General features: G+C 33.9%; 9 protein-coding genes, 1 long non-coding RNA gene and 1 pseudogene across 23 annotated transcripts in view; 4 read left to right on the forward strand and 7 right to left on the reverse strand.

The window, feature by feature from the left end:
* The first annotated feature begins 8,359 nt into the window (after window positions 1-8,359).
* LOC105157972 (short-chain dehydrogenase TIC 32, chloroplastic) lies at window positions 8,360-14,716 on the forward strand. The gene is made up of 8 exons (XM_011074544.3): window positions 8,360-8,718; window positions 9,143-9,374; window positions 9,545-9,624; window positions 10,474-10,627; window positions 12,922-13,000; window positions 13,375-13,459; window positions 14,162-14,208; window positions 14,339-14,716. The coding sequence occupies exons 1-8, from the start codon at window positions 8,613-8,615 to the stop codon at window positions 14,501-14,503; spliced, it is 948 nt and encodes a 315-aa protein (XP_011072846.1). The 5' UTR covers window positions 8,360-8,612; the 3' UTR covers window positions 14,504-14,716.
* A 2,762-nt stretch (window positions 14,717-17,478) lies between these two features.
* On the reverse strand, window positions 17,479-19,563 carry CYP86A7 (cytochrome P450, family 86, subfamily A, polypeptide 7). The gene is made up of 2 exons (XM_011074558.3): window positions 19,339-19,563; window positions 17,479-19,231 (listed from the first exon to the last, which is right to left on the reverse strand). The coding sequence occupies exon 2, from the start codon at window positions 19,194-19,196 to the stop codon at window positions 17,559-17,561; it is 1,638 nt and encodes a 545-aa protein (XP_011072860.2). The 5' UTR covers window positions 19,197-19,231; window positions 19,339-19,563; the 3' UTR covers window positions 17,479-17,558.
* A 32,354-nt stretch (window positions 19,564-51,917) lies between these two features.
* LOC105157987 (BTB/POZ domain-containing protein At5g41330) lies at window positions 51,918-53,953 on the reverse strand. The gene has a single exon (XM_011074570.3). It carries the CDS (start codon window positions 53,502-53,504, stop codon window positions 52,122-52,124), a length of 1,383 nt encoding a protein of 460 aa, XP_011072872.1. The 5' UTR covers window positions 53,505-53,953; the 3' UTR covers window positions 51,918-52,121.
* A 4,101-nt stretch (window positions 53,954-58,054) lies between these two features.
* Window positions 58,055-62,185, reverse strand: LOC105157994 (uncharacterized). Its single transcript, XM_011074582.3, has 2 exons — window positions 61,891-62,185; window positions 58,055-59,687 (listed from the first exon to the last, which is right to left on the reverse strand). The coding sequence occupies exons 1-2, from the start codon at window positions 61,993-61,995 to the stop codon at window positions 58,425-58,427; spliced, it is 1,368 nt and encodes a 455-aa protein (XP_011072884.1). The 5' UTR covers window positions 61,996-62,185; the 3' UTR covers window positions 58,055-58,424.
* A 5,590-nt stretch (window positions 62,186-67,775) lies between these two features.
* On the reverse strand, window positions 67,776-76,412 carry LOC105158003 (Peptidase M1 family protein). Its single transcript, XM_088883136.1, has 32 exons — window positions 76,034-76,412; window positions 75,566-75,640; window positions 75,394-75,438; window positions 75,145-75,285; window positions 74,956-75,031; window positions 74,240-74,316; window positions 73,949-74,062; window positions 73,750-73,824; window positions 73,562-73,669; window positions 73,264-73,476; window positions 73,104-73,165; window positions 72,981-73,008; window positions 72,782-72,868; window positions 72,653-72,678; window positions 72,291-72,354; window positions 72,122-72,202; window positions 71,906-71,953; window positions 71,625-71,780; window positions 71,470-71,481; window positions 71,263-71,319; window positions 71,039-71,148; window positions 70,871-70,951; window positions 70,608-70,791; window positions 69,957-70,105; window positions 69,741-69,879; window positions 69,511-69,657; window positions 69,337-69,418; window positions 69,065-69,240; window positions 68,634-68,744; window positions 68,433-68,549; window positions 68,258-68,329; window positions 67,776-68,147 (listed from the first exon to the last, which is right to left on the reverse strand). Exons 1-32 carry the CDS (start codon window positions 76,109-76,111, stop codon window positions 68,067-68,069), a joined length of 3,072 nt encoding a protein of 1,023 aa, XP_088739262.1. The 5' UTR covers window positions 76,112-76,412; the 3' UTR covers window positions 67,776-68,066.
* Window positions 76,413-84,844: 8,432 nt separating this feature from the next.
* Window positions 84,845-94,745, forward strand: LOC105158016 (uncharacterized). Of its 10 annotated transcripts, none has more exons than XM_020693716.2 (7): window positions 84,846-84,995; window positions 85,894-85,997; window positions 86,096-86,140; window positions 86,249-86,389; window positions 86,503-86,570; window positions 90,656-90,826; window positions 91,275-94,533. In XM_020693716.2, the coding sequence occupies exon 7, from the start codon at window positions 91,418-91,420 to the stop codon at window positions 94,397-94,399; it is 2,982 nt and encodes a 993-aa protein (XP_020549375.1). In that variant the 5' UTR covers window positions 84,846-84,995; window positions 85,894-85,997; window positions 86,096-86,140; window positions 86,249-86,389; window positions 86,503-86,570; window positions 90,656-90,826; window positions 91,275-91,417; the 3' UTR covers window positions 94,400-94,533. The 10 variants fall into 10 exon arrangements, 9 of the variants coding, with proteins under 9 accessions (XP_020549375.1, XP_011072949.1, XP_088738154.1 ...); XM_011074647.3 differs by having other exon boundaries at window positions 85,894-85,972; XM_088882028.1 differs by having other exon boundaries at window positions 85,894-85,949.
* LOC148789461 (uncharacterized) lies at window positions 86,577-88,492 on the reverse strand (annotated as a pseudogene).
* Window positions 94,746-97,183: 2,438 nt separating the features above from the next.
* On the reverse strand, window positions 97,184-100,955 carry LOC105158062 (ubiquitin-conjugating enzyme E2 5). The gene is made up of 6 exons (XM_011074691.3): window positions 100,769-100,955; window positions 100,546-100,625; window positions 99,888-100,002; window positions 99,712-99,764; window positions 99,458-99,586; window positions 97,184-97,512 (listed from the first exon to the last, which is right to left on the reverse strand). The coding sequence occupies exons 1-6, from the start codon at window positions 100,810-100,812 to the stop codon at window positions 97,382-97,384; spliced, it is 552 nt and encodes a 183-aa protein (XP_011072993.1). The 5' UTR covers window positions 100,813-100,955; the 3' UTR covers window positions 97,184-97,381.
* Window positions 100,956-108,388: 7,433 nt separating this feature from the next.
* LOC105158073 (AT-rich interactive domain-containing protein 2) lies at window positions 108,389-114,694 on the reverse strand. Its single transcript, XM_011074702.3, has 3 exons — window positions 114,329-114,694; window positions 112,832-114,183; window positions 108,389-109,598 (listed from the first exon to the last, which is right to left on the reverse strand). The coding sequence occupies exons 2-3, from the start codon at window positions 114,110-114,112 to the stop codon at window positions 108,693-108,695; spliced, it is 2,187 nt and encodes a 728-aa protein (XP_011073004.2). The 5' UTR covers window positions 114,113-114,183; window positions 114,329-114,694; the 3' UTR covers window positions 108,389-108,692.
* An 18,470-nt stretch (window positions 114,695-133,164) lies between these two features.
* On the forward strand, window positions 133,165-136,576 carry LOC105158084 (uncharacterized). Of its 5 annotated transcripts, XM_020695442.2 has the most exons (8): window positions 133,166-133,381; window positions 134,651-134,788; window positions 134,919-135,219; window positions 135,453-135,600; window positions 135,673-135,806; window positions 135,963-136,025; window positions 136,122-136,190; window positions 136,276-136,576. In XM_020695442.2, exons 3-8 carry the CDS (start codon window positions 135,028-135,030, stop codon window positions 136,348-136,350), a joined length of 681 nt encoding a protein of 226 aa, XP_020551101.1. In that variant the 5' UTR covers window positions 133,166-133,381; window positions 134,651-134,788; window positions 134,919-135,027; the 3' UTR covers window positions 136,351-136,576. The 5 variants fall into 5 exon arrangements, 4 of the variants coding, with proteins under 4 accessions (XP_020551101.1, XP_011073025.1, XP_011073017.1 ...); XR_016066528.1 differs by having other exon boundaries at window positions 133,165-133,381; window positions 134,651-135,219; window positions 135,963-136,029; window positions 136,276-136,292; XM_011074723.3 differs by having other exon boundaries at window positions 133,166-133,397; window positions 134,651-135,219.
* A 2,217-nt stretch (window positions 136,577-138,793) lies between these two features.
* Window positions 138,794-144,179, forward strand: part of LOC148789462 (uncharacterized) — a 6,749-nt gene continuing 1,363 nt past the window's right edge. Inside the window, exon 1 of the long non-coding RNA XR_016064484.1 lies at window positions 138,794-144,179. This exon is cut by the window's right edge and continues 258 nt beyond it. This is a non-coding gene — a long non-coding RNA (uncharacterized LOC148789462).

The raw sequence follows: 144,179 nt of genomic DNA on the forward strand, positions 1-144,179 counted from the left end.
TTTCTTACTTTTCTTTTCATGCGTTCTTCCATGAGTATGTCTAGCTAATTTTCTCATTTTGGTTGAAGACTTGGTGAATGTTAATTCCAACAAGTTGTGAGATCTAATTTATGTTTTCTACTTTTATTCATATTGGTATTTATGTTATTCTTTGTGCTTTTTATTACAAATAACTGATTTATGAATGATAGGTACTGTCATTCATTGTCAAGAATATTTGCCTAGCTAATTGAACTTGCAAATTCATAATTGTTTGTTAGTTCAATAACTAGTGGTAATATAGCATAATTGATTATGTAGAAGTTTTCTATTATGTTGTGGGGATTGCATAATCTAACTTAAATAAATTCTCGTAGGAATTTATTGGTTAGAATTGGGCCTTTCTAGTTCTTAATGCTATCGGTAAATTAAATTTTGAGGATGTTTCCAAGGTTGTTTACTGATTAGGAATTTAGTCAATGAACGTTCCTTGACTATCCACAAGGTAACGAAAGGTGAGGTCGTTAGGTCGTACCAATGGTCATAACCAATTTATCTATCATGAATAATTGTTATCTTTGCATCTATAATCGACCGTGGAATTAAGCATGATCCTATCTTTAACTGGAATACTTTTCTCTTGTATTTACCTCTTCTAATTTTATTAGCTCTTTAATTTAATTTAGTTTTTATTTTTTTTATTCTTCTTCAATAAAAAAAAAACACCTAATCATTTTATTTTTGAAGGAATTAATTCAAAACCAATCTCTGTGGGTTCGACCCTACTCACACTTTTACAAAAGTGTTCGTAGGAATTATTTTTGGTGGATTCGACACCCATCAACCTTTATTTTTACTTGCTAAAGAATTCACTTTAAAAGTTGATAATACTAATGTTAAGGCTTTCTTAAAAAATAAAATTGAATCAAAAATAGAAAAAGCTCTTATTATCAGATGGCAAGTTGAATGCTAATATTATTGTTATAATTTTGTCATTATAAAATCTCATGAAAATGTTCTTGCAGATTTTCTGACAAGAGATGGAGGCATCTGAAGCAAACTTCATCATGCTGAGGCTCAGACACCTCTGGAAAAACCTCGAGGAGCTTGACAACAAGTTTGGGCAGCTAGCAGTAATGCCCAAGTTGCCGGACAAATTCAAAGAGCATCTAGACACAGTCCAGGTTGCAATAAGGAGTTCCTTATTAGCATCCACCGCACTATTGAATGATTTACGAGAACCAATTTGAAAGGCATCACCTTCGGGGATGACTCACGAGCTGAAGGAGCATGACCCTAAACATGCCTTTAGAGTACAACGCTCTAGACTTATAGCATCAGATTCAAGTACCAATTGCACAAGACTATCACCAGAATCTGGTGAAACGGCAACAATTGAGTCACAGGAAGTGCAAACTCCAGTAGGTTCAAGTCAACCCAGCACTTTTAGGGTTAAAGAGGGAGAACTTAGCCTTAGGCCAATGATAGGCACTTATAAGGTTAATACTAACAAATTGATATCTTTGTTCTGCTTGGCTTGACTATCAGCGCATGTGGAAAAAACTAATTTTCTGCAAAGGAGTGAATCCAGACAAGACCATTATCAAAACATCCAGAAAATATAATAGGGTCTGGATGTTAGAAGGGTCCAAACCAGAAGATGTCCGAGAATGGTATGATTTTCAAGCTCTTGCTTCAGTTCATAATATGTCATTGAGTTTTTCGGAAATCTCAAAACTTTCGGGGTGGATTAGTGGGGAGGTCTTTGATTCGTGGCAAAATAACCCCCCACCTAAAGAGAGGCGATATTTTGGAGATAAAATTCGTATCAGTTGCTCTAGAAACTGCAAGAAAAGAGTCTCATCCATCATTTCATTTCATGAAGTTGCAGAGGCCAGACATGGTGGCTTTCAATATAATCAAAGCTGCCTCAGGAGAAGCTCCCCTGGTATCAGCCATTAGTGAAAACAGTATCTCTACCAGAAGTTGGAGTTTATGGGTCTGTCTCACAGAGATGGACAAAATCAAGTATCCATTCAAAATTTTCTCCAACAAAGTGAATGGATCGTTCCTACTAAATTTCATGACGAGAAAAATCACTGAGTTCACAGAGAGCTTATTTGAAAAGAAGAGGATGTTAATTTGGAAAAATAAGCTATCGGTGACCGAAGCAACAAGAATGAAGACATGCAACATGTTGCATGTTGGGCAATGGCATAACCATTTATGCTCTTGCTGTGGAAAACAAGAGAAGCCCCTATTCGGGATCAAAATTCAGGTCACGTAAAATAAACTCGAACCAGACTAGGACAAGGGAAAAAGAAAAAAAATTTACAAAAAAAAAATGAAAGTAAAAGATCAAGAATAAGACTGTCGGCAGAAAACGACAAAGGCCAACAGTCAGCAAAGCCAGCTGGAAATTACATGGCAGGCAAGCCATTATGACCAACAGTTGGAAAGGACACGGAATGACGAACGCAGTGACGTCATTCGAAAGAGACAAGAAGATGAAGAATGCAATGACATCATCAAAAATAAGTTTAAAGTCCGAATTTAAAGTCTACAAACGCCTATAAATAAAGATGTAATGAAGCAGATGGAGATTGTCAGAAAACTTTTCCAACTCTTCAAAGATAATATTTCGTATTCTGAGTCTTTTGTATTTTCAACTTTCTTAGTTTATAGGGGTTTCCCCAATGATGGGTGTCGAGATCACAAAAAATAATTCCTACAACACTTGTGAAAGTGGGAGTAGGGTCAATTACACAGAGACTGACTTTAAGTTGATTTCTTTGAGGGAAAAGAAAATAATGGGGGGAGATTTGATGATAAAAAGAAATAATTAAAAACTAAATAATCTAGAAAACAATTGAAAATACCTGACGAAGATACGAGAGAGAGATTTTCCGGTTAAGGCTAGGATCATGCTTGAGTCTTGCGAGTTGATCATTGATGCAAAAATAAAACTATGTAAACAAATAAATCAGTTATGGTTGTTGGTACGACCTAACAACCTCACCTTTCCTTACCTTTTCGTCAGCCAAGGTATGACCGTTGGCTAGATCCCTAATTAACAGACAACCCTGGGAACGTCCACAAGATTTAATCTATTAATAGCATTAAGAATTAAAAAGGACCTGATTCTAATCAACAAACTCCTACGAGGATAATTCGTTTAAACTAGATCATGCATTCCCCATAACACAACTATTACTATGACATAATTAATCATGCTCATTGCTACTAAGCATTGAACTAAATAAATAATTACACGGATTTATAAATTCTAATTAGCTAAGCAAACCTTCTTGATAATGAACAACTGGCCACATTATTCAAATATCAGACGTTTGTAATAAGAGCACAGAGAATAGCATGAATATTAATATAACAAGTGTAAAGAGAGCAAATTAGATCTCACAACATATTACGAATCAAGCAATCACCATACCTTAACCAAAAAGTAAGGAATTTAGCCGGACATGTTAATGGAAGAACACACTAAAAAGTAGAATTCCATTAACTCCGATTATAAATTAAAAGTGAAAAAGAGAGTAAAATAAGCAAATAAAAATAAGATATTCTATTGAATTCCACCAATTAGCGAACCCCCTCCAAATGAAGAGACCCCCCTATTTATAATAAAAGTCTTCTATGAATCTAGACGTAGGGGGGAATGAATTCATAATTAACTCTAAAAAGGTAAATAAATCACAAATAACATGTTTTAAGGAATCATTTCCAAATCTAAGCACTTCATTCCTTTTTCTCTTGCTGAAATCACTCATTTTCCTTCTTCACCCGAGTTGACCACTCCACTAAGCGTGGGCACGCTTAGTCAATCTTGCAGAAATTGCCTTGTAATCTCCTTTTTTTCTTTTTGATGCCTTCAATTTCCATTTTAGCTTGATTTTTATCATCTTTGTCTTATATCTTCCCTTTTGGCTGAATATGCAATAAAATCACATAATTAGGGATGTTTTGGCTTAAAAAGGAAATTGAATCACTATAAAATTGTGACAATTGCAGAGTTATCACCCAACAAGTCAAGCCTTCTCTATTGGAGGCTAAACAGCTGTCTCCTCCAATATCTATGTAATATTCCATATATCTCTTCAATAAAAGTTAGGCTTTTGTTCAACTTGTTTGTCCAAAATTCTATTAAGTACCTATATTGAAGTCCCTTTTACGACCAAAGTTAGGAAACAAAATACGGTTGTGCTGTTTGTTGCTGAAGGAGCCAAGTGCCTGCGAACCATCTGCTGCGGTAGTGTGGTTGTAGGAAGTCCGTAAAATTGAGGACTTGAAATACCCGAAAATAAAGCGGTTAAAGCAAGGTATGAATTTACGGAGTCTTACTTTATTTCGATAGCATGTTGGGCCTAATTCTGAGCATAAGGGGTATATTATCAAATAATAGCAAAAGGATTTGATTAGAGGACCAATACTATTAAAAATCTGGAAACTTGGGGACTATAAGTGTCGGCCAAGAGAAGCATGGGACTAGAAGTGATAACGACCTTATCTAATGGGACCAAAAATGCAATTTTGCCTAAAAAATAAAAAAGTAACAAAACAGAGGGTGTTAAAAAATAGCCTCTGTTTTTGTAGAAGCCGAAACAACTTCTATAATATATTTGAAGCTGTTTCAGCTTCTATTTTACAATAGAAGCTGAAACAGTTATTTGAAGCTGAAACAGTTATTTGAAGCTAAAACAGCTTCTATTTTGTACAGCTTTAAGTTAATTTTTCAACTGCTTTTTTTTTTTATATTATATTAATTTGTAATATTAAATCAAAATCAATGATGCTTATTGTTTTTTTAAAAAAAAGAAAATTTTGGGTACCCGATAGTCTGGTACCTGACAAAAATCGGGTCAGGATCGGGTAGCTATTTTTAGCTACTCGATAGTTCAGTATCCGACCCGAACTACCCGAATTTCCAAAACCTGACCCAATGCCCACCCCAATAACCTTAGTTTCTCTCAACCTTATTTTCGATGCTTGTCAACAGAGGAAAGTGGGAACATATAAGAGAAAATACATGAAGGAGTTTATGGATCTCATATAGGTGGCATGGCTTTGGCAAACTAAACTCTGTGAGCAGGATATTTTTTTGCCAACTCTAAAGAAAGATGCTATAAATTGGGACAAGAAGTGTGAGCAATGCTAGAAACATGCCCCACTAATCCACGTTCCAGCTCGACCTTTCAAGGCTATATCACCACTTTGCCCATTACCTCAGTGGGGGATAGATATAGTTGGACCTTTCTCCACTGCACTAGGACAACTAAAATTCCTTCTCGTGGCAGTAGACTACTTCAACAAGTGGATAGAAGCAGAGCCTCTAGCACGAATCACTTAAATGAAGTGATAAAATTCTTTTGGAAAAGTATCATTTGCAGGTATGGCTTATATCGCATTATTATTTCTGACAATGGTCGTCAATTTTAGGGTTGGAAGATTCAAGATTGGCGTGCCGAACGGGGTATCCAACAATGCTTTACATCCGTTGCATATCCTCAAGCTAACGGATAGGTTGAGGTCACTAACCTTATCCTGATTCAAGGGATCAAGATAAAGCTGGAGCAAGCAAGTGGATATTGGGGCGCATTGCTTGGCGTACTGTGGTCATACAAAATTAGTCCCTACTCCACCATGGGAGAAACTCCTTTCAATCTAGCATTCGAATCAGAGGTAGTCATCCCGCCTAAAGTTGAGCTGGAAACCTTTAGGATGCAGCATTATGAGCAGGAGAACAATGACAACTTGATTCAAACTAATTTGAACCTGGTAGATGAAGTACGGGAAGATGCTCGTACCCGCGTAGAAAGATACAAACATAGGGTAGTTAATGCTTACAACCGACGAGTTAGAAGGAAAGAATTCCAAGTGGGAGACTTAGTACTCCGATGAGTCGGCGCCTCAGGGCCAATAGGAAAATTAAAACCCAACTGGGAAGAACCCTACAAATCACCCGCATCATCAAGTTTGGTGCATACAAACTTGAAGATATTGACGGTAGAAAATTTTCTCGACCATGAAATGCTAAAAATCTCAGGAAGTTTTACTCCTAAAATCCTTTTACTTATAGTAGAGATATTACAAATATATGCTAATAAGTGTATAATTATGGGAGAAAAATTATATACCAATCCTGTGTATAGGAATAGGTAAACAATTTTTATCATTCTTAAAACAAAAAATTAAATAAAGTATTAATAAATTGTTAATTCACATCAATCAACAAACGACAAATCATAGGAAATAATAAGATAATAAGAAAATCAAAAGTGGGATATTTACCTACCTAAATATTTACATATTTTACTAATCAATCAAGCACAAGAATGAAATATAAAACGTGACATTTTAACATAAAGAATGAGGTTAGTAAGAAAATTGTAATTTTGGTCAAATTATAGCGTGGTTTGAAATATTAGTTTCATACTTTTTGAAATAACCAATATTAGATCACACTTTAGGAAAACGTTGCGAAATTAATTTCAAAGTAAATTTGCAACTTTTGGGACTAAATTTGCAACGTTTGCGATGAACTTTGGGACTAATTTTGCAACAAAGTGTGGGACTAACTTTACAACCTTTTCCTAAAGTGTGAGACTATGCAACTAAGGTACTAACTTTACAATATTTTCCTAACGTGTGGGACTATTATTTGCAATTTCAAAAAAACTAAGGCTAATATTAAAAACAACTATACATTTTTACGAAAATGATAATTTTCTCGAAGTTAGTATTTGAATTTCTCTGGAATTTGTATTTGTATAACAAAATTATGAAGTCTAATGTTATAATTATTTTTCTTAAAAATAATAATTATCTTGTAATTATTTACGCAACCGTCGAACCTATTGATAATTTGAATTTTTATACATACTTATATTTTCCAAAGCTTGCATAAGTTAAGGATAAAATCATATTTTATATAATTAATTATCAATTTATAATTCAGTCAGAATAAGTGAGTGCTGCCAAAGACCGTTTGCTACATTATAATAGTTCATGACCCATTTCAATATCATGACATTGATTGGTATCAAATATAACCTTTTTCTCTTGGTTGCTTTCTTTATTCCTTTTTTTTTTTTCAGAAATATAATGTATTGATTTATATATATTTTTTCTTATTTCTAATATAATTTAAAACGTAAGAGATTATTTATTATATGCACACAGGAACGGCATGACACGTCAGCTAATATTATAAAAAAGGACCCTTTACACTCACAAAAGTGACGTTATCACACTAAGTTTTGAATATAACAATTAAATCTCTAATTGGATATTTTAAGAATTAATTGCAATTACCTTTTTTCTCCTAAAAAATGATTCAACGTCATTTTAACACAAATACATTAGTTATTTTACTGTGTGATAATACCTTAACTTGGTTTCTTTTGTTTCATTCATTCATTCATTTTCTTTTTTAAATATGATTTGTTGTTTTCTATATAATATATTTTAAAATATGAAAAATTATTTATTATAGTATACAGGAGCGGCGTGCCGCACGGGCTAGTATTACTATAAAAAATGAGGTATTATAGATATAGAACAACTGCACAATTTCTTATGATTCCAAAAATACCTTTTAAGATAACTAACTTATTTAACTACCCAAATTCATATTAGCTCTACCCAATTAATATATTTTAAAGTATAAAAGATTATCTATTATATGCACGCAAGTACAACCTGACATGCAGGCTAAATTTTTTATAGAAAAGAAAGTAAGAAAGAAAAGAAGATCAATTTAAGGGTATTATTAGCACAATAAAAAAATTGATATAGTGGTGTCACAAACTGCGTTGTGTGAAGTAAAACTGCATTTATATATATATATATCAGCCGTTGTGGCACGTCGTTCTTACGTGCATATAATAAATAATTTTTTATCTTTAAAATATATTATAAATAAGAGTAAAATATATAAACCAGTACATTACGTAATAAAAAAAAGAAAGAAGAAAATAATAATTTATCAATTAATGCAAATTTCGAAATGCTGAATAAGATGGTTATTTTATCATGAAGGGCATTCTTGACTTCACAAAATATTGGTGCGGCGATGTTATTAATCGTCATTTGTGAGTGTGGAAGGATTTTTTTTATTTTTTATATTAGTATATATATATATATAAGTATATTTGGAATATTGATGCATCTAAATTTCCTTTTTCATTTATTAAAAATAAAATATTATGCACACACGTCTCCTAATGATTGTTCTACGCACCCCTAGAGATTAATTGTCTGATCCTCATAAATGAAGGATATCCTAAATCATTGGAGCCGCAAATTCTTTATAATAAAAAATTAAATTGATTTTCCAAAATATTTTATTTCTTAATCTATTTTTTTCTCAAGAAAATGATCATAACTTCCTTTCAAAGTCTTCATCTAGCCCTAATTGATGATGAATGGTTTGACAGTTGTGGTCAAGTGATTTTTCCTTTTCGAAGAATAATAAAATTGGGAACATAAAGTGAAATCAATTTAAAAATTGTGTACTTCCACCTACTTTTTTGTATTTTGGGAAGCGCCCTCGCGATCAAGCATCGACAAAGCATAGAGTTGCGTACAGTTTCGAGCTGATAATCGCGAGAGGAAGGATGTGGATTTTCGGAAGAAAAGGGGAATCGGGATTTTCAGCATGCTCCACAGCCGAGGAAGTTTCCCGAGGAATTGATGGCTCCGGCCTTACTGCTATTGTCACAGGTTGTTTTCCTGACTTGGGTTCTTATCAAGATGTGCTTGATTTCGTTCATCTTTGATGGGTTTGCGTTGATATAGTCTAAAGCTGCTTTCTTGGTGTACCATGTGTTTTTGGTTTAATTTTGTGCTGTATTTAGGGAATAATAATACTTAAAAGTTTTTTTATTATTGGTTGTTAGATTCTTGCTTGCTGCTACTGTGACTGTGAGTAGTCTGTTAAGATTTCTGAAGATAATTAATACTGGGCAACTTCATTTTTTTATGGATCTGCTTTAGTCATTCGGGTGAAAACTAAGGATGTGTATGGCACATCGGGTTCCGCTTTCTTGAGATAAGAATGATTTATGTGGATGTAACTGAAAAGTTCCGCTTGGTTACTTTATCTTTTCTTTGCTTAATGTTTTGTTTCATCTGATGTGTGTTTCAGGAGCATCAAGTGGCATCGGAACAGAGACCACACGAGTCCTTGCGATGTGTGGTGTTCATGTAATTATGGCGGTGCGGAATGTCGACAGTGGTAGAAAAGTTAAAGAAACAATAGTCAAAGAGATCCCTGATACTAAAATTGATGTTATGGAACTCGATCTTGGCTCTTTTGCATCTATACGGAAATTTGCATCGGAATATAACTCCTTGGGTCTTCCCTTAAACATCCTCATGTAAGTTGCCTGTGACTTTAAGATATCATACTGCAACTCAAACTCAAATCTTCTGGAATGCCCCTTGCTTCTTTATGTTTCTTAGGCATCCGTGAAGTTGAATCAGGGGTTTTTTCTTGTAAGCGAAACCTACTATGTCTTTAGAACTGACATCTTTTCTTAACTGGAAGTAATAACGCAGGGGTTATGGCTCCTCCTTTCATGCTGTCACAAGAAAACATAGAGTTGCAGTTTGCGACTAACCATCTTGGTATGCTTTCATGTGGTTGCCAAATTTCAAATGTTTGTTGTTCTTAACTATATGCTTTTAATACAGATATGAGGTCGTTAGTTCTTTTAGATTCTTTGAGATTGGTGTTGCAACGATTCTCCTCTTTATGTTCTATCAAAACTAAAGACTCTATTTGACATAAGCAGAAACACCACTTTTCTGTGACTGAATAACCGTGGATCTACTATTCTTTGTGATCGTATAATCAAGGGATTATAATCTTCTATTCAAGGTTTTCTATTTGATGTTCAATTTTTTTTGTTGGATCATCTGATCATTTTTGAACTCCCATTACTTCAAAAGCTTTGCCAAGCGTCCTAGTTGTATTCAGTAGTGTGACGGATTCGATTTTTTTCTCTTGCAAAGCATTGAAATTTAAATCTAACTTCTTTCCGTATTTTGCTGGAAGAAAAACTTGGCATCTGGTTTTGTTTGTTTCCAATTTTTCCTGATTAAATTTGGTACTGCAGTTGATGTAGATGTTCGCAGTTCTAGAATGTCTCCTGAATCCAGGTTGATCCACCTTCCATCTGTTTGTCAGTTTTTCATAAGCTTTACAGATTCGGATTCCTAAATTTTTTAGTGGAACCAAGGAGAAAAGTATCTATAATTTTTAGCGGCAATAATGTTAGAATTGAGGCGAGCAAGCTCTCATCTACCTATAGGTTTCAGATTCAATTTCTGACTGCCCTTCTGTTTGGCTAAAATGTGTTGGATGCCCCAACTAATATTTTGTTATTTGTTCACCATGTGCTTTCTATGATGTGCTTCCTCTCCTCAAATACAAAGAACATGATTGTCAAGTTGTCTTTGTTTTATCTGTTGCAGGTCATTTTCTTTTGACAAATCTTCTGTTAGATAACATGAAAAAGACGGCGCGTGAGAGCCAGAAAGAAGGCAGAATTGTCAATCTTTCATCGGAGGGACACCGGTATACGTATCTTGAAGGCATCCGTTTTGATAAAATCAACGATAGTTCAAGGTAATGATGAAGTTTTCAACATATCCATCTATAAGATTATGTTGGTTAGTCAACTGTTAGTCTACTACATCCCTTCCTTATTGATATGTCTCGTTTGAAATTTAAGTAGCATGAAGTTGTATATGAATTTTGGAAAGGTGCAAATTTTTGGGTGTTCTACATCAATATCCGTATCTATATCCATATTTATTTATTTGAAAAGTTTAAATGTTCTTGCAATTTTTGTGAGACCCAATATATCAATGTTTATTTGTAATTCTTGGTGGCAATTAAAGACATTCATATTATAATGAATTGACTTTTGAAAATTAATCATCTCTATAGATATGCATGAACTTATATAAAAAAAATGTAATGAATATGAATGATTATTTCTAATCAGATATAATAGTCTAATCCCATCAATTCTTTTAAGTAGTGTATTATTTGGTGAAATTAGAAAAATGAATAACAAAAAAGTAATTTTAATGTTAGATTATTTTAAAAAATTGAAGGTTACAAGAGAAAATATAAATTTGAATCATGCTAAATAAGTGAAATAATGGTGGACTTGTAAATATTTTAATGTATTTTTTAAGTTAATTAAATATGATAATTGAAAAATCTAAATTCTTCAATTAATAGTCAAATATTGTTTCACAATTGATTAATTTAAATTAATTGCTTTATAATTCTTTTCCAAACATATTTTCAAGGTAATAAATAAATGAGATATATTATTACCTAAATTTATTTTTAGCGCAATAGTGATAATTTAAAAGTCGAACAAAATTCATATTGTGTAAGATGATATTAAGTAGTAAAATTTATGCTATTTAAAGTGAATTAATATTGTTATGACCTTAATCTGATGAGAGTATCAATCTATGCAAAAGGACTTCAATCACATTTTTAAATATTTTAATAGTCCTCCTATAATTTTGAGCAAACTATTATATATCTTATATTAAATATTATCTAATGATGTAAAAAGTTATTTGTAATTTTATTTTCAAATACCTAGAACTAATAATTTTTTGTTCTTATACTATAGAAACATCTTTTTCTTCCCTCCTACAGAGTAGAAGTATAATAATTAATAAGGTCATTAATGTATTTGGAAAATTATTTAGAATTTATAATCTTGGAGAGAAATTTTAAAACTACAATAAACTTATGAAATCTTATCACATCTTATCATACTGAAAAAGTTTACTAAAAGTTTATTGATAAAATGATGTTTACTTTGTGAAAGAAATAAGTATCTTGAGGGCATTTTAGTCCATGCACACTATGCTATCCAAAGTAATTACTACAAGGGTCTCCCCTTAAAAAATGATATAGATAATATATATTTTCAAATGTGTATTTGGGCCTGTATATTTTCAAATTTTTTGCCCTATATTTTATTTTGATTTCTGAGTAATTGTCCTATTTAATGGTTAACTTGATCGAGCATGTTTGCCTTTTTCACTAAGGAACTTGATTGCATGCTTAACATTATATCGGCATTTGCTAAATTTTTAAAAATCTATTTAATCCTCATCTTTGTGTATAATAGATATGTGTAGTATAATAAAAAATAGGGTAAATTACAATGACCTCCCCTAAGGTTTGACATAATTACGAATACCCCATTGTTGTTTGAAAAATTACAAATACCCTCTTGTTGAATTACTTTGTTTTATACATTTAATTTTTATGTTTTAGGAGATGAGACATTGTTAATGGATGCTCTAGGGTGCTCTTGATAATAATTCAGATTGTAATTTGTTTGATAATTGATAAAAATATGAACTCACAGGAATGCAATTAATAGTGCTTGAAATTACAATTAACCAAGTGTTACATGGAAGCAAAAAATACCCAAAGCAAAGTTAAACTCTTACGGTAGGTACAAGTGGCTTTAGGTGGTGGACAAGGTGGATGCTCGATTTCTCGTGCAAATGCATGATGAATGCTTAGGTTTCTCTTAAGCATATGTTATTATTTCATTATTATAGAATTTATAAATGTTGCCTTGCTAATGGAAAGAGTAACATTTGTGCATTTTTTATACATATAGATACTTGAAGTGTTCATCTTTTCAGTATACAATTTTTAGTGGAAGGATCTTGCAAAATTATGAGAACCCTCTGCCAATATACAATGTTCACATTTTCATGAATAAAGATGTTGATCTCAAGATTAACTGCCCCTAAGTCCCTGTGTGAAGACCCCATGATTTGATTTCAGTTCATTGAACTAGCATGGATATCTTATTCTTTTTTCTGGAATTTATTCAATGTCTCACTTCCTATGTCATTGCTCTACAGTTATTATAGTATATTCGCTTATGGGCAGTCAAAGCTAGCTAATGTATTGCACGCTAATGAACTTGCAAGGCGCTTGAAGGTAACCCGGAGATCTGTTTTTCTTTTATCTCATATTGTCTGCTTATATTCCTTAGTTTGCACATTATTTCCGTTTTACTATAACCTTCAGGCCTTTATTATCAGCAGAAACCCCAATTTGTACTTCCATCTTTTAGTTCAACAATATTTTATGTTTCAAAGGCTCTATAATTAAATCAGAATTTGTGTAAATCAACAGCTGTATGTCCTCCAATGAAGTTCACAACTTCACATTTTCTAACTCTGCTGATGTTTCTTTCTATGAATCTTGATATTGTGTGCTTTTGCAGCATGCTCCTTTCATAATGTGTGAGATTTTAGTTATGTAGTGTGCTTGTGGAACAGCATAACAATTTGGTCTTTTTGCTACATCAGGAGGAAGGAGTTGCAATAACCGCTAACTCACTGCATCCTGGTGCAATTGCCACCAACCTTCTGCGTCATCATGGTTTCATTGAAGGTGAAGTTGTGACCCATTTTTATAATCTCAAAATGCTATAAAGACTATTGAAAATTGTGCGGGAGTGCGACTGTTTCACCCCGTAAAGAGCCTGCAATGGCCATCTACACTGGATAACCGGTGTATTTTCATCTTTTCTAAGAACCTACCTTCCCTCATCATGCTTGCGTCTTTTAGGACAATTGCAGTATGTGAATAATGGAACATAACTTTGCATCTTTTGCTCATGTATGCAAGTTCTTTGTCTTGTTATATAGCTAGTTGATCAGGAAACAGAGCTAGGTTTAATACTTCAAATGTGTTATCCTTGTAATGGATCATCCTTTGTTCAGGGAATAATTACATGCGCACTCCTAAGGTTCGGTCATAATACAAAAGACCCTCGACTTTGGAAGATTGTCTGACACCCCTTGATGACATATTTTACATTAAAAATTCTCTGTGAAGTTGAAGGAAATCTGTAATGTAAAACACAACAATAGGGGGCAATTTAAGGTTTTCAAAATGAGGAACTTTGTGTAATGCGCCTAAAGTTTATATTAGTGGAGCCACTACCAGAAGCAGTATAGTATGGATGGACAATAATTCTAGCCACGAATTAAAAGATATGAGATGGAAAGGGACACACATGAAGTCCTTATAGAAGAGAAGAAGGTTACACGTGTTTATGTTTTCTGATGCCTCTTAATCTTGTCTTTACAGGTGCAGTTAACTGGGTTGGTAAATATTTCATCAAAAATATCCCTCAGGTTTGTCAAACGTTTCGGTATCTCCCAATCCTATCTATACATTAGATATAAATCATAAAGCAAAAAAAATCAGAACTTTATAAGATCTTTATATTCTCTTGAATCGAATTCAACACGTTTGATTTTCTAGGGAGCGGCAACAACATGCTATGTAGCATTGCATCCACAGGTTAAGGGCGTAAGTGGTGAGTATTTTGCTGACAGCAATATCGGTAAAGCAAGTGCACTGGCCAAAGATGCAGAATTAGCAAAGAAGCTGTGGGATTTCAGCTTGAAGCTGACAGAATCCAAGTAATTCATCTCACCAACTTGATATATATTTGGAATATTGTTACTGCATTCTGTTGTTGTGCTATCTGGTCGCTTCGTCTTGTATAAGTTGATTGATATCCTCTTATTACTTGGGTTCATGTTGTAGAATATATGTGAGCTTGAAACATTATCAAGACTTGAATTCATGTGCTGTGTTTCTTATTTATGAGGATTTATATATGATTTTTTTTGGTCATATCTATACTTTTTTTTTTTTTTATTTAAAATACCCTCAAGCACCATAAAATGATCATCTCATTAAATTTTCTATCAATAATTAAACACTGATAATTGGTGGTCGTCATGGATCCCATAAAAACAAATGAAATTTTTTCCATAGGTAGTAGGGTCTACAAGTTTGATTAGATTAAATTAACAAACAAATTGGTTAAATTGCTAGAGAGGCCTCGTGTTTTAACTCAGGTTCCTTCCACATCCAAACATGAAGCTTATGTGGAAATTACAAATAATTATTGTGTATTTAAAACAGAATATATATTACAATTTTTTTATAAATGAAGAATAAAGTAAATTAATAAATGAGATAGAAAAAAAATGGAGTTGGAGTATAATTATATTAAAATCCGAGTTTTGATCCTAATTCATTACTCATTTAATAATAATATTAGGATGGAATAATACATAATTGATGTTCCCATTCAAGCAAAAATATGTCTCACTTGGCTTTGGATATACAATTATTATTATTATTGTTGTTGTTGTTATATGTGGGAAATATTTGATATGATGTGGGAGAATATTTGATATGATGTGGGAGAAATCTGATTGGGCTAATGTCTATGTAACTTAATATTTTGGGTAAAGATGTCTATGTAACTTAGCAACTTCAAAAAAGTGACACAAAAGCTCTTGCTAACATTGACAAGTTTACTGAAAGAATTAAAATAATCTTTATGTGATAGTCACATATATATGTGCAAATTGGGTAAATATCTAAAATTCTAATCATCCAAATCTTCAATTTTTGGTTTATCTTGAATCTTGACGGTTGGCCTAGTTCATTTCTTTTCTTCACAAAAAAATTGAGTGATTTCAATTGCAATCGACACTATATATAGATCAGGATACATTCGTAATATAATAGAATACTTACAGGGCATCTAAACATTACCGACCAATATGAACATCATATCAATAGAATGAACCAACACTCATCGAGTTCATTATCTTTACTTTTCGAGTTCACAATACTTTTTTTTAAAAAAGAAAATATATATATTTGAACGTGTGTTTAATTATATTTAGACTACTCGATTAGGAAATAGTATTTAAACCCATCAAGTTCTTCTAGAGGTCTTATAATTAGGGATGGCAATGAGACGGGTCTGCCAAAACCTTGGGACCTGCCTAGCCAACAAAATTTCGATCCTGTTGACCCGATTAATATTTACAAATTGTATATTTTTTTATTATTTTGAAAATAGTAGGTTTGTTATTTATATATAAGTATAAATAAATATTTTTTACATGCACAAACATATTTTAAGTATACATAAAATATACTAAAAAAATTTAAAAAAAAATAATCAAGACAGGTCCGAGTCCAAATCACGAAGACACAGACCTAGCCTTGAACTTATTTAAAGCTTCAAAATTTGCCCCAATCAGGACGAGTTCGAACTACAATCCCTACTTATAATCACTTTATCATATTAGAAAGTACTAAAGATTCCAACACGAATACATCAATTCGGTAAAAGTATTTGAAAATAAATATTTAATTGTAAAGATGAAAATGTACTAATTAAGTGATAGAGTGGGGTTTATATCTTATAGTTGGAAAAAGTGAATTTTCATAATTGTTTTGAAATATTAATGAGCCGAAGTAGCAGTTAGTGATCCTTTGTTTCACAGTTGTCCCTTTGAAAGCACAGTTGACTCATTAATTAGGGTTGTCAATTGTGCATTGAGTTGTAGGATATATGCATTATTATCATATATCATAATAGAGTTTGGACCCTAATGTTTTGTATGTTTAAATTAAGTTTAGTCCGATCCAACTAATACATTAATATTTATAACTATAGAGTTAAAATGTCGGAAAATTGCCCGCATATGATCATTCATAGATGCGTAACGAATTTTCATGAGGTTGATCATGGTAAATATTTTTCCCGTACGATGCAAGTTTTGAAAAATAATTTGATGTAAAACGGCTGAGAAAATCATATTTCCTCGATTAAGAGAAAATAAATCATAAAATGCGTAAAATGAGACTATGCTAAAGTGATAGGGCGGAACTCTGAAATTACAGATTCGAGTCTAATAACTGTGAGTACATGTCTATTTCTATAGTAATTTTTAATTAATTTGTTTCCTTCAAATATATATTTAACCTAATTTAGTATTATTAATGTATTTAATCATTTATGCATTGTAAATAAAAGAATGCAGGAAAATAATTATTTTAATCCAACCACGAGGGAAAAACCCTTAAGGATAATTTATACAATAATAGGTTTTTTTATTTGATTACCGATCCCCTTCGAATGTGTTCTTGAATTTATAATTATTAATTTATACGTAATCAAATTTTGATATTTTAATATATCTCACGTGTGATGTAATAAATAATATATATACATCACAGAAAACAATGCAAGATGAGATTGGGGATAGAGAAATAATTTCATCCAATATCAAGAAAATGCAAAAAACACAAAACCCCTCATGATAATGTGCAGTAATCCAATCATTTCATAGAATTTCGACAATTTTATTCTCATTTCAAAGGAAGAGAGACATAAAATTTAAAAGAAAAAGAAACAAATTGTTGATTCATTGTGAGAGCCCCTTAATTATCATTAATTAAGACACTAATTAACTAATCACCAACGTTAATTTTGGAGTTGGTAAGTAATTAGTGTCTTAATTAATAAGGTATACATCTATCTCAATGAATCATTAAAATTAATTAAGACAGCTGAATATCCATCATGTATAATAATAATAATATCTATTAATTATTATGCATCATATTCACAAATCAAACCTCTCAATTTTAATTAATTACCTAATTAATTAATCACTTCCACATGTGCATGAGAAATCCCATTGGTGATCAGCCCCTCACGTGCCTTTCCCGTGCCGCCAATTTTGTCCAAAATTGGTCCCAACTCCCTTGCCTGCACATTCACCTTAAGACCATCCTTCATGAACAATGTCAATGACATTTTTTGCTCCACCTTGTGCCCCGCCGCCACCACCAGCCGGTGCCGGAGCAGCACCGCCGCCGCTATCGACTTCATCTGCAAATAAGCCAAATCCTTCCCCAAGCATATCCTTGGCCCTGCGTTAAACGCCACGAATTGGTACTGATCTCTAGCCTCAAATTTCTTGCCATCTTCTGACAACCACCTCTCCGGCTTGAATTCTAGACAGTCGTCGCCCCATATGAACTCCATCCGGCCCGTCGAGTAGATGGAGTAGGTGATATTTGAGCCGGCTGGCACGAATGTACCATCCGGCAAGACATCATCTGCAATGACATGTTTGGAGTCTTCGGGCACGGATGGGTACAACCTAAGAGTCTCAGACAGGGCTGCCTTAAGGTATATCAATCGGTCAACTTCTTCAAACACTAGGGGCTCGTCGAGCCATTTTGAGGTATCACAACCACGAGATTGTATTAAAATCGAGCAGAGTTCTATTAGAAGTTTCTCTTCCACCTTAGGGTTTAGGGTCACTAGCCAAAAGAACCAGCTGAGCGCCACAGACGACGTGTCCCGACCGGCTAGGATAAAGTTTAGGGCAACATGTTGGAGGAATTCATCGGTGTATGATTCCTTTTTCTTCATGAACCTGGATAATAAGTCATCATGTAGGGACCCACCGTCATGCTGACTCACCAGCTCGAGCTTACGTGTATTGATTATGTTAGTCATGTAATCGTCCACGTGTTTTAGGCTGTGGCTCAAGTTGAGCTCCATCCCAAGCCGGAGCCATTTCTTGAATTTCCAAATGAACTCAGGCAAAATAAAGCGTTGCAATGAGGCTTCAGTGGCTCGATCGAAAGCCAAGGCGAAGCCGTTCTCAGGTAAGCCAGGGGATAGAGTCTGGGGATCTTTCCCGAAAGCCAAGCCGCATATGTTGTCAAAAGTGAGACGTAACAAGAGATCTTGGAGATCGACCGGCTTGCCTTCGAGCTGAGCCATTTTCAAAATTGGACAAAATCGATCCCTGATAGCTCGGCTCACCCAGCGAGCCATGGCTTGCCTGAGTGTGCGGGTGGTGAATTCTAGTGCGGCAGTCTTGCGCTGGAAGAGCCACGTGTCACCATCAGAATTGAAAATGCCCTGCCCAAGCAAATCATGGAACACAGCTTGCCAGGTGGGGCCTTTGGGGTAATTATCGAACCTAACCTTCAAAATGTGCTCTAAATTCTTGGGGTCGCACGTGACCGTCACGAGGCCCTGTTTTCGGGCCAGAAATGGAACTGCGAAAATGCAAGTCTGGTAAGTGCCGCCGCAGGCCCGGAGATTCTCGGCTATCCACTCATGCATACGGCTGTTGTTCTCAATCAGGCCCGGGAGACTGCCCAAAACGGGCCACAATCGAGGGCCCTTGGGCCCTTTCAAAGACCTCGTAATCGATCTGAACCACACAAAATAAGCTGCTACGAAGGCCAAAATCATCACAACCGTAGATACGTCCATCAGGCCCACTTTCCCTTTCTTCCCCCGATAGACTCCTGTAGAAAAAATGAAAAAAACCACCACCGTTGAGACAACGTAAAACTAACCAAATGAAATGCAAGAGAGAGAGAGAGAGAGAGAAATGTATAGCAGGAAAAAAAACCTCTTGTAAGTGTAAGAAACGGAGGGAGAGTTCAGTTCTGAGTATGAAACATCCCAAAAGAATCACAATCCTAGATATATAATGTAAGAAATAGAGCGTAGTACAAGATCCAGTGAGAGAGAAATGGGAAGAGAGAGAGAGATGTGCAGTGACAGAGGTGAAGAAATTAAAGTGATTTATAGAGAAATAAAAAAGAGTGGCAATAAATATGGGGTCGGGCAGCTGTTCAAACTGTTCTCTACATACATATATATATATATATATCTCATCATCCTCTCTCTCTCTCTCTCTCTCTCCAAGAATGGAGAGAGAGAGAGAAGTTGTAAAAGTAGCAACAACATTAAATGGCAGCAGAGGTCGTTGGAGAAGTAGAAGTCACATATAATTAATCAGCCAAGAAAAACAGATAATCTCCATCTCCACCTCCTCTAAATTCCACCCCGTACTCCTCCTCCTATATACACACATATATATACATATGAGAGAGAAAAAACGCAACCACACAGTTGAAGAATCATAATCCACATTAAGCAGCTGCTGCTTCATTTATTTATTTATATCCCATTCTACTCTCTCTCTCTCTCTATATATATATATATATATTAGGGTTTAATTGATTATAAATAAATAAACTACCCTCCTACCGTAAAATAATAGCAATTTATTTCCTATATTGTTTAAAATGAACCAATTTACATTCCAATCTAATTAGGAGGTAAATTGATTCATTTTGAAAAACACGAAAGATAAATTGTTATATTTTTAAAAACACAAAGACGTAAATTGCTATTTTTTTTATAAGGAGATAATTTGCGTATATATAGTGTCACAAGGGTTTGTTGTATTTTTTTTTGTATATATATGTCTACACATACATTAATATAGTTCATCAAAACCCTTTTCTATTTATATGAGAAATATACATACATATATATATATATATATAAGTAGTCACCTAATTTGGCAGGAAGAGAGGTCCTTCTTAAATTCCAGCATTCAATGGTGGGGAAAAAGTAAATGGGATTAGTTGAGAAAGGCATGCACATGCACATGCACATGCACATGCATCTCCATCTTACTCTCATTTTACATGCATCCATCATGCATCCCATTGCATGTACTTCCAGCCTACTTCAGCCCATTAGATGCATCTGTAAAATTTAATTTGTTATTATATTTATTTCATTAAATAAATAAAAAAACGACACAAATTGACACTAAAAAAAAATCAACGTGGTAACAAGTAAAATTTTCGTTACTAATTTATATTATTTAATACAAGAAAATTTTACTTATTAATAAATTTAACAACGAATTATTTAAATTTATATTAGGTAATTAATATGGATTGTCAATAATAATTTTACTTGTTAATTAACTGATACTATTTTTTTTTTTTTATAGCTATTTGAGCCATTTTTTTGTAATGTGAATAACTGATCAGTTAAGCTGGTAAATTAATGGATTAATTTTAAATGTGTATAAATAGAAATTATTAATGATAGAAAATTCACTTTAGAGTAATAGTCATCTCGAGTATATTTGAGTGTATTTTGATCCATATGCGTCTTGTCGATCAAAAATTAAGTGTAGTATACTGTTCATTTTGCAAATTGAATTTTTTATTATTATAATTTTTTTTTACATCTTTTATATATTTTATTTAAAATATACACCTTACAAGTACAAAAACTATATTATATTTTTTTTTAAGAATGATTTTATGCTGCAGGAACGTGTATATGTTAAATATAAAAGAAGATGAACAAGATTTGAAATAGAAAATTCAATCAGCCAATTATGGTCTATTTAATTCAAAAAATAAGGAAAATTTTTAGCTCGGATCATGTTTGACCAAACTAAATCAATCACAGAGCAAGTGTGATACACTTGCTGTGTGATTAGTCATTTTTTCTTAACTATACATTAGTCACACAACAAGTGTATTACACTTGCCATATAATTGATTCAGGTTTGATCGAAACAGGTCCGGAATAGAATTTCCAAAAAAATAAGTAAATTTCTTATGTTTTGGACAATCCTTCGCTAAGACAACAACTAGGAAACATTTCCTAATTTTTATAAAATCAACATACTAGCTAGCTAGATGTCAACCATGATTTATAGAATTTTCAAATTCAAGAATTGACAAACTTAATTATGGAAAATTCAATTAATTATTATTTAATTATTTGATAAAATCTGATTGTCCCTTTAGAATCACAAAATTTATGAGCTATACTACTAACTTACAGTAAACCTAAGATATCGTAATTAATTCATACAGAAATCGAATAAGTTTTATATATATATATGGAAATAGAAAGAAAGAAGGATTGTTGATAAGTTAACTAATAACGAGATTCTTAACTTGGCCATTTAAACGTCTTATATTTTAAAATTTTAATTGAAAACCCCACATATCTTAAAAATTAGGCAAAAGGACCCTTTATATTTTTAGTTTGGATACATGGGATTTTCTAAGTTATTGTAGATTTTTTCTTTTAAAGAAACTCACACACTCAACGCAATTCATGCACATATCCAAGTCGGAACACAAGATCTCCTATAAAAAATGTTGAGCCCAAATCACTAGAGTAGGAGGATATAAAGACCATATAAAGATTTGCCAAGTTTGCATACTTTCTCAGGTAAAGAGGAAAAACCAGGAGGCAACCTCATATATTCTTCATCAAGATCGCCATGGAGGAAAGTGTTGCGAACATCCATCTGATTGCAAATGGCTGCAACCACCTTAAAAGTAGGAATCGAGACCACTTTAGCCACAGGAGCAAAAGTTTCATGATAGTCTGTCCCTTCAACTTGATTGTTTCCAAGAACAATAAGATGTGCTTGAAAACGCTCAGTTGTCCCATCAGAATTGTAATTAATTTTATACACCAACTTGCATCCAATGGCTTTTTTGTCGAATCTGCCTCTGCAATCCCATTGCATTCAAGGGCATCAATATCAGCTTTCATAGCCTCCCTCCAACGAGAATCTCGAACTGCCTCAAAAAAACTTGTGAGTTCATATCTTGCTGCCAAGAAATGAGTATGTACAAAAGAAAGCCGATTGCAAGTGATATAATTAACTGATGGATAAGGTGTATCTTAAGATGATGAGCAAGCACGAGGCACATAAGAGGGGTCTAGGCAATTAACAGTATGACAAACATAGTCTCGAAGACGTGTAGAGGGTTGGCGCACCCGTTCACTTGGTCGAACTGAAGGCACGATATGGAGATTCAACGACTCCCGATTCTCACCAAACTCTAAACAAGAACTAATATCAGAAGAGCCACTAGTACTTTCAGTTGATGTTAAATTGCATCAACTCTCCCTTACTGTCAAATCATGTATCTCAGGGTGACTCTCCCTAACCAAATCCAATCCAGCGTTATTATCATAAACAGTTGGATGATGAGATGTAGGAGTAGGTGACATAAAAATATCATAAGACTGAGAATAAGAGAATGTATCTTCATAGAACACAATATCTCGGGACATTAAGTATTCTCTCGTTTCAATGTCATACACTCGCCATCCTTTCTTCCCGTAGGGTTACCCAACAAAACAAACATTTTCTACTATGAGTGCCGAATTTATTTCGATCATAAGGTACTTTTTAAACAAAGCACAAACATCCAAATACACGTAAATGCATGTAAGAAAGAGGTTACAAAAAATCATATTGTAAGGTGTTTTGCCTTGATGTAGTTGAGTAGGATTACAATTGATCAAATAAGCAGCAATCAAGACACACTATCCCTAAAAAGCAAGAGATAGATTAGCTTGGAACCGAAGGGCTCTCGCAACATTGAGAATATGCCGATGCTTTCTTTCAACCCGTGCATTTTGTTGAGGAGTTCAACACATGAAGTTTCAAATAAAATTTCATTTTCATGAAAGAAATGTTTCAAGGCAACAAATTCAGCACCATATCACTTCATACACTCTTTACCTTTTTATTAAATTGTGTTTGAGTCAATGCACAAAAATTCTTAACAATTTGCTTCACCTCATATTTCTCAGCCGTCAAATAAACCCACACGATGAGAGAAACATCAGCTATTGTTAGAAAATAATTCGATCCACAAGATGATTGTTGACTGTAGGGACCCCAAATGTCACAATGTATTTGATCAAACAAATCGATAGCATTATTATTACTTAATGAAAATGTCACAATGTATTTGCTTCACCTTTTTATTAAATTGTGTTTGTTTCGCCTTAAAGCAAACATCACAAGGTACTTCTTGAGAATTATTATTATCGCGAACAATAGGAATAGAAGACACTAATTGCTTGGGTGCATGACCAAGACAATAATCCCACAATTCATATGAATCCACCTTATTAACATGACAAACCTTCTGTGCCGATGCCACTGAATGAAGCCAATAGACCCCTCTGTGCTTATCACCAACACCAATCACCATCCTCAAAGTGCGGTCCTGTATTACACAGTTCTTCGCTCAATCTAACAATACAATTTAATTTTTCAATTAACTTCCCCAAACAAATTAAGTTGCAAGTAAGTTGAGGAACATATAGAACATGTGGTATTTTCACATGGCCATTTAAATAACTTATCATTCTTAAAAGCTTGTGTATGATTGCCGTTTGGTATACCAATTACGCATGGAGAAATATCCTTCAAATCAACCAATAAACTTTTGTTTCTAGTCATATGAGGGGATGCGCCTTTTTACAAAATTTAAGAAGAAAGTGAGGGATAATTGTTAGGAATGACTAATAAGAGACCAAGTCACTTGCCTTGTTTTTAGCTTATTAACAAACAAATCCAACTTATAAGCCTTGTTTTTAGCTTATTAACAAACAAATCCAACTTATAATGTTATTATATCCATTGAATTATAAGGATTGGATAGAGTCCAATTTATTTCACCAACTTAGGCATGGCTCTATAAATAGGCATAAGTTCATTTTCATTTTTCACACCAAAAAATATTGAGAGCCTCTTCTTCTGTTCTAGCTCATTTTCTCTCCTTTCATTTCTGAGTGTTATTTTGTTCGTTGTTCTAAGCTTTCTTCCACGAGTGCGCGTGTAAAAAAGTAATAGCTGTGTTAAGCACCACGGTAGTACCTAAATTTCGCTTTCAAAACAGTGGTTTTCCACGGCACAGTCTTTCATTTTCCAACAGTTGAAAGCGAAATATTGTTATAATGGTTGTTCCAATTGCTAAAACACTGCCTGACCTCTCCAAACTAGAGCCACTTGACGGGACAAACTATAAACGATGGTCACAAAAGTTGCTCATATTTTTTGAACAATTGGACGTGGACTATGTGCTGTTCCAGAATCCACCGGAAACTCTAGCAGAAATCTCCACTCTTCCCATTATTGCAGCGGCAATTCTCGCAGAAGGGACGACTACAAAATCTGAGCATGAGACAAAACTGAAATACAACAGAGATAATAAAACGGTGAGAGGTTATCTACTTAATCATATGAATAATTCTCTGTTCGCTTTATTTGTCAACTATAAGAGTGCCAAATAAATCTGGACTACAATGGAGGCAAGATACAAAGGTGATGACGTTGGAAGCAAAAAGTACGTCTCAGCAAATGGCTTCAATTTCAAATGGTCGATGAGAAGCCTATAATGGACCAAATCCATGAGTACGAGAACCTAGTGACTGAAGTGCTAAGCGAGGGCACGGAGATGTGTGAAATTTAGAAGCCAACGTACTACTGGAAAAATTCCCTCCTACTTGGAGTGAATATCGCAACCACTTGAAGCACAAGAAAAGGGATCTGACACTTCAAGAACTAATCAGCCATATGAGAACGGAAGAAGCGAATCGTTTAAAAGATAAGGAAACTTCTCTCTCTTCTCTTTCATTTAAAGCTAACCTTGTTGAATCTGCTGATCTAAAAACATGTTTCACCAGAATAAAGGAATAGTTTTTCAAAAGAACAATCAATACAAGACGTTCAAAGGATCTGACAGCAAGATCCAAAAGCACAAAATATCGTGCTACTGCTGTGGAAAACTAAGACACAAAGCATACCAGTGCTACCAAAGAGAGGATCAACAAAAGACAAATCAAAAACCGACCACTAAATTACTCCACAAGTCAACTTAGCTGAAAATGATGAGATCATTGCTGCGGTAGTTGTAGAAGCCAATTTGGTAGAGAACAAAGAAGACTGGATACTAAACATTGGCGCATCCAGGCATTTCTGCTCCAACAAAGCACTATTCCATGAACTTAGCATGAAACGGATGGCGAGTGTGTCTTCATGGGAAATTCTACAACCGTCGGAGTCTTGGGTAAAGGAAAGATCTTCCTTAAACTTACTTCTGGCAAAACACTTGCTTTGAATGATGTACTATATGTGTCTTCCTTACGTAGAAATCTAGTTTCTGGTAGTTTATTGAATAAAGTTGGCTTGAAAATTGTGTTAGAATCTGATAAGGTTATAATCACTAGGAAAAATGACTTTGTAGGAAAGGGATACTTATCTGGCGGTTTATTTGTTCAAAACACTGTTTCGCCTGCCATTAATAAAATTTCTTTCAGTTCTGCTTATTTGATGGAATCTGTTGATATTTGGCATGGTAGATTAGGACATGCTATTCCTCTATTAAAAGGTTGAAAACTATGAATCTTATAAATATTTCTGACACAAATGGATGCTCTAAATGTGGAGTCTGTGTAGAGGCAAAATACGTAAAGAAATTTTTTAAACCCATCACATCTAAAAGTACTGAATTACTAGAATTAATCCACTCAGATCTAGCTGATTTCAAAAACACATTAAGCAAGGGTGGTAAAAAATATTATATCTTATTCGTTGATGATTTTTCTAGATACACTAGGATTTATCTATTAAAATCAAAAGATGAGGCTGCTGAAATATTTTTGAAATTTAAGGCTGAAGTTGAAAATCAATTAGATAAGAAGATTAAAAGACTTAGATCTCATAGAGGTGGAAAATACAATACTAAATTCTTAAAAGAATTTTGTGAGATTAATGGAATAATCCATGAAATATCTGCTCCATATACACCTCAACAAAATGGCATAGCAGAACGAAAAAATATAACTCTAAAAGAAATGATGAATGCTATGCTTTTAAGCTCAGGTATGCTTGATAATATGTGGGGGGAAGCAGTTTTATCTGCATGCTATATCCTTAATAGAGTCCCACATAAAAAATTGGATAAAACCCCTTCTGAATTATGGAAAGGGTTTGCTCCTAACTTTAAGCTTCTTAAGGTGTGGGGTTGTCTATCTAAAGTAGCATATCCAGATTTTAAGAAAACAAACATAGGACCTAAAATCTTTGACTGTGTGTCTATTGGATATGCCCAAAATAGTACTACATATAGATTTATGTGTTTAAATGATAACTCTCTTTGTGAATCAAGAGATGCTGAATTTTTTGAACTAGTTTTTCCATTAGTTAAAACATCTAGAACGGACATAACCTTGTCAAGCAATAAACCTTTGTTAACTTCCCCTAATTGTATTGTGAATGAACCCAGAAGAAGTAAAAAATAAAAAATTGGACATAGTTTTGACCAGACTTTCTAACTGCTTTCTTAACGGAAGACCAAGGAAAGATAAATGAAGACTTTATTTCAATGTTTTTAGTTGAAGATGATCCTAAGACATATATGAAAGCAATAACCTCCATAGACTCTAGTTTCTGGAAGGAAGCCATTAAAAATGAACTAGATTTTATAATGTTAAATCATACTTGGGATTTAGTAGATTTGCCTATAGGAAGTAAGCCTATAAAATGCAAATGGGTCTTCAAAAAAAAATTGAAACCAGATGGATCAATAGACAAATTTAAGGCACGATTAGTGGTTGTGGGTTATACACAAAAGAAAGACATAGACTATTTTGACACATATTCACCTATGGCAAATATTGCAACTATTAGAACTCTAGTTGCACTATCGGCTATTCTTGGCTGAATAATTCATCAAATGGATGTAAAAACAGTCTTCCTAAATGGAGACTTAGAAGAAGATATATATATGGAACAACTAGAGGGGTTTATTATACCTAGCCAAGAAAATAAAGTTTGTAAACTTAGAAAATTATTATATAGGTTAAAACAAGCACCCAAACAATGGTATGAAAAGTTTGATCATACTTTAAAAACTAATGGATACAAAACAAATGTATCAAATACATGTGTATACTCAAAATTGTTTGGGACAGAATGTGTTATTATATGCCTATATGTCAATAATATGTTGATTTTTGGCAGCAATATAGAAATAATTGATGAAACCAAAAGATTCTTATCAGCATAATTTGACATGAAAGATCTAGGAGAAGCTGATGTAATCCTAGGCATTAAAATTAGAAAACAGAAAATGGGTTCTCTCTTTGTCAGTCCCACTTCATAAAGAAAATCTTGGACAAGTTCGATAGTCAAGATGAAATACCAGTTAAAACACCTTATGACCCGAGTATATGTCTCAAAAAGAATAAAGGTGATAGTGTGTCACAAGCTGAGTATGCAAAAATCATAGGGAGTGTCATGTTTCTCATGAACTACACCAGACTTGATATAGCTTATGCTGTGAGTAGACTAAGTCAGTACACCCATAATCCCAATAATGAACATTGGAATGCGCTACGTTGCTTTTTAAGATATCTAAAGGGGACTATAAATTTGAGTTTGCACTTTAATAAATGTCCCCCAGTATTAGAAGGATTTTGTGATGCAAATTGGGTTACCGATAATGATGAAGTAAGCTCAACTAGTGGAATCATTTTTACTTTGGGTGGAGGAACTATTTTCTGGAAATCTGCAAAACAAACTTGTATAGCTCGCTCTACTATTAAATTTGAATTTATAGCAGGTCAAGAAGCAGAATGGCTGAGAAACTTATTGGGAGATGTGCCCTTGTGGGGGTCAACTGTGCCAGTGTCTCTGCACTATGACTCCCAAGCTGCTATTGAAATTGCCAAGAACTATGCTTACAATGGCAAAAGGAGACATATTCGTATCAGACATAAAGCAGTAAAAGAACTCCTAAAGAATGGAATAGTCTCCTTGGATTATGTGAGGTCCAAAAGAAACTTGGCAGATCCTCTCACGAAAGAACTAACTAGGAGAATTATTTTTGAGTCTTCGAGAGCAAAGGGGTTAAAATCCCTTGATTGATGAAATATGATATTGACCATATAAATCCATAGCCCTGTGTTTGGGTGGTCCTAATAAGGACTTGATAGATAACTCTGACTCTGTTTAGAAAAATAGCCTCATAACTCAGTTGTTGAATGGTCTATAGACTTAATGAAGCTATCTGGATGAGTGTGGAGGTAGGTCGCCTTCTATGACAGAAAAATAAAAGTTCTTTCTAGAGCACTCATTAGAACCCAAGGTGTAAGCGCATGGCCATTAATAGCGCTCGGAACTTTATCGCGGAACAACGAATGCAAAGGAATTAATACGTGATTGTGGGGGTCTCAATTTGAGCTATCGAAAGTTCAAGAGTCATATCACTCTCGTTAGCCAAATTGATTGCCTCACTTCACTACGCATTAATTCAACCGAAAGATATTAATGCTTAAGTATATCTATTCCTTCACTCAGAAATCATATTCTTCTTCTATATTAGTCATTTTTAGCTTATTAACAAACAAATCCAACTTATAATGTTATTATATCCGTTGAATTATAAGGATTGGATAGAGTCCGATTTATTTCACCAACTTAGGCATGATTCTATAAATAGGTATGAGTTCATTTTCATTTTTCACACCAAAAAATATTGAGAGCATCTTCTTCTCTTCTAGCTCCTTTTCTCTCCTTTCATTTCTGAGTGTTATTTTGTTCGTTGTTCTAAGCTTTCTTTCACGAGTGCGCGTGTAAGAAAGTAATAGCTGTGTTAACCTTGGGGAGCGATTGGTTTATACTATCTGCACCATGGTAGTACCGAAATTTCACTTTTAAGGCAGTGATTTTTTACGGCACAGTCTTTCATTTTCCAGCAATACTTACCAGAAAGTTGTTCAGTAGACTGAACAGTATTCTATTTAAACATGCTTAAAAAGGTTGCCCACTAATCAATTATTAAAATTAGTGCAAGAGTTGCACGATCATGATTGGTTAATGCCCCTAATGTGTCAGATTGAGGCATGGAATGATTGGCGGCATTGACTACATTTGCTGAGCCCGAAACTCCCTTACCATATCCGAATGTCGCTCCTCTTGAATCACCAAAGCATAGACATGTCCCAAGGGCGGAAGCGGATCTTGCGTAAGTATATTAGATCGAACAGTGTCATATATGTCATCATAAAGTCCCATTAGAAGTTGGTGGATTTGTTCATCTTCACATTCTTTGCCTAGACTTCGCATACCCAACCACAATGACAACAGTCGCATTCACATTTTCGAAGAGGAATATAAGTTGAGAGTTTATCCCAAAGTGTCTTCAGTTGCCCATAGTATGCGACAATACTATGACCACCTTATTGGCAATGAGCTATATCAGATCAGAGCTGATGAATGCGAGGGCCATTTCCAACAGAGACACGTTGCAGTAACTCGTCCCATAATTCCTTTATCGTCTCATCATAGATGATGTCGAACGAAGAGATGGATCAATTGATTGGAAAATCTACGCAACAAGCATGTAGTTTACACTCCACCAATCCTTGATTTCTTTATCGTCATCAGCTAGTTTGCTGATGGTGCCATCCAAAAATCCGAGCTTTCTCTTTGCGTGGAACGCATTACGCATACTTTTCTCTCATTCTTGATAATTATCATCTTTCAAAATCACCGGGGATATACTCATACCCAGATGATCGGATGGGTGCAAATAAAATAGTGACAAATTCACAATATTCATTTTCTTATCTTCGATATCGGTGGTAGAATCACGAGAAACAACCATACTCTTATCCTCTAATAGGCATTGTGACTTTTGTAAGGCGGAAACCCCCTAGTGGTATCTTCTTTCTCAGAAACCCTAACCAACTATTGCAGAGATTTGGAGTTCGAAACTCCTTAATAATATTATAGACCGAGATATAAACAATATATATATAACAAATATACAGAATAATAAAAAGAATATGCGATAGAAATAAGGCTCAAATTTTTGCCAGATCCAAACCACAGTTGCTCGAAAACACTTAGTCACAGAAACTCAGCCACCAAGAACGGCCACACCCACGGTTACACCACTCACCACACCAGAGGATCACAGAGATCCCACTTTCTAACCGGTCACAAAGACCCACTACAGTATAGGCTCACTTATAACTTTTAGGAAGAAGAAGATGAGTGCGTGTATTCTCTGTATTTTGGAGCCGAGTGGAAGAATCCCTTTTATAGGAAACAGTAAGCTGTAGAAAAATGAAAGTCTACGATGGCTTTCCATAAGCAATTGAGTTGGCTATGGAAGGCCACCACCATTTCTGGTGGTCAAGTAAGGAAAGGGAATCCATGGCGAGAATAGAAGAAGGGAGAAGGAGAAGCAGGTTGTCGGCGCAAGAGAAGAGGGAGAAAGGGGAATAAGAGACATTAGGGTTAGGTTAGAATAAATAGGTAGAGGGATAGGTCGGGTTACCAGGTAGTGGGTCGGGTAGATTAGTGGGCAACCAAGTGGGTTGGGCCTTCGTTTGGATGGGCCTACCAACGGTGATCATTGGGCCATTTTTATAACAACTTTATTTTGCTTAACACATCAAGAAGAATCGGCTCTGATGCCATGACAAAGTTATGTATGAAAGTGAAAAATCCTCATCTTTCTCTCTTGCATTTCTTGTTCGATGGATACACTATTTATACACTAAAGAATGGCTAAAATGAAAGTCTATTTCTAAGCTATTAGCCAAAATTATCCTAACTAATATGTGCATGCAATAATCTATGCTAACCATAAATTAATGTGTGCAGTCAATTATGCTATGAGAACTAACAAATTACAACTAATGATATTCCACTAGAAATCAATATAAATGTAACAGCGAATTAATTACTATAAAATGAAAATCAAATAAACAGTTGTACTGATTTTGTTTAAATTATGGAATAATTAAACTAGGTTATTTAGATTTTTTTAAATGAAAATCAACAATAATTATGATTTAATAATCTAAAATGAAGGATAGAAATTAGAAAGAAGACGTCAAATATGGTTCCAAGAACGACTCAGCAACCTGTCTCATTCGATTGAATTGGGTACGTAAAATCATTGTCATGTTTTATAATGACATTCATAGACTTGGAGTTGGTCATGCCATTGACCCTAAAATTTTCCAAGACGTATATCTAAAACAATATTCTAACAACAAGAAAAATAAATAAACATATATTATGTCAGTATCAAAAATATTATTTTTTATTCTTATTTTTATAAGTCGGTCTTACGCGTTTTAATTTCTCATATACCATAGTTATGAATTAAGATAAATTAAGTCTTGTTCGTATGTGTTATTATGAAAGCATGAAGTCCCCCCCCCCCCCCACTTCTTTTTAAATTCATCCAAAATATTGATTTTATTTATTACTACCTAAATAATAATATTGTGTTGCATGTGAAGATCGCCAGTTGGGTTTTGGGTGGCCTATAATTTACAATGTCATAATTCCCTATTAAAAATAAATAAATAATGAGATTAATTGAAATTTTCACTAATTACATGTGTTAAGTCACAAATTTTATTTTATTGTTAAAAAACTAAGTTTTATAACTTTACTAGTAATAATATTTAAATAAAGATTGTCGCTATGTATAATCCGCAACGAAAACAAAAAAAAAGTTGTTATTATAAATAATTAATGACAAATGTACTATGACAATCACTGTATCTGTTGTTATTAAATTGCCAGGATAAATATATCACTAATTATTTTTACTGATGATTTAATACACATGTCATTAATAATTATATTGTGATAAAATAAAAATTACCATCCCTTAAGATATATTTTTTGTTTAAAATTATCATTTATTATTTTATTACTAATATTATTTTTTATCTTGAAAATATATGTGGGATTTGAAATTTTTTAGTGGAACATGATTATATCATATTAAATTATGAATGTTAGTATATAATAATTACATAATTAATTATTTTGCTTAAATTGTACATAACAAAAATTTAATGGGAATGCACATAGAGTAGGTAGGTATGTACGTACGTACATGAGTATACAAATAATAAAAATACTTTTGGTTTAAGACTTGTAATGCACGTACATATGTACTCCGTATGTGCATTATTGTACTCAACAAATAATACAATAGTTAATTTATTTTGATAAATGAGGAGTATAATTTTTTATTTCAAACCTAATTAATAATAGGGAAAAGTATTATTTTAGTCCGCTACGTATGCTTAATTTTAATTTTAGTCCGATAACTATGTCCATTTTTGTTTAAGTCCAGTAACTTATGAAATTGCTTACTTTTAGTCTTCTGACAGATTTTCAGACAATTTTACCCCTATGCAACTTTTGAAAGGCAGTTTTAGTCCATATGCACTCATAGGGGTAAAATTGTCCGAAAATCTGCCAGAGGACTAAAAGTAAATAATTTCGTAAGTTACTGGACCTAAACAAAAATGGAAATAGTTATCGGACTAAAATTAAAATGAGGCATACTTAGCGGACTAAAATTATACTTTTCCCTTAATAATATCATGTTACAATTTTTTGTAAGTATAGTATAATGACATTTGAATATTGTGCAATAAATTAAAATCTTGTAGATATGGAATTAATGTGAATGTTACATAGTTACCTCTACATTTTTAACCATATATATCACCATCAATAAATTTAAATATTGTAGATATATTAAGCCAATCTTTTTATTGAAAAAAAAAACTTAAATAAATTCCTACGATACTTATATTAGAAAAAAATATGACTTTTTGTCATAATTAATTTTTATGATAAAAAAATTATCAAATATACAAATTAACCACAATTAATGCAATTGTCATTAGCTGTTATTTTTGCAAATGAGGCCAAAACATCAGTTACAAATAAAAATCGTGAAAAATGTTGATAATTATACATACAATTTTTTTAAGTAGTAGTTATTTATGGTGTAAGAAAAAATTATTTTGTTTTGTTTGTTATACATACAAATTTCTAATTTTCTCGATTTGATATTTAATTAATTAACTAGAACTCAACATTTGTCACTGCAAAAAAAGAAAAAAAAAGATTATTCCCTATGTTATAAATCACTACAAAATAAAATTATAATAAATCAATACTATCTATAATTGTCAAATAAAATCGATGCGAAAACTTAAGTTTTAAGTCTGATTAATCAATATTCGCCATGATTTTACTTAAGGCCAAATTATTTGTCATAATTTTTAGTTGTAGTAAAGCCTTCCTTCCAGAAACAACGATTAAGTCCTTGCACAATTATGATTAATTAATTAGCATCTACAATGATTTTTTACCTTTAATTATGATAATTAAAAAAAATCATATTTCTTTTAGTGCGTACGTATAGTATTAACTAAAACTTACATAAAGCAGAAAAATAAAAAAGATGAACCACTAGTCAAGCAAATTAACCAAGAAGTTACAAAAATAAGGGAAAAGTATTCTTTTAGTTCGTTAAGTATGCCTAATTTTAATTTTAATCTGATAATTATGTTTATTTTTTTTTAGGTTCAGTAACTTACAAAATTGCTTACTTTTAGTCCTCTAGCAGATACTCGGACAATTTTACCCCTATGAGTGCATATGGACTAAAACTGCCTTTTAAAAGTTGCATAGGGGTAAAATTGTTCAAAAATCTGCCAGATGACTAAAAGTAAGCAATTTCGTAAGTTACTGAGTCTAAACAAAAATGGACATAGTTATCGGACTAAAATTAAAATTAGGCATACTTAGCGGACAAAAATAATACTTTTCCCCAAAAATAATAATATTTCTATGTTTACATATCTTGATGAGATAATTATACTGCACTTCTTTGAGGTTCGGCATAATTATACATTTAATGTGGTTTGAAAATTATATCTACTACCTCTAATATTTGTTTCTGTCTAATAAATAGACCCTCAATTAGTTAAAATTCACCGAATTTGATGATACCACTAAAAAAAAAAAGTTGAATAAAAATCTATATTCATCCTTGATTGACTTATTACTAACATATTACAGGTCAAACAAATATTTTATGATTAAAATATCTTTATAAAGGTGAAGTACCTATTTACATGCATTATAGTGTGAAGATGATAATGATAGTGGTGAGAAAAGATTTGTTTGACTTGTAATAAGTCAATTGGGGTAAATATGATATTTTCATTCAAGTTTTTTGCTAGTATCAGCAAATTCGATTACTTTTAACTAACGAATAAATCTTATTTATTAGATAAAAATAAACATCAGAAGTAATAAATGTATTTTTCCAAACGACAAAAAATATACATATAGTTAAATGAATCCTCAAATAAGAGCAGTATAATTATCCCTATCTCGATTGTCAACTTATAATAATGGTAGCCATTTGATGTTCCTTTTCGTGATTCTGCAGCCCTAACATTAAATGTTTAGCACTACAATTATGGAACCAACCCCCCAATCCATTGTGTTGTTGAGTAGGTGTTCACTTTCTAGCTAGCAAGTAGCAACAGCCAACAACATTGTTTTGACTATTTCAACCAACTATTATTTATTTATTTATATATATATATATATATATATATTAAGATTATGATTTTCTGAATTTCTTGCCCAACCAACTCCAATTTTGTCAATTAATTTGCTTTTCCGGTTATGGGAATTAAATTAAATGAATGTATTTTTTTGGTAACAAATATTAATGTCTTCTGATTTGTGAATAAAATTATAATAGAAATTCCTAGAAAAAAAAAATTAAAAGAGAAACTACCAGATTACCCTTCAATGAATGAATTATAGCCACACAAGAAGGATTTAGAGACGGTCAAGATAGTAGTTTAAGTGTAGGAAAAATTGATCACAATATTATTTTTGTGTTGAAATAACTTAATAAAAAAGACTTGAAAAACGGTCACATTCATTAAGCATGTATATATATATATATATATATATATACCATATTTGCTGAAATAATTATTATAAATGATTGAATGCGTAAAGCAGTAAATATCGAGATATGAGTTGTATATCATCAACTCATTATCAATTATACCTCTCAGTCTATTATATTGCCATTAATTAGTTTACCGTCGTCATTCTGATACTCCATGGGGTCTTCTTCAGGATCCTCCTCTAATTTGTCAGATATCATCTTAGCCAGTTGGTCTATGTGCTTTTTGAGATCGTTTACTTGATTATGGAGTTGTTGATTTTCCTGTTGAAGTTATTTAATTTCAACCTCATGGTCTGCCTTCAATGCTCCAATCCCCCATTGGAGAATTGTGTTTTTGCGATCTAACTGGCCAACCCTCTATTCGGCCCATTGTTGATACATGTCTTGATATATCGCTCCTTAGCTTTTCATCTCGTCATGACTATATCTTAAATGTTGTTGTAGTTTAGCAATACTGCTGAAGTGCTCAGTAGTATATGATGACAGTAGATGGTTGGAGTGGATTGGAAACAATATATTAGTTGAATAATCTCAAATTTAATAGAATCGTAATTTAATTGCTTGTCTTGAAAAAAATAAACATCCCGTATCAAGTATTTCGAGTACAATGTTATTTCTTTCAGGATAAAACGGTTACAGTTCATTCAGTTTTAGTACTATACTGATGAACACCTCGAAAAACACTCAAAAACCTTTATCGAAACTAAAGCTCGAAATCTCGAATTTTAAAGAAAAAAGAACAGTTTATGGGCATTAGCAAACACACCTTCGTTGCAGCATTCATGACAAATCATAATATCAACTGAAACAGCCAAAACGACCACTGAAACATTTGTAACAACAGTTGAAGATTGAGAATATCAAATTTGATCCAATTTCAATAGATAACAGTAACTGGGTTTGACTTCCAATTTAAAATAATAAAAATCTGAAATCTAAACTGAAACCTTTTAAAAATCAGAATTTATTTTTCAATCGTTACAAAATAAATCCAAATAAAATCAGAATTTATTTTTCAATCGTTACAAAATAAATTCAAATATTTTTGCTGCAAAAAAAATATATTATGAAACTCATTCCCCCAAAAGCCCGTTACTCGGAGCTGGGGCGGGCGACGCACGTGTGGGGCACCCCCATATTTACTCTAGTCTGTATAACACTTCAAACACAAATTTGAACTTGAACTTGATATATAAGAAGTTTATTATACTAACAAACTTCCTATGTGGGATATTAAAAGATCATTGGTATAACACTCAACCTCCACCACCTTATATACTTATCAAATATTATCATTGTTCCATCATTCTGTTATGTGGGACAAACATTTGATGGCTATTCTTCAACCTAATCTATGGATTTTTCATGTAATTAATCAAAATTACAACAATCCCCCACAAGTCCATATATTTGAACTTAAGTTTATGTGACTTGCTTTCAACAAGTACCTTTCGGTTGAACCACTATTTAAGTAATCTTATGTAAGCTATCACCAGGTCAAATAGAACTAAGTCTTGAATTGAGCCTGTGAGTGTAACACCCTCTATCAGTAACAACAAGCCATCGGCTTTGTGTTCATCTTTAGGGTCGGCACTTAGGTCATGTGGCATAATCCTATTCATGAATGCTTTTAGGAATAACACAATTCCTTAGTTGCGGCCAAACAACTGCATTTACTTAGTTAGGCTAGCATCTCGTCTAATAGACTTGATCACATTCAGAGTTAAACTCTTACTATATTTGCAGTACTAGCGTCTTCCTGAATTACAAAGGATAGACTCCAGATACAAAGTATCAGTCTATTTTTGTACTCTGGCATATCCTACGACTTGTTGATACCACATTGAACCTTCATTTTGGGATCTCCACTTAGAATGTTGAGTTGCCATCGTAGTTACGTCATTGATGGGTTTTTAGTCCCATCCCCAATCTAGAGTTATGTACTTGTGACAACTATAATCCTTTCATCAAATGATCAACCACATTGTCCTTTATTTCTACAAAATCAATGCCAATTACTTTGTTCGACATTAATGCTCTTAAAGACTTTAGTCTACTTAGATGTGTCGTTTGATTTTTTGGTTGTATTTACGACTCCTCACCTTTACAATTCTAATTTGACTATCACAATAGGTGGAAGATACTGAATTACAATGAGAAATTGTGGTAACAATCCAAATAGCTATTATGCCTTGCAACCAGTCATATCCAACGCACACAACTCAGCTTCAAAAGTAGACTGGGTTATCAAAGTCTGTTTTACAGACTTTCAGGAGACTATGCCCCCACCTAAGGTAAAACATATCCTGAACACTCATTGTCACCAGAGTTTTTAGCTATCCAGCTAGCATTACTATGTCCCTCAATAACAATAGGGAATCGACCATAATGTATGGCTAGTGACATCGTGCCCTTCAGATACCTTAGTACCCTATCCAAAGCTCCGGAATGAGTTCTGTCAGGATTAGTGTATCTAGCTAGCTTTGAGACAGAAGATATATCAGGTCCCATTTCATTTGCTAGATACTGTAAACTCCCAAGAATTTGGGAATATCTTAGTTGTGCAACCGAAACACCATTTTCATTTTCTAATAGTGCTACAAAAGAATCATAAGGCGCCTTAGCAATTCTACTATTTTGAATAACAAATTTCTCAATTATCTTCTCAACATAGTGAGACTAAGAAACAGTCATCCTATCAATTGAACAAATCAACTTGATGCCAAGAATTACATCAGCCTCACTTATATCCTTCATTTTAAGCTTATTTTTCCAAAAGATAATTTGGTTTCAGTAATCATATCTAAACATTGTTATCATATCTCCATTCAGATAAAGAAAATTAATTTACCAACATGCTACTGAAACACTACTAATTTCACAAATAGTAGTCAAGCAACTAAGAAATGAGTTTTTGAAAACAGTTATGTCGAATCAAACGCCTGACGCCATGCCACCACACCATCTAACTGTATACTCATGGAAAAGAACTGTCTGAAACTGTTGATTAGTAGCCATCGTACACACACTTGAGACATGGTACATCTACTTAGATAAGACACGTTCTGAAAATGATATTAAGATCTTCGCTCTTTATACTAAGTGGTTTCCGTTACTCATGCTCTTTTTATCTTTGGTTAAATCTGACACAATAATTAACATTAATGTGCTAAATTATTCCAGTGTTGATTCACTTAACCGAACACGCCAATGGCTACTGTAGCAATTGGTTGAAGCGCACAAATAATTTATTGGTTCTGAGTTTTAAGCAACATTAGAACCCCACAGTTGTTCTGTTTTATTATTAAACAAAAGTTCCTTGATATGATTAATAATCATTTCAACGTTTGAGCAACTTATTGGTTCATTTGTATTGTCACGGCCTTGCATTTACCGAGTAAGTCAATTTTAACTGGATAAAACAACTTAAAAATGGTCACATTCATTGAGCATGTATATAGATATATATATATACATATAAATAATTGAATACGTAAAGCAGTAAATACCAAGACATGAGTTGTATACCATCAACTCATTACCAATTATACCTCTCAGTCTACTATATTGCCATCAGTTAGTTTGCCATCGTCATCCTGATACTCCATGGGTTCTTCATCAAGATCCTCCTCCGGTTCATCATGTATCATCTTAGTCATTTGGTCTATGTGTTCTTTGAGATCGTATACTTGATCATGGACTTGTTGATTTTCCTGTTGAAGTTGTTCCATTTCAACCTCATGGTATGCCTTAAGTGCTCCAATCTCCCATTGGAGAACTGTGTTTTTGTGATCCAACTGGTCAGCCCTCTGTTGATAGTAGGCATGTCTCGACATATCGCTCCTTAGTTTTTTCATCTCATCATGACTCTCTCAATTACTGTTGTAGTTTAGCAATGAGACTGGTGAAGTGCTTATTAGGATTTGATGAAAGTTGATGGTTGGGATTGATTGGAGACGACATATTAGATGAATAATCACAAATTTAACCGAATGGCAATTTAATTGCTTGCCTTGAAGAAAATAAATGCCCCGTATCAAGTGTTTTGGGTACAACGTTCAGGATAAGACGGTTAAGTTCGTTCGATTTTAGCACTATACTGACGAACACCTTGAACGACACTCAGAAACCTTTGCCAAAACTAAAGCTCAAAATCTAGGATTTTAGAGAAAAAAGAACCTAAATTGATGAGAAGAGACAAGAGCGCTCTCTTCCGTTGTATGTTTGAGGAGTGGTGTGCTTTAGCCTTTTTATAGGCATTAGCAAAGCACACTTTCACTACAGCATTCATGGCCAATCATAATATCTAAAGTTTATACTAATAGACTTCCTATGTGGGATATTAAAATGAGTGTATAACATTCATCCTCACAACACCTTATATACTTATCAAATTCTATCATTGTCCCATCATTCTTCTATGTGAGACAAATATTTTTTCTCTTTTTTCCAACCTAAATTACAACAATCCCCACAAATCAATATATTTGAACTTAAGTTTCTGTGACCTGCTTTCAACATTGGTACCTTTTGATTTAAACCAATATTTAAGTTATCTGACGTCAGCTATCACTAGGTCAAATGGAACTAACCTTTGAATTTGAAGCTATGAGTGTGACAGCATCTGTCAGCAACAACAAGCCACCGGCTTTGTGTTGATTTTAGGGTTGACACTTAGGCCTTGTGTCATAATCCTATTCATGAATGCTTTCAGGAATAACCCAATTCCTTAATTACGGCCAAACAACTACATTTACTTAGTTGGGTATCTGTAGGGATGTGCTGTTTGCATCTCGTCTAATGGACTTAACCCTATTCAGAGTTAAACTCTTACTATACTTGCAGTACCAACACCTTACAATACAAGGGACAGACTCCAGGTACAAAGTATCAATCCATTTTGGTGCTCTGACATACCCTACGACTTGTTGATACCACATTCAACCTTCTTTGTGGATCTCCACTTAGAAGGTTGGGTTGCCATTATAGTTACATCATTGATGGATTTTTCTCGTTGATTAAATCCGACACAATAATTAACACCAATGTGCTATTGTTGAATTTGATTTTCAAATACAGAAACTCACAGATTGAAGAGGTAGTGAATGGCCTTATTATTTCTCCTCATCATGGCCATTATCTCATTACCAACACCCTTTTCAATTGCCTTGAAATGCATTAACTTCAATTTTGAATGTAATGCTGCAGTTTTGTTCAAAATCAACCACCCATTGCATTTGATTGAGATGAAACAGCAATTTTTATTCAAAATCAGATTTCGGTTTTTGAATGGGAATTCATGGCCATCAATTTGTCTTCATTGCCATGTTTAATTGCTGGTTTTTTGGAAGCCTATATAAAGGCTTGCATTCTTTCATTTGAGAACACACACAACAATTCTCATTCTCCCTAATCACTCTCTCAATTGCCCTCTTTCATTTGGCAACCAAATTTCTTTCAAGTTTTGGTATTTGAATATCTTGTTTCGATAAGCTTCTGAGTGTTTGATCGAGGTGTTCTTCGGTATAGTGCTAAAACCGAAGAACTGTAACCGTCTTATCCTGGGAGAAATTACGTTGAACCCGGTGCACTGCTGATACGGGGCGTATATTTTCTTCAAGGCAAGCAGTTATTCTGCGATTCGGTTAAAAATTAACGACTTCAAATTGGACTGAGAATTGTTACGATACAATTCTCGTTGTAAGTTTTCTATTTAAATTTCTTGTCGTAAATAGCGTTTCTAATTGTGTTTTGTTATTTGTTCCAACGTGGTTTTATTGCTTTTGATTTCTTAAATCCGATTGTAATATTTCAAAACATTGTTTCGATTACTTGAAACCAATTATTTTTCCAACAATCTTGAAGAAAATATACAGGTTTTGAAAAATCGGATTTTGTGTTGGAACTGTTGTAGAAAACGCTATTTTTCCAAAAGCATTTTTGAAATATTACTTTTAGTTTCCTAAAGTACTAAAAGATGGCCGAGCCGATTTCTGTTGCAATTCCGATCACACAAAAGGTCGACTTGACCGGTTTACCGGACAAGTTTTTGGGCCAATTTTTCAAACGCTGGCAACAGCGAATGAAAATTTGGTTGACGATGAAAGGACTTTTGTCAGTGATTCAGGTGATCAGACCTGAACCTACTGATACCGATCCCAAAACTGTTGAGATAGCGCAGTGGACAGAAAGGGATCAAATAGGCAGAGGAGCGATTTTGTCAGCCCTGTCAAATACGCTCTTCGATGTCTATTGTTCTGATTCTTACACTGCTAAGTCTTTGTGGGATGAGTTGGACCGGAAATATAATACTGAAGAGCAAGGGCTCGAAAAGTATTCTGTTTCTAAGTTCATGAGGTATCAAATGGTTGAGGACCGGTCTGTGGCTGAACAGACTCATGAGATTATCAACCTTGAGCATGCTCTGGCTGATGCTGAGATGAAGCTTCCCGAGAAGTTTCTGGTCATGTCTATAGTGGACAAATTTCCCAAATCTTGGGAAAATTTTGGCATGACACTCAAGCATCAAAAAGGGAGATTGTCTCTGGATGATCTTATGATTGCTATCAGCATTGAGGAAGAACATAGAAATCAAACGCACAAGATGCCTGTTGAACATCAACCAAGGGCCAATTTCATAGTGGGGAAACCAAAAGTGAATAAGATTAACACGAATTCGAACGCCATCAATAAAAGCAAGGCCTCCAAAAATAAGAAACCAAAAGCAAACAAACCATGCTGGAACTGTGGGCAGGTTGGACACTGGGCCAAGCTTTGTCCTAATAAAAAGGCCAAGACTGGGCAGGCAGTTGTCAACATGGTTGTGGGAGGTTCTAGCGGAGCTAGCACCTTAGGAGCAACTGATGGTATGTATCTGTACAACCCGAACTCTTGACTATTTACGAACCATATGATTGGTTGATTGACACTGGAGCGAATGTGCACGTTTGTGCTGATAAATCTCTCTTTGTGTCTTATCAGGCCATCAGTGGAAGGACAGTAAGCATGGGGAACTCCAGTACATCTGAAGTACTTGGGATAGGAAGCGTGGACTTGAAGTTTCCTTCAGGGCGCATTCTGTCGCTGAAAAGAGTTCATCATGTACCCACTGTCAGAAGAAACATTATTAGTGGTTCTGTAATAGTTAGGGAAGGATATGAATTGGTTTTCAAGTTTAATAAAGTTGTTATTCAGCAATTTGGTATTTTTGTTGGTAAAGGCTACTTAGATGATGGCTTGTTCAAAGTTCGAGTTGATAATAATAAAATTGATGTTTCTGATTCTATTATATTGAATGTTGAATCTTCTACTCTGTGGCATAGTAGGTTAGGTCATTTAAATTTCAATTCGATCAAACGAATGATGAATTTGAATTTAATTCCTAGTCAAAATATTGAACGAAATCACAAATGCCAAGTTTGTGTAGAAGCTAAACAAGTTAGGAAACCCTATCAGTCAATTGAAAGGGATTCAGAAATACTTGATTTAGTTCACACTAATATTTGTGAGTTCAATGGAGTTTTGACTAGGGACCACAAACGATATTTTATCACCTTTATAGATGATTGCAGTAGATACTGTTATGTGTTTCTCATGAAAAATAAGGATGAAGCCTTAGAAAAATTTATTTTGTTTAAAAATGAAGCAGAAACCCAAACTGGTAAGAAACTTAAAAGACTAAGGTCCGATAGAGGAGGAGAATATGAGTCGAGTAAGTTCAATGAATATTGTCAAACATTTGGCATTATTCATGAAGAGACTCCTCCTTATTCCCCTTCGTCTAATGGAATGGCTGAACGAAAGAATAGAACATTCAAAGACATGATTAACAGTCTCCTACTAACCTCTGGGTTACCAAAGTATTTGTGGGGAGAGGCTTTGAATACGGCTTGCCATATTCTGAATAGAGTCCCTCTGAAACACAATACGAGTACTCCTTTCGAGTTGTGGAAAGGTAGGAAACCAAGCCTGAAATACTTTCGAGTGTGGGGGTGCCTAGCAAAAGTGCTAGTCCCAGAACACAAACGAAAGAAATTGGGTCCTAAGACTGTCGATGCTGTGTTCTTGGGCTATGTGGAGACAAGTTATGCCTTAAGATTTCTGGTTATTAAATCAGAAATTCCAGGCATTGAGGTCAACACAATAGTCGAATATCGTGATGCTGTATTCCTAGAAGATGTATTTCCTTTAAAAACAGGAATACCTTCTAATGTTTCGCTTGATGATTCACTTACCTCCACATCTATTCCTGAACATGTGGAAAAGATGTCAAATGTGGGGGTTGGTCCTAGTAGTTCTAATCAGACTCATGAGGAGTCAGATGAACCTAGACGGAGTAAGAGAGCTAGGATCATCAAGGATTTTGGAAGTGACTTTGTCACTTACAACATCGAGGATGATCCAATAACTTTCAAAGATGCTATGGCCTCTTCAGAAGCTAAGCAGTGGAAAGAAGCTGTCAAAAGTGAGATGGACTCCATTGTTTCCAATGGAACATGGGTGCTAGTCGATCTCCCTCCGGGGTGTACTACTATTGGATGTAAGTGGATTTTTAAAAGGAAACTGAAACCTGATGGGACCATAGATAAGTTTAAAGCCAGATTGGTGGCTAAAGGGTTTAAACAAAAGGAGGGAATAGACTATTTCGATACCTATTCCCCGGTAGCTCGATTGACTACAATCCGGGTGCTTATAGCACTTGCTTCGGTGTATAATCTCCCGATTCACCAGATGGATGTGAAAACAGCCTTCTTGTATGGTGAACTCGAGGAAGAAATTTACATGGATCAGCCTGAGGGGTTTTTAGCTCATGGTAACGAGCATAAAGTCTATAAACTTGTTAAGTCTCTATATGGACTTAAACAAGCATCCAAACAGTGGCATGAAAAGTTTGATAAAACTATTCTTGCATTTGGCTTCACTGTGAATGAGAATGATAAGTGTATATACTGCAAGGTTAAAGGAGATAAAATGATAATTCTATGCCTGTATGTGGATGATATTCTGTTAATAGGATCATGTCTAGATATTATTACCGAAACCAAGTCATTTTTGAAAAATAAGTTTGAAATGAAGGATATGGGTGAGGCTAATGTGATTCTTGGTATCAAGTTGACTCGGTCAACTGATGGGATAACCATTTCTCAATCTCATTATGTTGAGAAGATAATTGAGAAATTTGGTTATCATAACAGTAGAATTGCTAAAACACCATATGATCCTTCTGTAGCTTTATTCAAAAATGAAAGTGGTGTTCCGGTTGCACAACTAAGGTATTCCCAAATTATTGGGAGCTTACAGTATCTGTCAAATGGCACAAGACCAGATATATCATTTTCTGTCTCTAAGCTGGCTAGATACACTAGTTGTCCTGACAAAACTCATTGGGGTGCTTTGGATAGAGTACTAAGGTACTTAAAGGGCTCGGTGTCACTGGCCATACATTATGGCAAATTCCCTGCTGTTCTTGAGGGATATAGTGATGCTAGCTGGATAGCCAAAAACTCCGGGAGTAATGGGTGCTCAGGATATGTTTTTACCTTAGGTGGGGGCGCAGTCTCCTGGAAGTCTGCAAAACAGACTTTGATAACCCGGTCTACGTTTGAAGCCGTGTTATGTGCGTTAGATACGACTGGTACCGAGGCAGAATGGCTATTTGGGTTGTTATCACAACTTCCCATTGTAAGTCAGCCTCTTTCACCAATTGCTGTACATTGTGATAGCCAAACCACAATAGCAAAGGTGAGGAATCGTAAATACAATCAAAAGACCAAACGACACATCCAAGTTAGACTGAAGTCTATAAGGGCATTAGTGTCAGACAGAGTAATAGGCATTGACTTTGTGGGAACAAAGGACAATGTGGCTGATCCTTTGACGAAAGGATTGAATCTGTCACAAGTTCATAAGTCCAGATTGGGGATGGGACTAAAAATCCATCAGTGATATATCTACGACGGCAACCCAACCTTTTGAGTGGAGATCCCACAAAGAAGGTTCAATGTGGTATCAACAAGTCGTAAGGGTATGTCAGAGCACCAAATAGACTGATACTTTGTATCTGGAGTCTATCCCCTGAAATTCTGGAAGGTGCTGCTACTACAAGTATAGTAAGAGTCTAACTCTGAATGGGGTCAAGTCTTATAAGACGAGATGCTAGCAGTGCATCCCTGGAGACGCCCAACTAAGTGAATGTCGTTGTTTGGCCGCAACTAAGGAATTGGGTATTCCTGAAAGCATTCATGAACAGGATCAGGACACATGGCCTAAGTGTCAACCCTAAAGATCAACACAAAGCTAGTGGCTTGTTGTTACTGACAGACGTTGTCACACTCACAGGCTTAAATTCAAGGCATAGTTCCATTTAACCTGGTGATAACTGACGTCAGATAACTTAGACAGTGGTTCAAACCGGAAGGTACCATTGTTGAAAGCAAGTCATGGAAACCTGAGATTCAAATCTATGAGTTTGTGGGGGATTGTTGAATTTGATTTTCAAATACAGAAACTCACAGATTGAAGAGGTAGTGAATGGCCTTATTATTTCTCCTCATCATGGTCATTATCTCATTACCAACACCCTTTTCAATTGCCTTGAAATGCATTAACTTCAATTTTAAATGTAATGCTGCAGTTTTGTTCAAAATCAACCTCCCATTGCATTTGATTGAGATGAAACAGCAATTTTTATTCAATTTCAGATTTCGGTTTTTGAATGGGAATTCATGGCCATCAATTTGTCTTCATTGCCATGTTTAATTGCTGGTTTTTTGGAAGCCTATATAAAGGCTTGCATTCTTTCATTTGAGAACACACACAACAATTCTCATTCTCCCTAATCACTCTCTCAATTGCCCTCTTTCATTTGGCAACCAAATTTCTTTCAAGTTTTGGTATTTGAATATCTTGTTTCGATAAGCTTCTGAGTGTTTGATCGAGGTGTTCTTCGGTATAGTGCTAAAACCGAAGAACTGTAACCGTCTTATCCTGGGAGAAATTACGTTGAACCCGGTGCACTGCTGATACGGGGCGTATATTTTCTTCAAGGCAAGCAGTTATTCTGCGATTCGGTTAAAAATTAACGACTTCAAATTGGACTGAGAATTGTTACGATACAATTCTCGTTGTAAGTTTTCTATTTAAATTTCTTGTCGTAAATAGCGTTTCTAATTGTGTTTTGTTATTTGTTCCAACGTGGTTTTATTGCTTTTGATTTCTTAAATCCGATTGTAATATTTCAAAACATTGTTTCGATTACTTGAAACCAATTATTTTTCCAACAGCTAAATTATTCTAGTGTTGATTCACTTAACCAAACACATCAATGGCTACTGTAGCAATTTGTGTTAGCAGACAAATAATCTATTACTTCTGAGTTACAAGCAATGTTAGAACCCCCAGAATTGCTCTATTTTGTTATTAAACAAAAGGTCCTTCATATAATTAATAATCATTTCAGCATTTGAGCAACTTATTGGTTCATTTGTATTGTCATGGCCTTGCATTTACCGAATAAGTCAATTTTAAAAAATTTGAAACATTAATCAAGTCCCTCACTCAAATTTTCATCCATTTCAATACTTTTATTTTCTTCAAGATTATTGGAATAATTGATCACAATGTTGTTTTTTGTTGAAATAACTGGATAAAACAACTTGAAAAATGGTCACATTCATTGAGCATGTATTTAGATATATATATATATATACCACATTTAGTGAAATAATTATTATAAATAATTGAATACGTAAAGCAGTAAATACCAAGGCATGAGTTGTATATCACCAACTCATTGCTAGTTATACCTCTCAGTCTATTATACTGTCATTAGTTAGTTCACCGTCATCATCCTGATACTTGATGGGGTCTTCTTCAGGATCCTCCTCCATTTCGTCGGGTATCATCTCAACCAGCTTGTCTATGTGCTCTTTGAGATCATCTACTTGATCATGGAGTTATTGATTTTTTTATTGAAGTTGTTCAACTTCAACCTCATGGTCTGCCTCCAGTGCTCCAATCTCCCATCGGAGAACTGTGTTTTTGCGAACCAATTGGTCAACCCTCTCTTCGGCCCGTTATTGATAGTAGGCATGTCTCGATATATCGCTCCTTAATTTTTCCATCTCATCATGAGTATCTCTCAATTGCTATTGTAGTTTAGCAATAAGACTGGTGAAGTGCTCATTAGGATTTGATGATAGTGGATGGTTGGGGTTGATTGGAGATGACATATCAGCTGAATAAACTCAAATTTAACCGAATTTTAATTTAATTGCTTGCCTTGAAGAAATTAAAAGGCCCATGCCAAGTGCTTCGAATACAACATTATTTCTCCCAAGATAAAACGTTTACAATTCGTTTAATTTTATCACTATACTAAGAACACCTTGAAAAACACTCAAAAATCTTTATCGAAATTAAAGCTCTAAACCTAGAATTTTAGAGAAAAAAGAACCGAGACTGATGAGAAGAGCAAAGAGAGCTCTCGATCGTCGTATGTTTGAGGAGTGGTGTGCTTTAGCCTTTTATAGGTATTAGCAAAGCACACGTTTCATTACAGCATTCGTGGCCAATCATAATATCAATTGAGAAAGCCAAAACGGCCACTGAAACATTTCTAACAGTAGCTGAAGATTAAGAAAATCAAATTTGATTAAATTTCAATACATAACAGCAGCTGGGTTTGACTTCCAATTTAAAATAATGAAAATCTGAAATCTAAACTGAAACCTTTTAAAAATTTTAAAAATTAGAATTTATCTTTCAATTGCTACAAAATAAATCCAAATAAAATCAGAATTTATTTTTCAATTATCACAAAATAACTTCAAATATTTTTGTCACAAAAGGATATATTCTAAGATTGAGGTATTCGCTCAAACGCTCATCGTTTGGAGCCAATACTTAAAATTAATTTTATTTTTAAAAAGATCCAAAAAATAAAGTGGGACTATTAATTTTTATTTTATTTTTAAACTATTATTTTTTGAATAAATCAATCACAATCATTAATATCAAATATTTATATCTACAATCAACAACTATAATAATTATATACAAATTATTAATATTAGATAACCATATTTATTTAATAACTATTATTAAAATTAAAAAAATAAATATTATTAAAGTATCATAATATTCACACATTAATAATATTCGAACCCATAATATTAAAATCATGAGACCTCAAAATTTCGTGAATTAAAATAGATTTCATTGGCCAGTGCGACTATCAATTTATAAAGTGTGAATATTAAATTTGCAAAGTAGTTAGTACACATGGTGGGCCATCGTTTTTCATGTGAAAAGTCATGCTCTTATAAATTTGTGGCTTTTATCACAGGCAAGAGTTGTTGTCGCCACTTGGGGCAGCGACCAGTTTGTTTGAATAGTAAGATTGAGATTTTATAATTAAAAATTTTTATGTATTTAAATTTTATAAATTTGAGTATGCACTTATTTTTCATGGGTGTAGCTCAGCGGATTTTGATCCAAGAATAAGTTAAAAAGTCCAAATACCTCACCCCCTGGGCAAGGCCGCGACAATAGAGGAAGCCTATTGCGCACGGCCCAACGCGCTCAACTCAAACACTCGCAGCTAGCCCACTCCTCATACTCGCATCAGTCCCTGAGACCTGCGTGGTATACACCTGGATCCTCCATGTAGACCTCCTTAGCTGACAAGGGTTGCGCGTGACAAGAAGGTCTTCCCCAAGAACTTGGACTCTAACACCCAGCAGACTCTTTGCAGGCTAAGAGTCCCTCTTCGTCTCAGAACTCTCTCCCTCACCTAAATCATGATCCTAACAGCATGATCCCTTAACAAATGGGATTTGATCAAACTCTATCCTAATCAATTCTATTCGTTTCCCACGAAGGTAGGGAGCCCCATTAATTCCCTGATTCTAAGGGACACCCTTCTATAAATAGGGATTCACCCCTAAACGAAGGGACACCCTTCTATAAATAGGGATTCACCCCTAAACGGAGGGACACCTTCACGCTACAGAAATTTGGTTGCTACTTTCCCACGCTTCTACTGCATTCATATACACGATCCATTCCAATTTCTTCGTCATTTTATCTTATTCTTTTAACGATTTTCATTATTTCGAATTATTATTTTTCGAACCAGTACTAACTTAAGTATCAGAGTGCTAATATTTTGTGTTGCGGGTTCTCTTTCTCAAAAGCTCTCGCTCTGTTAGCCCGAATTCTACATTAAAATCCAAGAACATGGACCCATGTTGAAATCGCACGCATCACACTTATTTCTCTGGATTTATTTTTTCTTTTACATGTATACTTTGTTGAAATTTGATTTAAAATAAAAATATATATATTTGATTAATTTTTAAATTTAAATAATATAACAAATCGTGTTCCAAAACAAGCCCGACGAGTTTATATTATTCGATCTATACTCTTTTATAATCGACGAAAAGTTAATTCGTATCTTTAGACAAATTTGGTCTGTGAATTAATCATATTATATTCTTAAATTATGATTACTTTGTAATTTATGATGAATGAAAAAAAAAATCCATAATGTAATAAAAATTCTTGCTACCCAAAAATAATAAATTAAATATTTTATTTTATGCATTTAAGAATGAGTAGTATAAGCGTAGTGTCCCTAATGGGCCATTAAACTGCCCCTTAATTAAGCTTATATGATACACCAAAGAGCACATGCAAGAATATATAATGGCCAAGCCCAATCAGGCCCATTAAGTCACTACACATTGGCCCATTTTATAATGGCCCAGCCCAATCAGGCCCATTAGACTCGCCCCATTAATAAATACTACACACGTATCCCGCCCCTTGCAGCCTACCTCGTTTTAAATCAAAAAAATATTTTATTCTCTTCATTTTAAATAGGAAAAAAATTGCAATTTTGGTCCAAACTCATCCTAAAATAGCGATTAAGGGCAATAATTTTTTAAAAAGTGTTAATTTTGGTCCAATTTGCTAATAATTTTCATCACTTTAAATTGGGGGTTTCACACTTGTCCAACAAATTTTTTTACTAACGTGGATATTTTTGTAAAAAAATATTATATAGCAAGGATGACGTAGTAAAGATACCCCATCAACTCTGCCACCTCCTTGATACTTCATTTATATAAGTAATATATATTTAAAAATAAAACTATTTAAATATCTAAATATAAATTTTAAAAATTTATATTTAAATTGATAAATTAAATTAAAGATGACAATATAAAAGATTACTTTAAATTAGAGTTTTTGGGCCTGAACCAACACCCACCGTTAACCCTATTGGATTTAGAAATATCGGCCCTCGAGATGCGCACTGGGTTAGGTTGGCCTAGTCTAGAATCTTGTTGACCCAGTAAAAAAATAAGTTGATCTAACTTTGTCCAAACTCAGTTAGGATCGAACTAGTCCTGGATCGGTCACAAGAATCAACACTTAGGAATAGCCCAATTTGATGGCCCAAGCCCACCTGATCCTGGTCCAAATTGGTGGGTTGGCCCAATTAGGTTAAATTTTTTTAAATGATACATGAGATTTAATTTTCTAAGTTGGAAATACTATTAGGTTTTTAAAATTTTTGAAACTCTAAAATTTTTAGTTTAATTGTTTTACTTCTATTTTTTAAATGATTTGAGTCGGGCTTTTTCAGACATATGTGTAAACTTGAGCCTACCTGAACTATTGTGCCCCTTGAGTTGGCCCTAACCTACCTACAGTGGATCCGAACCTAGTTTACCTGTCCCCATCGAAATTCCTAATAAGATTGAACTGGTTACATTTCTAGTTGCTCTGCGTATGACCAAATTGATGGGTGTATGCGAGAAGGCCGCTAGCCTACCTCTCAAACCATGTCTTTTTTGGTAAATTGATTATATTCACCTACAATTGTAATAGTCAAATCATCAGTATCAAATATTTATTGTAACTAAATAGAACTATTACTACTATTAAAGTAGCATAACAGCCTACGCTTGATAGAATTTGAATCGAACTATAGTCGTGGAGCCTCAACTTCGTCAATTAAATTATGACTCAAACCCGTTGAGGAAGTAGTGAAAGATATATAATCCCCTCGTCCGACAAACATAAGAGGACTCTGATCAAACTCCCATCCTAAAACGTGTTTCAAAAATGAAGGATTACTGGTTTTACACAGATATCAAGCATATCAACACTAGTTTTGCCTCTGCATTGACTCACTTAAGCAACAAGCAGAGATATAATAAAGTTGCAGTACCATATCAGAACAGCCAGTTCAGATCAAATAATGCTGCTGCAATGTTCATAGATTCTGTAAATATCAGAGTGTAAGTTTGATCAGCATGAAGGAACATTAGCATACACCTGAATGAAGACATATCAATGCAGAGGTAAATTGAAGTACAATTGCTAGGTATGTTCCAAGTCGTAGTATCAAATACTGAAATTTAGATGTACGGAAAGAAGTCGTCTATACCGAACCTGATACCATCAAGGCAGAATGCACAGAATGACTGAGAAATGATTTACACGTCGAAGTATTAACTTTTATTTATATGCACACAACCACAAGAATCATAACTTTTAAGGCAAGCATTCAGCAAAGAATGAAGAGAGAAGATGCTTTTCATTCAGACATCTCCTGAGATATGCATACTTAAAATCCTGTACAAAGGAACATTTTTAAGCAGAAACATCTACTCATGAATGCTAAAAGTTGTAATAAAACTCAAAAGCTCCTAACAGAACTCCAAACTTCAACACATTGTTGGTCCTTCCGTGTCAAAAACATTTTGCTCCCTCCAAAATTGACATTCGTTATCCTGTTTCCTCCCATGTCTTTGGCTCTTCCCATCAGATTCTTCCTAAAGACTCTCTCAGGTAAACCAGTCTCCTGCTTTTCCACAGTCCCTAGCAATATTTCCGACCATAGCTCAAGATTTCCTCCTTTACTGCAGAAGACTTGGTTTCCTTGGCTTTCAACTTTACATCCGAACCCTTCTTTCTTTCCATTGATCACCTTTCTTCCATCACCAAGGCAAACCCAAGGGTGATCAGCATCCATGTTTCTCAAATCAGCACAGAACACTTCTCCGGTATTCACACCGACTTTAAACATCGTGCCAAGCACATTTGAAACAGTGACATCGGAGAAGCAATCAACTTTTTCCTTCAGTTCCCAAACCACATTGCCTGATCTAATGTCCCAAAACTTGATATTGCCTAATACTCCAGAAGGGCCACTGTGAGAACCTGAGGCCATCAACAAATTATGACTAGAAACCCATTGCAATTTAGTGGCTGGAATAGCTGAATCAAGATCAGCACCAAAAATCTCATAGTGGCCAATCTTAGACACGGGACGTAAATCATCATTGAGATCATATATCATAATGCAATTTGAGTTTCTCCTACTTGACTCAAAGCTAGTGAACAAATGCTCAGGGGATGCTCCAATAGCTTGCACTGTAGAACCAGACCTCGTGACATTCTCCCAATTCAAAGTGTCCTTAACATAGCCCTTATCAAGATCAAGAATCTGCAAGCCCGAAAAGTCGGTTGCACCAGCAGCAGCCACTGCAGGGGACAATGCTAACAATGAATCAATGGCTGTGAATTGGGTCAATATGGTGGATTTCCTTTGTAAGGACCAATCAAAGGATGTGACTTTACTTCCATGAGCAACATGGAGTGATCCACAGGGCGTCGTGCAGATGGCTGAGGGCGAATCCCGGCCACTCAAAGGCAGAACAAAGGATTTCTCAAGGTTGAAAGCATCAAATTGAGAAGGGTTTGATTGGGAGTTCAAGAGGAGATTTTCAATACCATAAAACTGGGATTCAAAAATCAGGTCTTGAATGTCAAAAGCTTTGGCTTTTGAGGGAAGGTTCCCGGTCCTGAGGAGAGAGAGCAAGATTGAGAAAAGTTCAGGGTCTCTATCAATAAAAGGGATGGCAGGATCAGAATTGGCAATCTTGGAGAAGAAAGATTTGGAACCAGCTAAAGAAAGGGTCTGTTTGGTGGTCTGAAAAAGCTGACCCCCCACATCAATTGTAACTATATTTGAACTTGAATCATGATGAATTCCGTTTGATCCTGCAAAAGGTGGCATCTCTCTGATGTTCCCAGAGAAAATAAAAAAACCCAACCTTTGACGGATCAGAGGAATCCAAACAAGAAAATTCAAAAGAACCCCAAACACAGATTATATCTCACTTCTGCAAACACAAATGAAGGAGGCAAAAAATCCAACAAACCCAGAAATCAACACACAACAAGAAAGCAAGAAATGAACCCTCCACTCCCAAGAAATCAAGCTCCCTGTGTGGACAAGAATCCCAAAACCCTTGAAGGATTTCTCAAGAAAATGCGTCGACGTTCGAAGGTATGAAGTGTGGGTAGGGAAGGCACAAGAAGAGAGCTTTGGGAATTGAAGAGAAATATAAAGGGAGGCGGAAAGAGAGGAAGCGCCGGCGTCGTCTGTAGGGTGAAAGAGCAGTAAATGATTGGTAATAAAAAGATTACGGAAATGAGGATTTCTAGAAGGTCATCAACGACTTTTGGTCAGCAAAGGCTGGAAAACGGAGGCGCTTAGGTTGTTTGGTTCTTGTGAAAGGACAACACATGATATTTGCTAACATATGTTGTCATTGTAGCAGTCCAATGTGGACCAAGAAACCAGGAAAAAAGTCCAATGCGGACCAGATCTCTCTATGCCACTTTACAGATAGTTATACGACTTAGCATTCTAAGGTCTTATTTATTTTATAATATTATGTTGTATAACAATACAATTCAAGTAATTGAAAGTAAAGAATAACGAAATTATGTCTTCGAAAATTTTGAAATTCGAGATTAAAAGTAAAAATAATTTATTATCAAATAAATCTTTTAATAGAGTTATCAATTATTTAAAAGAAAATAATCCTAACTTAGTATATAAGTAAAACAGGTCTTAAATTAATTAACATTTGGACTGTCTCAAAAGTCCGTGAGACTTTGTCCAAAAATACCCTGTCATGGTAGCAATATTCCAAAAAAAGTATGAGGCCAAAAAATAATTGTAGGAAATAAAGAAAATACGCAAAATTGACTGAAAAATAAAAAATAAAAAAAAAGTATAAAAAATCACTCTGATAGTGGTCGAAACAATAGGGCTTAACGATGAACAATTGTTCCTCATGATGAAACAATCGAAATGGCGGCTAACCCGTCCCGTAACTCCAATCAAATCACAGTTTATGATCATTTGAAGTTTCATTGTCAAACCACACAATCAGAGAGCTAAATCTTCTACTTACACCCATCAAAACACTCCAAAATGTATCCGCCTCTTATTCGACATCATATGCTCCCAATACATCAAAAGAACGGTTTACTTTACATTATGAAAACTCATTTTTAATCCAAGAATTTGATACTAATTACAATTTGAGTTGAGTAATTCAATCCAAACAACTTAACTAAACATAATATAGTTAATATAGAACATTTTTCAATTTTATCACTTAAATAATTGATATCACGAAGTAATTAAATAGGGTTTAATATGATAATTTATATTTTGTATTTTATGTGTTTAATGCATCTAACGTTAAAGAAAACGATAGGAGTAGTGATTATTTATATGAGAATGGATTATTTTGAAATAATCCAATGATCTCAGCTTGTAATATGATTTAATCAACTCCTTTTTTAGATTAATCATTCTCATACAAGAGGTAAATATTTTGTAACGGGGTACTATTGATGTACGTCGGGGTAAAAAATATATAAGTTCTAAAAAATTACGATTTGCAAGGTCAATAAAAGCATATTGTATTAAATAAATGGGACACGAATAAACTACCTGAAAAATATACGAGCTCCTTATAGAAATAAATGGAATCTCAAGAAATCCCATATAAAGGTGATACCCTCACAAAATTCCAAGAGGAGGAAAATCATTACGAGGATGTCTTTACGAAACAAGATTTCTTCCAAGCTACGAGCTTCCGAATAGAAAAAGTGACGAACAGATTCCCCAAAATATCCGTATTTGCAGAGCCAAAACAAGACAAGATTTTCTACAAACTCAAAAAAAAAAAAAAAAATTATACAGCTACGAGTTTTTTTAAAAAATAAAAAATCTATAAATGCGAGTCCTCCCAAAGGGTGAAGGAGACAAGTAGTATTCTTCCTCTTGTATCAATTTATCCTTGATGTACATAAAACAACGTCATCAATTATACTTATGATAACAAACATAAAATTACTGTTTAATTTATTTCATTTAACTATCCCCATAATCTAAATGATGTAAATATAGGATATGAAATATTAAATAGAATTTGAAATTTGGATCTTATTTTATTTTATTTAAGGACATAATAGTCAAAGACTTGGAAGGGAAGACCAAATTTTATATGATGCTTGAAAATTATTTGGTCAGCACCCCAAGATGACAAACACACGGGTACAAATAGATGGGAATTTGTTTCAACTTTTTAAATTGATTAAAGTTTTTTTTTTTTTCTTTTCAAGATTAGATATTAGGTAGAGGTTTCGCAGTCAGAATATTCTGAGTTCGAGTCATATAAGTATAAATATTTAATATATTTTAAATTATAGTATGTTATTATTTTTTATTTATTTTGAATTTGATGATTAATTTATAAATATCAATGTATTCTATAATAATATTGTGTTGATTAATTTATTTTTTTATGATTAAACTATCCTTATATATCTTCACACGCACTAATGCATTGTGAGGAGATATATGCATTTTCACTTTGATCACAGGGTAAATATGATTTTTTTATTCAACTTTTTTGTTAGTATCAGAAAATTCCATAAATTCTGACTGATTAAGTGATTTATTTGTTGGATGAAAACAAACGTCTAATTATAATTTTTTACACTATAAGGAGTCTGCGCGTAATATCCCTATTTAATTGAGTTGTAAACTTCCTAAAGGGAGAAATAATTAAACAATATTTTTCCATATGGTTTAAGAAAATCTGTATTTTTTGTTAATCTTTTTATTACACTAAAACTCTAAAATATTTGATTGGCGGCGGTTGAGTGTCATTAATACTTACATTAAAATCAGTGTTAGGAAAAATAAAAGGCTAAGGATCTTTGAATGTATGGTGAGCAGTGAGCACATGGAACATGTGTGGATTGATACCAAATCTTTTTATTATCTTTTTCAATTATGAACTAATTTAAATATCGAATAATTATAAAGAGAACTTCCCCACAGTGGTCCCAACGATAACAGAATAAAAGTGCCGATTGAAGAAGCAATCTTAGCATTATTGGAGTGACCTAATCATGATTCTGTAAAAATAAACTTATAAAATTTAATATACACACGGATATGAATATTGTTCTAAAGCTGATCATCATAGATCCACCTAACCTAAGTGTCTTAAATATTAATAGTTAGGTTAGTTGAGCAGCCCAATCTAATCCATACATAGTAGTTTCATTAAAATAGAAAATTATACCCCAGGTTTGGTTTCATTTTTTGGTTTTTTTCAAAATAAGATACAACACACTCAATGTTTTAATATTTTATCTCTGTATTTTTTTTTTTTTTTTAGCTTTCTATATATAATATAAAAGAGACATAATTCAATAATGAAAAGTGATTTTTGTCTTCAAAAAACGCAATATTAAACATACAATATTTATATATATAAAAGAGATGTGATTTGACAATTGAACAGTGATTTTTGTCTCTTAAATCCCAATATCAGATCTACACCATTTATTTTAAATTACCACAAAACAGAAACACGAACATATTATCTATTTTCAACACCCACTTATTTATCTTTACTTTTTTCTCTTTATCTCCAAAACATCAAAACAAAACACTCCAAAATCTGAACCAAACACTTGTAAAGTTGTGTGAGAGCTCTAGCTTACACCAAAACCAACCCTTAATAAATTATCTTCAATATTTTACTAGTTGTGTTAGCTAAGCAGCCCTACATATCTATATCTAATAAATAATATAGGACGCGGAGATTATATGAATCTGCACGGCAGTCGGCACGTCTTTGGTCCGCACTTATATTATACTACTTATCAGAGCTCCAAATGAATCAAAATAGAATAATCATACACAAGAAGATTTAGAAACTCAAACAATTTTAAACTCCTTATCGACCATGCAAGAGAAACAAATTGTACTGATGAAGAAAAAGATCAGTCCAAGAAAAGAAGAATCGCTCACTCAAACAAAGTTTGTAATTAAACTTACCAAATTAACATGATATGGTGAATTGCTGAAATACCCCTAATAGACAAATCGCAGTTGATAGATGAGGGATGAAATTATACTTCACTTTCACCTACTCAAATAATATAATTTGTAATAGTATAAATACCCTTCTTATTCTTTTATTTGAGGGGAAAAAATTCTTGTAAAAAACTCTAGCGACAACATGTTGAATCGTATCTTCATAATACAAATGCAGTCAATCTCGCTTTTTAATGACATCAATTATGATAGTACCTCTGAATGACCGCGTGCTTAGAGAACTTCAGCAACACCAGGAAAGCAACCGAAAGCTTCTTAACATGCCAATGATAAAGTAAGAATGTAACGGAATATAGCAGCTAAAATGAACCTCAATTGAGACTTTCCTGCTGTATCCAGAAGCTCGATTGTCAAAATTATATCTAATAGTTTATCATCGTTTTCACTGTCATCATTAGCAGAAGCCGGTCTATGGCAGTTCTAGCTATATATATTAATTATCTTACATATACAACAAAATGTCAATACCTAGATGATGTAGCTTCGAGACATTTCTGTCTCGAGCATCATACGGTATTGCCACTATCCTACGAATATGTCCCTTTTTTCTATTTGCTGTGCTGGGGGGTCAGGAAGTTCTCAAAAACAGCCTTCAAGTAAGAGTCAGTCCTGCAAACATCAACTACCTTAGTATCCAATTTTACCACTACAATTAATTTCACAATGACTGAGCTATCACCAGAAGAACTTGGCCTTTTATCTTCAGCATTGCTGCTGCTAGCTGACCCCTGTCTGCATCATCGGGAAGAAAGACCAGTTCTTACATGGGCTTCCATCCTCCGCAACAACCTTCTCGTTAACCCACCACTCAGAAGAACCAATGCTAGGTTCATCAGAATTTCCTCCGTCTACATTGTCGAAGTTAAATTCTTTGGATGATCCGAGAGTGATTGTCCGGTTCTTTTGATGTCTTCGCTCGTTGTCACCATCAGTTTGATCTTTCTTGGATGTGTAATTGGAGTCTTCTCCAGCAGGATACCCACTCCCATTTGCCATTTCAATTGGCTTTTCTCCGCCCATATGTTCTGCGTTCTCAACCGACTCTTGAGATGATTTGGCCAAGGCCAATGGCTTCTTTTCCACACATCTTACAACTTCTTCAGCAGTTATCTCGAAAGAAACTCTATGATCAACCATGGTCTCGTCATTTTTCAATCTTTTATGTGTATCTGGGAGTGGAGCAACATCTGAATTTTGACGGTTCAGTAGACAACTATCACAGGATCTAGGGCCGGCCGCATCCGGAGTCACAGCGCCAGATTCTTGACGCGATCCCCATTCACGAACCACAATATTGTCAAGATCCAAAAGTTTAGGAGGGTTACCGGTTCTGAACTCAAGAAAAAAGGGGTGTCCAGCAGCAAACTCACGGTCAGGAAACGGTGATGAGGTGCCTGAACCAGAGATACCTGAGCTAGGCGAGATCAAATGGCTAACTGGACTACCAGGTTGAAGCTGATAGGATTGGAACTCATATGGAGAGATGTGGAATCTCTGACCAGCTTCACTGTTCTGGAGGTTGGGTTCAAGAAGCCTTGCAAATGGGACCTCAGGAGAGGAAGGTGTGGTTAAGTGGACCGACTCTGGGGGAGGCGTATAGGGGGCAGTAGATGGTTCAGTGGTGAAGGTTGAGAAGACCGGGGGAGAAACTAACTGGGTCTCATGAGCATAAGGACCAATAGCAAAAATTGAGGCAGGACCACCGGGAGAATACATGCTTGCTGATACAGAAGTCAGTGATAACAGGCCAGTCGGTGACTGGGCAGCAGATGGAGGTTCGGATGGAAGGAATGATGCAGGAGAAGAAGGAGGTGCAACAAAGGGCAATACTATGGAAGGTGGTTGCGCTGGATGTTCTGCCGTGGGAGCATCAGCTCCTGCAGCAGTAGTTTCAGGAACAAGAACGGCATGCCCAATTCGCTTAGTCTTGTTCGACCCAAAACACCAGTAAAGGCTCCACCAGCGTCCCCACCTCCTTTTCTGCATATGACCATGAGCAATGACAATCACATCAGTGTCATAGTTGGCTATGATTTATATCGCATAAAAGAAAATACCAACATGAGGGCCAAGCCAATCATTGGATTTAGTTTACTATGTTTTTTTGAAACTGCAGCAGTTGATCATCAGCTTCATCTAAATCTAAGGGGCGCAATCTGATTTGCCGAAGTCAGTTGCAATGCAAGCTTTATATCAAGCTAACAGCAGAACATGAATAAATGCTTTGTGCTTTATTGATTCCTAGAATCCTTTCAATTAGTGAAGTGTGCGGAGTAAATGAAGTTATATCTATAATCTTTGGTTGATTTGCTGACCTTGCTATCATTCATCACTTGACATTTGACTTAAATCCTAACCTATTCATATGCATATAGATCGTAAGTGCGTAGGTCACACATCCCCCTATGATGCATTTTATCCCCACCCCCAAAAAAGGGCGTGTGTGCACGGTAACACAATAGCCATCAAACAGAGTTGAACATGAGCTTGAAACTTTCTGAAGGGCACTAAGTTAAAAATTTTGGACCAAATATAATTCATGACAAAAATAATTTTTCAGCCATAACATTATACAAAAAATGTCTATAGTAAACAGATTGCTATAATCAAAATGGGATTTATGCAGTCCTGCCAATGATGAAAAAGAAGATGGACACATCTTCAGGCAAAAAATCATCAACAATACATATAACTGCCTATTGCAGTCCATTGTATTTCTTTGGGTGAAGATCCATTAGGAACTCATGTTCAAAGCTTTCACTGCCTTAGGGTGTTCAGAAATCTCAAATCCCCAAAGGTTAATTTGTGGTTTATCTTGTTTAAAGCCACATCAACTGCCCATTTAAAGCTTTTATTTGAAACTTGGAGAAGAAAGAAGCAGATGATGTTGAAAGATATGAAAAGAAAAAGGAGCATGCTAAGGCTTTACATCTCAAAAAATTTGGTTTGGGAAGGAATATTGAGAATGACGAGTGAAACTACTTCTCAAAATCTCTAACACCACTAGCGCCAGTCCAAACTCTTCGTATACTTTGCATATCATTATGTTTTTGGCACACATCCTAAAACTGAAAAGAGAACCAGTAACATGAGCTTGCAGAAAATGACATTCGTAGAAGACGCGTGCAGCTGCAATTTCTTTATAATGTCACACATTTCAGTCATTATGTAAAATATCATTACCATGGAGAAGTAAACGCTCAGATCCCCATTTCCCAGACATTATAAATAAACTTTGCAAAAGTCTCCAGACACGAGTATGTTAAGGCTCAAAAACACTATTAACTTATAAGGGGGCCTGGTGAAAGAAAACAGGACAAGTCAATTCTTCAACAAACTGTTGTTTATGGGAGATATTATTAGGCTAAAAGGCGACAGACAGAACTTTGCAATGAACATGCACCCTCTGTCCAAGAAACTTTATCACTGCAGTCGTATAATCTGGATGTCGTTAACATTATTGTGACGAAGACTAGTAAGAAGGCAACATGATGGACTAAGGAATTATTCACTGTAAGGCAGTTGGAAAAGTCATGATCAACTGAAACTTTTCCATTTTGCTACGACTGTCATAGATTCAACAACTTTCTCCGACTGTACATTGGGCTCTCTTTTTCATTGATTGAACAAATTTCTGGACTCCACGAAACATACTGTTAACCACTACATCCTACCATTTGAAAACGCTCTGCTAATAATTTCATACACAAAAAAAAAAATCATTTTATAGTGCCGAATCCTGTAAAACAGGTCCGAGAGTCCTTCAGACGACAAATCAAGTTCAAGTGGAGGTAATTCCCAACAATAAAGAGAAAAAATAAAACAAAATCGAGTCGAAGCGATCTACTTTCTCATCGATACTCATGCAAGAATACCATACTACATCCAAAATCTTTCCGCGAGCAGATGAATAAAATTGCAGACGGTAAAAACAGAATCAAATGATCACATCACCAGATCTCCAACCTCAGACAAACTCCTAAGCAGGCAAAAGAATTAAGCATCCAGCCTAGGTAAATTTAGCAACAAAAAACATCAAAACCTCGAAAATAACGAAATAGAAACGAACAATCATGAACTAACTTCCCGCACAAACAAGCACCAGACACTTAAATATCTAATCCACAAATAAAAAAGAAAAAAAAAATGGAACCGTGAACAAAATCCTCAAACTTCCTCATACCTGAACCGAATCCTGAAGACCGCGAGTCTCCACAGATGCGATCGCAGTGGCGGCCGCGTTTATGGTCTCCAACGCGTCGGCTCCATTGACTCCTCCTCTTCTCATCGTTTACTCAATCAATCAAACAAACAAATTGAACTCCAAAAACATACTCATCAAAGTGAACAATCAATATTTATGCGTACATATAAATATTCTATTTCTGTAGAGAAAAGGAAAACGGAGAAACGGCGCACAGGCACAGCAAAATCGTGTGTGTAGATGCTGTAAGTAATTTATATTGAGGATTTGGAGGTCAAACACGCCCAAGACTGAAAAGCGATTAGTTTATATAATTGTGATCATTATGGGAGTGGGGTTTATATATTTCAATTAATTAATTTGATTAAGGAGCTGAAATTACCAAAAAGGGCTTGTAGTTTTTGTGTTACTAAGACAATATAAAGATGAATTATTATTATTTAATAATATGAGATTTATTTCAAATAAAGTGATTATTATAACTATAAAATGGAAAGTAATGATATTTTAATGGAAAAAGAAAACGTGTTTTTAGTAATTAATTGAAATAATAATAATAATAATAAATGCGAAAGTGAAAATAGAAGTTGATTGAAGGAGTCCCAAGGGTAGTTTAGTACTTTCGGAATAAAAGCGGGCCATTAGTGGAAGTAATTACCGAGGGAGGGGGAACCTTTTTGGTTATGAATCAATGTGCGCACGTGTGGACATCCGTTTCTACAACATGGCTTTTCGTGCGCACCCCCGCGTAGGTTTGGGCCCACCGTGAAAATTCTCCCCCTTTACCCGCCACCCGGACTAACTTGCACGGTTGGTTCATCTCTCCAACGCGTAACAACTACCAAGTCTACCATTTCCTATATCTATCTATATCTATACCATTAAAAAAAAAAAAAAAAACAAAATACAAACAAACTCCTTATGATATTGTAATTGAATATATTATTATTTATATAAAAAATAATAATATTTTATTATTTTAGTATTTTTAAAAAATATAATAATTTATTTTTTTATATTTTTTTAAAATGAAACAATTTACCTTCTTAAATACAGGGAATAAATTGCTATTACTTTTTTATAAGGAGATACTCTGTTTATTTATAAAATTATAGAATATTAAAATTTAATATCTCAAAGTTATTATTTCTATACACAAAAATATGAACTTTCTAGAATATTCTTATTTTAATATTTTCTTAAAAATAATTATTATTTAATATATTCCTAATTTTCAACTCACATATATTTAAGGTTGGAAGATTTCATCAATTTTGATCAATTATTCATTTTATCTTTATTGTTTTGTTTATTTAAACCTATACAATAAAAATTTAAATTACAGATATATACCGAACGTATTTTGATTGCTAATATTTATTAAATTTTGTGATTGATAATCATTATAAGTTACGATGGACTAAATTTCGAGTAACTCTCAATTTATTTATGAAGTCTTATCATATTTTTTTAATTATGCTCAATTTTAATTGGTGATATACTAAAAATAACCAATATTTGTACTGACTGTCCAAAAGTCTGATAAAATTTGCAAGAAAACACAAACTCCAAACATGTCGTAAGGGAAGTACAAGTGGTTTTGCGGACTACACTCGACTTGAATGGTGCTACCCTGATACGACTAAAGCTTATGTTGATTATACACTAAAGTCGTACCGACAGAATCAATACGTGCATTGATTGTTTAAGTATCTAATATGTATGGGAATGAACACAAAATTTCAAATATAGTAAAAGCTGAAAATGCTTTTCGTGGACTAACTCAATTTTAGTGATGCTATTTTAATAAAATTACGGGTAAATTACATTAACACTTGTTGAAATTACGCTAAATTATATACACATCCCAAATTACAACTATACCCTCTACGGGGTATTGCTACAATATTTTCCATAGAATGTTTGTGTAAATTTTGCTTTTGAAGAGGAGGTATAATTTATAGTTATAACCTCAAGAGATTTATTTGTAATTTTATAAAAAATAATAATAAGAGGTATTTGTGTGTTTTCTGTCTAACCTCAAGGGTTTTAATGTAATCTACCCTAGAATTAATGTCCATTTTCGTTAATTAACGAACAGTCACGACAGAGTATTTATTAGATGATTGTTAATTTAAAAAAAATTATAATTTTTTAAATTATGTTAAATTATATATAATTATTAAAAATATACGTATCAAGAAAGCACGTTGTAATTTACTCTTAAAAAACGAACGTGAGTAGAAATGATTCCAACTGTAGTGTTTGGTATTCGGAAAAAGTGCGTTTTATGACTTCCACTTTTACCTATTTGATTGCAAACTTTTGGCCGACTTTTGGGGAACTCCAAACGGAGTTGTAGCCTCTCTCTAGGCTTACTCGTGTTGCCCAATCTCAGTTCATTCCGGAATTTAATAATATCAAGCCTAGTAAGACAATCATCAAGACATATTATATATATATATGAAAAATAACAAACAACTCCTTATCGTATCATAAATAAGCAAATTACTCTTTTATAAAAAAAAAATAAATAATGATTTACCTTCTTATATTTTATAAAATACAATAATTTATGTCCCTATGATTTTTAAAATTAAACAATTTACCTTCCTGTATAAGGAGGTAAATTGCTTCATTCTAAAAAGTATAAGGGATGAATTGCTATATTTTTTTCATAGGGGGATGATGTGCTCATTTTCAATATCACATAGGAATAAATCGCTATTCGCCATATATATATATATATTTGTTTCTTTAGAATTATTGTATATAACCTTATAATCTTTGGTCTTTGCCAATAATTTTTATTTTTTTAATAATTATATACACACATATTAGAAATATTAATATTATTTATATTTTTAGAAAAATAATACGTACAATTTTAAAAAAATATTGATATTATTACATAAACTATCCCTACGTTTAATTGTCATGAGTAATTTCTATAATCATGCAGAAGGCAAAAGAGATTTTGTGTAAACAGACTATAGATCAGGAGGATAAATTTAATTGTTCTTTTCTTTCAATAAATTCATTGCGATCATGTCGAGATTTAAAGCACCGACAATTTTAACAGTCAAGAATTCAATCATAATTTTATAGCCATGAAACGTTAATTTCGCCAATTAAATTAAAATTCATTAAAATGTTTTAAATGAGGGGCATTCTAAAAAATTAAATTTTAATTGTATTTTTATTTTAAATTTGCTCACATTTTTTGTTTAATATATACACACACTATACATGTAAAAAAATATATTTATTTATTTCATTACTATATTATAATAATAATAATAATTTTATTTATAACCTATAATATTGAACTTATACTTTAAGTATAAACCCCGTACACATATTTACATGGAAATTATAAAATTTTATATATCCTCCTTAAATTCTTGAACTGTATTCCTTCATAAGTGGAAATATAAGATAAATTGTGACAATTAATAAATTAATATCAAAGCAATCTGAATCAAATTGAGAAAATTAATTACTTTTGATTAATTTGTAATCTCCCCAATTAGTTAAAATTATATTATTAAATTATTATATTATATATTATACATTTTAATTATTTTTTAATATTGTATATATTATTATATTGATTGTTGATAATAAAATTTAAAAATTTTAACTGATTCACTAATAAGACTTGAAAAGTGTCACTATCAATCAATGAGATATTACAAGTTAATATATTATATAATGTAAATGTTTTTGCGGCGGTTTAAAATATTATTTATGATATGCGACCCCATACTGATACATTGATATAAGTTAATTATCTTTGTTATGTATGATATTATAATTTTAGCATAGGTCCAATGTCTTTGGATCTTGACGATGAATTTGGGCTAATGGAACAAAAGAACTTAAGAAATAGCACCTGCGAAATAAAGTATTAGCACTCTGACATTCAAATTAATTTCGAATTTAGGAATAAATAAATATAGAAATAAATCGTATTGAGAAATTGAGATAAAAGTAAGAATTGCGTAAGCACAGTATGGCTTAGAGCACGAGTTGAGAGTTGCAAAAAAATAGCGATATAGTTCCATATTCTTTAGGCCTTCCATTAAGGAGTGCCACCTGTATTTATAGAAAAAGAGTCCTATTCGCAGGAACTCTGTCGTGAGCTGCATTTTCGAGAAAAAGGGCGAAATTTGTGGATAAGGCACGATCTTATCTCCTCCTTAACTTGAGCAACACGTCTTTGATTGGAGGAGGACTCCTTTGATATGAAGACTCATCCTTCTAGGTGAAGAAGTCCACCTTATTGGGGGCGCCTCCCTTCTCCTAGGTTGGGCTTGGAAGGTAGGTTTGAGATCCGACAGGCCTTGTACTAGGCCTCCTTTTTGGGCCGAACTGGGATTGCTTAGTGCACTAGGCTTCCCTTTTAGATTGGACCTGATAATGTTTCAATGAGTTATCCTCATCATGGGCTGATGGACCTAATTTGGGCTTTAGATCTCTTCTTAGGCCAAAATGCTTTTGGGCCATACACATCATCGTGACTTTTTTAAAATATTATATATATTATTATTAATATTATATGTTATAGTTATTTGACTATAAATTTACATATTTTTCTAATTATAATTCATTTGTACAAATATTACAATGAATATAAATATTATAATATAATTAAATATCCCACTTTATATAACTTATTGTGATTTGATTCTCATTGTTATATTAATGTATTATTTAATTGAGCTATTATTTTGTATATCAATTATTTATTTATCGCTATTTATATTAAAATCATAAGTAATATTTTTATTTATTATAATTATATAATAATTTTTAATATTAATTATATCTAAAATATATAAATTATAAATTAAATAATTATAATATATATATATATAAACAAGGCTGTCAAGCCTTGACGGAACAAAAATAATAATAATAATAATAATAATAATAATAATAATAATCAGACACCTTCATTTATAATTAATACGTGACGTATTAATTCAGTTCAGTTGAATTAGTCTTAAACGATAATTTTCAAAGATAATTTTTCTATAAAAATGTATTTAAAAGAAAAAAGTGCAGCTACTTAGGACCAAATTAAGCTGTTCCATCACAACATTTATTTCGATTAATTTCTACAATAATAACACCTCAATGTAAACTATTTATATTTTGACTTTTCATCTTATTTAACAATATGGTATGTAAACATGTCTCCTTTATAGTCAATGGGAGGAAAAATTGGCATCTTCTTTTGACAACTCATGTGGTTTTCTTTTTTTAAAAATAAAAAACAAAAATAGCTTAATTTTGTGGAATTATGATAATTATTTATATTTACTAAATAGTGCAACTTTTATTTACAAATTTTAATTTTATTTTTATTTTCAATCACTCTCAACTATCACTGCAACTAAACATGTAACTTTGCTTACAACTTATCCCTACCATTAATAATAAAAATTATTCACTTATCGTAACGATCCAAACCAATCTCATCCTTCTCAATCGGCTTTTTCACCGTATCACGAAATTTCTCTAATAGAAATACTCGATAACAAGAAACCATTAGTAATTTGTGGCACACTAATAAAGATACGTGATTTTTCAAGATTGTTCTAAATAATTTTCTATGTAGTTTTAATCATCCCTGACCTAAAGTCTATTTCATTTACGCAAATCATCCCTATCTTTTAAAGAATTACACATCCACCATCTTCGAGAACATCAACATTATTTAGACAAACCATCCTTACTTTTTAAAAAATTACAGATACATTCCCCAAAAATCACGACACCCATTCGCCCCTCGGCATTTATGATAAAGTAGATCAAAGTTGCCAATTTAACATCAAAGAATTGACAAAGAGAAGAGGTTGGATCGTTGATGGACTTCATTAACAGCATAAATAGTCTATATGAAATCTGAATTCAGCCACAATTGCAGATGCAGCACTATAACATATATATGTATATGCAGTAAAAACGTGTTCTTTGCAGATAACACGTTTTTTTCCTGGAGCAATATGGGAGTTTGGACGTTTTCCTGAGCAACTATACGAACATATATATAAGCAGTAAAGCATGTTCTTCCCGGAAACCACATTTTTCCTGGAGGAATATAGCAGTTTCTTCTTCTACGTTTTCCTGATAAACTAAGAACAAACTCAAGCAGAAAGACTCTTTGATGCGATCTCAAACACATTTTCTGAGAGCCCGTTTGCAGCCAGTATCATTTCCAGCTGAGCCTGCAACAATTCAACGAACATCAAATTTAGTATAATACAACAGCAGAACCACAGTTATAGATCTCAGGCCGCATCCAGAAAACATCAAACAGAATAGAGCATATTATCACCTTTGCAAGATTTTGTCGGGTTTCATCGTAGCGTTTCCACCTAGAGAAGGAGGATACCATGCGTGAAGCCACCTGTAGAGGAGATAATACAATTTATGAAAGTTTTAGAAGAAATAAATAGGAGACAAAAGCAAATAAGAGACTAGTCAGTGGAGAAACTTCGTTTTGGCGAGACCTGAGGATTCAGCTTGTCAAGCTGCACCACCATTTCGCCCAAGAACTTGTAGCCGGACCCATCTTTGGCATGGAAGTTGACCGGAGATCTACAGAATCCTCCGACCAGTGCATAAACCTGCACGGCATCCAAATCGACGTTACATTTTGACCTAAATAAGATCTTTGTGGTCGAAGGGATGTGTTTGGATTGGGCACCAACCTTGTTGGGATTACGCAGGTCAAAGGCTGGATGGTCAAGGAGTTTACGCACATTCTCAACGTTTCCAGGGATATCTGCCATGGCTTGTAGTGCTAACCACTTGTTCACGACCTGAACAAGGAGAATTTTCAAACTGATCACTTGACATCATATGAAAGGATAATTTTCCAATTTGCCATCTTAACCAGGATGAGATCTCATCCATAACAGTGTTTCTCTCACCATATACGTTCCTACTGTATCGTGTGAACCTTACCAATCTCCGTAATTTCTGACAAAATCACTAACATTTTAACTGAAATTTGCCTAATCACATTAGACTAGACAGCATTCAACCGGGCATTAGATGTTGCGATTTTTTCTGTCTATTCTGTTTAAGACCAGAAAATTTTAGAAAATGAAACAAGACATGTTGGATGTGATGAACATACCAAGAAATCATGCTGCCACTTGTTATAGAAATCGGCCAAAATGTCATCCCGAGTTTTACCAGGTTTCTGATCAAGAGCCACCAGTGCTGCAAATTGGTCAGTCATATTTGTGGCGGTGCTATATTCATGCAAGGCGAGCTCAGTAATCTCTGGATCATCAAGTGAGCCAAGATATGCTGCAGACAAGCAGTAATCACAGAAGCAATCAAATGAAGTCAGAAAAATTTAGGGGTGCAGGCGGGCAAGTGAGAAAAAGCCCTGATAAGGCTTACCTAGGGCGATATTTTTTAGCGCACGCCTCGCCATATTTAGATGGTTGAACACATATTCCTCGGAGCTCCTGTTGCTTTTCACCTGTGACGCACGCAGAGGACAAATAGTTGGTTCCCCGGAAATACAAACAAGGAAAAAGTTATTTCTGTGGGTATCAGCATAAACATGCATACTGTGTCAAGTAATTCTTGTTTCAATCCAGAGGCAAGCTCCTTTCTGATGAAAGTTCTAACTGCATGGACAGCGTCAGGGTCAGCAACTTCCATAATGTCCATGATTTCTGCTTCAGTAGGCAGCGTGATGGCCTTTCCAATGAATTCCTGAACAACACAAAACATTTAGAGAAAATGATGAATATACTTCCTTCGTCAGTAAAGAAACCACGAGACAGATTTATGCATGCCTTATCCAAGCTCAGGTCACAAAGTATGCTTCTGATTCCATGAAGGAACTGTGAGTTGAGAGTCAACGGCTTGTTTTGTTGAAAATCCGCCACTAAGCTGAGCATCAGTTTTCTTGCCAACACCTGCCCAGCCTCCCAACTACGGTAGCAACAATGATGCTTCAGATGATTCTCTTAATGCTCCACAAGTAGATTTAAATTTGCAAAATTACATACCGATTGAACTCATCAGAATCATTAGCAAGGAGGAAATATAGATCGGCATCAGTGAGATCAGAATCCATCCGAACAGGAGCACTGTAACCCCTTAGTATGGATGGTACTGGGCGTTCTGGGATGTCGGTGAACACAAATTCTTCTTCTTTCTGCTCAAAACAAACAATTAACAGATCAATCAAAATCGTGGCAGAATAAAAACCTTTTATTTAGGGTGCTATGATTTCAAACAGGGAATAGTTCAAACTTCAACCAGAAAAGCATTATTTCTAGAATTCCAACATATGAAGAAAACCTGTAAGGAGAAAACTGCACTGAATGAGGAGACCGATAGATCTATAATTAATCACCCCAAAAGTACATCTAGCAGTATCTCTTCTACGGTGCCTCTACTTTTTCCTATATCATTTCACAAGAATTCTATTGGGAAAAGGTTGCACTAAGAAGACCAACTGTAGGTCAATCCTCCAACTATAGTGCCGTTTCAGAACAAAAAGTTTCATCACATTGTGCAAAATCAGCGACCACAGCCTCTCTTGCCACGAGCGAACCCAAAATAAAATTAACTAATTTCTAGCATCTAAACTCAAAACATCAATAATCCCAGAAAGAGTTCCACGAGATCAAGTAAAACAACAGTTATGAACTAACCTTTGTTACTCTGAGAACTGTTGTGTGCACAGGCTGACCATTGATTGCAATACTCTCCAATTTTCCATCGTGGTAAACTGAGGATAGAGGCATGTCCTTACCGTTGGAGCCAAGCAGGCCCAAAGCTACAGGAATGAACATGGGCTCTTTGACCAGCTGTCCTGGGCTGGGGGGTACCTCTTGACTGCAAGCAAATCATGTTGACTCATTCATTCATTAGCAAAATAACCTTGTCAGGGAAAAATGACAAGACAAAAACTTACCTAAACTTGAGAGAAAATGTCTTGGCTTGAGCATCATAGGCAGAAACAACATTCAGACGAGGTGTCCCAGCTTGTGAGTACCTACATTATTCATACAGGGAAAAACTTTTACACCAAAGACAAGTGTTTGTAAAAAGTAAAAGCAGCTTTGAGCCTTCGACACCATACCATAACAAGAAGTTGGACATATCGGCACCATTTGCATCTCTCATGGCAGCGAAAAAGTCTTCGCAGGTCACAGCTTGCCCATCGTGCCTTTCAAAATATAGATCCATGCCCTAAAAGGTAAAGACACACATAAGATCTATGGATTATGCGGATATTATGCAGTGGAGGCAACCACCAAGAGAAACATATGGAGTATAGGATCAGATATTGATTTTATTCCTGACCTTCCTAAATCCTGAGGCACCCAGCAAAGTTTTGTACATTCTCACCACTTCAGCTCCCTGTTCAAAAAGATGAGATTAGATGATGACTGATATTGTATTGCATCATTTTAGTACCTCTGGCAGCTGAAAGTTCATTAAAAAAAAAAGTCCACACACAGGTGAAATCCTCAACGCTGAAACAAACTATGGATAAAGAAAAAGACCAACCTTTTCATACACCTGTCAGTAACAAAATGAAACACGAAGACAAAAGAGCAGTTAGTCATTTATCTGAATGCAGAGAACAAAGTGAAGTGCAACAAGATGATGAAAGTGCTATAGGCATACCGTTACTGCAAGTTATCGTGCAAGGCCAACCATCAAATCCAGTGCATCAGTGGATGGGACAGAAAAAATGACCATAAATCAGAACTCAATGAACAACAAATTATGAATTGAAAATTGCAAATATTGCATGAAAGAGAATAATTTCCATTAAGAAATGGAAGAATGCACTTGCCTGTGTAGAAGTTATCCATCTACCAAGGGAAAAATGAAAAAGAAATGTCAGTAATTTGCGAACAAACAGGCTAGCACATGCTTCAGTCAAATCACAAAATACAACAGGAAGGTTTTGGATGAACAGAAAAGGGGCATTTCACACCTTAATGTAAGAGTGGGGTCGGACAGGGTGAGCCATCGGACCAGCATCCTGGAAAATGAAGATAAAGGTTTGTGAATACAAGGGAAGGACAGCTAAAGATCATAATGTCAGAGAGAAACTATCCAGATCACAGCGCCTAATAGAATCATACAAACATACATATAACTCAAATTAACATCTAATGGTTTGCAAATTCAACCAGATTGCTTTCCACACCTGAGGAAACTGATAAGTTCGAAGTGTTGAAACATCAGCTATCCTTTTCACAGTACGGCTTCCCATATCAGATGAAAATTCCTACACATGTGGCCACCAATAAATGTTTCCCGGGAAAAGATAACAAAAAGATCTTAAAATGCTTTCTCATCATGATATGCATCCTAACCTGATCCCGGAAAACTGTGAGACCTTCCTTTAAGCTAAGCTGGAACCAATCTCGGCATGTGACTCTGGAATTTGATTGAATGTCAACTTACGCTTTGGCTTATATAACAATTCAAAAACTTATACTATAATACAACAATATAAGATCAAAATCCATTACGGCCATGTATTCGGTTAAATTAATATATCTCATTTATTATAGTAGATTAGCAAAAAAATTTCAATATGATGTCATTCAGTGTGGTTCAAGTTAGCAAATATTTGTACTTTCAGCCAAGTGCCAACTTCTAAAAAAATTTTATAAAGCATAGAAGCTCTTAGCTGTCACTCATTTCAAATAGCCTAAAGGAAACATAAGCTTACCTATTTCCTGTCCAGTTGTGAAAATACTGCAGATAAGACATGCAATTAATATTAATAAAGAATGTTCTAGAGGAGATTGCCAAATTCAAGAAAAATTTCGATTGTAACACTCTTGCAAATATGACAGACCTCATGCCCAATCACACCCAAAATTGCAGCATAATCTGCATCAGTTGCAGTTTCAGGAGATGCCAAGACAAGTTTGGAATTAAAAATCTGCAAAAACATGATAACAACATATAAGAATGATACGAGTGATATGACATTACATGATGATGTGATACTATATGATATGAAATTATGAAATGATGTGTAGCATCCAGCATACATTCAAACTCTTATTTTCCATGGCACCCCTGTCAATCAGAAAAAATAGAAAATCTTTAGTAATGTAAAATATATATATATCCAAAAACATCAAAATGAGTCTTCAGCAAAGAGATGAACTAACATGTTAAAATCTGGAACAGCTACAATATTAAAGAGATCCAGGTCATATTCAAGCCCGAAAACCTAATTGAAGCGCAAAAGGGAAAGAAATAAATCATAGAATTCATTATTATGGGCAATGAGAAATCTCAACAAAAACTAGATAAGTAGAGATCTTTTACATCTTCATCCCATTTCATAGCAGCTTTTAAAGAATACATGGCATGGACTGTCTTAGGCAGATCTTGGGCCGGGGTCCAGATTCTAAGAGAGACCTTTCGGCCTGAACGAGTTATAAAAGTATCATCCCTGCTCTCCAACTGTCCAGCAACTAATGCAAAAAGATAGCTTGGTTTCACAAAAGGATCCTCCCATATGGCATAATGCTTGTTGCCCTGCATTGATGCATTAAAAGATTAAGATAGATCAAACTTTCCATGACCAAAAAGCATTTTCAAGTACAAATAGAGAAAACTGCACCTCCATTTCTCCTTGCTCTATAAGATTTCCATTAGACAACAGCACAGGGTACAGTGACTTGTCAGCTTCAATATGACAAGTGTACTTTGCCATGATATCAGGACGATCCTAATGATGTAGTATCATATTAGTTGCAAGCTCTAAGGAAACTAGATAGACCCAAAGTTACACCAACATCAAACACATACCTGATAGAATGTAATTTTCCGAAAACCCTCTGCTTCACATTGTGTGCAGAAGTTCCCTGATGATTTGTAGAGGCCCTGCACAAGTATTATCCATCAAAAACTAGAATGAAAAACTGAAAGCAACTATATATGTATGCCCACAGGTGCACATGACCATATATTCTAATTGATGAGAATTCAATGTAAATTTAGGCAGGACCTCCAAAGACGTGTTCTTCTGTGGGTAGATCTCAGTGACAATATCCAAAGTAAATTTACCACTAGGAGGCGAATAAAGAGTAAGGTGGCGTGAGTCTACACAAAAATCATCCTCCTGCAACAAATAATTTCAGGCCACAGGGAGTCATGTAGATAAATCAGCATAAAAAATTCTTGTGATTAATCACTTGTAACAATTATAGCACTTATTGAAACTGGCCAGGACTTTATCTATTAAAAGCTAACTTGCACAAGCTTTAGGAAGCAAAGGTATATACCACATACGACATACCTTTGGTTCCTTGCCATCAACCTTTAATGAAATCAGTTTCAGATCAACCCCATCCAAGACCAGAGGTGAAGAGGAGCCTGTTAATGAAAATTGGTAAATCTGGAAGTTAGTTGTCAAAAATTTTCAAAATATTTTAGAAGTTAAGACAATCCGTTGCCAGCAATTAATTGAATAAAGATTTAGGAGATGCATAATCTGTGTGTGATATAAATGGTAAAAACTTGGAATATATACCATTCAACCACAACAGTTTCACATTGAGTGCAGAACTATAAATGGTAAACACTTGGAATACATACCATCCAACTACAACAGTTTTATATTGAGTGCAAAACCAGATTTTGGATCTTTCACAAGATTCAACTTTACAATAAAGCGTCATGCACCAATATTAGGTTGCATACCAACAGTGGAATCAGAGGAAACCGAACCCAATCAGGGTTCATTCAATGAATAATAATTATCTCTTTCACTTTTTAGCATGTCAGAACACATTCTGGTCGACAATGTTGTGGGCCATGAAAGTCCCCTTCTCAGGCCATGAAAAGTGGCGACTTAATATTTGGTGGAATCAAGACATTTTTGAAATTCTATTCATAGTGATCACATTACTAACAAACCCATATTTCATAGTTTCAAGATCAAATATGTCTCAATTCCAAATAGACCCCAACAGATATAAGACTTATATAAGATAAAAAAGAATCAGAAGTTACCTTCAAGTCCGGGGTAGACAACAATTTTTGAAGAAACGATTGTTTTTTCCTCACCCAGTGTAAACTTCAAATGGACCTACGACAAAATCATGTTCTTTAATTAGTGATGTGGAAACAAAATCACAGAAGTTCTGTACAATTATCAATCTCTAATGATACAAAACAAAATCAAAGATGCAGATGGATTACTGTCTCAAATAAGTAATCAGGCTGCTTGTAATCCTTCAGAAAGATTTCTTTTGGTGTATCCATAATAGATTCTTCAACTTGCTTTGGTACTGGTTCTGTTGCCACTGAGCAAATTAACCTCCGGCCAATATTTGTAGCCCTCTACAAAAGCCAAACATCACATATAGAAATGTATGAATGGATAAAAAAGTGACACTGCGACAACATTCGAAAACATTAATAAGCTCTCAGAAGAAAAAGTGAGCTTACGGGCAGTGAGTAATATGGCAACTGACGATTCCTCCAATTGGTAATCTAGTGGCAACAGTGGATTGAGAAATGTTAGAGAGCTAATGCCCCAAATTTTCATAGTAAGAAAAGGTATGCAAAAGCACAGGACAGTCAGTGGATACAGAGGGAAGAATGCCTAACGCATGCAAACCTCAGAACAAAAGAGTTGCCTGTATCTACAAAGGTTCTTTACTGAATGCCTCGTACCACGACAACTTGCCCGAAGCTGAAAAATGGCGTCAGGCGTATTATAAGGTTATAAAGGCACCACACGCTCTTACCCACACAAAACAAACTAGCATTTCTAGTAAGCTAAAAGAACATAGTGCAACTTCCATACAGCTACCAAAAGTCCTAGAAAGGGAGAAACACTTCCACGATAAGGAAAATGCGCCAAAAAAACACAGAAATGAGAGGCAAAATTTTTTATCCGTAGCCTACAAAGAAAAAGGTAATAAACCGACCTCCCTGATTGATGTGCAACAAACTTCTAAGCAAATATAAAGGATACTCAAAAACATTATGACCAAGCAAAACTATATTATTGACATAACTTTTTCTAAAGCAAGAAACAAGAACAGGAAACCCAAAAGACCAGAACATGGGAGAGGGTAATCACAGGAGTAGAGGAGACCAAACCCATGAGACATGTCTTTGACAAGGCCGAACCTTTGCACGGTAGAATCAATCGAGACATCTTACAAGCACACAAGTCTTGATTCCTAAATAATCTAGTATCGAGAAAGAAAAAGATCAATTTGCAATCAAATCTCTAAGACCCTTAAAATTTCTATCTTTTCATTATTAAAACACACACACACACACACACTGGATTTTTCCTAAAGATTTGAGTCTTTAACCAAAACAAAAGCTACCCAGATGCCTAAACCAAAAAGAAATCAAGAAAGAAACTATCAACGCCTCGTTCAGCCGGATAAAAAATAAAAAAAAAAAAGGAAAACCCGTGTAAATGCTAAGTGAAAACAGGGAGTGAACTTGGGCTCTTGTAAGGGTCATATAGAAGGATATGGATAATTCAACTACTGGACAAGGAAATTCAAAATATAAAGAAAATCCAAGAAATGCAGATTTAAATGGAATTCGAATGAAAATTCCATTGATCTGTTTTACCTTCTTGCCTACCAGTGATGATCAGGTATTGCACTCAACAGAAACTGACGATCTCCAGGAAAATCTAAGGGATAAACGATGTCAAGATTAGAGACGTAAATTTGATTTGACCTATGTTCTCACCAGTAAAAATAGTAGATGAAAATTACACCTTTTCCTTTTAAATATCAATTTCAAGAAAATCTTCTCTCGCATATTTCTGTATTGATTAAAATCTTCCATAATTTTGAGATATTTCCGGCTAATGGGCCGGAGAGAAAATTGTTGGGATATTTTTGGGCCAGTAAGAATCATGCCACTGTTGTTGTATCCATAAACATTTTATTTTTAAGGGTTAATATTTTCTCTAAAAATATGAAATTAATTTTTTTAAAAAAAATTAATATTACACTGACACCCTTTTTAAAAATTATTCGTTCATACATAACCCCCTTTAATTAGAGTTTAAATAAAAAATGCCGACACTAGCAAAAAAGAATTACATAAATTTTCAATTTTTACCTCTCATTTAACATTCTCATATATATTTTTACACTTATAAAGGATTAAATACAATTTCTATATATGGAACATCATTATATTTATTCTATTATTAGTACAAAATTATTGCACGAAAAAATATTAAATAAAAAAAATTAAAAATTTAAATAATTATTTTGTTAACTTTAATTTTTTTTTTCAAATCGTAATGAAAAAGAATCACATGTAAATAGTAAATTATGTAAGTGTAATTTTAAAAAAAAATGAGAAAGAATATAATTTCATATTCTAAAAGAGAGTATAAGTGTATTTTTTTGGAGAGCCAATGAGAATCATGCCATTGCTTTTTGTTCCCTTGAAAGAGATCACAATTAGGCCCAAAGCAAGCCTAAAATGAATAAGGGCCCATTCTTGATTAATGGGCTTTACAAGTTTGCATATAAACTCTTATCGAGACGGATTATAGCTACGTCTCATGAGATTTAATAAAATTATGAATATTTTTTTATTATTTAAAAAATTATAAATATTCTCTCAAATAACAAATATTAAGGGTAAATTACAATGATCTTACTTGAGGTTTGTCATAATTACGAATACCCTATCATTGTTTTGAAAATTTATAAATACCCCTTTAGTCCACATAGTCCATAAAAATAAAAAAGATTGAAAGAATAAAAAAATTTATAACTCTTAGTCCACAAAGAAATTTTGGTTGGTTTACCAGAAAAAATGGATAGAAATCTAACGGAGACTAATCGAATTGGCTAATTGTTAGACGGCCATTAAAATTAAGAAAGTATTGACAATTTTTCAAACAACAATGGGATATTCATAATTATGCCGAACCTACCTCATGGGAGTAATTTATCCAAATAATTATGTAGCCTCTAGAGAATGGGGTGGAAATTACTATGTTACCCTTGCTGATTTTTTTTTAATAAATATTCAAAAAAATTATACAAAAGAAATTAAGGGTGGATAAAGTCAATAACCCATAGGGCATATTAGTGTATAAAAATATTTTTAAAAACTCTATAAAGTATATATAATTATAAATCATAATCCAAAAGTTCATTTGGCTAGTTTATCATAAAAATTATATGAAAATCTAACACAGGCTAATCGAATTAGCATGCTGTTAGACGAACGTAAAAAATAATAGGGCGCATTTGTAATTTTTCAAACAACGATGAGATACTTATAATTATGAATATCTCTCGTTGTTTGAAAAATTGTAATAGCCCCCTGATACTTAAGAAAATTATGTAATTATTTGGATGGTGGTATGGAATTTTCAACTTTACCGTTGCTATATTTTTAAAAAAAATAAAAAATTATACAAAAATCAGATGAGGTACATAGATAAATAAAACTTTAAAAAATTATCTACTTAGTTCATAAAAAATTTTTGAAAAAATAAAAATTATTATTTATATTTTCGTAAGGACATTTCAGTCAGTTCACTAAAAAATATATATATAAATCTAATAGATTATGTCAATTGTTAGACGATCGTTAAAATTAGAAGAGTTCTTATAATTTTTTAAACAATGATAGAGTATTATAATTATACTAAATTTCAAGAGTTGATTGTAATTTACCCGATAATATATAGATATAGATATAGATATAAGTTGAGCAAAATATGAAAGAAAAAAGAAATGGAATGGATGATTGAGTTAGAGTGGCTCCATTATGTGAAACACACACCCTTAGAAGCCGACCAAACAAAATCAATACGTGGACAAATGATTTTGTACTTTTTCCATCATCCTAGGCTAAGGATGTCCTAGTACGGCCGGTCCTCCGGCCCACCCAATAATTTCTCTCCTATTCCCATTTTACCCCTACTATGATGTATTCTTCTTTTCTTTTGTTGCCTATTCTTTGGAATAAAGCAACCAAAAGTTGGAGCTTCAAATGCTTCCTTTTGACCCCATAATTGTTGATGCTTTGACATTATTTATGCTATTCAACAATATAATTTTCTTTTTTAAAAAAAATAAAATAAGATTTAAAAAAAATAAAAGCGAAACACAAACATACCGTAGTTTAAAGAATCCCGCTCGTCAAATAATTTATATATAACTATGGGAAATAATTAAAAGAATATTTCTATATTGTAATATTGAAATATAATTCATAAATTAGACGAATTTAGATCATAAATTTATAATTTAGTATTACAGCATTCTCGACTCCACAAAACTCAAAAGACTCTTAGATGCTCTTTTAAAAAACTTTTTTTTTTTTTGGGTAAATGTAATTTTCATAAATAGAAAAAGATATAGTACAACAATTATGAATCAAGTAGTGTTTCCTTCGATATGTCAAGGAATACGCCACAATCTATAAAGTGCATGTGTACTAACAGAGCTAGCTAAGGTAATGCCAAGTATACGCTGTCTAACATCCTCCATAATTAAGCTAGCTATAATATTCGGGTTCTGCTCAGTATGCTCCTTTTAAAAAACTTTCTTGGAGTACTTTTGTTATGTTATTTATTTATTTTAAATTACATTGCATTCGCACTCCTAAAATTAGGCTAAAAGACACGAGCACTCTGTATCTTTTGAAAAATTACAACTACATCCCCTGAAATTATAATTGTAATTAGAACTACATTCCCTATTCAGATGCAAAACGTATACGACGCCCCCTGTAAAATATTATACTAACACCCCTGAAACGATGTACTTATAATTTTAAAAAATATATATAGTTATATAATTAGCATAATTTCAAAATATATTAATGCAATTTACCTATTTAGTTATCTTGCTCCAACTCCAATTCCACCATACTTTAAGGATTTTGCTCCATGTAAAATTGCTTAATTAGAGGTAAGACCAAAGTCCTTTAATTTACTACTTAAATGCTATTGTCTATAGAGAGTAGCAAACTATACTATAAGTATAATGTTCTTGTAGTATAATTGATGTAGAGGAGTGATTAATCGCACAACAAGTATATCACACGTGCAATGTAACTGAAATCGGGCCATGCCTGATCCAATTACACGTTAAGTGCAATAAATTTGTTGTGCTTTGATGAACAATTCAAGAAAATGGATTATTCGCACAGCAAATGCATCACACATTTATGTATGACTGGTTCAACTCGTTCAAAACCTGATTTTCTCTATTGTATTTTGAAATTGTTCATCAATATTTATTTTTCATTTTTTTCTTTAAATTATATAAGAAAACGAAATAAAGTTGTTTGTGGGGACATTGAGGTTTCATGGTTTTTTTTTTTTTTTTTTGAAATTGTAAAAAAAAATTTTTTTTTTTTTGTGGAAATTGTAAAATAATAAGCAAAAAGTGAGAAGGTGGGCAGGTAGGTTGCTGAATATGGGGGTGATTATGAGTGTAAAGAGTGTGTGTGTGCATTTGAGCACTTTCCAGGTGGATTCCAGTGCATGCACTTGCCAACTTTTCTGCATTCTTCTCAAAATTAGAAACCTTAACTATAGTTTTAAGTTTTTAAGGGATAATTACATACTCCCCCTCAAATTTGGTGTAATTGTATAAAAATTTTCTCTAATTTTAAAAAATATATTTAATCTTTTTTACGTTTATTTTCGTTTAGTTGAATAAAAATTCATATGTATCCCCAATTAATTTATTACGGACATGTTGAAAGCAGTCAAATAATTTTTTTCTGACCAAACTACACTTATAAGGGTGAAGGTATATGCCTCGTATACATTAGCGAGTGCAAATATATAATGATAAACGATTAGAAAATAATTATTCGATTTGAAATGAATCAATAATAAGTTAATCGAATGTAAATATGAATTTTCATTCGATTTTCTGATATCAACAAATCCGATAATTTTTTATTAACGAATGGATCTCTTTGTCGGACAAAAACAAACGCCAGCGGTGTTCAGTGTAATTTTCAAAACTACAGAAATTTTATAAATAATTACACCAAACTTTTGGGAAGGGCGGTGTAATGATCCCTGATTTTAATGTCCTCATTTTATATATATATATATATTTATGAAAAATAAAATATTTACTCATTTTATAATAAGAAGCAATGCAATCAATGAATATCTATACATCAGTTGAGAAATAATTAAAGTTTTATGAGAATAAAATTTAATCATTTTATTTAACTCGAAGCGTGTAAACAAGTAAGTTCAGGCGAGGCTAACAATGTAAGTACTCGGACTTGATTTGAATTTCTTATCGAGTTTGAAGTTGTGTCTGAATTTAATTTAATTATTAAATCAGTCAATTTTAAATCAATTTAGTTCGAATAAAAAATATCTATATTTATATATTATTACTAAACTTATTCGATATCTTATAGTACGAGAAAAATAATTTATTAATCTTAAAGAATAGAATTCAAATAAAATTTTAATAATTAAAAACTCAAATTAGTTAGAAGTATTGACATTTGACATAAAAGAGGACCACTGCCCACTAAAGTTTGAATTCAAAATCGATTCTCATTTTCAAATCTATACCGACACACACATATATATATATATATGATAATTTATATTCAAAATTGATGGGGGGTGGGGGGTGGGGGGTGGGAGGTGGGGGAAGGGCCCACAAACAGCCCATAAAGGAAGAGGGAAAGATTAAACTGTGTTGTCCTTACACAGTCACACCAAACCAAGAAAGAAAAGTTTGGATTTGTTTATGATATGATTACTTACACACTTTGTTCTCTCAACTTGTCTACACATTTGTAGGCCAACGTGTCAATGTCTTGATTCATTGTTCCTTGGATATAATGTTCTTTCAACCCATTTTCAAGTGGACTGATGCAATTTACTTTATGTGATATTATAAATAAATAAATTATTTTTTATAATAAATAAATAACAATTTATCTTTCTGTCTAAAAAGGTAAATTGCGTTATTTTAAAAAATACAGAAGAGTGAATTAATGTATTTTAAAAAACACAGAAAAATAATTGCTATTTTTTTTCTAATAAACATTTGTAATATCGCTGGGGATTTGCTTGAATTTTTTTTCCTCGTTTTCAACACTACTACATACACATACAACCACACATACGCACTCTCGACGTGTGATAAATCTCCCTTTACTTATGGTCCAACAATTTGAGTTTATGTTATTATAAAATGTCTAATTTGAGCCATAATTGCCCCCACCGACATATAAAACGATCTAAAACCGACATATAAAACGATCTAAAACTGCTCTTTTAATTAAGTCATACATCAATGACTGTACACATGTCAATTCGTATTTAAATTAATTCTATTCTTTAAAAAATACAGGTCGTTCTACTTGGACTGCCGCACCAATATTGATATGTTGTGCGAACCCATTTTCAAAATTTAGTACATACATACACGCGCGCTCTTCGGAGTGGGACAAAATCTAACCCCTTTACTTATTCTCCAAAAGTTCGCGTTTACGTTGCTGTAAAATGTTCAATTTAAGTTACAATCGCTGGTGAGCCCATTAGCACAACTCCACCGACATATAAAATGATCTAAAATTGCTCTTCTAATTAAGTCACACATCTACGACTACAAACATATTCGCTCGTATTCAAATTAATTCAATTTTTTAAAAGATACATCTCGTTCTGCTTGGACTGCTGCAGCAATGCTGACATGTTCTCCGAACTCATTCTGAAGATTTAGTGCAGGCACACACATACACACACTCTTGAAATGTAGCAAATCGAACCCTTCATTCATGTTCGATAATTCTTCTACAATTTGATAAAATATTTGAATTCAGACCACCGTCGCCATGATTCCATCAAAACGATCAAAACTATACTATATAGATCTATCATATACAAGCGATGTATAGATCTATCATATACAAGCGAATTCATATTTAAATCAATTCACCTAGTCTATTTTATGAAATGACATAACTCATGCTACCCATCTATGACAATATATGTTGTTTGAATCAAGTCATCAAGACATAGGACATGCACACACTAAAGGTGTGACAAATCTAACCCTTCATCCATGTCCAAGAATTGAGTGTGAACACATCAGAGCCCTCCATTGGTGGGGGTCTGTCTCACATAGAGGCATGTGCCGGTGGATACTACCAAAAGAGTGTTTTGGACTGATGTTGAAAGATCCAAAATTCAGTATCAAATAAGTCAACTCACTCACCTCTTATTACAATAACATCAATTGATGTCTGGAAAGAGTGGATACAGTGAGAACCAGAAGGAGAAAGTTGTATGAAACGGGTACAACTTGTCAATGTAATTGATTTAATTCGATTAAAGATTTTTCAGTCCATTAATACCAAAGTGTCGACACTTAATGTAAGTATATATCATTTTTTGATTTCGGATAAATGTAATACTATTTTCCCAGTACGAAACCTTTCGTAGAAAAAATCTTATATCCGGACCATTAAATGTAACACTGGGGGGTGATGTAATTGTAAATAATTGAGCCCACAGAGAGCAGAGTAGAGAGAAAAATTGAAGAGTTGGTTTATATTGTTGACAGTTGACTCATCCGACGACTGTCCTAACAAACATATTCATCAACTACGGATCTAACTTTTTAATAGGTCCAGAATCCAAAACATAGTACTGCTCATACTGCTCTACGTACAACCCATGAGTATCGTACATCAGTAGTTGAAAATAAAGGTATATAATAATATTGATATTAATGCCCACTTTAATACATATTAATTGAGTATGCCAAGGTCAAATATTAGAAAAATAAAAATTACAATTTTTAATCCACGAGTGTATTTTGATCAGTCCACAAAAAAAAACGGATGAAGATATAACGGATCAAGCTAATTGTTATACGGCAGTTAAAATCATGGGGGTATTGGTAATTATTCAAATAATAAGGGGGTATTTGTAATTATATCAAATCTCATGAGAGTTCGCTGTAATTTACCCTTTTAATCAACTTAATTTAAGAGAATTATAAACAGAAATTATATTATCAAACACTTCATTTAGCTTAATTTAAGGTATAATATGAAAAATCACTTTAATTTAAGTTTTTCCAAACAACCCCATATATTTTGCTGAAGGAAAATATGTCTTTCAACAAATAAAATAACTAAATTATTTAATTTTTCATATTTTACATTAATTGATAAATTAATTTTTTTCTTTCTTCTATTTTTAATATAATATATTGATTTATACATTTTACTTTTATTTATAATATTACTTCTTAATATATTTTAAAGTATATAAAAAAAATTATTCATTATATGCACGCAGAAGCGACGCGTCATAGTAGTCAATTATGACAAACTTTAGGGGAATCCGTTGTAATTTATGCTTAATTTGAATCATAATTCTTAATTAAGATTAATGATTTAAGAGATACTATATATATAGTAGGAAGGAAGAAAATTTAGATTTTAAGGAATTATAAAATTATGGGGGGTACAATTAGGAGCAATTAATGATTGAAAACTAATTGTGGAGTGCAATAAATGTGTATAAAGATGGCTTAGAATTTCAAAGATGAACCCTAACACCCCCCCCCCCCCCCCACCCCCTCCCTCTGCCGTACACATACAAGCTAACCATCAATCATATGAGATCGAGTTTCAGAGGAAGTTAGGGAGTCAGTTTTGATCATAATTTAAGTATTAACCATTAAAAACATTTTTAGAGAAAGTATTAACCCTTAAAAATAAAATGTTTATGGATTCAAAGAACAGTGACATGATTTTGAGTGGCCCGAAAATATCCCAACAATTTTCTCTCCGGCCCATTAGCAGAAATTATCCCAACAATTTTCTCTCCGGCCCATTGAGAGAAGATTTTCTTGAATTTGATATTTAAAAGGAAAAGGTGTAATTTTGGTCTAATATTTTTACTGGTGACAACATAGGTCAAATCAAATTTACGCCTCTAATCTTGACATCGTTTCTCTCTTGGGTTTTCCTGGAGTCCGTCAGTTTCTGTTGAGTGCAATACCTGATCATCACCCGTTGACAAGAAGGTAAAACAGATCAATGGAATTTTCATTCGAATTCCATTTAAATCTGCATTTCTTGGATTTTCTTTATATTTTGAATTTCCTTGTCCAGTAGTTGAATTATCCATATCCTTATATATAACCCTTACAAGATCCCAACTTCACTCCCTGTTTTCACTTAGCATTTACACGGGTTTTCCTTTTTTTATTGTTTTTCCGGCTGAACGAGGCGTTGATAGTGTCTTTCTTGATTTCTTTCTGGTTTAGGCCATCTGGGTAGCCTTTGTTTTGGTTAAAGACTCAAATCTTTAGGAAAAATCCAGTGTGTGTGTGTGTGTGTTTGAATAATGAAAAGATAGAAATTTTTAAGGGTCTATAGAGATTTGATTGCGAGTTGATCTTTTTCTTTCTCGATACTAGATTATTTAGGAATCAAGACTTGTGTGCTTGTAAGATGTCTCGATTGATTCTACCGTGCAAAGGTTCGGCCTTGTCAAAGACATGTCTCATGGGTTTGGTCTCCTCTACTCCTGTGATTACCCTCTCCCATGTTCTGGTCTTTTGGGTTTCCTGTTCTTGTTTCTTGCTTTAGAAAAAGTTATGTCAATGATATAGTTTTGTTTGGTCATAATGTTTTTGAATATCATTCATATTTGTTTTGAAGTTTGTTGCTGCATCAATCAGGGAGGTTGGTGCATTTCCTTTTTCTTTGTAGGCTACGGATAAAAAATTTTGCCACTCATTTCTGTGTTTTCTTGGCGCATTTTCCTTATCGAGGAAGTGTTTCTCCATTTCTAGGACTTTAGCTGTATGGAAGTTGCACTATGTTCTTTTAGCTTACTGGAAATGCTAGTTATTGTTTGGTGGGTAAGAGCGAGTGGTGCCTTTATAACCTACTAATACTCCGGATGCCATTTTTCAGCTTCGGGCAAGTTGTCGTGGTACGAGGCATTCAGTAAAGAACCTTTGTAGATACAGGCAACTCTTTTGTTCTGAGGCTTGTACGCGTTATGCATTCTATCCTCTGTATCCACTGACTGTCCTGTGCCTTTGCATACCTTTTCTTACTATGAAAATTTGGGGCATGAGCTCTCTAACATTTCTCAATCCACTGTTGCCACTAGATTACAGATTGGAGGAATCGTCATTTGCCATATTACTCACTGCCTGTAAGCTCACTTTTTCTTCTGAGAGCTTATTAATGTTTCCGAATGTTGTCGCAGTGTCACTTTTTTATCCATTCATACATTTCTATATGTGATGTTTGGCTTTTGTAGAGGGCTACAAATATCAGCCGGAGGTTAATTTGCTCAGTGGCAACAGAACCAGTACCAACGCAAGTTGAAGAATCTATTATGGATACACCAAAAGAAATCTTTCTGAAGGATTACAAGCAGCCTGATTACTAATTTGAGACAGTAATCCACCTGCATCTTTGATGTTGTTTTGTATCAGTAGAGATTGATAATTTTACAGAACTTCTATGATTTTGTTTTCACATCACTAATTAAAGAACATGATTTTATCATAGGTCAATTTGAACGGGTGAGGAAAAAACAATCATTTCTTCAAAAATTGTTGTCTACCCCAGGCTTGAAGGTAACTTCTGATTCTTTTTTATCTTATATAAGTTTTATATCTGTTGGGGTCTATTTGGAATTGAGACATATTTGATCTTGAAACTATGAAATATGGGTTTGTTAGTAATGTGATCACTATGAATAGAATTCAAAAATGTCTTGATTCCACCAAATATTAAGTTGCCACTTTTCATGGCCTGAGAACGGGACATTTCATGGCCCACAACATTTTTGACCAGCTTGTGATCCCACCAGTCCTTTTCACTCTTCAAATTATCGACTATGACTAAAAATGGAATGTTCCGCATGAGCTCCTTTCGAACTCTGGCTATGGCTGCTTCCTCTTGTTCTGCAAAGCTCTTCGTTCGACCTTTTTCTGCACTGCCCTCGACCCCAATGTCGATCTCTAAAAACGACCACAAGTTTAGGTAATTTTGTCGGATGTATATGCTTTCTCCTCCAATCCATAGGACCATTTTATACCTTTGATGGAATTGGTAAGCAAACTCTGCTCCGTCTTCCCAATGCCTGTATCACCCGATACGCATGCAATTCCCTTGCCATAGACGACTTTCATCGATCTCCTTCTCCTGCCATGCTTCTCACTGCCCTTGGACTTGGGGTGTAAGTGTAGGTGGTCTACAAAATTCTGCGTTCTGCATTTCAGTTTCCTTTTTGGATTCCTTCCGTACAACTGGTTCTTTCCCCTTCCTCTTGCTACTCTCACTTTGTCTATCCCTTCACTTCTCATCTATAGAATTAGTTCTTCCCCAGCCAATCGTTAAGTTCTTATGCCTCGGTCTCGCCTTAAGTTCAAAAAAATCTCTCTCCGAATCTCCACAAACATCACCAAAGAGCATGAATTCCTGCTCGGACAATTCCTTTTTCCTACCAACGAAATTCTCATTTTGAGGGAAAGGGAACTCTTCTTTCTCGGCCTTCTCTCTCCACTTGGTTAGCCTATCCACAACACTCTTCCTCCCAAACCTCAATGCCAAAAAGACCGACGGCTCGTAGTATGCAGTCCCTCCATTTACCATCATGGGCCTCTAATTTCCAATCATCAACACGAGAAGGGCATTCACAGCATCTCTCCGTTCCTTCTCGATTCCTCCATAGAGTAGCCAGAGTTCACCACCATATTTTTCCCAAAGCTGCCCCCATTTCTCGATTATATCCCTGACAAGGCACTCGTCTGGAGCTACATCAAAGTATACAGGAACGAAATTCTTCTTGCCGGAGAAAAATCTCAGCTCTTCAATCGTATACGGATTTCTGAAAGACTTTCTAGTCAAGATAATGACTCCAAATGTACTAGCATCCATGGCTTTCTTAACAATGCTATGTTTACGGGAATTCCGACATCTATCTCTGTCTGTTACAAAACAACTCGATCCTTGAACCTCTAACTCTGCACGAAGCCAATTTGTAAACCTAAGCAACAAAGGTTTATGGCCATGAAACCTTATGTAGACATCGCAACTCCTCAATCTGTTAGAAGAGAAGGATGCTGGAGGAGCCAAGGCTTCAAGCAATCTCCCTATCTTTTTGCCTTTACCCTTATGTCTAGAATAATCATTCGAATGATGAACACCATAACTAGATAGTGCACTATATATACTCCCGTAGAAGAGACATTCTCCAACTCCGAGCGGTCATTCGAAGTACAAGCTTTTGCACGAGGATTAACTTTCGTTGAAGCAAACCTAATGCTAGTCAGGGATTCTAAATTCATGTTTCCCAAATATGCATTCAGGGAATCTATATTTACTCTGGTGGAATGGCATGGATTGTCCGAACTTGTTGACAAGCGACACGTTGCAGATTTTGGAGAGAAGAAAGGAGATTGACTTGCCGAAAAGAATGTTGATGACGATGACGATGGATTTCGCAATGTCGTAGCAAAGGGCCAAATCTGGAGCTGTCGTCCCTAAGATCCATTTTTGGAATCACTCAATCCTCCATAAGCTGATTCCAGGCATTCTCGAACAAATATTTTGCTCCAAGAATAGATAGCAAAGACTTTCAGAATCTTAAAATGAGTAACACCATCATCTGAACTTGAAACTTGCATATAATGACCTGGGGCACCAATCAAAGCCACATCACAAACAAAGAGAAAAAGTGTTAGCTCAATGAAAGAATAACATCAATCTCATACAAAAATAGAAACCAACAAAGACTATGCGAATAGAATAGCAGCACAACTGTGGCAATTAAAGCAGAGAAGAAAACTGCCACAATGCCCAAACCTGAGATGTAATAGCTAGAAGAAAAAAATAAGCATCCTAATTATTACAAACAATTGAAACACTAGAATCAGTTCCTGTAGGATTCATCTTGTGCCACAACGATTTACAGTTCAAATTTCAACCGAAAATTAAAAACTTCATACTTTTGAAGCATTTTAGATCTAAACAAGAACTTAAAATTACAAATGCAAAACAAATAACTCCTGAACTCAACAATCCTTGTCCCAATTCAATAAAATAAACCCTAGTTCTTGCATTAATTCAGATATGAAGAACATACTCAAATCAAAACGAAGATGTGTTTTAGCCTCAAAGTTGCAATCCTTTTTAGCTTCAAATCTAGGAGCCCACGTCTTCAAATAACCCAACCGACAATCACATGTTCAAAAGTCCAATCTGAATCCAACTCAGTAGTGTCCACAATCAACTTGTTAGAAAAATCTTTATGAACCTATCAAAGAAAAAACCCAAAAAAGAGAAAAGAAAAGATTAAATATTATTGGAAAAACAAATACATATTCACATCCATCATCCGAGCACTCTTGAGTTTGTTTCCATCTAACAAATAAATTCATCCGTTAGTCAAAATATATTGAATTTGCTGATATAATAAGAAAACTTGGTTAAATGTAATTTGCCCCTCTGTGATATGTGAAATGAGCAAAAAATCTCCAGTGAAATATTTTTTAGCAAATTATCCCCTGTGTTTTGAAAAACCAAATTGGTGGATAATTTTATTTCCAAAACACGAAGAGTCTTTTGCTCATTTCACATATCAAGGGGGAAAACTGCATTTTTCCAAAAACTGAATGAAAATTGATATTTATTCTCAAATCGAAGGACCTATTTGTTAGATAAAAATAAACTTAAAAAATACTAGCCATAATTTTTTAAACCACATAATTATACCAATTTTTCTTAAAAAAAATAATTATTCCTATTATAAAAAATATATCATATTTGTTCTATAACTTATTTGGTTGAATCAAATTTAATGTGAATAAAAATGTTGTAGAAAGTTACAAATACAAAGCAAGAGAGAAAGAGAAGAGAGAGAGAGGGGGTTGGGAGATTAGAAGTTGAAATGGCACACACCACCGCGCAGAGAGTAGCACACCATAGACAGTACTAAACTTGCTCATAAGTTAAAAGAGGACTTTGACAGAAGCGCCATTCCTCGTCAGATCCGTCCTTCCTCTTGGGCCCCACTTATATCTCGGCTTCCAACGCTGCTTGTCTCTCTCTCTCTCTCCTCTCTCTACTCTCTCTACATACACAAATATATATAGAGAGATAGAGAGTGAAGAGACAGAGATAGAGAGAGAGAGAGTAAGTTTTAATGGGGATTGGTTGAGTAGCAGACGGGAAAGCGTAGGTGGGAACTCAGAGAGAAACCAAAAAAGAAAGAGAGGAGAAAGAAATAAAAATATGCGCAGAGTAGAGAGTTTCTGTTTCTTCTCTTTTCTTAGCGGGTTTTGATTGTCTTTCTCCAGTTCTATGAAGACTTAAGAGTTGTAGTAATGCTCAAGTCTGAACCCTTTTCGATTTTCTGCTATAAAAGGTAAAATTTCCGTTTTCTCCAATCAAAATTCCTTTTTTTTTTTGGGTTCTCACTTTTCAAGAACTGGGGTCTATCTCTCTCTCCCTCTCTCTCTAGAATAGTAAAAACTTTCTTTCACCTCCCCCGCATTGACAAAAATACTCATACTCACTTTTATCAACTCTCCCTATTTATAGGTGAGTTCGTGGCCCTGCATATTTACAAACACGGATGATGGATGTGAATATGTATTTATTTTTTTAATAATATTTAATCTTTTCTTTTCTCTTTTTTGGGTTTTTTCTTTGACAGGTTCATAAAGATTTTTCTAACAAGTTGATTGTGGGCACTACTGAGTTCGATTTAGGTTGGACTTTTGAACCTGTGATTGTCGGTTGGGTTATTTGAAGACGTGGGCTCCTGGATTTGAAGCTAAAAAGGATTGCAACTTTGAGGCTAAAACACATCTTCATTTTGATTTGAGTATGTTCTTCAGATCTGAATTAATGCAAGAACTCGGGTTTATTTTATTGAATTGGGACAAGGGTTGTTGAGTTCAGGAGTTATTTGTTTTGCATTTGTAGTTTTAAGTTCTTGTTTAGATCTAAAATGTTTCAAAAGTCTGAAGCTTTTAATTCTTCCTTTGAAATTTGAACCGTAAAACGTTATGGCACAAGATGAATCCTACAGGAATTGATTCTGGTGTTTCAATTGTTTATAATAATTAGGATGCTTATTTTTCTCTTCTAGCTATTACATCTAAGATTTGGACAATGTGGCAGTTTTCTTTACTTTAATTGCCACAATTGTGCTGCTATTCTATTCGCATAGTCTTTATTGGTTTCTCTTTTTGTAAGAGATTGATGTTATTCTTTCATTGAGCTAACACTTTTTCTCTTTGTTTGTGATGTGGCTTTGATTGGTGCCCCAGGTCATTATATGCAAGTTTCAAGTTCAGATGATGGTGTTACTCTTTTTAAGATTCTGAAAGTCTCTGCTATCTATTCTTGGAGCAAAATATTTGTTCGAGAATGCCTGGAATTTCAGCTTACGGCGGGTTGAGTGATTCCAAAAATGGATCTTAGGAAGGACAACTCTAGATTTGGCCATTTGCCTACGACATTGCGGAATCCATCGTCATCATCATCAACATTCTTTTCGGCAAGTCAATCTCCTTTCTTCTCTCCGAAATCTGCAACGTGTCGCTTGTCAACAAGTTCGGATAATCCATGCCATTCCACCAGAGTAAATATGGATCCCCTGAATGCATATTTGGGAAACGTGGATTCAGAATTCTTGACTAGCATTAGGTTTGCTTCAACGGAAGTTAATCCTGGTGCAGAAGCTTGTACTTCGAATGACCGCCCGGAGTTAGAGAATGTCTCTTCTATGGGAGTATATAGTAGTGCACTATCTAGTTATGGTGTTCATCGTTCGAACGATTATTCTAGACATAAGGGTAAAGGCAAAAAGATAGGGAGATTGCTTGAAGTCTTGGCTCCTCCGACATCCTTCTCTTCTAACAGATTGAGGAGTTGCGATGTCTACATAGGGTTTCATGGCCGTAAACCTTTGTTGCTTAGGTTTACAAATTGGCTTCGTGCAGAGTTAGAGGTTCAAGGATTGAGTTGTTTTGTAACAGACAGAGCTAGATGTCGGAATTCCCGTAAACATAGCATTGTTGAGAAAGCCATGGATGCTAGTACATTTGGAGTCATTATCTTGACTAGAAAGTCTTTCAGAAATCCGTATACGATTGAAGAGTTGAGATTTTTCTCCGGCAAGAAGAATTTGGTTCCTGTATACTTTGATGTAGCTCCAGACGAGTGCCTTGTCAGGGATATAATAGAGAAACGGGGGGAGCTTTGGGAAAAATATGGTGGTGAACTCTGGCTACACTATGGGGGAGTCGAGAAGGAATGGAGAGATGCTGTGAATGCCCTTTCTCGTGTTGATGATTGGAAATTAGAGGCCCATGATGGTAAATGGAGGGACTGCATACTACGAGCCGTCAGTCTTTTGGCATTGAGGTTGGGGAGGAGGAGTGTTGTGGATAGGCTAACCAAGTGGAGAGAGAAGGCTGAGAAAGAAGAGTTCCCTTTCCCTCAAAATGAGAATTTCGTTGGTAGGAAAAAGGAATTGTCCGAGCTGGAATTCATGCTCTTTGGTGATGTTTGTGGAGATTCGGAGAGAGATTTTTTTGAACTTAAGGCGAGACCGAGGCGTAAGAACTTAACGATTGGCTGGGGAAGAACTAATTCTATAGATGAGAAGCGAAGGGATAGACAAAGTGAGAGTTGCAAGAGGAAGGGGAAAGAACCAGTTGTATGGAAGGAATCCGAAAAGGAAATTGAAATGCAGAACATAGAATTTTGTAGACCACCTCTGCTTACACCCAAGTCCAAGAGCAGTGGGAAGCATGGCAGGAGAAGGAGATCGATGAAAGTTGTCTATGGCAAGGGAATTGCATGCGTATCGGGTGATACAGGCATTGGGAAGACGGAGCTGCTACTAGAGTTTGCTTACCGATTCCATCAGAGGTATAAAATGGTCCTATGGGTTGGAGGAGAAAGCAGATACATCCGACAAAATTACCTAAACTTGTGGTCGTTTTTAGAGATCGACATTGGGGTCGAGAGCGGTGCAGAAAAAGGTCGGACAAAGAGCTTTGAAGAACAAGAGGAAGCTGCCATAGCTAGAGTTCGGAAGGAGCTCATGCGTAACATTCCATTTTTAGTCATAATCGATAATTTGGAGAGTGAAAAGGATTGGTGGGATCACAAGCTGGTGATGGATCTGCTACCCCGTTTCGGTGGGGAAACACATGTTATTATATCGACCCGCCTTCCTTGTGTAATGAATCTCGAGCCTCTTAGACTTTCTTACCTATCAGGGGTTGAGGCAATGTCTTTAATGCAGGGAAGTGTTAAAGATCTATCGATTACAGAAATTGATGCGTTACGCGCGATTGAGGAGAAGCTTGGACGTCTGCCTCTAGGCCTTGCTATTGTTGGAGCAATTCTTTCTGAGCTTCCAATTAATCCGAGTAGGCTGTTGGATACCATAAACAGAATGCCATCTCGGGATATAACATGGAGCGGCCGTGAAAATTTGTTAAGGCGGGACAATTTCCTTTTACAACTTTTTGAGGTTTGCTTTTCCATATTTGATCATGTTGACGGACCAAGAAGTTTGGCGACTAGAATGGTTCTGGCAAGCGGTTGGTTTGCACCAGCACCAATTCCCATACCCATTCTGGCTCTAGCGGCCCACAAAATATCGGAGAAACACCAACACTGCCGCTTATGGAAAAGGATCATGTATTCCTTAACCTGTGGTTTCACATCGTCTTATGCACGGAGATCGGAAGCGGAAGCATCTTCGTTATTGTTGAGATTCAATATGGCAAGAAGCTGCACAAAAGACGGCTTCGTCCAGTTCAACCATCTTGTGAAGCTGTATGCCCGAAAGCGAGGTATCACAGGACTTGCACAATCCATGGTACAAGCTGTGATTAGTCGCGGATCTATATCTCGTCACTTGGACCACATATGGGCAGCGTGCTTTTTGCTTCTCGGGTTCGGGAAGGACCCTATAGTTGTCGAGCTCAAAGTGTCGGAACTCTTGTTTCTCGTGAAAGAAGTGATCTTGCCCCTCGCTATACGGACGTTTATCACCTTCTCTCGTTGCATTGCTGCTCTGGAGCTGCTTCGTCTGTGTACGGATGCGTTAGAAGCAGCAGATCAAGCATTCGTCACCCCTGTCGAGAAATGGCTGGATAAGTCCCTCTGCTGGAAGCCTGTCCAGACGAATGCTCAGTTAAATCCTTGCATCTGGCAGGAGCTCGCATTAGCTAGAGCCACCGTGCTGGAAGTGAGGGCTAAGCTAATGGCAAGAGGCGGACAATACGATATAGGGGATGATCTGATCCGAAAGGCTATCTTTATCAGAACATCGATATGCGGTGAAGATCATCCGGACACCGTAACAGCTCGAGAGACCCTTAGCAAACTCACCAGACTTATTGCCAATGTTCAAACTCATACTTCACCATAGATTTTTCAACTTTTTTTTGGCAGAGTTCATATAGTAGAAGAGTTATAGCTCAAAATTTTGAATAAGCTGCTTCATAAATTTAAGGAAAATTTATACTATTCTTACTTTATTCCAAAGAGAACCCCTTTTTGTTTCTTGCTCTGTAAATAACATTTAATCTTCCTGTCCTCATCTTCATTCGGAATCTTTGCTAAAGGTGAGGTTGCTCAAGCCAGACATACTGAGGACGGAGTAATTCTTGGTGACTCACTATTGGACTAGAATGTAACAAGTGTTGTGGAAGTTGTTACTATGTGAATTACGACCACATTTCTTGAAATTCGATATAATTACATATACGTTTTTATTATTTAAAAAATTATAAATATCATTTGATTTTAACAACAGTTTAGTAGTTAGTTCAATTTGTTTGTTTTCATTATATTCTATTTTTTTATGAACTAAGTCGAATTTTTACGATTTTCAAATTTTTTCCATCCACTGGGATTCGTTCTTTAATATATGGGAAAATTACAATCTTCTTTCCTAAGATTTGGTATAATTATGCATAAACTTTTTGTAGTTTGGAAAATTATATTTAGCACTCTTGATATTTGCTTTTGTCTAACAAATAAGTCCCTACATTAGTCAAAATTTATCAAATTTGCTGATATTAACAAAAAAAAAAATTTATATTTACTCTAAATTGACTTATAGTAGGTCAAGCAATTCTTTTTATGATCAAATGATCCAAATACGTCTTCACGTGTTAATGCAAGTGAAGAGGTATATTTTAACCGTAATAAAGGTAATTTAGTCCGAAAAAAATTGGGGACCTGTAATAAGTGATTAATAAGTGAATCGAGGGTAAATATTAAGTTTCATTCAATTATTTTTGTTAATATCAACAAATTTAATATTTTGACCAACGAAGGGACTCATTTGTTAGATGAAAGCAAACCTCTGGGGTGCTAGATATAATTTTTTAAACTACAGAGAGTCTACGTGTAATTACACTAAATCTTAGAAAAGGGGAGTACATCGCTTAATATATATATATATATACCGAGTGCAAAGTTAACAATTACAAACCTCCATCCAATAATTATATAATTTTATCAACATTAGGAATATTTACAATTTTCAAATATTGAGAAATACTCACAGTTATATCATACTTTAAAAGAGTTGGTTGTAATTTACTATATATATATGTCATTTTATTCAAATAAACCTTGAATACAATTTTCCAATCAGAATGCCACAAGTGGTAAACCTGAACGTGCTATGCGTCCAGGTCATTGTGTGTAATGGAACATTCAATTGAGGGTGCATAACTAATTACAAATTTTCAGAATTATATTTTTATTCTAATTAAATATAAAAAATGAAACAAATTTTTTGAGACATCGAAAGGATACTCTCACTTAACAATAAAGTATAAATAAGCATCGAGTTATTCCTTCTTCTCGTCTTCTTTTTTTCTTCCTTGTGGAAATATTGAAAATACGGAATTAATGTAATCGTTTTAGAATTTAGACCTAATCACTTTCTTTATAACTGGAAAAATAAAAAGGGATGATCTCTCAATGTTCGATATAATTACATGTGAACCTTTCATGGCTTGAAAAATTATATCTAGTACCGTTAGGGTTTGCATCCATCTAATAAATAAATTCCTCTATTAGTAAAAATTCACTGAATTTGTTGATATTAAAAATAAATAAATAAAAATTGACATTTATTTTCGAAACTTATTACTGACTTTTTACAAATCAAATAATTTTTCTTCCAACTAGATCGGTGGAGATATACCTCCTTATATGCGATAATGTGAAGAAGTATGAGGATAATTTGGTTATAAAGAAATTAATGTGATCTACAATAAATCGATAATAAGTCAATCGAGGTTAAATATGAATTTTTATTCATTTTTTTTATTAATATCAACAAATTTAAAAAAATTTGATAAATAGAGACTCTTATTTATTAGACGGAAGGAAATATTAGGAGTGCTAAATATAATTTTGCAAACTATAGCGAGTCTATATGTAAACAGGCCAAACTTTAGAGGAGAAAAATGTAATTATCCCAAATCTTAATATTATTATTCAATTATTACTAGAAACGGAGTAAACAATCAAATGGATAAAAAATTATTGTTTGATAGAAAAACTTAAAAAAAAAAAAAAGTGTTTCTTTTAAAAGAAATTATTATGAAAAAACGGAAACTGATGAACAGCTCCCAGATCTTGAACAAATGATGCCAAGTAGAGTGGTCCGGTCATCTTCATACCAAGCAAAGACATCAAAACATAAAAAAGACTCGACATTTTCAGCTCACCTTTACTCGGAAAATTGCCACTTTTTATCCTACACGATAAACATTATTGCATTTTTTATCTTACAGCTTACGGGCTTAGCACTTAGCACATTTGGTTCCATAAACTAAAAAATTACAGTAATTTACTACAAATTTTTAGTCTATAGGACCAGATGTACTACAATTTTTTGCCCTGTAGGACCAAAAGTAGTTTAACTTTTATTCTATGCGATAAGATGTGCTATACCTGTAACCTGTGGGCCCAAAAATGCAACACCCTCTGTCTATCATGTGGGACCAAATGCGCAATTCTCGCACCTTTACCATTCAGAATCTTCCGATGAATGCCAAGAATTTAAGGAAGATTAAAACATAGTCACACACATACACATGTCTCAAGCATATGTTTTAGGGACGTATCTAATCAAGAAACTTCACTACTAGTCCGTTCTGCAGATGAATTAGCTTGAACGAGAACGATGTATTCTAGCGTTAGCCAACAAACAGCTTCAATATGATAAAAGAGAACACATCGATGTGTATGAGATGTATCAGTGCAAATTAAGAGAAAAACATGACAGAAATTTTCCTTTTCAGCAAATGGGCTTTGAGGGATTCGACCTCTATCATCACATAGCGACATATAATGTACAGACAGTTGGAACCTTGTGTTCATTTGCTTATGGGTCCACTTTTCCAGCAATTTCGTCGTCACTGGAGGCATATTCATCTTCAGTCAACTCCTCATCACTGGATTTTTCCTCTCCTGCGACTCCTGCATCTTCAGGCTTGGCATATTTTTCGCAATACTCTGCACTCGTAGCAAGTGATAGTCAAATCCCTTTGTCGTTCCAAATGACAGTGAGGTTCACCAGGAAAGAGTCGATTATAAACTAAGAAAGCAGCTATATGAAGGAAGAACAGATAAGGTATAAAGAGTAGTGGTAAAAACCTTTGACAGTAGTCTTTATCTCATGGATCTTGATGGACAAAGAAGAATGGGTACAGACGTGGATCACAAATGCAAACAAGCATGTCAATGGCATGCCAAATACAGAAACTGATACGAAAAATTGGGGGAACGACGATATTCAATATATATATTATGCAAGGACATATGATTAAGTAGTCATGCATCATTTCATTCTCTTCTTGCTTAATACTTTGACGCGTATAATATTATGCACCTTTGGTGGCAAAAATTCGTCTGCTTGATGAGGCCATGCTTTTAAACAGTTCAAATCTCAAATTAGTAAACCACGAGTACTTGTTTGAACATTGGTATTTTCTATGAGGAAACAGAGTCGAAAGCAAGATGGGAGAATGAACAGTAGCGGATGGAGAAGTGGCGGAAAAAGTCTTTGCTTAGTTTTTCCACTGCTCTTGCTCATGCTTTCCATGGATTCCATCTGAACAGACAAATGGGAATCTATCATTTTAATAACATACCATGAGGAATTCCATCTAGTTCACACGGCATTTTCCATTCTAGGTTATGTAAATCAAATGACGCCAGATTGAAGTTCTACCAAGCCTTACCTTAAGCTTCATGACATTTTCCCACACCGGAGACGGTTTTTAGTTATAACATAGAAGTTATTTAATGTGCTTTACCATACAGTTTGTGCCTCTCAAACTGTAAATAGATTTCAAGAATGAAATGGTCTCAGAAGTAGCAAAATCGAGGCTATAAGTTTTTCGGCAATCCCAAATCAAGTGTAGAAAGTAAGGAGAAACAAAACAAGCTATGAGATTTGGTGGGTTTTGGGCCTAGGCGAGAACAGTTTAACTGCGAGCAACTAAAGCCCAAAAGCAACTAGTTCAGTTTTCTTCCTGACAGCAAGCATTAAACCATTTGCTTTTTCACATAGTCCTGTCTCTCTTTGGTATTTAGCAAAATGTAAAGCACCAAGGGCACCTGCGGCATCAAGGTTCCCAGTCAATGGGAAAGAATGGAGAATTTCTAAGTTATTTAGGGCATTTTTTTCATTAGAAATTTGTGATTTGGCGTTGTTTTTGTGCTCCAGTGCACATATCATAATGTGTGATTCCTATAGAACGCAAACACGTAGTGGATCATAAAAAAGTAGTGTCAATCAAAAACCTGAGACTAAACCTTGTATATCCTAGCAAAGAGAAGAGTTCTCCATCATAATTTGTACTTAAAAGATCACATATTAGCGCCCTCGCAGCGACCCCATATGATTAAAACCGGTGTTAACATCTAGTATAATGACAACTAGACAACTACTTTTAACAAATTCTAACAAGATGCAGCTTATGAAGTTAGAGACAAGAATGCGTTCTTCAATGTTTATATACATATTCAAGAAACTATTTATAGGATTAATAAGACACTTCAATACCACAGGCTTCTGTGAATTCCTGAAATAGCTCCACAAAGAGACTATGATAGTTCGACATCATATACAGATAATAAATCCAAAGGTCCAGGATGATGAGCACTATCAGAGCTGGTTGACTATACTCAAATGCTTAAGTACCCATACCACCATGTATAGGACGACCCATCCAAAGGAATACTCAAGATTAATACCCTTGAGTCATGAGAAGATACAGCGAAGCATGAAGCTTTTGAAAAGCACAAGTAAAGATGTATGATTCAATTCTAATTACTATGCAGCACCAAGAAAAGCAGGACCATTAGTTGACTCATTTTGGCGAAGTCTTTAGGTCACACTTATCAAATATCAGTCAAAAGCAACAATTAGATGCACTCCTAAAGAAAATTCTACCTTTAACTCTTTGTTCATAAGCACTGCGGTCTCGCATCATCAAAGCTGCCGCCTCCCCATTCAGAGGATCTGATGGATTTGGGTACAATAGAAGTTGCGGAAGGAACACTTCAAACACATTTACTAGGTCTGGAAAGTGATAAACAACTCAATCAAGCTAATAAGACCATTGTCACTGCTCAATACTAAAGGGAGAAATGCAGCAGCAGAGTAATCAACTACTTATCTTAGCAAAAGGGCTCCGTTCAACTTACCGAACATGGGACTCCAGGTCTGGTTGATCACATCTAAACACACAGAGCCGGACCTGGATCACAATTAATAGATCTTAATACTTTTATTTCATCAAGCACTATATCAAACTCAAAAGGCAAAAACAGAATCAGCGAGAAAAGCTAAACATTTGAGTGTAACGTGTTCACAAACTCACATCTCATCCACATTGGGGTGGTAAATCTTATTGACAAAGCCAATGGAAGGAGACTTATACGGATAAGCATCTGGTAGTTCTACTCGTATCCTCCAAACACCTCCTTGATAAGGACCTGTTACAGACAATCAATTTGAAAAAGGTTCCCCTTTTGCTATAAATGCGCTGGCAAACAAGAAGTTAACTGAAAGCACTTTAGTGAGATATATCAGCTACCAGCAACAACTATCTTGCTCAACCATCAAATTGACCAGAGAAGCCGATCAATGATCATTAGACCCAAATTCTAAACAACCTCTAGCAGCATATGATACATTAAACTTGACTAGACGTTAATTAGAACACACAGAATGTAAACAATTGCTCAAAAACTGCTCCAAATTTCAATATGCCCAAGCATACTATTGAATATTCGAGCAGGCAAGAAAATAAGTCCCCAATCAATGCTCCCAGTTACCAAAGTTTTATCAAGAATGCAGCATTTAATCATAAAAGTAGAACAAGTCAAACACAGCCCAGGCACGAATTCAAGTAACACTAGAGCATCATCACAACACAACAAACAAAAATACCCAGCACAAATCAATCCGATCCCAGCACAAATGAGGAGGGGGCCGAAAACACGAAAATAAAGATGGGTTTTTGGGGAAATTATTACTTTCTTTGGGTCCATGGAATTCCACATAGAACTCTTGCATGCCATCATTGATCGTCTCCACTTTATAGTCAGTCATCATCCTAATACACAACAATCAAAACCCATAAATACTGAACATAATTACATACAAACTCAGCTTCACCAGAAAGAAAAAGTATGTATATATATATATATATATATATTTCAAACAAAAAAAACAAAATCAAAAGCCTGATGTTATTACAGTTTCATCAAATCCATCTCCCTGCGTTTGCTTGGAGAAGACATGGTTTCTATTTGTTTACTCTTTTCTTCACGATTCTTGGGTTTTCAAGTACGCTGAAAAAATATATATACAGGTCGAGTGTACGTATATGCGCGTGCAGTTAGGGGCAGGGGGGGGGGGGCGGTGTTTGCTGTCAAGGCGGTTCAGACATCAAAGAGCAAAAGTGGGGATGAAGCTGTGGGTTTAGCTAAAATACTTTTTATACGCGTAAAGTAAAATTCATATTACCCTATTTGATATTCAAATATGTCCATATGATAAGAAAATTACATAACTCTCTGTATTTTTTAAAAAATTACAAATTATTCCCTCCCCTCTAGAAGTGTACAATAGGCTCCAAAAATAAAAATGGGTAAGCATTTTTTCTATTGCAAGGGCCAAATTACCCTTATCTTTTTAAATAATTCTAAAACTCTAATTATAATATATTTTTATATTTAAATATAACTTCATATATTTATTAAATTATATATATATTTTTAAAATATAATTCAATTTACATATAAAAAGAAAAAAAAGGTGCACTATGACTTCTGCATGAGAAAGGAGGAGAAGTTGCTGGAAGTGGGGAGATTGAAGATGGGTGATGGTGCAAAATGACCGCCTGAACTTCCGCTTTCAAATGGTGTTGATTGGGAGTGAAAGTGCGGCGGACGACGGAGAGAAAATCGCTAGAAGACGGAAGCGCGGGTAAGATTTTTTCGAATGATAAAATAAAGATAAGTTGTCGAAGGCTAGGAGATTTGTGGTGGGTGTGATGTCAAAATGCTTGCCTTCGAATGGGCTTTCCATCAGTGGTAGGCTCGTGTCAAGAGGTGGTTGGACAGCGGAGAAAAAATGGATAGAAGATGATGGCGCAAATTAGGATTTTTTGAACAAAGAAATAGACATAATTGATTTCTTGCAGATTGACGATGGGTGAGGTGTCAAAATGCTTGCCGTGAATGGGCTTTCCAACAATGGTACACTTTCTTGGAGAGGTGATTGGACGATGGAGATACGGGTGGAGAATGAAATTAGATTTTGATATATACGTATAAATACAGAAATATTACATATCTATATATTAGAAAAAATGATAATTGTCCATATATTAAAATAACATTTTTTTTTATTTTTTATAAACATGATTAAATTTTCTTAAAACAATTTTTTCAAAAAATATATTAAACCATTAAATTTCATTTAAAAAATTTTAATTTTTAAAACAACGAAAATATATTTTTCTGTACATATTTTAATTAAAACTATATTAATTAAACGCCACATTTCAATACAAAACACAATTTTATTAACTATCGAACAGAGTCGTTTACTTTGGCAAATGAAACTGAATAAGCTATATATCTTATTTCCTTTTCTAGACTCCGGTCCTCTTCAAAACCATTAGACCTGATCGGGCCCATGATAAACCATAATATATAGAAATATAAATATAATATATATATATATATATATATAGATAAACAAAAGGGAAAAGTAATAGTTTGAAAGTTTCTTTCCTATATTACATCATTTTTATAATGTGAAAAATAACTCACTTTATAGATTCACAAATTAAATCACTAAAACAATGTTTAGAATATTAGATAAAACTTTTGCAATTACGCTATCAAACTATTTATCCAATATCAATTATTTTTCCAACAACAAAAGTAATCGATCCTTAAACATATTTCTGCTCATAAATTTTGCCAATGGGCTACGCCCATAATTTTGTTTTCTAATTGATTGGTAATTTGTGGCATATTTTATGTGCGTGTATAATTTTTAATATTTTTTAATAAAATGTTTATTATTTAATAAAATATATACAAAAATAATAAATTAATACTATATTTATAATGAAGTGGTTATAAAAAAACGAATAGTAATATGGTATTGGAGAGAGATGCATGAGAATTTAAAAAAAAAAAGATCCAAAAAATAATGGGAGGGTGAGAAATTAGATAAATTAATTAATTAATTAATTAAATTAAATATGAAAAAATAAAAAATGATAGATCAAAAAATATGAGACACCAAAAGGTGGATCTCCCTTTATAATAAAGTAATTTAACTTGAATCAAGATCATTTATATCCAATCAAATAGTATATGAGGTATATTAAAATTTATTATATGATTAGTTTTTATTTAATAAGAGTGATTAATCAAATATAAAGTGTAATAACATTTATTATGGTATTTATGGGATGCAGTTAGACCTATTTAATAATAGTTGGTCATGAAAAGTGATAAATGTATAAATTTTTTTTGAAACATCACAATGGCATTCATGTCAAAATAATTGGCAACCGGATAAATAATTATATTTATTATATGAACAAAAATAATAATATGGGTTAAATTGCATAACACCTGTGTGTTTTGGTGAAATAACACAAAAAAAATTTATGTTAATTTTATAGGCGAAAAATCCCCTGTGTTATTTAAATACAACAAACAAGCCTGTTCCCGGTGTGGTTGACACATGCCTATTTCGCATGTTTGTTTCATTTTTTGCCCTATTTTAAGGGTTACTCTATGTGTGCAAATGATCATTTTGCCCCTTCCCCCCTTTTGACGTATAAATATATTTTAATAAATAATATATTATTAATTAAATGAATATTATTTAATCTAAATATATTTTGATAAATTATACTATTACTTAGTTTAAATCTATTTAAATAAATTGTGTTTATTCATGAAATATATTAATTAAACATAAAAATAGTATATCAGTTTTTTAAAATTATATTATTTAATATAAATAATTATTCAACTCAAAATTATTATTATTATAAATATTAAATTTTTATTATTTTTTAAATTTTTTAAAAAATATTATTTTTACTTATTTTTTAAAAAAAATAAAAAGCTCACACACCTCACCCTTCACCTGCCTTGCCTCCCCCTTGTCGCCGATGGCCACTCACCACCCACCGCCCATTGACCTGGATTTGGGCAACGATGGTGGCCTAGTGAAGTGGGCGACTAGACCTCACCTTGAATTTGGGTGGCGGTCGCCCCCTTCTCTCAACGTCGCCCCTTTTACGCATCGCCCAAATTATACACAGCAATGTGTCGCTGCCCAGCATCACTGCATCTGTACATATATATTGTATTATATATTACATATATAATTTTATACATAATCATATATATGTATAATTGTGTGTATATATAAATAAAAAAATATATTTTATATTATTTTAAATTTGGATCATTGATTTTTTAACTATTGAAGATCAAGAACTATCATAACAAGGGTATAACTGATAATTCAACAAAAATTTTAACACCGTTAAATCTAACTAATGGAAGGGGATAGTGTGTATAATTTTTGAAAACACAGGGGGTTATTTGCCTATTTTTTTAATATAGGGGGTTTTCAGCTAAAATTTTAAAATATAAGGGGTTTTTTTTGCAATTTATCCAACAATGTGATGCGAGGAAAAAATTTCTCATTTAGATCGTATCTGACTTGGAATCTTTAGACCTAATTTTTCTTAAGTCTTGAAACGAGGACTTGTAAAAGAATACGTTAGCACTTTGATACTCAAGTTAATAAATACTCACAAAAATAAAAATTAAGTAAATTAAGGCAATAGAGAATTATGGTGTAGCTATAGTATACTTAAAATATCAATATTTCGTGCCTCAATCCCCTGTCGATTGATGAAGTGCAGCTCGGGCCGGCAGTTGCCACAAATAAGCCTCTAGCAAATATGGAGGAAATCTTGGAGATGACGTCCATTGAGGCTCCTGATCAGATGAGCCTCCTTGCAAGATATGATCCCGAATCCTAGGGGTGGTTGGAATGAGTGAGATAGTTTGCCTAGATTCTTGGACCTCGTCACAAGTTGCGTGCCTATCCTTCTTTTAGGTGGCCAAATGGCCCTCGCCAGTTGCGCATGAGGGCACGTTGGTGCCAAAATAGACGCCAGGTCACCCTCTCCCATGGGTTTGGGGGTGCGCTTCTAGGCTTCTGCTGTGGTTCCCCACCCGCCCCAAGGGCCATTTGTTGGGGCCTTGGGCCGTAAGTCATTTCCTCTTGGACCACGTGTATTTTCGGGCTCCTTATTAGACCTTCTCTGAGCTCTCTTGAGTTGGGCGCCTCTTTAGGGCATCAAATATGAATATTCCTTCATTACCTTATTTTAAAGGTACCTAATAATCCCTTTGTCATAACTCTTATTTTTCAAGGTTTTTCTAAAATACAAATTGTTTTGACCTTTGAAAAGTTATTATCGGAACATTTCAATACTTTTGACATGCATTGACACTGTAGGTTAACACTAACCTCTGCACAAAAATATTTATCTTCCAACTATTGTTAATTCAATTGGTAAGAACGAGGTCATCTTTAGTTAGATGGTTATGATGTTTTTTATTCTTTCTATCAATATGAGGATTGCATTTAATGGGTCATTTTTAGAGGGTGTTTGCAAAAATTTAAATAAGTATTTTTCAAATTATAATTTAAATTAAGCAGAATGAAAGTGTTTGAAAACAAAACTTTTGTTTATGTTTCTCTTAAATTAAACTAAAATAAGTTGAAAGTTGCAAGCCGGTGAGAATGCTCTTATTCCAGTTTAAGATATTTTGTAAATAAGTTGAACGTTTTTATGAATCTTCTTGACTAATTATTTTTTTATATACTTAAAAAATACTCAATTTTAATAAAAACCAAAATCTACGTACCCCGGTGACGAAGGCAGTTAGGTAATTCTTATAAATTAACTAATACTACAAATTTTTTACCAAACACTTCCACATTAATATTTTTTCTACTTGTAATTGTCACTTCAAAGCAAACCCAATTTTTACATTTTAATTACTTATCCATTCTTTTTTTTGTATGATTAAGCAGTCTTGAAAAATCATAAATTTTATGCAAATACCTCCCAAGTATTTATTATTGGAAATAAGCTTTAAACTTTTCTACGTTGTCAAATTATTTCCAACACTTTATTTGATCTTAATGTGCCAGTTTAATTTGATATTTATTTGAGGTTTATGGCCCCATTATTATGATGATTTAATTGTGGATTTATAAGGTTTAATAAATATTTGACCGTTACATTTTATATATTTATGTGACCTATTTATAATTGAATTTATTATAATATTATGAGTTTTAATTAGGCCACTTAATATTTTATAACAGTCAAATTCTTATAACTATTTAAAGGGTCATTAGCCTTTTTTCATTTGGCACATTGAGAGAGATATAGATTTTATATGGCTTATGAATTGAGAAATATTTTATACTCCCACAAGTATTTGTAGAGTTTTGCAACGTGACTGTGGACTGGTTCCTAGTCTCCTCGTGGTCGTGCACATGGGATGAGACACTGTTGAGAGCTAATGGGGTTTTATCCTGGAGTCATGGTCAGTCGTTAAAACCTGCACGTAGGGAGGCAATCATGGCTTTAGGTCAGCGACAAGTGTCGTGACTCTCCATCGGTGCAGCTTTTCTAATTTCTAATTTTATTTCGTTCATTTCCGTACTATATGTAATTGTCATAATATGTATAATAATATTTTATGTTTTAATGTTATTTTGAGATGTGATTATAAACACAAATCACATCATTTTCCACAACATTTATGCAAGCGACAACAGAGGCATGTTTTGATCTGTAGTGGAGATTAGAGAATGAACACTCAAAAAATAAATAAATAAATAAAAGAATGCTTATACATAAATTATTGAAAGTATTTTTCATGCACCATTTATGTGGAATCTATAATTCCAATCTGAATTTTCCTTAAATATTTTCCATGATAATAAAGTATAGAAAAGTATGTAAGTGATGGTGGGCACTATGAATCAAGATTGGTGTGCATTTGAAAACGAGTAAGGTGGGTAAATGTTTGGTCACGGGGGACATAGTTTTAGCCTCCCTAAAAAGGAAGATGTGAATTATGTACTCCAAATTTTAAGTACTATTATTGTATTTGTACCTTATCATATAGGGAATATAAATTAATTAAGTGTTGTAGGTATCCAAAAGAATAAAGAATTTACATTGCTCTCTTTTAAAAATTTTTTGTAGTTGGAAAATTTTCATTTAATAATTTGAATATATGTTATATTTCTGTCCGTCAGTCATTATTTAATAAAAAAGTTAAATAAGAATCTATATTTATCCCAAAATAATATTACTAAATTACTTGTATATATCTTCACATGCTAACGGATGTAAGAAGGTATATCTTCATTTTTACAAGAGTATTTTGGTCAGAAACGATTTGTTTGACTTGCAATAAATGTATTATAAGTCAATCGGGAGTAAATATGAATTTATTTTCAACTTTTTTGCTAATATCAGCAAATTTGATGAAATTTTCAACTTTTTTGCTAGTATTAGTAAATTTAGTGAATTTTGACCAATCAATAAATTTATTTATTGTACAAAGACAGACATCAAGAGTATAAAATGTAATTTTTCAAATTATAAAGAATTTGCATAATTATATTAAAATTTAGAGAAGTGATTGTGAAGATATCTTTGATGGGGTCTTAGTCCTCATCCCTTTGTGATTTTGTCCTTCAATAATAGATTAAAAAATAGCTTGTAGAAGACTATATAACATTAAATGTTATTTAACTATAAGTTTAATTCTCTCTATCTCATTTATTTTTTTTTGCAGGAAAATGTTTCTGCAAAAAACCCCGAGTTATGTTATTGTACTTCCACAAAGGATGTCAGCGGTCGGGCGAGTTTATAAATTTTTTAAAACATTTTATAAGATATCTGAAAACTTATAAGATGCTATAAATTATTTGATAAATTTCTTAGAAAAAAAGTTATAAGCTCTAAAAATAAAATGTTATGAACTTATAAAAAAATAATAAGGAATTAATAACATATTTTTTAAAAACTTAACAGACTCGTTGAAATTTATTATAAATTTGTTATTATTGATGTTTTATTAGCTCTATAATCTTATTTTATGCAAACACTTCGTGAACTGATCTTAAAAAAAGATACAAACATTTTATAAACTTTGAAAGTATCTTATAAGATATTCGAGCTTATACGAAGACTGTAATGAATAATTATACTTGCTTTAACTTCCAAGTAGCTGTATCAAGTGCCTGGAAGATTTTTCACCGGACTAGACCATACCTCACTCTTCTTGAATTATAAATCAATTACGTATCTAAGCATAATACAGTTATCATCTGATTGTTTCAAATTTGGCCAGACCTGATCCGAGCTAGAATTCGGGCAGGTGCTTTCATTTCAGAAAACAAATGTTATCAGTTGCATTAATGGAGAAGCAGGTTTTAAAGCATCGTTCGACAGAGTAGCAATTTTAGGATCCACCATAAACATGCAGACAAATTGAACCACCAGCAAACTAGAGATGTTCCAGTTATATTCAGTGACATTCACCATGCAGTAGATGTTGAACTAACAAACGAGCAAACGAATGGTCAGACGCACACAAGCATGCAGGTGAACTCGACGGAGCAGCACTTCAATCTGAAATAGCATTGGCGAAATACGAACATTGAAGTAAAGAGAACAAAACACACAATTTTAACACGACAAGCAAACATCTTCGTCAAGATGCTAACTACAGCCAAACTCGGAAAATCTGGCATTTGACAGTCACTAGGAAGTATTTACAAGGGAACCAGAGTTATCATTACATGGATTGACCAAAAAGCTATTTCAAAATTGTTGCTCTCGGAACATGAAAGCTTTACGATGATCTACCACAATCCAGAATTCAACAAGACAACTTCTTCAAACACCAAATCGCTATATGTAGTTTGTTGTATGAGTCTAGATTGATAAATATAGAATACTGTAACAAAACATAATAGAGAAAGTAATTCTGTATGGGCTGCAGAAGAAAGCACAAACCTTTTGATTTGACTACACAAATTCGGTGGACTCCTTATTCAGGGTGCATGATATCAACTTTGGGCCGGGTGTATAGAGCGCTCGGTATCCAAAACTACTGCCTATCGACCCGCATTCTTTTTCGTCATCATCACTGTCAATGTCTTTTGGAGTTACACGGTTCTGATAACTTCTGCGCTGGACAAGGAAAACGTTGAAGTAGTAGCTGACTAGTTTTTCCCGCGTCTTGGAAGGTAAGAATCTTGAAGCAGTGTTCCAGAACTTGTTTGAGAAAGCAGCGTATGACCTCATCATATCCTTGAATCGCTTTTCCTCTTCTTCGGTCCAAGAAAGGGAAACCTCCTCACCCATGCGATCGAATCGCCAACGATAGAAGAGCAAACCAAGTTCTTGTTTTAGTTTAAAACGCTTCTCGGCAATATGGAACCTAACACATTCAACAGAATCGGGAAATGGGCAATTGCACTGCTGCTGCCTTCCCTTCCCAATGGGATCCAATTGATTTGTCGAGTTTCTCTCACCGTCTTCCGGAGCCCACATTCTTGTGCCCAGCCACTTGGAGTCGCTCTCAGCATGCACGCCAGTCCACTCTGGAACTTCAGCTTGAAAGAGAGGACCCAGAGAAACTTGTTTCTCAGCTGGCACATCAGACGACTTATGTTCATTCGAGTTTATAGGTGGTTCCTCAACATCTGCAATGACTAATTTCGCAGGTGTTTTCGGGCTATTTCCTGCTTCTGCCGCTTGATGAACAATGTCCTTGCTTTGAGGGGCTGAAGATGAACTGCAACATGGACATAAGTAAGATTTTGTCGAAGAAGGTACCCTCTTGCTGCATCTTAGTTTTTCTGTAGATTGGTGACTGGGAACATCATCCTCGTACATTGAAGGATGCATTCTTGGCTTCTTCTGCTGATCCTGGTCCAGACCAAGACACTCTCAATACAAATTTAGACGCAATTGCACATCAAAGAATTGATGCATAAAAAAATATATATCAAAATTAAAACACATGTCCACAGAGCATGTTTGCACATAATAATTTCAAGAACAATAACTCCCGTATCTCTTTGCTTCCTAGAAACAGCATGACATAGTCGTATACTTTGTGACCGCAGAAACTATTCTGTCTTATACGAGTTTACTTATAAATTAAATAGAAAAGAGTTCCTAGCTTCAAGATAAATGAAGAAATATCTGCTGTGATGACTCATTCGACCCTCCAACAAGCACATCATTAATTAGTTTGCTAGAATAAGAAAGCGAACCTCGCCACATCATATCAGAATACTAATACTTCTCACGGCGCTTTGTCTTACCGAATATAAGATATTGTACTTCATCAAGAAAGATTCTTTCTACTCTTTTGAAAATATGGGAAGATTTTTAACTTAGATTAAGCGGAATAGGAATAACATAACATTTCACTTTGAAAGGGGAAATAAGATATCACATCAACTACCAGTTGTTTTCCATTCAAATGCTTAATCAAGACAAGCACAAACTGCCGAAGCATTCTTAGACAGTTACCTCCAAAGGAATGAAAACAGTTGGATCCAAAGTAACCCGGTGATCATTTACCGGACGTTCATCAGTAGATCTTAGTGGTTCAGGACATCACAAGGGACCTCATACGAGTAACCTTTCGAAGTTTAAATATCAGAGATAAAAGGTGCCATTCATAGCCAACAAAAGGTTGGTGTCTATATTAAATTATCTATGTCCGTATCTACTTACGTGATGCTAAAGCTCATACAATCATCCACAAGACATTATTTTAGAAGTTAGAAGAGAAATTAATGTCTAAGCATAATTGAAATATTATCCGCTTCTTTCATGCATACAACTTATAATCTTCATTCTCCCAAGCTCACCTAAATGCTTGTAGTTTTAAAAATTAAGCTGCTTCCGCTTGCACAAAACTTCCAATACGTTATTTAGAATCATGCTCTTATACCATTATCAATTTATTACATCATTGCAACTATTCTAGTGTATCATATAATTATCCTCAAAGGCAAGGCGCACACCCCAAGCACCACCTAACAACCTCTGATTGCAGCCTGCATGTAAACCATTGCTTTTCGATGTAAAATTCCAATAACATCCACAAAAATGGAGAATGATTTATGGTGGTGATGCTTTAAGTATCCAAAATTCTCCAGAAGAAATTAGATTTGGTGATAGATATTATGAATGTACACAAATTCTCATGTGTACTCCTGTAACTGATGTAGTTGTTAAGTCCATTTTACATATTCAATTGTTCTGTTCTTTCTTTGCTTTAGTTAAACAAAAAAAGAAAAATGCGGACATTATAGGAAGCTACTTTCTGCTCCATTACTTCAATTTCTTGTGCATGCCATGCAACTTACTATGATGTCTTCTATCAACTTTAGATAATCCTCCTTTTCCGAACTGTGTCAAACATTTCGTTAACTTAATTTCCATTAGAGGTGTTGTGACAACGCTGAGTTTTATATAAGAATATTAATATAAAACATAAGCTAAAAAAATAAGCAACCTAGTAGGAAAAAGATTATGGTAAAAACTTGAGATCCAAATGGAAAAAAAGAGCAAACTAAGGACGTTGGACATTTCTAGCTCTTGAAATGTTAAATTAGTATAATAAGATAACAGTTTGATAAATATCAAAACTATGTAATAAGTAAGATGATTCTTGAAAAAGATTAATGTTTAATGTTTCCTAATAAAATTTGATCTTCCGAAAGTGCTGACAAAATTTTTTCCATCTGAATATTCTAGAACTTTACAGGAAGAAAAAACCGGAGTTTCTAATCACTCATCTCAGGTGCATACTCTCAATGATTTTTAACACTTAGGAGAGCAAAGGCATGCGCCCCGAGCCCGAGCTTAGACCCAAACACACTCCCTACAAGAGAAACATCCCCAGCATTAGGATTGCCCGGAGGCATTCTCTGATTGCCAGCGCTTGAAATTGCCCCATAAACACCTCTTAAGACACCGGTCTATTTAACTGACCCTATGATAAAAACGACCAACTGAAGAAACAACAATATACATCATATAAGATTTAGACTGCCTAAGCATCACCAAAATAGAAAGAGATTGGCTGTGAGGATCAATGCTCAGCATAACAATTCCTTCATTACAGTCTGTACACATGAAAAACACTTTATGAAACTTCAATCATTCATAACTCAAAGATTAAATTTAAGATGATCCCTGAAACCAAAACTTAGTACTATAGCCACCATATGGAATAAGCAGAAAATGGAAAATTAATTAAGAATAATCAAGTCAAGACTTTTTTCATGCATGCATAAACTTTCTCCCCTGACCATCTGCTCGTGCTCGGTCTCCAAAGTTTCAATGTCCAACACGCATCTCATTTTGCAATCAGGTACTAAAACTGCTGTAGCAGTATCAAACTTTATCATAATTAGGGCGCTTTGACTTGATTTTATATTTAATTGTTTCATGTGAATATTCCCATTCAGCTATTCAATATGTGGCATACTGTAATTCCTATAAGCCTTCTTAGGAGGGGCCTATGGGAGGCAATGAACAGGACCTTGACTATATGAAAACTAAGAAAGGTAATTCCATGAGACCTTTCCCTGCTTCATTTCAGCCATCCAACTTCCAAAAGATTAAATTAAATATAAACAGCCTGAATTAATTACAGTTTTTGCTTTTCAAGATTATTTGCAGTTAAACTCGTTATTTCAATAGAATCTCGCTATTGTGGCGTATGAACATAATTGCTGCTAAACTATATGCCAGGTCATTATTCTGCTGAAATTTCGACAGCCATGTTCAGCTTTGGGGAGAAAGGACCATGTGTATTCTGATATTATTGTTTTCTTACAGTCCAGCCCTCCATGTTATTGCGATAAATATGGTAAGAGTATGTAACCTAGGAATTCGCACCAGCCAACTAGGACCAACTAAACCTCCTTACTGAAGTGGAAAACAAAATCAAGATAGCCACATATAACGTAGTTAACGATCGCAAAAGATTACACAGGTTACTTTGGTATTGCACTGAATATACAAATTAAAGCTCAAAACAGGGAATAATTATGGGAAAAATCTAATGATTTACATTTAGGATATTCCATATATAAGATCAGCGAAAACAATCAACCAATAGATAAAGCTTTTACCTTCAGGAGATTTTCACCTCCTTTTGTAGCAGGTCTTTGTATCAGCAATGCTTCTCGAACTAACAGAGCTTGGACCCACAACTCTTCATTCCCATAGTCACTCATCTTGGAACATTCTGGTATACCAAGTGAAGGATCATTGGGATGTTTTGCGACATCTTTCAACCAGTTTAGCATTCCTCTAGAGGAATGCGATTGTCTTTTTCTCTTCCTAGAATCCAGCACATCTCCGACGTCACTTCTGGCTAGAATAGCTGTATCAGTGCTCTGTTCAACACTGACTCTATCTTTATCATGAGTAGTGTTGTCAGAAAGATCATGTGTTTTACTAATCACTTTCTTGACAACTTTCTTAGCTACCACACAAAGATCAGTATTATCTTGGACAGAAAATCTTTCATCATCAACAGCAGCAACAGCAACAGTTTCTCCACAATTAAGGATTTTGTTGATAACTTTCTCAATGACTTTCTTTGCTGATGCCACAATGTTATCGCTGTCTTCATCGCAAGACTTTCCACCATCATCATCGATTTCTCCTTTACAAAAACCATTTGATTCATTCACAGCCTTTCTTACCATCTTCTTGGTTGATTCTGTAAAATAATCATCAATGCTGCTGTCTATATTGCCATGTGCCTTACAAATGATACCCTCAGCAACCCTTCCAACAGATAGCCGAGAGTGATCAGCACCACTGCATAACACGTTTGCCCTGTCCTTAGCATGTTTCACAAAGTTGCCTACTTTCTCTTGCTTCCCTTGCTCCTGCCCGTCCCTTAACTCACCTCTAAACCTAGTTTCCAACTCCCGAGACAACAAATCCAATTTTTGGACAAGTCCATTTTGTCCATCCTCCAAATCTCTCTTGCTGAACACTTGCTGTAGCCATTGATCCAACTCCTTCAAATACTTCATATAAATCAACTTAATGGATGGAATCACCCGGAATCCTAATCCACATTCTTCCGAGACAAATCCCCACAAGTTATTTCTCGAAACAACATCATGTCCACCAATTTTCCTCACCACCCAAAAAAGTTTAAGCAAATCAACCGGCCGCCCATCACCACACAACGCCGGAATAGGCCTAATGCTCTTGCCACCAGACTTCTCACTCATAAAACCAACAAGCACTTGATCAAACAAACCCCTGAGTCTCTCCTTACATGAATCAAAACGACATTTCTCTATTTCAAAATCAAGATCAAAACCGAACCCACTATTCCCTTTAGCATTCCCATCACCCTCATCAACTCTTAACTCTCTCCATTCTTCCATTAACTTCTACTTCTTTTTTACCTTTCAGCCTAAAACTTTTCCGGGTTCTTTCCTCTTTTTTTTTTTACTCTCTGAGGGACAATCAATTACAAACAAGAAATATTTCAGACAAATTTAAATTAATGCTAAAGAAATTTAAAGCGATACATGCAGCATATATACATATATACATACATACAAATGCTCTCATTTGAACGCAAAAGTTTGAATCTTTACCTTGTTTGCGCCTCCAACAGCAATGGAAACAGGAGCCTCTCCCTGTGTGCTATGAATACAGCAAAAAATCGGACAAGATTTAAGTGGGATTGCAATTTCAGGTGTGGTTTTATAGTAGTAATTATGTTTTGACGAGCTGTCTTAAAATTTTGGAAAGTATGAGGATTATGTGAATATCTGGATGGAATTATGAAAATGGAAGCCAAAATCAAACAACAGGGCACTGAAGAAGGAAAACTTAACTATTTGATTTTGCAAATAAAGAAATTAATTTAGAGTGGAGATAATTCCTAGGCACATTCACAACTCACCTAGGAAAACAAAAGGGAAAACCCAACCCTAATTCTTGTCTAGGTTTAAATTGTAATAAGTTTATGGATATGAGAATGTGGCAATTGTTTATCCCTATATTAATTTACCATTTCCCATTTCCAAAAGTTAAATTTATTAACTATTAATGTATTTGTAGCCTTGCCAGATATACTTAGCATATAATTTATTATATTATTTAATACATTCAAATTAAATTAATTGATTCAATACATTATTAGTTCAAATCAATTAATATATTCAAATAAGACAAGAAAATAAAAGACTACTATAAAAGTAGACAAAATAATAACCTTTTAATTGTGAGGCACAACCTTATCAATCGAGCAAGATCTCATTGATACATCATATTATTGCAGTAGATAATTTTGTATACTTAATATATGAATAATTGCCATATATTTTTCCATTTTTCAAAATAAATATGTGACAATCATATGACACTGGGATGTAATAAATATTAGGTGTAGTATTTAGAAGATTGAATTGATGTATGGGAATGGGCTGGAAAATTAATGATTCCAAATGTATTTTGATACTATGTTTAATATAATTGACCATTTATTAGAAGTGTGCATCTATTTGATGTTTGATGATGTGATACGTTCAAAAAATATATAAATTTTTAATAGATTTACATTATGCTCAAAGTTTGGATCGAAGTGAATGCAAATTCTGAATGAGTAATCTACAAAAAGGGCGTTAGTAATCCAACGCTCAAGTCAGTATTGGATTTGAGATTAAATAAAGTAAAAAAAGTAAATAAATGTAATTGAAATAGAGGTATGGTGAATAAAGTCAGTGAAAAATGTAAGAACAAGTGATAATGTGCTTGTAAATTGCTTAGAGGTTGTTTAGAGAGTGAGAGAGATGATTTAGAGAGTAAGAGAAGTGTGAGGGAAGTGCGGGGGATGTCCGGAGAGTGAGAAAAGCTTAGGAATGTGAAAGACGTTAGAGAGTGTCTGGGAGGTCTCTTTCGTATGGAGGAGTAAACTTATATTTATTGGGGATGTCCCCTTGGGATGGGGCTCTACACGTTTCCTTCATTCTCGAGGAGAAATGGATAATCCGTTTGGATAAGTCATAATCTGTTCTTATCTTCTGTCGATCATGTTTATCTCCAAGTTGGGGGACTCTTCATCAGCAAGGATTCCTAACCACTCGGGAGCCTTAGCCACCAAGGAGTCCAGGGCTTTGGGGGACCTCCTTCATCTCTAAGGAGTCCCAGCCGTCATGGAGTCCTTCCTTACTAGGGCTGATATGGCTCGAAGGTGGCTGCTGATACCTAAGCCAACTAGATATCACGGTGGAGCATGGACTGCCATGCAGGCCTTTTGGGTCAAATATTTTATTGAGCTTTGATCATGGTTCTAGTAGGGAGATATCTTGGGTTTCCTCTCTTTGCCAATCTGTTTTGGAAGACACTTGCCAGGGAGGCCTAACAGTTCCCTTTGAGCTTCTTAGGATGTTACAGGCCTCTCGTTTCTTTCTTCTTTTTAGATCGATTAGACCTCTTTGGGCCAGCTTATTCTTATGCATAAGGGTCGTCTGGATAAGCCATAACTATTCTTATCTTTTATCAATCTTGTTGTTGAATGCTTATCTCCGAGTTTAGGGGGACCATTCATCAGCAAGGACTCCTAAACGCTAGGGAGTCCTAGCCGCCAAGGAGTCCAAGGCTTTGGAGAAACTTCCCTCATCTCCAAGGAGTCCCAGCCGTCAGGGAGTCTTTCATTACTAGCGCTGATGTGGTTCCAAGGTAGCTGCTCCTAAGCCAACTGGATGCACGATGGAGCATGGGCTGCCACGCAGGCCTTTTGGGCCGAATGTTTTGTTAGGCTTTGATCATGGTCTGAGTAGAGGAATGTCTTGGGATTCCTCCCTTTGCCAATTTGCGTTTCTTTCTTCTTTTTGAATGGGTTGGCCCTCTTTGGGCAACTAATTGTTATGCACATCACTATGTATGATGTTTTTTTTTTTTTTGGGGGGGGGGGGGTGGGTTAGTTTTGATGTTATTATTTTTTAAGTGTATAATAAGTCACATTTATGTAAAAAATTGTTGATTTTTTTTAATCTAATGTATATGAAAAATATTAAATCATCTCCTATTTAAAATAGAAATACATATTACATAGATAATTTATTGTTTATCAATTATTGAGTCATTAAATTTGACCATTTATTTCCCATACTCTATTACTTACCAAACAAATGAATTAAATAAATCAAAATAAATTGACTCAAGTTTTCAAACTATACATTTTCCCTTATCAAATGTATCAAAAATCTTATCTTAATAACTTATTTCCTATTTTCATTTCATTACTAACCTTTTTTTTTCCTTTGAAATCGATTAATGCATAACAAACATCTTTAACCATTGATGTGTGCAAAAACCACATGTATGGAACGATTCGTGCACTTGAGATTTTGTGGGCCAAATCCCTTCATAAATCTGAAATAGGGACCTACAAAAGAAATATCACTCCAACGTTCAAGTTAGTATGCGATTGTGGAATGATAAAGTTAAAAGAAAAATGTGTAGAATCGAGATAACAAGCTATAATGAGAGAATGATCAAGATTAAAACGTGTGATAGAAATATTAGCTAGGTGAATCAAAAAACATTGCCCTCGGTTGGGGGTGGCAAACCTGCTTTTATAGCTAAAGTACCCCAGTGAGTGAGGAGTTTTGTCTCCAGGGAATCGGGGAGGCGATTGTTGTGGATAAGCCTTCTTCAAAATCAGTGTCAGTTGGAGAGGTCCAAGAGAATCTAACTTGGTTGGGAGAGATCAAGGCAGGGCAGCAGTTCTGCTGGCCATATTCCATTTTCCTAGGGGTAGTTGTCCACGTATGTGTCCTTATCATCTTTTTATTTGAATAGTTTACCGCCAGCTGGGCAAACGTCCTTCTAGTGGATAGGGTGGCATTGTCCCCCTTGACCCTTTGGATCAATGGACTCCCTGCTTGGACTTCATCCCCCTTGGGCCTTAGTTGAGAAGACAGTTTTCTTAGAGTCTCCTGTTTTATTTGGTTTTTTTTTTTTTGTTTGTATTAGGCTAACCATTTTTGGTCATATCATTCAGTCCCCCCCACTCTAAAGAGGATAAAGTTCACATAATCATCCTTAGAGTAGAGATCCCTGTAGAGATGCCTTTGCCCCCTTCTCAGAAAATGTCCTCTGCAAGAGAATCCTTCCTCTGGAAAGAGAAGGGAGACAAACCCCTCGAATTTTGGTAACAACCTTGTCAGATAGTATTTGATGGCTAGAACCTAGCCTGCCTTGGGGTTGTGCGCTTGTCCGCCACCCTTCTTCTTTTAAGGGGTAGTTAAAGGTAACCGCCCCCACGAGTGACCTCTTGTAACTGCTCAATTAGCGACAGTTATTTGGCATAAACATGGGTAGCCACATCCCATTTATTCATCTTCTTTCTTAGTAATATCTCTTTCTCTTCTTTCCTCATTCCACCCACGACATGGAAACAGATCTTTAACTCTAGAGGTTTTGCATTTCGTCTACTTCTTTCCCTACTTCTGTAAGTTCTCTTTTTCTCTTATTATCCCCATCTTATTCTTGATTTTCTTCTTCTCAAGCTCTATTTTTTATTTGTGGCTTTTTTGGAAAAATCCATGCGATTTGTGGGCGTTAGTCAATGACGATCTTTCTGAGGCCACCTCTAGGGAGACGGATCTTGGCTTATCTTATTACATGAGACTCAGAGATGGAGTCTGAAGCAGGCCGCCACCGCTCGACGTTGTATGTTATATGAATCCTCATAAGAAGAGGAGGAAGACATTAGGAAGAATAAGGAGGAAGAGAGCTCCTCTTGAGGCAGGAGCCCAAAGCAACTGGTGAAAAAGAGAAGGCGATTGGTTTTGCTGTGGGGGATTGGGACCCCTCTTTCCTTAAAATTTTTTATGTTCGTTGTTTGATGGACCAATATAGGTTCCCTCTGAGCTATACTATTTATGTTCATTCCCCTGATAACCAATCAGAACCCACTGCCCCCACCCTCTAACTGTTTGTGCCCTCTCTTGCCTTGCTTGTGGCTATAGAGGAGGATGCCTCAGAAGAGGAACCCTGATCACCAGTCCCTGCCCCTGGCAATGTCCTTTCCCGTTCAGAGGAGTCAGTAGCTGAGGAAACCACCCCTCCAAAGCAAGAGCTAGCCAGGACCTAAGAGAAGTCCCCATATGTGGAGTAAGAAAAATGATGTATCCCTCTTTCCCCCTGCATTTAAAGTTTTTTTTTTCTTTTGTTATTTCCCCACCCTGGCTAGGGATGAGATAATTTTACTTTACCTATTTTTAAGATACTCTTCTGCCCTCCGCTGTTGGTTTGTAGGGAGATTTATATGCATTCTACTTTACTTTCAGATAATTATTCTGAAGGCTTGTCGTCTACTTGGTTTGTTATAATTGTGAGCAGGGTTTACCGTCTTCATCTTATTTTATGGTGTGCTTGTTTTTTCTTCTTGCTTATTATTGCCTATCCTATTAGGGGATGACAGTTTATGGCAAATGAGATAGAGTTACTCTTTCCTATGTATTTTTTTCCATCTGAAGCATAGTTGTCCTTAAGTAAGGATGTTTGAGAGGAAGAAAGAATGCGGATGTTTGTTTGAGAAAAGAGCTTTAATATGATAATCATGTCTGTTTATATCCATGGGTTTTTGAGAGATAATGTGCCTGCTTTCTAGTAAAGCTTATTTTTCAAGTGACACTTGTAAGGCAATAAACCCTCAATTTGCTAGTATGTAGTAAGATTTTTTTTATTCTAAGTAGAGAATATTATGGAAACTACTTGTCTGGATGGTTAAAGTTTTCTTGGGGGATTACTTGTTTGTAGGGCATTACTTGTTTAGGAAGGAACCTTTGTTTGAGAGATGTTGGTTTAGGGGGATGCCTGCCTAGATGGTAGGGTTGAGAAGCATGAGAAGGATGTTTGCTAAAATTCAAACTTAAAATCTCCTGAGGTTATGTATATTCCACGGTTATTTTAGGGGGTGTCTCTTAGGGTCTTCTAGTGCATAGGCATGTCCCATTATCCCTGTGATTTTGTATGGTCCTTCCCATTTGAGATCTAATTTACTTACTAGCTTCAGAGCATCCACCCTTCGTAACACCAAATCCTTCACAAGGCAGATCCTTCCAAAAGGCACAATTCCTAAAATAGAGGGAGTGATATCATGCCTCGGGGATGTACCCCCTCTACCGCGAAATCATATAAACAAGTATCCACTATTTCCAAGGAGTTATCCCCTAATTGTATTTGATCGCATGCCTGCCAAATAAAATATCAGCAGAACTGCTTGAATTCGTGAAGATTGGATTTATTTTGTAATTGGCTAAAGTAGTTGTAATGAACAGTGCAATATTGTGAGGGATAGAAACCCAGTTTTTTCAATGTGCCCGAATTGGATTATGGGGGTCCTCCACTGCCTCCATGTCTAGTATTTCATTTATGGTGCATTTCTCTATTTCTCTGATTTGCGCTTTCCTGGCTCTATGTGAATTTCCTCCCATGGGTCCTCTAGAATCATGCGTATTACTCTTTTTCGAGGGTGGTTAGGGCCTTTAGGGTGTTTGTTCCTTGAGGGTTTATGAGTTCCTTTTGTAGAGGATCTAGACTAGGTTCCTAAGGGGGTTTTCCCTTCTGGTAAGGGCCTATACCTTGAACCTATTCTCGACACACTAATTCTTGCAAGTATCCTTTGTACGAGTTGCTCTATCTTATTTTTTTAAAAATCAGCATTCTTTCATAGTATGCTGAACGGGACCGTCTCTAGCCGTTCTGGGATAGGCAAGTAGACATTTACCTTCACGGTCATGAGCTCTTGAGTGATGGGGGCGTTCAAAGGGGTGTACACTGGATTCCCTCTCTGGAATGGTGACTGCTTGTCTCGGAATTTTGATCTTAATTCCTTGGAAGGGCATCATCCTTAAACTATTTCCTTTTCTCACCGCGTCCCTCTCTCTTTGAAGCCTGAGCATCTTCCATGTTGATGTATGTAGTAGCCCAATCCAAGAGTTTGTTAAATCTAGAGGCAGGCTTCTTGGCCAAGTATTTGAAAAGTTTTCGTCCGGGAGTCCTTGATAGAAGGTGTTAGTCTTGACTTCTTGGGTAGCATTGGGCACTTCCAAAGCTGCAGTATTAAATCGGTGAATTTAATCCTTTAGGGACTCCTTGTCCTTTTGACGGATTGAGAAGAGGTTGTGTTCTATCTTTCGGTGTTTCCTGCTACTAGTGAACTGATGTAGGAACAATGATCAAATTCTTGAAAGCTTCCAATTTTCGCACAAGCAAATTGGTTAAACCATTGCTGAGTTGGCCTTGCAAAAGTAGTGATGAAAACTCGACGTTGGATTCCATCAGTATATCTGTGTAAGAGGGTTGCATTCTCAAAACGAGACAAATGTTCCTATGAATCCGTAGTATCATCATACTCTATGATGGAAGGAGTTCGGCAACTCAAGGGGAGTTCATCCATCATGACCCCCTCAATGAAGAGAACCCCACGATGCTCCTCCAAGGGCGCTCCCATGACTTGATGTTGGATGTCCTGCAATCTCTTTTGCAAACACTCTAGACGGGTTATCCATTGAGGTGGAATCCTATCTGGGATGTGTGGGAGTCAATCCGGCCCCCCTGGGGGGCCACTAATCTTCGAGCTTGGGGGGTTTCCTCCTCAACGATCGTTTGGGCCTCCATATGGATTACTGCAGATACGCGCGTTACAACCATCAACTGCTCCCAAACTAATGATGTAATCATCTGTCGTATGGCTCCTATCAATCTAGGAGATAGCCTCCTTGAGGAGGTGTTTGATGAAATGCTATTCTGCAGGGGTATTCGCTGAGGGATCAGAAGATCTGGACGGTCCTGCAACTATTAGGCATCCGATAGGGGTTAGGGAGGCGTCCCCCACTACCTAGAGAGCTTAAGTGCTCTCGGTGGCCTTCATAGCCTTTTGTTTGTTGAGATTGTTGCTTGGAACTTCCATTGATCCTCATGTCTTAGTTCGGTGTTCCCATAGACAACGTCAATTGATGCGTGCAAAAATTGCATAGGATAACTCTTTAATGGACTTGAGTTCCTTAGTGGATTAAAGTCTCTTGCAAACCTTTGGGATGGGACCTGCAAAAATAATGTTTACACTTTGACGCCCAAGTCGGTATCCAGTATTGAAATGATAATACTGAAAGACAAGAATATAATCAAATTATAATGAAGTATATGAAAGATCGTGAATGAGAATGAAAGTGTATGATATTGCTTGAGAATATTTGAAAAGTCGGTATCCACTGGGATTATGCTCATAGTTGTTTGCCAAGGTGGATTAAACTCTGCGAGCTTCCATTGATCAAGTCTTTCTCTTGGCTTTTGCTTTCTTGGGCTATGGCTAGGGGAAGGCGTGTGAGGCTCCTTCTATCTTTTTTCCTTGGTTGAGATTTTTGGGGTTGGTCATCGAGTTGAGAGGTTGTCCTAGCTTTGGTCCTTGTATTTATGACTATATCAAATAAAAATATAAATTTATGTGTCCAAATAAGTAATTTTGTGATTAATTTTTATAATATCAATTGTTAATTACTTACATAGTTGAATCAAAATAGAATTTTAATAAAAACAAATGAATAAGAAAAAAAAAGTTTTATTCACAACTAATAGATAATTAAACAAATTAGTCAAAAATCATAATACTAACTAGGAAAAATATATAAGCTATATAATTATGAGAAGATGCAATTTAGAAACTTAAAAAGCATCTTTTTGAAAGAAGCGATAGCAATATGTGGGACAATCCTATTATTTTTATTATTTATTCCTGTAATGTGATAATTAAGATAAAATAATATTTATTGAGAATGTAAGAGCCGTACTGAAAGCAAATATTAAACTAAAATTTAAAAGCACCAAGTCAAAATAAATTATATAAATATGTTTATTTTATTTTAATGTACTTTTACATTGTGAAGTATATAATGCACAGACTTATAAATTTTTGTATGCATTACTTCTTTATATAAAAAAAATTCAATCACTATGGCCATGTTTATTTTGGTGTATGGGAAAAATGGGCAAAACAGTGCATTTGGGATTGTGTTGTTGATTAGTGGATTAAGGACATATTAGTAAGTCATTTACTAGTTCCAAAATTTCTTTGATTACATATGTGTGTTTACTTGGATTGGACAAGATTGTTGATTATTTATGAAAATTACTATGTTGGCTCTAGAAAAGATAAAAGTTCATGGGGTAATTATTTTTTTATTATAAAAAAATATATTAATATAATTTTTTTAAATATTATAATATTATTACGATGAGTCGCGGGATTAAAAAAAAAAATTAACCAAGTCGTGATTTTGAATCGCGACTTGGTGTGTGAACTGCAATTCACAATTTATTTTTTTTATAATTATATAAATTTTAAAAATACAATGAAGCATACAAATGTAATAGTGTATATTTTGCTATACAATTATAAAAAAATACAATGAATTATACTGATAAGTTTGTGATAGTGTTGGAACCCTTTGATTGAAACCCGAGGCCAAATTCAAAATTTAGAAAAAAATACAAGTAATTCTTGTGAATTGTAATACTATAAATGTATAAATTATTATTTTATTAAAAAAATTAGCAATTTATTTTTTTAAAAGACAACAATTTATGAAGCAATTTATTTATAAAATAAATTAGTATCTTGTAAATTTTTTGGATTGCACATCATTCCATCTTCATTCATATTTCTCTCCCAACAAAACCTTACACCTGTGTTCGTTGCTTGAGGTGTGAAAGGTCAACAAGTCCAAAATGGGCTAATTCCTGTTCAAATGTGTCGGGCTCCTTTTCATCACCCCATTATCCACTCAAGTAAACCTAGCCTAAGTATTTTTATTTATTAGTTTTAGTAATTCTATATCCTATACACACACATAAATTTATTATCATGTATTCTTATGAATAAATGCACTTATTCGGAATAAAGGGTATTAAACATATACCAAGTAAACAAGTCCGGCCTAATACCATACATAATCCAAACCCCCTAGAATCCTATATTAAGGATGGCAATCAGACTCGGTTTTTTGAGGTCTCAACCTACACCCACCTCGGATGGAGCAGGTTTGTTTTGAAAATTTTAGTTTATTGTTAAAATAGCTTTGGCAAATCAAGGTAAATAATGCATGTGATATATGCAAATAAATATAAAACGGCTGGTCTGTAGAAGTCACGTCACTTGACGTTGTCCTAAGATCGTGATGGCCTCCCTCCGTGCAGGTACTATCGGCTCACCACCACCCCAAGAAAAAACCCAAGAAGGCCTCAACCGTTGTCTACTATTGTGAGCACGTTCACAAGAAGACTAGAGAACTGGACCTTATCAAATTACCGAAAAATATGTAGTAAGAAGAATAGGAGTGTGAGAATTGAGATGCAGGAGTGAGTTGTTTGTGTGCCTAGACCCTTAGCACCTCCTATTTATAGTGTTAGGATAGGACATATAACACCCAAAATTAAAATAGAAATAATGGTCGTTAGTGGAGTGTTACAAAATTAAATAGGGTGTTACACACTTTAATTTGAAAATAAAAATTGAAATATTATTTTGAAGTTTTAAAACTTCAAATTCAAATTGTAACAAGGTTTCATATTATCGGATCCGGGTTACAGATTTTGTACCAGACCCAACCCCGTTTATTTGTATTCTTCTATAATAAGTATATAGCAATGTATATATCTCACATATTAAAATTGATATCTCATATTTTTATATTTTACTAACTATCACTAATGAAAAATGCATTTTTTATGACTAATAATTATAACAAAAGCATAAATTGTAACAAAACTATTAATACAATTGTACAGGTGATTGACTCTATATTAACGATGGCAGAAACCGCCCCAACTCAATTAGATGGCAAAGTGCAATTCTGATGATTCTCTGATTGGACCTGGACTAAATTTTTTAAAATTAGATTGGGCCGAAAAATTACCTAAGAAAGTATTTGCGAGCATTTTAGAAAAATGCTTTTCAGATTCTGGCTCCAAAAAAAATATTTTTGAAGTATTAGGGATGTCAGCTTCTATTTCTTAAACAATTGAGAAAAATATTTTTAAGCCAAAAGTTAGAAGCATCACCGGGGGTGCTTCTAGTTACTTTGATTTTTTTGTAAATAAATTCAACTTTACCCTTATTATAATAATTTTAATTCAACTTTACTGTTTTTTAATTTTTCTAAAATTACACATTTATAGTTGATATTGAAGTTTTCAAATAATTTGAACAATAATTAAATTTATACTTTCATATATTTAATATTTTTTAATATTTTATATTTTATTTGCTATATCATCTAATTATATTATTTGTTCACATATTCTTATTTGATTAATTAATAAAAAGATGTTTTTTGGGCAATCATGCAAGTCTAAATATTGCATATGAGTCAACAATTAGTGGGAGCATTATTAAATTAAATATATTTTTAATATTCTTTAAAAGTTAAATATGAAATATACAGTTGAAATAAAATTTATTACTTTTTGTGAAAAATAATTATTATTGACAAATAACAAGTGAAATAATAAGCAAAAAATAGTATCTTTTTAACACATAGGGACAAAATAATCTTAACCAATTAAGTTTATTTTAGAAGTGATTATTCTCCCAATAATATCAAATTTAGCTTTTATCTGCTTTTTACTTTTTTTTACAAACACTATCCACTTTGGTTCTACTGCAACTTTTAATTTTTTTTATAAAAATTATTTCTCTAAAAATAGAAGTTTTTGCAAATACTTTCTAAATTGACCCAATTCATACTGCATACACTTCTAATATCAACCATTATAGTCATTTTTAATGTAAAAAATCAATTTGTGTCGGGTCATCATAAATCATACTAAGCGGTAATATTTTATACACAACACTCATATTCTATTATTATTGAAGAGCGCCCTTTTAACTTCCACGTTTTTAACTTCTTATGACCTCATACTCTTTTTTTTCTTTTTTTTTGGGATAATTACACTCCCCTTCCTTTAGATTTTGCGTAATTACATGTAAACCCTATGTGGTTTGAAAAATTACATCTAGCATCCTTGAGGTTTGCTTTCGACTAACAAATTAGTTCTCCGTTAGTCAAAATTCACTAAATTTGCTGATATTAGCAGAAAAACTGAACAAAAATAGATATATACCCTTGATTGACTTATTACTGACTTATTGTAGGTCAAATAATTTTTTTCGAACTAAATTATCATTATAACAGTGAAGATATACCTCCCAATATGCATTAACGCGTGAAAATGTATGAGGGTAGTGCTTGATGTAATTTTTTAAACCACAAAAGGTCTACGTGTAATTATACAAAATCTTTGGAGATGAGCGTATAATTATTCATTTTTTCTTTAACCTCTTCTTTCCCATTTTAATTTATTCTAATAAAATACACTTTTAATAACATTAATTAATTTTTACGAATACTATTTATATATAATTATTATATTAAATTAGTAATTGAATTAATATTGCTCGAGCTGGTGTGAGTTTTGATTTAATGGTTGAAATTTTCATATCACTTCTGAAATTCAATTATGATAAATTTAAGTAAAAATATTACTTTTGATGAATCTTGATTTTGCATGCATTTGACAAAGTAATATAATTACATTTTTTTCTCTTTTTTTTTGTGGAGGGAATGTTTGGATTTAATTCTTAGGTGGCTTGAAGGTTGTTTTGGTTTGATTTTTATAAATTAATAAATATAATTCGAGATATATTTATTGACATCAAAATATTTTAAAATAAATTTGGGCTTTTCGATACAACAAAATTAACAAGTTCGTACCAAATTTGGATCTTATGTATTTTTATAGGTCAGCCCATAATTAATATAAATTTATTTATTTTATTTGAAGTGGATAAATTTTATAATCACTTTATTTTAAATTAATAATCTTATTTGGTCCATATTATTTTTTGTCTTTTAATTTATTTTGCAGGCACAAAATTTGAGTGAACAGTATATTTTTCATGAAAAATAAAATTATATAATATTTATATATTTAAAAAATAATAATTCTATTCAATTAATCGACAAACAAAATTGAATAATAGAATTTTAAAAAATTCATATCAAAAAATTAATCGATTTATCAAAGTGTGCACACCCGTAAAACTTAAAACCGATTTTTACACTATAATTTAGTAAAGTATTATGAGAATAATCATTTATGGGGTTAAATGTAATTTATCATCTTGCAATATGTGAAATGAGCAAAAAAGAATCATGTGAAAAATGTTTTAGCAAAATATTGGGGAATAATTTGCTATTTTTTTTTTTTCACAGAAGTTTTTTGCTTATTTCTCATATCACAGGTAAATCACATCTTTTTCTTTAGGGATGATTACACTTTTCTCTCTCGAGGTTTGGTGTAATTGCACGTAGAGCCTCTGTGATTTGGGGAATTACACCTAACATCCCTAAAATTTATTTTGTCTAACAAATAAGTCAATCCTTTAGTAAAAATTCACGAAATTTGTTGATATTAATAAAAAAAAAATTAGAAATTAATCCTTAATTGACTTATTGCAAGCCAAATAAGTATTTTTATGACTAAATTACCCTCATACGTCATCACGCTTGAATGCATGTGAAGAGGCATATTTTCACCATTATAAGAGTAGTTTAGTTTGAAAAAATTATTTGACCTGCAATAGTTAGTAATCAGTCAATCTAGGGTAAATATTATGTTCCAATCAATTTTTTTCAAACTATAGGGGGTCTACGTATAATTATTTTTATAATACTATATTTATGGGGTTAAAAGCAATTTACCCTTTCTCGATATGTGAAATAGGCCAAAAAAAACCCTATAAAAAATTCAACAAAACATACGAGAATTTTGTTTATAGAAAGCTGTTTCAGTTATTTTTCGTGCGACAGGATAAAATACATTTTTTTTCCTTTATCTATATTATTATAAAGAGAACGGGACTTATAGAAACAAAAGGGTGGTTTTTACACCACTTACACCAAAAATTATGTTTTACTAAAATATCCTTCAAATTAATTTAATTTTATCCACTCTTTTTAGCCACAATTCGTTTAAAATTATTATAATACCACGGCACAAAATTATTATAATACCAAAATACCCTTCAATTTGCAACTCATATTAAATTAACTACTCAATCAAGTTCTTTAGAAAATTAATTGTCATGCAATTACATAGACTTAAAAATTAAATTTAATCCCATTTTATTTAAATTTATTATTAATTGAAATAACATAATAGTATTTGATTTTTCATGTATATATAATCATCGTTATCAATATAACATATATCACACAAAGTTACCAAATATTTTTTGCATGAGTTTGTAAAAATTATAAATTTTAATATAAAAAATAATTATAAATTTCAATAAAATAAAAATATTATTAAAAATTATGCTCGCAAATAGTGCATGACACCGTATCCAGTTCTCTTATAATTTGCTGACTCAAAACAGCGGGACAGGACTACAAAAGGAGGTACCTTCCGACAGCTGGATGTCGTGGACACGTGTAGTTCCCTCGGCTCGACGGTAACCGGCGCTATCCTCGGCTCGGCGTCTTTCTGAGGGCGAGCGGGGCAAAAGTGGAAATGAGAGGATGAATTGGGAGGGGGGTGTCGGGGATGGATGGGACAAGACGTTAAAGACAGTGGGGCCCAAGCCGGAAGATTAGGTGCGGCTGGCTGTATTTGCTTATTTTTGCAATGCTATTGCTAGCCTAGCCTCCTCTAGCTTCGGCTTTCACCACTCTATACATACATAATTATTCCTTGTAATAAAAGAAAAAAGAGAAAAACCTTTACATATTTTTACCATATGAAATTAAACATTTCTATTCAAAATTATATCACGAACAAATCTTTTTTATTAATCGAAATTTATCAAATTTATTGATATTAATAAAAAAATTAAATAAATTAACTTATTGCATGTTGAATGAATCTTTACTGATTAAAACTACGACGATGCGTGTGAAGATGCATAAAAGTAGTTTGGTCAGAAAAAATTTGTTTGACTTTTAATGAGTCAATTGTCAGTTAATCGGAGATAAATATGAATTTTCATTCAATTAGTCAGTAGATTCGGTGAATTTTGACTAACAAATAGATTTATTTATTAGACAAAAGCAAACATCAGGACTACTAAACGTAATTTCTTAAATCACAAGAATTTATGAAAAATTATACCAAACTTTATAAAGAGGGCGGTGTAATTATTCTAATAAAAAATAAAAAAATATTTGTATATATTCAACATGAAATATAATATGGACACACACATATTAATAACTTTAGAGGGCCGATGTAAATAATAATGTAAAATATAAGTAAATGATCTGAATATTTTATTTTGAATTTTGAAGACATTTTCTTAAAAAAATTAATATTATGTTAAATTTATAAAGTATTTCTGTCTATGTGTTAAATATTATGTTTAAGTTGAGGAGAATAATATATGTCTGACACTAGTTCTTAAATACTTATAATTACACCAAATTTCAACTTAAAATTGCGCCGATTGAATTAATATAAATTATTTTTTGATTTAATAAAATCGACTTTAGTTGAATTATCGTAAATAATTGTAAAAAATATGAATTTCGAATAAAAGAAAACTTAATATACTTCTAAACGAAAGAGTAATATATGAGATTGAGACAATATATATAAGTAGAGAATGGTAACTTATTTTAAAAACTCGATAAAATAACCCTAGAAGTTTGTCGTAAGAGGTGCTTGCAGCCTTACAGGGTGTGATAATAGCGTCGAGTGAGTTTATTAGATATATGTGTCCTAAAACTGATGTTACTGATCAACTTATATTAGAAGTAAATAATATGTTCGGTATCCAATTCCTCGGTAATAAACGTGAAAATTCACTTTTCATCATATAGTAATTACAAAATATCGAGGATGGCTCAGTTCAATGGTTAAGGTTGATGACCCATGAGCAAGTTTGAGATCATGGGTCCAAGCGCTACGATATGCGTGTGTATCCATCTCGATTTTTTTTAGACTATTTTCAAATCAAATTGCCATTGACGGTTTTATAAAAAAAAAATTTAAATTGCTACTTTCAAAATCAAAATCAAAATTGTGGATGTTGTCCTGTTTCTGATGATTTTACCATTTACAATAAAAACAAGACGTTAAAACTAACTAAAAACAATAATAATAGTATATATATAGTTAAAATATTGGAATAATTAAAGACAAATACATAATAACTTCATAACATACATAGCTAAAGTCTTTAATAATAAAATAAAACACATTTTTTTTCCCATATATATATAGAATCGAAATATAAATTTTGCAATGTGGATTTTTTATAATATGTGAACTTTTTGGGTTTCTATAACTTGACTATGAAATTTTCTAAATATTAATTTATTTGATCAAATTGTTATATATACATTTAAAAAATTAATTATATATATTTAACGATTTCAACTTTTTGTCCTTTTCTTAGTTATAAATCAAAACCAGACCAATAAATCATAAAGAACGATTTGATTCAATTTAATTCAGACAATTTGGACTGGTTTTTTTTTTATTTTTTATCGCCACTAATTTATTGAAATGTTGATAGAATAATATATATATATATATATATATAATTACTACATAAAAATAAATGTAGTCATAAAATTGGAAGTAGCTCGTAACCATTGATTACATAGTAAATAAAGAGTAAAATTATATTATATTACTTTTGCAATTTTCTATTAACTGCTTTAAATAAAATTTAAATAATTAATATACAAATTATTATAATTTTGAAGTATAATTAAAGACAAACATATGTACAATTTAGATGATGTAAAAGGCCAATTCCTTTGGGATGATTGTTTGATTCGTACTAGAAAGGGACAGAATAGAGAAAAAAAGCTATTGGTTGAGCTTTGTTTGGTTGGTCCAAATAATAATATATATTGTCAGAGAATCCAAAGTTCCCAGTTGTGTAGTATCAAACAGTCAAATGATTCAGATAAAAAAAATAGTAATCATAAGTCAAATATTGCACATCCACGTCATTAAAAAATAATTAATATTTATGGTATTTTTAAGTAATGAGTACTAAATTTGGCCACATCGTAAGGGTCGAATGATTTTAAAAAAAAATCTTAAGATTACCAAGGACTAATGTTGTAAAATAGAGGTTAGCACTTTGATGTTTATGTTAGTAACTGATTAAAGAAGAAATAAAATGAAAATTTGAAATAAAGTGAGAATAATGGTGAGATGTGTTTTGAGAGTGATAAATATTCGTGTAGAGTACAAAATATAAACTGAAAATAGCGTAAAAATGAGGAAAAAATGAGAGAATAAGTAAGAGTTTGAGAGAGAAGAATGATGTTATCAAGTGACTGCACAGGGCCTCCATTTATAGGCATGTACAGAGTTGGAGACGCGGTTAATTGATGAGTTTCGTACGGCGTTGGAAAGCCGTTTGAATTGGCTATCATCCAAAATAAACCGTTTGAAATTTTGATAATATTGATTGAGATACGTGAGCTGGCCTACCCTACCATATTTGCCTAAAATTCAGGAGTTGGTTGTTTGTTGATTTTCCAGCTCGTTTGTTATCAATTTACTTGGAACCACATGGAGATATTTTATAGATGTGTATAAATGTATTGGCAAGCTACATGACGTGTCTTCCCAGATGTATGATAACGTGTATGGCTGAAATAAATTTATTTCTTGAACTTGCCAGTTCAGTAAAGTAGCAGGTAAGCACGTGTGCCTTTCTTCCATACTGATCGGCTTTATCTGTCTTGATAGTGGACTTTATTCGTCCTACTGACGAGCCAACTAGGCTTTAACCAGTTGGACTAGTACGCCTAGCTTGTGGGCTTGATGCAATAATTTTAGGAGGCATTGATACAATATTATTTTTATCATAATAAAATAAATAAATAAATTTATACTATTATTCAAAAATCAATTGATATATGTGCATAATTTAAAACTTTTATTTATCCTTTTTTTGTCAGTTTAAATAAAAAATGAAGGTGGATAAATAACGTGTCAAAATTGACAAAATAAATTGATATTAGATATATATTACCCAAAATTATTAAGAGAATTGATTGATTAAAAAGATGAATATCTTGTGAATAAATAAATGAATTTAAGGGTACTTTTAGGCTTCTAGCAATAAACATTTTGTTAACCAAGTTGGTTAGTACATGAGTCTCGTCTTTAATAAATAGTATAGATATATACATGAAAATAATAGGAAAAAACATAACAAAGTATTTTGATTTAAAATAATTATTGGAATAATTAAAATTTTGAGATCGAAATTTTATTTTAGTTAGATTTTCTTAAAATTTAACGGTCATGGACCATAATGACATCTATTTAAAAGACGGGGATTATCAGAGTGTATTTGAAAAAAAGGACTAAAGTGGGATGAATAGTGAGGAAGATTTCGTTTAAAACTATTTTAATTTTTAAAGTTCATTTTTCGTAAGCATTCGTAATATTTATTTATTTTAGATTGGTTTCTCTCGCTATTTTTCAATAAAAATATATTCGGATTCTGATCTTTTAGACGGTAAAATAATAAATTTAAATTTAATTTTTTCACTTTACTCACTTAAGTTTGTAAAATATTCAAAATTTCAAATATCGTAATTATCCAGGAAAAAACACAGCATTTACCCTAAGAGATTAACCATTAGATTTTTATCATTATTTAATTGAATGAATGAGTATAAAATAAAATGAATAACTGATATATATATATATATATATTATAATATATGATTCATTATTTGATTCAATACATTCAAACTAAAAAATTTAATTCAATTAATTATCGAATATTTCCAAATAAGTTAAAAAAATAAATTATTATAAAAGTAAACATACATCCATATTCGTTTATTTTCTCAACTCCTTCTTACATTTTATTGTATTTAAAAATTATAATAGTGATGGTACTATGTATAATAAAAAAACTTATTTTAACATATATTAGAATAAATTACAATGAGCTTCTTTAGAATTTTTCATAATTATAAATATTCTATTATTGTTTGAAAAATAATAAATACCCTCTAAATTAACGATCGTCGACAAATATCCCTATAATGGACTGTCATGTGTGGGTAATTATTAGACGATCGTTAATTAGAGTCCATAAAAAAATATTTTTTTATTTTTTAAATAATAAAAATATTTATAATTATAATAAATTTTAAAAGAGCCCGCGGTAATATGGAAAGAAAATATAAAATGGAATCTTGGTGAAGAAGAAAAATCCAGACAGCTGGTTTTTCAAACAACTCCAGCGCGGCTCTCATCCTTAGCCCAGCCACGGATGACCGGGTCAACCGGTAAACCAAATAGTCGCAGTAACCGTACGAGTGGGCCTCCCTGTCACTGCAATTTAGCAGTAGCAGGTCCTTTCCTAATTCTCCTTTAATGGCAGTTTGTATGCGTTTTAGTTCATGTTCTCTTTTCTCTCTCACGCACTCTCTTTCTCTCTCTAGATTCCGATACAAACTTTCTTCTGAGCGTGTTGTCTGCCAGATCCCGGCAAATTTGAACTCAATTTGATTTCCTCAAGCCGATTGCTTTCTCTCTCTAGAACTCTGATTGAGATTTTTGTTGTCCGTACTGCATTCTCTGAAGAGGTACGCTGTTTCGCTGGTGAGAATACTGTGTGTCGTACTTCATATCGGTATTGATTTTCAGTTTATCTTTTGCCGGTATTTTTTTTTGGATTTTTTAATGTTTTAAAGTGTGAATCGAGTTGTTTCTTGGTAGATTGAGTGGTATGTTTGCAAGTATTTATCCATTGTTACGCTTCGCGCATGTCTTACTTTTGGGGAATTGAAGTTCAAGTTTATTTTGAAGATTTTACTGGTTTGTATGAAATTCTGAATTCAGTCATTGGCTGCTCAGTTGGGTTTGCTTTCTGACATTCAACTTCACATTTTACGTTTTACTTCATTACTCCAATTTTTAATTTACGATTTCCGGAAGTAATCGTACTAAGTTTAGGATTTGCATTTGTGATTTTCTTTTTTTCTGTTCTCGAGATTTTTTTTTTAATTATCATTTTTTTTGCAGAAAATATTTGCCATTTATTGATGGTATGGTTAATACAGGAAACCGCATGTTTTCAATTACTTAATTAGAAACCACCAAAACCTTTTCTTGATTTTTTAGGATAGTGTGGCGAATTAAATAATCTGTATTGAGTGGATGAGGCACTAGTCATGGTTTTTCATTATCAGCTTCAACGCATAAATATGTAGCTTCAGAGGGGATTAATATTATATATTTCTTAAGCCTTTTCTTATATTTTCATTTCGGATAAGGGGATTAATATTTTATATTTTTGTTTGTTTTGGGCAAAGGGATTAATATTATTTATTTTTCGTTTTGTTTTATAGGAGAGACTTTCATGAAAATCATATATATAAAAACCAAGTGTTGGCTAAGGAAGGAAATGCTTGTCGCTAGGATCAAGATTGTTATTTGATTGAAGACAAATTAGAGCAGAGCCACGAAGTGAAAAAATTATCCTTAGGTTTCAATTTGCATTTTTGTGTGCTCTTTCTTCCTATTGAGTTACATATGCATAAAAATGATACACCACGTTTTTGCAGAAAGATTGATGGGTTAGATAAACACAACTACTGGTAATTGATTAGTAATATACAATTTCATAAAAGAACTGCTTATCCTGACAATTTTCCGCTACAGGGAGTTATGAACTTTTCTAGTCAGAATTTCCTCTACTACTTGAACCTTGTTTGTCTGTATGACTTATGTTGGAAACTATTCTTTTCTTCTTAAGCTTTACTCATGCAATTTGGAGCTTCTGTAGTCCGAATTTCCTCTATTGCTTGAGCTTGTTTCTCCGTACAACTTATCCTGACAATTTTCCTCTGCAGGATTTGTTTTGGAACTAGAAGTTCTGGCTGCAGCTAAAATTTTCCAGTAGTTACCGAAGAGCTAGTCTTTTTCCCGGCAGCTAACCTTGAAGATTTTGTGAATGAAGAGATTCAACTTTGAAAATATCCAAAAAGAAGGTTTTCACATAGCAACATCTAAGTTTGGATTTTATAAATGTTGATCATTGCATCAGTTCGAGCTCAATCAGATCCATATAGTATCTTGGATTTTTAATAATGGATCTCATGATTTCTACTTTGCATCAAGGTGAAGGGAGGTTCATATGATTTCCGGGATCAAGTGTATTAGTGATCTTTGAGGAAAAACATTGGTTTTGTTTGATCGTTGCTTCTAGTTACACCTGCATAAGAGTGAGATGCTGGAGACAGAATATTGCCACTCGCAGGTTTTATCGCCTTTCCGTGAGGAAAGCGGGGATGAAGAGCTGTCCGTTCTTCCAAGACATACAAAGGTTATCGTGACAGGGAATAACAGAACAAAGAGTGTTTTGGTGGGTTTGCAAGGGGTTGTCAAGAAGGCAGTTGGACTTGGCGGTTGGCATTGGCTGGTATCCTTCACCATCTTACAAATGATATGATTCTGATTTATTTTTTTGCCCTTAAAATTTAAAGAAATTTATGCCACTCTGTTTGGTTCCGCTGACTGTGTGTTTTTTGTCTTTTAATTGATTGTTACAGCTCTTTACATTCTTTCCTTCTTTTCATTTCGTTCCTTTTTTTTCCCCTTTTCTTCACACTTTGGATTGTTCTGCTAAATTTTATACTTGATATGATGAACCAGGTTTTAAAAAATGGGGTTGAGGTCAAGCTCCAAAGGAATGCTTTGAGTGTGTTAGAACCTCCTACTGGGAACGAAGAAGATGATGATTATAATTTTGATGATTCCAGCAGTGTATCTGATATTGGTGAAAAGGACCATCATCGCATTTGTAAGTGTTAGCTGCTGTTCAATATCCTTGAGTTTGGATAGCTCCTTTAACAATATTTCACTATTTATACAGCTGGCTTTCACTTCAGCAAGATCAGCAAGTCAAGGGTTCGGTATGGCAGACCATGGTCATCATCTGCATCCACAAAGTCAATTAATCGCAGCAGTTGCAGAGAAGTTCACTCCAATTGTGATGCAGCCCAAATGGTAAGCACGTAGAAGATAGCAACACTGAATGATGCTTGTTTAGATCCCATTATTGAAACCCAATTGGTAGCAGAAGAGAAGTGGCAGTTTGAATAGATATATATTTGTGTCTGACTTGTCCCTCTGTTTTACTTGTATTATTACTGGGTTGATCAGAGAGTTAATCTGGCGAAGCTTGGAACTGGATCATTGTGGAGATATTTGCGAAGCTTCCAAATCGTCGGTTATTCCTTTTTATGATTTTTTTTATTCCTTATCCAATTGTAATGTATACCACTATGTTTACTCATCTTTTTTTGAATTCCCATTGTGCAGGCACATAGTAATCCTAACCCCACAAAGGAACAATTGGTTAACGCCGTCCAGCAGCATTTTTCTTCACTGGTACATAGCATAGAGTACAATCACATGTACAAGGTTGTTTTTCAATATGAAGAACTCTAATGCTTTTCCTTCTTTGATACAACAGCAAGTGGATGAGGTACAAGTGATTGTGGAATTTATCCATGCAGCGAAGAGACTACAATCAGTCCGTACAGATTGAGATGTGAGATTGATTGCCAAAGGTCAGAGTTCCTCAAGTACCTGTAATATATATGTATCTAGTAGATATACTTGTGTACCGCCACTCTAGTTCACCTCTAATTAACAGCTAATCTAGTGACCAGGTGTGTGTGATTCTTACTTATCCTCTAATCCTCGAACCACAGCCTTGTAGTATTATGCCTCATCGGCTGATTATTATTTATTATGATCCTTAAATTCATATCCTTCTTGTCCACACTGTACTCTATCTGCTGGCTCCTGTGAATTTAACACCATCGATTAGGAAGAGACATGGCTATGTGTTCTTGACATTCTTGGAAGTTCTCAGCAGATGAGTTTAATTTCAGTTAGATAACCTAATAGGACAATTATATTGGCACCTCAAATTTAGGCATTTTAGAAGAAGAGTCTTCAAAATTTTGGAAAAATATATTGCACTTTCAACAATTATGTTGGAGAAGAATCTGTAGTGTTAGACATAATTAAGGGTGGTCTCAATATGTTTTTTGAAAAATAAGAGGTTTTATGTTCAAACATCAGATTTATGCATGCAATTTAATTGTTCCTGATGTACGTTTATATTTTCTTATAATGTGGGACTGACTTTTGTAAATGCGCAGCATCAGGACATTTATTCTTGGGTATTATTAATCTGCTTACTTATTGTCCCAATTGTTGGAATAAGTTAATTAGAGAGATGAAGTAGTCATGTAAGCCAGGCTGTGAGGAAGTGGTGGGGAAGATAGCGATAGGTTTAGTAAATGCCCACCAACTAGAAATGTATCCAAAGTCCAAATGTCGCGAATTTGTTCAGGAAACATTACTATTGGGACCCTACAAGGATTTTTGGGTATAAGGTTAGGGTGACTGCTTTAGATTTGGCTAGATTTGAAAATCTTATTCGGACCCACATAACCCACCTTTCTATATCATGATAAAGATATATTGAAGCCGTAAGTTGCCCTAATCTGACAGTTCCGACTTCCTCACTCTGTGATTTTATATGTGGGTATAGGATATTACTCATGACTTGGGATCTTCTCCCTGTATGCATAGAAAACTGTAAGAATTATTATAAAAGAAATACAAACTTATTCCGATATTTGCACAACCGCCCTTTCTCATGATACCGACGGTGTAAAATGGGGGGAAATAATTTCAAAAAGATGAGTTGTTAGAATATCGAAATTCTTATAAATTTAGTTGTTAAATTTTGAAGTTCTTGGATTGAACCCGAATTCCCTTGGTGTGGTGAGTGGATTCTGAACCTCAGGAAGTATATTAACTAACTAAATGGTTATCTATTCAGCCTTAACGATCCTATGTTTATTTGAAGTAAACTTGATGAGATGCAACTTAATTTTCCACCACTGGTATCACAACATGATCTGTTGATCTTTTTTAGTCCATTAATTTGGCACTCGTTCAATTTTAGTCCAGTAATTATGATAATTATCACATTTTATACATTATATTTTGAAATTGCTTTAATTAGGTCCAATACAGGGTTTTAGTGTCAATTTTCCGATCAATTGAACGAATTGATGATGCATGCCTTCTTTGTCAAAATTGAGATTTAAAATCCCGATTCGGACATGAATATTTGAAAAAAAATTGCATTTCTTGACATGCATATTGGACGCATGCATGCAACAAATTTGGTATTTCGCGAATCTTTAAAAGCCCTCTCCTCGGGTTGGGACCTAAAAAATTGATGCCAATAATCTGATCACTGTTAACTAGTCCACTGCCAATAAATTTGGTGTTTGAAGCACCGGATTTATAAAAACTGCATGCATGTCAAGAAATGCATTTAAATTTTCAGTGCTAGAAGCGGGATTTTTAAATCCCGATTTTGACAAAGAAAGCATGCATGCGTCACATCATCCAGACGCATGCATACTTTTTTATTAAAAAAATAATTTGTGTCAGAATCAGGATTCCAAATTCCGGTTATGTGGAGATTTATTTTTTCAAATTCTGGCTCTATCTATATTGTAAAACTTTTGAAACTTTTTTCGAAATATTTTTTTGCATTTAAAAAATAATCCCCCCCTATGCTGGGGGCGTCATCGCCCCCTTATATGGTGGTGGGTTTTTTTTTCTTCATAATATATAATTATTTATAAAATAATAATTTAATTTTATAATTTTATGTCTTATATGATATAAAATAAGAATTTTATTTTTATAATCTATAAGTACTTATAATTACTATAATTTTATGTATTTTTTTAAAATTAAACTTTTATGCATTTTTATCTATAATTTTATAATTAAATAAAATAATTATTTATAAAAAAAATCTATAGTTATCTATAATTTTATATAGTTGTTATCTATATAATTTATACTTATCTATAAAATAATAATTAATTTTATAATCTATAATTAATTTTATAATCTAAAATCATCTCTAACTTTTGTCTTCATATTTTTTTTTTTCTAAAGTTGGTATATCGGATTATATATTTTATTCTAATTTATAATTCATTTTGAAGTGTGTAGAATTATTTAACATATGCATGCATAGACGACATGTTACGAAAGTTAGTATAAATATAAATTCAAAGTTTATTTTCAAATTGACCTTTTTTCATATATGTAAGTGTTTATGTGGGAGAGAAGATAAAAAAATATCCACTTCAAGTGCTAAGTCATTCTTTAATGCTACATGGGACAAATTAAATCATGGATGAAATTAGTGGACTAGAAAATATAATTAGTCAAGAAAATAAGTTCAGCTCATCTGTCATGTGGGATAAAAAAATTCCCAAACTTATTGGCATGTCCCGTGCACATGTTAATTTCTGGTGAAAATTAAAAAAATCAGCCACCGAAATACTTAATTGAAGCCTTTTTCAAGATAGTGTATAAGTTGAATTATCATAGTTAATGGACTAAAATTTAACGAGAGCTAAGTTAATGGACTAAAATTTCCCCCCATTTCTTTATGTTTTTTTTTTATATAATAATCTGCATTGCATGCAGTTTCTGTCAGCATATTAGAAAAGAATTGTATTGTGAATGGAAGGAAAAAAATAGTTTGTGAAAAGAAATAAACATGGAGTAAGGTGAGAGAGAAAAAATATGTTTGTTTTTTAAAAAATATTGAAATTATTATTATAATAAAATTTTATTGAAAGGATGAATTGAATTAAAGAATAAATTTAAAATTTTAAAAGTTGGTGTGATATTAATTATTAAGATTATCTTTTATAATAGTGTATATATATATATATTTAAATACTAGAATTGCATGAAGTTAATGGTTATAAGCAAGCTTCACGTTTTCATGATTTGAAATGGGTCATTAATGTTGAAACGTTACGGACTACGTTTCTCCACTTTCATTTTCGAACAAAAGCACGCTTACGGCTTTACTTATTGTAATAATATTTCATGGCTTCACGTTGTTTCTTGAAGAGATGTAAAATGAGTTTTGCCTAAGTTGTTGCAACTTTTGTCGCTTTTTTGAGAGTCATAATATGTTTATTTGTTGCAAATTGTATGGTTGGATTTTCACCTCCTTTCCAAGCATATATATTATGCACACAATAGATTACAATTGAAGAAGTATAGGCTTCCAAAATTGGATCGTGGTTTAGGGTTTTGAACGGAAGATGATTAGGGGTGGGCATCGGATCAGGTAATATTAGTTTGGATAATTTGGATTCGGTACTTGAATTTTCATTAGCTTTTTAGCTGCTCGATTCCCATCCAAAGTTTGTTGGGTATTCGTTTTTTTCTTTATATATAAAAAGGGTAAATTATATTTTGTCATTTGAACTATGTCTGTTTTTAGATTTTTTCATTCGTCTTTTTTTTTTTTTTTGTCAATTTACTATCTCAACTTAGCGAAGTTTGTATTTTGCAATATATGATCATTTTTTTGTTAGTTTTTCTGTCAGAAAAGCATCACATGCTGTGCATATGTGAAAAAATATCACGTCATATAACCCTTAAGTATCACATGTGCACTGTATCTGATTTATTTCAATAAAAAATTTAGTTTGAAAAACAGTTATAAATGGCGAAATACAAAATTTTATAAAATTGAGATGATAAATTGACATAAAAAAGTTTAAATGTCAACGTGTAAAAATGATTATAGTTCGTATAGTAAAATGTAACTAACTCTATACAAAAATTAAACTTATGTTGAAAATTCAGAGGCATTTTGCTTCTGAACAAATGGTTATCAAATAGAAGTTACCACAGCTTCTATACGTATCAAAACAAAGGCTATCCGAAATAGTCTCTGTTTTTTACTTAAAAATCATGTTGCTTTCTCCCCATTTTTAATTAAAATTTCAGTTTCGTAAGTTTATAAGTGACAGAAATTTGAATATTCTATTAATTAAATAACAAAAGAAGAGGAAAATATTATGAATTTTTGGATTTTGTAATCTTATTCCATCTTCTTCTTGTGATGTTTTAGAAATAGGATTTGTGAGAGAAAGTAGAAGGATTTTTGTTGAGGGAAGAAGAAGATTTGAAGGTGAGGAAAGAAGGAGAATGTATAAAGTAATCCTAAACTTGAACACTCTGTTACACTTACTTTTGTGTGTTTTTTTAAAGGTAGTTCGGATAGGGAAATCCTACGCGAATGGGTTACCCAATAGGGAAAATTATTTAAATAATATAAAAAAACTTAGAAAAATAGCGTGTTTTAAAAAAATTAAATAAATAGGCAAAGCCAATACCTGACTTACCGACTTTCTTTGTCTGGGGAACAGTGGCAATGCTCCAAACTTGATGTGACGCGCCTACAAAAATTGTTGTTTTAAATTTTTTAAAAGCACACTATTATTATAATTTTTTTTTCTTAAATTATTTAAATATTTTTTTTCTACCCGATACTCGAACTTAAAATATTAGGTCTGTATTCGAGTAGGATTCTTCTACCTCAACTACCCAATCGATGCCTGCAGATACATGAGTTCGAGGTGAAAATAATAATGTGAAGCCGCAACAATTAGAGAATTCTCCCTTGCCTATTATTTCTGTGCCTTGGAACCAAAATAACTAAGGCGACAGAGATAAACTTAGCTTCATCAATGGCACCTTCACACAACCACGTGAAGGTGCTGAAGTAATAAGACAATGGAAAACTGCAAATTATATGGTGTTGACTTGGATCCTAAACACTGTATCTAAAGATATAGTAAATGCCTACCTATACGCAAGTTCAGCTAGAGCCCTATGGCTGGAACTTGAAGCGCGATATGGTGAATCTAATGGTCCACTTCTATTCCAGATCCAAAGGGAAATTAATTCTATGATGCAAGGAAATTTGAGTGTGGCCACCTACTATACCAAACTTAAGCAACTCTGGGATGAAATACGATATTTAATGCCAACTACTTCATGCACTTGTGGTCTCTGTATTTGTGGATGTAATGACAGGATCACGATACAAACTGAAGCAGGTCATTTAATCCAATTTCTCATGGGATTAAATAACTCTTTTAATGGAGTATGCGGCCAGATACTAGTAATGTAACCTCTGCTACATGTGGATAAGGCATACTCCATGGTCATGCGAGTGGAAAGGTGGATGAAAGTACACCTAGAGTCTGCAGACACAGGAATCAATATACTGATGTATGCTAGAAATGGAGATCAAGATCGCAATTATGGCCATAAGACCTTTGTGAAGAAGAAAATGGTTGATAAAAGGTTTTTAACCTGTGAAAGCTGTGGTAGATCAGGAATGCGAAGGATACATGTTTCAAAGTCCATGGCATTCCTTAATGGTATAAAGATCTTGTTGAGAGAAGGAAGAAAGGCAGTGTTGAAGGAAAGGCCTATGCAGCTGTGGAAAAGACTGTAACTCCAGAAATAACAACTTCGCTTATCTCAGATTTCCTGGAGGCATTGAAACTTGTACAGAACAAAGCCACAATTGACCTAATGAAAGTGCATTTTGCTCAACTTGATGAGGTTGCAAGTATGGATTCACACACTGATATCACTAAGCATGTCTCGAGCTTATGGATTGTAGACATTGGAACTACAAGACACATGTGTGGTGATGCTACACTACTCAACTCCTTTAACTCCCATCCATCCTACTCCTATCATCTATCTACCTGATGGAAACACTACTAATGCTACACATACTGGAACTGTAAAGTTGTCACATAACATTGTTCTGGAACAAGTTCTTCACATCCCCAGCTTTCAACACAACCTTTTATCTGTCTCACAACTTTGCAAAGCTTTACCTGTTCGTTTTTCCGTCTATAACACTCTTTGCTTGCTGCAGGATGAGAGGACTGAGGAGGTCTTGGCAATACGCAAGCAAATAGGAAAACTTTACTATCTGGACACACATTCTTTTTCATCTGTTGTCAAAGCACCATACCTAAATCCTGTCTCTGAATCCTTGCATCTTTCTCATGTTAGCAACACATATGAGTTGTGGCACAAGGGGCTTGGACATCCCTCTGCCAATAAAACTTGAGCTTCAATAAAACTAATGAAACATCTGTTTGTCATGTCTGTCTGCTTGCAAAACAAGCTACATAACCATTCCCTTTATGTGAGTCTTATTCAACAACTCCTTTTGAATTGGTCCATGTAGATATATGGGGTCCCTACAAACAACCCTCCATAGGTGGATGTCATTATGTACTTATGTTAGTTGATGATCACTTTAGAGCTACTTGGACTTACCTCATGTGTCATAAATCACAAGCCATATCTTCCTAGACAATTTTGGGCAGAATCCATTCTCACTGCCACTTTCATCATCAATCGTTTGCCTTCTTCTGCTCTAAACTAGAAATCACCTTATGAACTTTTGTATAAGACCATCCCTTCTTATCAGTTTCTCAAGACTTTTGGTTGCTTGTGTTATGCAACAAATGTCCTACCACATAAATCAAAATTCGAGCCAAGAGCTACTAAATGTGTGTTTATAGGGTATATTCAAGGTCAAAAGGCCTATAAGCTTTATGATATTGAACAAAAATTTGTCATTGTTTCTAGGGATGTGACTTTTCATGAAAACATCTTTCCTTATAAGGACATCACATATATAAGCGAGCTTTGTCCTGTCCCTTTACCAATTGGTACTTATAATGATCCAGCAGACTCTGCACCTATATTAGTTTCCATACCTTCTTCCATCTGATTCTTCTACTTCCTTTCCATCACCTGATATATCTGAATCATCTAATGCTCAAAATCTTCCCTCAATCACTCTATATTCCCCAACACAACTTTGAAGATCCACCAGACCCTCTCATAAACCAAGCTGGTTGAATGATTTTGTTTGTTAGTCCTCCTCAAACTATCTTCCTTCTTCCTTTTCTGTTGCATCATCACATTTGGAGTTTATGACTGCTTTATCTACAGTATAGGAGTCTCGGACCTATACTCAAGCTAAGGATATCCTTGAATGGCAGCAAGCAATCCAGGCTAAAATTGCAGCACTTGAGGGAAATAATACATGGGAAGTCACTGATCTTCTTCCCAACAAAAAGGCAATCGGGTATAAGTGGGTTTACAAGGTAAAATTGAAACAAGATGGCTCCATGGACAGGTACAAGACAAGGCTTGTTGTAAAGGGCTACAATCAGGTCAAATGTATTGATTATATTGAAAGTTTTTCTCCCGTAGCTAAGGCTATCACAGTGCGTATTTTTTAGCTCTAGCTTCTGGTTATGGTTGGGCATTACATTAAATTGACATCAACAATGCTTTCTTATACAACTACTTGGATGAAGATATCTACATGTTACCCCTGATGGTTATGGCGTGCCCAAGGGACATGTTTGCAAACTTAAAAGATCCTTATATGGGTTGAAACAGGGTTCT

Source organism: Sesamum indicum, linkage group LG1 (assembly GCF_026168435.1).
Source record: "Sesamum indicum cultivar Baizhima isolate 11 linkage group LG1, ASM2616843v1, whole genome shotgun sequence".
In the NCBI taxonomy this organism is placed as follows: Eukaryota; Viridiplantae; Streptophyta; class Magnoliopsida; order Lamiales; family Pedaliaceae; genus Sesamum; species Sesamum indicum.

Bases quoted from the DNA above. Each gene is read 5' to 3' on its own strand.
- LOC105157994 (XM_011074582.3), bottom strand. From the start codon at position 61,995: ATGAGAAGAGGAGGAGTCAATGGAGCCGACGCGTTGGAGACCATAAAC. The intron at 59,688-61,890 runs GTATGAGGAAGT...GGTCATATGCAG, and splicing joins GTCTTCAGGATTCGGTTCAG to AAAAGGAGGTGGGGACGCTG.
- LOC105158084 (XM_011074723.3), top strand. From the start codon at position 135,028: ATGCTGGAGACAGAATATTGCCACTCGCAGGTTTTATCGCCTTTCCGT. The intron at 135,220-135,452 runs GTATCCTTCACC...ATGATGAACCAG, and splicing joins TTGGCGGTTGGCATTGGCTG to GTTTTAAAAAATGGGGTTGA. The intron at 135,601-135,672 runs GTAAGTGTTAGC...CTATTTATACAG, and splicing joins AAAGGACCATCATCGCATTT to CTGGCTTTCACTTCAGCAAG.
- LOC105158016 (XM_088882016.1), top strand. From the start codon at position 91,418: ATGGATCTTAGGAAGGACAACTCTAGATTTGGCCATTTGCCTACGACA.
- LOC105157972 (XM_011074544.3), top strand. From the start codon at position 8,613: ATGTGGATTTTCGGAAGAAAAGGGGAATCGGGATTTTCAGCATGCTCC. The intron at 13,001-13,374 runs GTAACCCGGAGA...TTGCTACATCAG, and splicing joins AACTTGCAAGGCGCTTGAAG to GAGGAAGGAGTTGCAATAAC. The intron at 13,460-14,161 runs GTGAAGTTGTGA...TTGTCTTTACAG, and splicing joins TCATCATGGTTTCATTGAAG to GTGCAGTTAACTGGGTTGGT.
- CYP86A7 (XM_011074558.3), bottom strand. From the start codon at position 19,196: ATGGACGTATCTACGGTTGTGATGATTTTGGCCTTCGTAGCAGCTTAT.
- LOC105157987 (XM_011074570.3), bottom strand. From the start codon at position 53,504: ATGCCACCTTTTGCAGGATCAAACGGAATTCATCATGATTCAAGTTCA.
- LOC105158003 (XM_088883136.1), bottom strand. From the start codon at position 76,111: ATGTCTCGATTGATTCTACCGTGCAAAGGTTCGGCCTTGTCAAAGACA. The intron at 70,952-71,038 runs GTATGGTGTCGA...TGAATAATGTAG, and splicing joins ATGTCCAACTTCTTGTTATG to GTACTCACAAGCTGGGACAC. The intron at 69,241-69,336 runs GTAAGCCTTATC...GCTTGTCTGCAG, and splicing joins GCTAAAAAATATCGCCCTAG to CATATCTTGGCTCACTTGAT.
- LOC105158073 (XM_011074702.3), bottom strand. From the start codon at position 114,112: ATGGAAGAATGGAGAGAGTTAAGAGTTGATGAGGGTGATGGGAATGCT. The intron at 109,599-112,831 runs GTAAAAGCTTTA...GGTCTGGACCAG, and splicing joins GAGGTGAAAATCTCCTGAAG to GATCAGCAGAAGAAGCCAAG.
- LOC105158062 (XM_011074691.3), bottom strand. From the start codon at position 100,812: ATGTCTTCTCCAAGCAAACGCAGGGAGATGGATTTGATGAAACT. The intron at 99,765-99,887 runs GTGAGTTTGTGA...ATTGTGATCCAG, and splicing joins CACCCCAATGTGGATGAGAT to GTCCGGCTCTGTGTGTTTAG. The intron at 97,513-99,457 runs GTAGAATTTTCT...CTACGAGTGCAG, and splicing joins TTATGAACAAAGAGTTAAAG to AGTATTGCGAAAAATATGCC.